The sequence below is a fragment of the Oncorhynchus gorbuscha genome, linkage group LG12 (genome assembly GCF_021184085.1).
Source record: "Oncorhynchus gorbuscha isolate QuinsamMale2020 ecotype Even-year linkage group LG12, OgorEven_v1.0, whole genome shotgun sequence".
Lineage (NCBI taxonomy): Eukaryota > Metazoa > Chordata > Actinopteri > Salmoniformes > Salmonidae > Oncorhynchus > Oncorhynchus gorbuscha.
Window position 1 is genome coordinate 23814813 of NC_060184.1, and position 121896 is coordinate 23936708.

General features: G+C 42.6%; 5 protein-coding genes across 6 annotated transcripts in view; 1 reads left to right on the forward strand and 4 right to left on the reverse strand.

Annotated features, from left to right (window-relative positions):
* The window catches only part of LOC123990734 (solute carrier family 35 member F1-like), a 151248-nt gene extending 116771 nt beyond the window's left edge, over positions 1-34477 (reverse strand). Inside the window, exons 1-2 of the mRNA XM_046291553.1 lie at positions 34405-34477; positions 32755-33272 (exon numbers count right to left, since the gene is read on the reverse strand). Coding sequence (XP_046147509.1) covers positions 32755-32879 — 125 coding nt within the window. The 5' untranslated portion in view covers positions 32880-33272; positions 34405-34477. The remainder of the gene's footprint in view (positions 1-32754; positions 33273-34404) is intronic.
* A 5273-nt stretch (positions 34478-39750) lies between these two features.
* LOC123990735 (dehydrodolichyl diphosphate synthase complex subunit nus1-like) lies at positions 39751-51000 on the reverse strand. The gene is made up of 5 exons (XM_046291555.1): positions 50421-51000; positions 48846-48980; positions 43731-43883; positions 42702-42801; positions 39751-40901 (listed from the first exon to the last, which is right to left on the reverse strand). Exons 1-5 carry the CDS (start codon positions 50785-50787, stop codon positions 40811-40813), a joined length of 846 nt encoding a protein of 281 aa, XP_046147511.1. The 5' UTR covers positions 50788-51000; the 3' UTR covers positions 39751-40810.
* A 2070-nt stretch (positions 51001-53070) lies between these two features.
* On the reverse strand, positions 53071-55437 carry LOC123991610 (nephrocan-like). Its single transcript, XM_046293236.1, has 3 exons — positions 55193-55437; positions 54054-54955; positions 53071-53729 (listed from the first exon to the last, which is right to left on the reverse strand). Exons 1-3 carry the CDS (start codon positions 55391-55393, stop codon positions 53321-53323), a joined length of 1512 nt encoding a protein of 503 aa, XP_046149192.1. The 5' UTR covers positions 55394-55437; the 3' UTR covers positions 53071-53320.
* An 868-nt stretch (positions 55438-56305) lies between these two features.
* On the forward strand, positions 56306-76282 carry LOC123990736 (Golgi-associated PDZ and coiled-coil motif-containing protein-like). 2 transcript variants are annotated; one of them, XM_046291556.1, is made up of 9 exons: positions 56308-56860; positions 67764-67928; positions 68255-68278; positions 69625-69800; positions 69883-70048; positions 70153-70248; positions 70383-70547; positions 71248-71422; positions 73565-76282. In XM_046291556.1, exons 1-9 carry the CDS (start codon positions 56591-56593, stop codon positions 73681-73683), a joined length of 1356 nt encoding a protein of 451 aa, XP_046147512.1. In that variant the 5' UTR covers positions 56308-56590; the 3' UTR covers positions 73684-76282. The 2 variants fall into 2 exon arrangements, with proteins under 2 accessions (XP_046147513.1, XP_046147512.1); XM_046291557.1 differs by lacking the exon at positions 68255-68278 and having other exon boundaries at positions 56306-56860.
* Positions 76283-77356: 1074 nt separating this feature from the next.
* Positions 77357-121644, reverse strand: LOC123990737 (discoidin, CUB and LCCL domain-containing protein 1-like). The gene is made up of 15 exons (XM_046291558.1): positions 121237-121644; positions 117686-117904; positions 111861-112004; positions 109286-109337; positions 107219-107291; positions 103536-103669; positions 101374-101414; positions 99349-99546; positions 91419-91540; positions 91055-91202; positions 89240-89335; positions 89051-89135; positions 84230-84279; positions 83403-83522; positions 77357-79200 (listed from the first exon to the last, which is right to left on the reverse strand). Exons 1-15 carry the CDS (start codon positions 121307-121309, stop codon positions 78632-78634), a joined length of 2124 nt encoding a protein of 707 aa, XP_046147514.1. The 5' UTR covers positions 121310-121644; the 3' UTR covers positions 77357-78631.
* Between the last annotated feature and the right edge of the window lie 252 nt (positions 121645-121896).

Here is a 121896-nt window from a genome sequence, read left to right on the forward strand (position 1 = left end):
CTGCTCTGGCCCCCCAATGGTGGAACAAACTCCCTCACGACGCCAGGACAGCGGAGTCAATCACCACCTTCCAGAGACACCTGAAACCCCGCCTCTTTAAGGAATACCTAGGATAGGATAAGTAATCCTTCTCACCCCCCCCCCTTTAAGATTTAAATGCACTATTGTAAAGTGACTGTTCCACTGGATGTCATAAGGTGAATGCACCAATTTGTAATTCGCTCTGGATAAGAGCGTCTGCTAAATGACTTAAATGTAAATGTAATGTTAAATGTGACAGTAAAAGGCACCATCAAACCAAATTAATGGGCGTCAAAAAAGACATGGTTGTCATTAAAATACACTGAGCATATCTAAAAACATAATGAAGACAAAGAGAAAGAGAGAGAGAGGGGAAGGTGATCTCTAAGGTATCACAAGCATGGTCAGTTATTCCCCTAAAATGAACATGTACCCTTTAAAGTGGGAATCGGCAGTTGAAACAATAGCAAAACCTCTCCCTGACGAATAGTGTATAAAGCTAAGGGATGGGGATAGAGAAATTTAACCACTCCCAAATTCATAGACAGAGCTATGGATGCAAGGACTGACCATCCATAATATCACAATTATAGTTTTAACCATGTTTTCAGGCTATATAGTGTTTATTTACATTTACTTTGCTTACAAACATTGAAGTAAACCATGCTTATATTTTGGGTTCTGATGGGGTACGACAGTTGAACTAAGCTCATAAGGCATTTATACGTTTTATTATTGAAGAATCAATGAGTACATCTCATATATATATAAAGTTGAAGTCGGAAGTTTACATACACCTTAGCCAAATACAATTAAACTCAGTTTTCACAATTCCTGACATTTAATCCTAGTAAAAATTCCCTGTCTTAGGTCAGTTAGGATCACCACTTTATTTTAAGAATGTGAAATGTCAGAATAATAGTAGAGAGTGATTTATTTCAGCTTTTATTTCTTTCATCAAATTCCCAGTGAGTCAGAAGTTTACATACTCAATTAATATTTGGTAGCATTGTCTTTAAACAATTTAAACTTGGGTCAAATGTTTCGGGTAGCCTTCCACAAGCTTCCCACAAAGAGTTGGGTGAATTTTGGCCCATTCCGCCTGACAGAGCTGGTGTAACTGAGTCAGGTGTGTAGGCCTCCTTGCTCGCACAATGCCTTGACTTTATTGTCTTTAAGCCGTTTTGCCACAACTTTGGAAGTATGCTTGGGGTCATTGTCCATTTGGAAGACCCATTTGCAACCAAGCTTTAACTTCCTGACTGATGTCTTGAGATGTTGCTTCAATATATCCACATCATTTCCAACCTCATGGTGCCATCTATTTTGTGAAGTGCACCAGTCCCTCCTGCAGCAAAGCACCCCCACAACATGATGCTGCCACCACCGTGCTTCACGGTTGGGATGGTGTTCTTCAGCTTGCAAGCCTCCCCATTTTTCCTCCAAACATAACGATGGTCATTATGGCCAAACAGTTATATTTTTGTTTCATCAGACCAGAGGACATTTATCCAAGAAGTACAATCTTTGTCCCCATGTGCAGTTGCAAACCACAGTCTGGCTTTTTTACGGTGGTTTTGGAGCAGTGGCTTCTTCCTTGCTGAGCGGCCCTTCCGGGTATGTCGATATAGGGCTCATTTTACTGTGGATATAGATACTTTTGTACCTGTTTCCTCCAGCATCTTCACAAGGTCTTTGCTGTTGTTCTGGGATAGATTTGCACTTTTCACACCAATGTATGTTCATCTCTAGGAGACAGAATGTGTCTCCTTCCTGAGCGTTATGACGGCTGCGGGGTTTGGAAATTGCTCCCAAGGATGAACCAGACATGTGGAGGTCAACAATATTGTTTCCTGAGGGCTTGGCTGACATCTTTTGATTTTCCCATGATGTCAAGCAAAGAGGTACTGAGTTTGAAGGTAAACCTTGAAATACATCACAGGTTCACCTCCAATTGACTCAAATTATGTCAATGAGCCTATCAGAAGTGTCTAAAGCCATGACATAATTTTCTGGAATTTTCCAAGCTGTTTAAAGGCACAGTCAACTTAGTGTATGTGAACTTCTGACCCACTGGAATTATGAAACAGTGAATTATAAGTGAAATAAAATGTCTGTCAACAATTGTTGGGGAAATTACTTGTGTCATGCACAAAGTAGATATCCTAACCGACTTGCCAAAACTATAGTTTGTTAACAAGAAATTAGTGGAATGGTTGAAAAACGAGTTTTAATGACTGCAACCTAAGTGTATATAAACTTCCGACTTCAACTGTATATATTTTTGAATGGATGTAGCATCTGCTGATTGCCCCGATGAACTGACACCACTCCCTGAGTAGGATGCCACACAGTGCATAACACTGGACCAGAAAATCCCCATTGTTCTGTTTCAGTGTCAATGTCTGGCAATTGGGGGACTGTGACTATTACACATGTAGAATTTCACTGGGCACTATAGTAATAATTAGGTCAATCACATTCAGCAATCATGACACACAAGACATTTCCCCTGGAGGCATAATAGAGATCTGATAAACACAGTACCTCGTGTTGACATAATCACACTGTCTCTATAGAAAATTAAAGTGTAAAAGCTGAGAAGAGTGGTGCCACATAACAATGACTGAAGTAAACGAGGCAGTTATTATGAAGTAGCTGCAGTATGAACAGAACAGCAGGACAACAGGGTGAGAAGGGGTCGGGACATGTCATTTCTTCAGATAAATGAACATCTCTGAGCAACAGTATGGTATTCAGCCTCGAGCTAAAAGCAGTTTGATTAAAGCTTATGGTGTTAATGACTGTGAAAAGTGTGCCACTAGAAGCCCCCATCAGATCAATAGCTGTCAATGCAATCAAAAGGGCTACTGCCTGTGGAGTTTTCTCAAACATGTCTCTTCTCTCAAACACAGGTAACTACCACATAACCGCAAACCCCCAGGACCAGACCAGAGCCATATTTCATTGAATTGATTGCCCAGACAGGGAATGAGAACATAGCCTCAGATGGAACTCTGAGAGGAGAGGGTCTGGCTGTCAGGGGAGGATCAAGTGTCTCTGGCCTAAGGTGACCTCATACTATCCTGATCTTTGTCCAGGTCCGGAGCACCAAGGACAGAGGAGACAGGAAGCCTGTTTCAGTCTTCTCCAGGAATCTGTGTTTCTCATAATTGCCCTGTGGTTCAATTTTCAGAGGTTTTCTTCCAGACACGATATATCAGAAACTTCACTCCATCGGTTGGTGGATACAATCTGAAACTCTCAATGAATAATTAATGTACTCCCACAGTGTAATCAAAGGGTACTCAGGTGAACTACTGTCATGAATATTTGAACCCGATAATAGCGTACCAATCTGAATACCCTACCTATCTGGATAGCGTACCTAAATTCTGAAGTCTGGCAATTACTCTCGTTTTGAGTAATCTGGTATGAGAGTAGAGCATGACAAGAACATCTGGGGTTTGATGTGAGAATGTAAACTTGAACAAGGAAAGTTAAGTGTCATATATTTTTATCAGGGAGAAGTTAGGCCTGAATCATGAATGGACTACTGGTCGTGGGATGTCAAGAGCCAGGTCCATTTCAATAACTCAGTCTCTGCCTCTCTCCCTCGCATTACATGTTTTTCTCCATTGCCTCTGTTTTTCTCAGAAGAACACACTCTTTCCCTGTGAGGGCAGAGGGAGAGGGCTGGAGTGTCTCTCACACTCTCAAACCAGCTCCCCTCGGCTGCGGCTGACTGCTTGTCTCACTTCCACTTCTCTTACACCCCACACACATACACTGACACACTCCCTCCTGACTGGTCTGGGAAGTGGCAGCAACTAAGCTAGTTTAATTTCTGTGTACCTGTAGGGAATCAACAAAATTGTAATACTGTGTTGAAGGTATTTGCAACTGCAGTATTGTCCCTTTATTGAATCAGATGCACTGGTCAGTGAGTCTGAGCTTCACAAGTGGCGTCCACTGATGGGATGTCCTTGTAAGGATAGGGTAGTATTGGGGTGTCTGTCTCCGTGATCATGCCACCTAATTTGCACGGGTTCCATAGTGATGAAGGACTTCCTTAAGGTTAAGGAAGCTAGATAGCTAGCTGTTATACAACATTTTTGTATGCAAGTGGACTTGCTACTTCCGGGGTGGGGGCGAAGAACACTGTGTACCAGTGTCCTAGCAAGCTAGCTACTTCCCTTGTCGTAACATTAACAGAAGTTCAAATTCGTGTGGTAGCTACCCATAGTTGATGCTAATGTAGCCACATAGCTACATTGCTCTATCAAAACAACCCCATTCGTCACTATGGGTCCAACGGAACCTTGCAACAACAGACCCTGTGCATGTAGCCCAGGCTCATTGGGAAGCCACACTGCCAAAATACCCTGGCAAATATTATTGTACTTTCCGGTGTAACCTCAAACATTGTCCCAGTTCTTTTTTTTGTGATCAATATTTTATTTGGATTTCACATTATACAATACACATAACGCAGGACCTTGTTACACATATTAACTGACATGACAACACTAACAATCTTTTGTACAAACAAACTATTTACATACTGTCAGGAGTCAATTAATTGAGAACATAAAATTTACAGGACGAAAGTAGAGTTTACAATATTCAATATGTTTTTCAGAAAATAAAATGCCGTCCTCCCTCTCCTTTACCATGTAGGTCCATTGCTTGGTCAAGAGTTGTTGATATTTGATAGAGTTTTGCATTATTCAGTTGAAGTCGGAGGTTTACATACACCTTAGCCAAGTACATTTAAACTCCATTTTCACAATTCCTGACATTTAATCCTAGTAACCATTCCCTGTTTTAGGTCAGTTAGGATTACCAATTCATTTTAAGAATGTGAAATGTCAGAATAATAGTAGATATAATTATTTATTTCAGCTTTGATTTCTTTCATCACATTCCCAGTGGGTCAGAAGTTTACATACACTCAATTAGTATTTGGTAGCATTGCCTTTAAATTGTTTAACTTGGGTTAAACGTTTTGTGTAGCCTTCCACAAGCTTCCCACAATAAGTTGGGTGAATTTTGGCCCATTCCTCCTGACAGAGCTGGTGTAACTGAGTCAGGTTTGTAGGCTTCCTTACTCGCACATGCCATTTCAGTTCTGCCCACAAAATGTTCTATAGGATTGAGGTCAGGGCTTTGTGATGGCCACTTCAATACCTTGACTTTGTTGTCCTTAAGCCATTTTGCCACAACTTTGGATGTATGCTTGGGGTCATTGTCCATTTGGAAGACCCATTTGTGACCAAGCTTTAACTTCCTGATTGATGTCCTGAGACATTGCTTCAATATATCCACATAATTTTCCTACCTCATGATGCCATCTATTTTGTGAAGTGCACCAGTCCCTCCTGCAACAAAGCACCCCCACAACATGATGCTGCCACCACCGTGCTTCATGGTTGGGATGGTGTTCTTCGGCTTACAAGCTTCCCCATTTTTCCTCCAAACATAACGATGGTCATTATGGCCAAAACGTTCTATTTTTGTATCATCAGACCAGAAGACATTTCTCCAAAAAGTACGATCTTTGTCCCCATGTGCAGTTGCAAACCGTAGTCTGTCTTTTTTATGGTGGTTTTGGAGCAGTGGCTTCTTCCTTGCTGAGCGGCCTTTCAGGTTATGTCGATATAGGACTTGTTTTACTGTGGATAGAGATACTTTTGTACCTGTTTCCTCCAGCATCTTCAGAAGGTCCTTTGCTGTTGTTCTGGGATTGATTTGCACTTTTCACACCAAAGTACCTTCATCTCTAGGAGACAGAATGCGTCTCCTTCCTGAGCAGTATGATGGCTGCATGGTCCTATGGTGTTTATACTCGCGTACTATTGTTTGTACAGATGAACGTGGTACCTTCAGGCATTTGGAAATTGCTCCCAAGCATGAACCAGACTTGTGGAGGTCTACAATATTTGTTCTGAGGTCGTGGCTGATTTCTTTTGATTTTCCCATGATTTCAAGCAAAGAGGCACTGAGTTTGAAGTTAGGCCTCAAAATACATACACAGGTACACCTCCAATTGACACAAATTATGTCAATTAACCTATCAGAAGCTTCTAAAACCATGACATCATTTTCTGAAATTTTGGTTAATGTTTAAAGGCAGTCAATTTAGTGTATGTCAACTTCTGACCCACTGGAATTGTGATACAGTGCATTATAAGTGAAATAATCTGGCTCCAAACAATTATTGGAAAAATTACTTGTGTCATACACAAAGTAGATGTTCTAGCTGACTTGCCAAAACTATAGTTTGTTAAAGAGAAATTTGTGGAGTGGTCTAAGTGTATGTAAACTTCCGACTTCGACTGTATATTTCATGCCTCAACTGGATTTGCCCGAGCTTTGTCTATCACGGCCACTGATCGCTCTATACAAACAATATCTCTCCTACAATCTGAGAGGATTGTAGGAGTATTCCAAGCTGCTGTTAACCCCGCATAAATTATTATTTTCTGAACCAGTTGCAGTACAAACAAAGTCATCATTCAATAAAAATACAGGTGTATCTTAATTCACAGGGAAACCCATCATGTTTTGTGAGGAAATCTGAAACATGTGACCAGAACTGGACATTCATTATCACAGTTTGATATGCTGCTTGTGTGTTCATTCCCATATCAGCCAAAAATAGAACATCATCATGTTTTGGTCAGGCAGAAAAAAACACTTGGCTGGCTAGTTGGCTACAGCAGGTTCTACCATGCTGGTGTTTTGACCCTTCTGCTGCTAGTGCCCCCCACTAAAGCTTACCCTATTACAAGCTCTACACAGACGCAAGATTCGGAGAGAGTTGCAATGTCATTTTTCACCACAAAAGGGGTGGCTCCTTGTAATACGCTCCGGCATTCTACATATTTGTTTCTACCTGAAAATGTAGACACGCTGTGTCATTCCTTCCACAGCCGTGTTGCTTATTTCCTTCAAATCAAACCATATTTTATTTGTCACATGCTTCGTAGACAACAGATTTAGATTAACAGTGAAATTGCTTACCTACGGGTCCTTTTAAAGACATTTTTTTTAAATCCACTTCAAATCAGTGTAGAAGCCTCAAGACAAGTGAGACATGGATTGTGTATGTGTACCATTCAGAGGGTGACTGGGAAAGTCAAAATATGGAAGTGCCTTTGAACAGTGTATGGTAATTACATTTTTTTATTTAACCTTTATTTGAACAGGCTATGGTAGTAGGTTACAGGCACACCGGTTTGTGTCAAGAACTGCAACAGTGCATCCCCTGACACCAGCAGGCAGAAAGGGATGAATCTCAGAGAGCTCAGTCTCCCCCATTGCTTCTGCTCTAGTATGCAACTATCAATTCAGAGCAGAAGGTAGTGTAAGATTTTTAAAAAACAGTTAACATGCAGAGTTCCCCGGTGCTCTCCGAGCCCCATCCAGATGAACCTGAACTGTTCTGCTAAGGCCCGGAAGGCAAGAACACCAGTTTCCATTTCAATTGACTCCCTTTCTCTTTCTCTCCCATTCCCCTTTTGACTGTTCACCCAACTGTCTGCGGACATAAAACGAACGATGACTGCCGAACCTGAAATATTTATCCCAAAAATACATAAAACTACAAACAAAAACCCATAGCCTTGGCGTCAGAGGTGTAGCCAAGATAGTTCAAATGGAAATTATTTTGGCTCCAAGACACTTTCGCTGAGAAGAGCAAACACTGAAAGGCATTGGAGAGCTATGCTTAGACAGGAGACGTGTGCAGTTTGCTAGTTTGACAGCCATCTTTTTCTTTCAAAGATGAACTGTGTCTTGCGCTGACAAATGTATAGACACCTGAAGCAATGAATGTTCTGATTTAAATATGTCAAAAGGAGTAACACATGCACTTGGGATAAGACTGACAAAAGCACCAGAGACTGTTGTACACATCAGCAGAATGAAACCATGCATTTTTTTCTTGTCATGAAAGAAGCTACCAAAAAGCCATTTTTTTTCTCTTCCTTCAAACATCTCTACTCATAGTGATATAGGCACCATCAAGCAGGACTGTCTAGATAAAAAAGCAGATAGCCATTCTAAAAAAAGAACACACACGAGTGTTTCATCAGTCTGCAAGCAGAGGAATCAGTCATTAGTTCAAACAAGCTACTGCCGAGACAAGCTGTTTTTAAAAGCACAAAGCCATATGCGGAGGAGAAAACATGACTAGAACAAAGGAATAAAAAAAATGGTCCGTGCACAATGTCTATGTATGCAGTCTCTCCCCTCAGAGGGTTTTACAGACAACGCCACTAGGCCTTTGGACCTCTGACTATTAGGACCATGGCAGCTTCTCAAATAGAAAGTTTGCAGCCCTCAGCACTTCTCCACTGTCCCATCAGTCTGGCCTCCTGTCTAACATGGGCAGGCGAGTGAAGCCAGTGTTGAGCAGAGCCCTTCATCTTTCTACCTGCTATAAGAGATGCATATTTAATCCATGCACTGGCAGCTCCATGAGTTCTGAACAGAACAGTTTATCACTGTTCCAACAGCAGACACAGCAGCCAGACACAGCAGGTGGACAGGCCTATGAGGGTGCATATTTCTAGCATGTTCAACTGCCAGGCATGCTTCCATCGCTTGTTCTTTTCCATCCATCACCTATTGTAGGTTAGTAGGCTACTTTGAGTAAATGGTAGTTACGATACATGGTTCAGTATGTGGTATAGGTCATGTAAACGTAACATGCAACTATACTGAACAATAACATGCAACAATCTCAAAGATTTTATTGAGTTACAGTTCATAAGGAAATCAGTCAATTGAAATCAATGAATAAGGCCCTAATCTATGGACTTCACATGACTGGGCAGTGGTGCAGCCAAGGGTGTGCCTGGGAGGGCATAGGCCCACCCACTTGGGAGCCAGGCCCACACACTGAGGAGCCAGGCCCAGACAATCAGTTTTTCTTCACAAAATAGCTTTATTACAGACAGAAACACTCAGTTTCATCAGCTGTCGGGGTGGCTGGTCTCAGAACATGCGCCCAGCACTGGGTGCACCTGTGTAATGATCATGCTGTGTAATTAGCTTCTTGATATGCCACACTTACACAGGTGGTTTGATTATCTGGGCAAAGGAGAAATGCTCACAAGCAGGGATGAAACAAATTTGTGCACAAAATTGGAGAGATCAAAGCTTTTTGTGAGCATTGAACATTTCTGGGATCTTTTATTTAAGCTCATGAAACATGGGACCGACACTTTACATGTTGCATTCCTATTTTTGTATAGTATGGATTACATTTTTGAAAATAAATTCTTAGTCTACAAATTCTGTGCAACGCACGTACACACAGTACTTCAACCGGCTCAATGTGATGGGATAAAAATGAAAAGTACAAAAAAATACAAGCAAATAGACAGAATGGATCAATAATCTATGTCTTGTAGCTCTTTCCAGAACAAGACACTAGGCTCTGTTTTAGCTAACAGCTGCTTACAGTGACAACACAAGCAGCTTTGTTGGGAGAAAAGCACCTTCCATGTTCCCCCCTCACATCTCTAGACCCATCTGGTGATCAAAATGCATCTCCCGCATGTTGATTTCCAAAAGCGACACACCAACAGTAACACCCCCGGCTGCAGAGTAAGTGAAAACCCTTTGATGTCAACCTTTGACAATCTACACTGAATAAAAAAATTAATGCAACATGCAACAATTTCAAAGATTTTACTGAGTTACAGTTCATATAAGGAGGCCCTAATCTATGACTGGGAATACAGAAATGCATTTGTTGGTAAAATATACATTAAAAAAGATCGGGGAATAGTTCAGAAAACCAGTCAGTATCTGGTGTGACCACCATTAGCCTCATGCAGCGCAACATCTCTTTCGCATTAAGTTGATCAGGATATCTTTTTATTTTTTTATTTCACCTTTATTTATCCAGGTCGGCCAGTTGAGAACAAGTTCTCATTTACAACTGCGACCTGGCCAAGATAAAGCAAAGCAGTGTGACAAAAACAACACAGAGTTACACATAAACAAACGTACAGTCAATAACACAAAAGAAAAATAGATTTTACGATGTACAGTGTGTGCAAATGTAGAAGAGTAGGGATGTAAGCAATAAATGGGCCATAGAGGCAAAAATAATTACAGTTTAGCATTAATACTGGAGTGATACATGTGCAGATGATGATGTGCAAGTAGAGTTACTGGGATGCAAAATAGCAAGAGGGTAAGTAATATTATGGGGATGAGGTAGTCAGGTGTGCTATTTACAGATTGGCTGTGTACAGGTACAGTGATCGGTAAGCTGCTCTGACAGCTGACGCTTTAAGTTAGAGAGGGAGATATAAGACTCCTGCTTCAGAGATTTTTGCAAATCGTTCAATGTTATTGGCAGCAGAGAACTGGAAGGAAAGGCAGCCAAAGGAAGTGTTGGCTTTGGGGATGACCAATGCAATATACCTGCTGGAGCGAGTGCTACGGGTGGGTGTTGTTATGGTGACCAGTGAGCCGAGGTAAGGTGGGGCTTTATCTAGCAAAGACTTATAGATGACCTGGAGCCAGTGGGTTTGGCGACAGATATGTAGTGAGGGCCAGCCAACGAGAGCATACAGGTCGCAGTTGTGGGTAGTATATGGGGCTTTGGTGATAAAACGGATGGCACTGTGATAGACTACATCCAGTTTGCTGAGTAGAGTGTTGGGGGCTATTTTGTAAATGACATCGCCGAAGTCAAGGATCGGTAAGATGGTCAGTTTTACGAGGGTACGTTTGGTGGCATGAGTGAAAGAGGCTTTGTTGCGAAATAGGATGCCAATTCTAGATTTAATTTTGGATTGGAGATGCTTAATGTGAGTGTGGAAGGAGAGTTTACGGTCTAACCTTAAACACCTAGGTACAGTTGAAGTCGGAAGTATACATACATTTAGGTTGGAGTCATTATAACTTGTTTTTCAACCACTCCACAAATTTCTTGTTTACAAACTATAGTTTTGACAAGTCGGTTAGGACATCTACTTTGTGCATGATGCAAGTAATTTTACCAAAAATGGTTTAAAGACAGATTATTTCACTTATAATTCACTGTATCACAATTCCAGTGGGTCAGGAGTTTACATACACTAACTTGACTGTGCCTTTAAACAGCTTGGAAAATTCCAGAAAATTATGTCATGGCTTTAGACACTTCTGATAGGCTCATTGACATAATTTGGAAAAAATGGGGAGGCTTGCAAGCCGAAGAACACCATCCCAACCGTGAAGCACGGGGGTGGCAGCATCATGTTGTGGGGGTGCTTTGCTGCAGGGGAGACTGGTGCACTTCACAAAATAGATGGCATCATGAGGGAGGAATATTATGTGGATATATTGAAGCAACGTCTCAAGACATCAGTCAGGAAGTTAAAGCTTGGTCGCAAATGCGTCTTTCAAATTAAAAATGACCCCAAGCATACTTCCAAAGTTGTGGCAAAATGGCTTAAGGACAACAAAGTCAAGGTATTAGAGTGGCCATCATCACAAAGCCCTGACCTCAATCCTATAGACAATTTGTGGGCAGAACTGAAAAAGCGTGTGCGAGCAAAGAGGCCTACAAACCTGACTCTGTTACATCAACTCTGTCAGGAGGAATGGAACGTGTGACCCAAGTTAAACCATTTAAAAGGGAATGCTACCAAATACTAATAAAGTGTAGGTAAACGTCTGACCCACTGGGAATGTGATGGAAAAAATGCGGAAATAAATCATTCTCTCAACTATTATTCTGACATTTCACATTCTTAAAATATAGTGGTGATCCTAACTGACCTAAGACAGGCAATTTTTACTAGGATTAAATGTCAGGAATTGTGAAAATTGAGTTTACATGTATTTGGCTAAGGTGTATGTAAACTTCCGACTTCAAATGTTTTTGTAGTTGTCCACATATTCCAGGTCATAACCGGCCAGAGTGATAATAGTCAGGCGGGTGGGTGCGGACAGCCATCGGTTGAAGAGCATGCACTTAGTTTTATAGCATTTAAAAGCAGTTGGAGGCCACGGAAGGAGTGTTGTATGGCGTTGAAGCTCGTTTGGAGGTTTGTTAGCACAGTGTCCAAAGGGCCAGATGTATACAGAATGGTGTTGTCTGCGTAGAGGTGGATAACAGAATCACCAGCAGCAAGAGTGATATCATTGAGTCGTCCCGAGAATTGAACCCTGTGGCACCGCCATAGACTGCCAGAGGTCCAGACAACAGGCCCTCCGATTTGACACACTGAACTCAATCAGAGAAGTAGTTGGTGAACCATTCGAGGCAGTCATTTGACAAACTAAGGCTATCGAGTCTGCCGATACGAACGTGGTGATTGACAGAGTCGAATGCCTTGGCCAGGATGATGAAGACGGTATTGTCTTTTATCGATGGCGGTTATGATATCATTTAGGAAATTGAGCGAGGCTTAGGTGCACCCATGATCAGCTCAGAAACCAGATTGCATAGTGGAGAATGTACGGTGAGATTTGAAATGGTCGGTAATCTGTTTCTTAACTTGGCTTCTGAAGATTTTAGAAAAGCAGGGCAGGATAGATTTAGGTCTATAACAGTTTGGGCTAGAGTGTCTCCCGCTTTGAAGAGGGGGATGACTGCGGCAGCTTTCCAATCTTTCGGGATCTCAGATGATACGAAAGAGAGGTTGAATAGGCTAGTCATAGGAGTTAGCAACAATTTCGGCGGATCATTCTAGATAGAGAGGGTCCAGATTGTCTAGCCCAGCTGATTTGTAGGGATCCAGATTTTGCAGTTCTTTCAGAATATTGGCTGTCTGGATTTGGGTGAAGGAGAAGCAGGTGGGGGTTGTGTAAATTGCTGCATGGTGGGTGCTAATATGTTGGCCGGGGTAGGGGTAGCCAGGTGGAAAGCATGGCCAGCCATGGCCAGCCGTGGAAAAATGCTTATTGAAATGATAAATTATCATAGATTTATCAGTGGTGAGTGTTTCCTATCCTCTGTTCAGTGGGCAGCTGGGAGGAGGTGCTCTTATTCTCCATGGACCTTAGTGTCCCAAACTTTTTGGAATTAGTGCTACAGGAAGAACATTTCTGTTTGAAAAAGCTAGCCTCAGCTTTCCTAACTGACTGAGTTTATTGGTTCCTGACTTCCCTGAAAAGTTGCATATATCGCAAGGGATATTTGATGCTAATGCAGAACACCACAGGATGTTTTTGTGCTGGTCAAGGGCAGTCAGGTCTGGGGTTCTACATTTTTTGAATAGGGCTTGCTTATTTAAGATGGAGAGGAAAGCACTTTTGAAGAGCAACCAGGCATCCTCTACTGTCGGGATGAGGTCAATATCCTTTCAGGATACCCGGGCCAGGTCGATTAGAAAGGCCTGCTCGCTGAAGTGTTTTAGGGAGCGTTTGACAGTGATGAGGGGTGGTCGTTTGACCGCGGACCCATTACACACGCAGGCAATGAAGCAGTGATCGCTGAGATCCTAAGACAGCAGAGGTATATTTAGAGGGCAAGTTGGTCAGGATGATATCTAAGAGGGGGCCCATGGTTACGGATTTGGGTTTGTACCTGGTAGGTTCATTGATAATTTGTGTGACATTGAGGGCATCAAGCTTAGATTGTAGGACGGGTGGGGTGTTAAGCAATGTCCCAGTTTAGGTAACTTAACAGTACAAACTCCCAAGATAGATGGGGGCAATCAATTCACATATGGTGTCCAGGGCACAGCTGGGGGCTGAAGGGGGTCTATAACAAGCGGCAATGGTGAGATATTTGTTTCTGAAAAGGTGGATTTTTAAAAGTAGAAGCTCAAATTTTTTGGGCACAGACCTGGATAGTATGACAGAACTCTGCAGGCTATCTCTGCAGTAGATTGCAACTCCACCCTCTTTGGCAGTTCTATCTTGTCGGAAAATGTTAAAGTTAGGGATGGAAATGTTATGGTTTTTGGTGGCCTTCATTAGCCACGATTCAGACACGGCTAGGCATCCGAGTATGCTAAAGCAGTGAAAAAAAACACTTAGGGAGGAGGCTTCTAATGTTAACATGCATGAAACCAATGCTTTTATGGTTACAAGTCAACAAATGATAGCGCCTGGGGAATAGCAGTGTAACTGGGGGCTACAGGGCCTGGTTTAACCTCTGAACAAAGGAGGAGTAGGATAAGAGTACGGCTAAAGGCTAAAAGAACTGGTCATCTAGTGAGTTCGGAAACAGAGAGTCAAAGGAGCAGGTTTCTGGGCGCGGAAGAATAGATTCAAGGCATAATGTTCAAACAAGGGTATGGCAGGATGTCAGTACAGTGGAGGTAAGCATAGGCATTGAGTGACGATGAGAGAGGTTTTGTCTTTTGGCACCAGCCAGGTGCGGTCACCGCATGTGTGAGGGGTGGAACATAAGGGCTAACTAAGGCATATTGAGCAGGGCTGGAGGCTCTACAGTGAAATAAGACTAAAAAAATATGAACTAAAACAGCAATAGACAAGGCATATTGGCATGTGTAGCCGAGTGATCATAGGGTCCAGTGAGTAGCTAGGCGAGCTGGAGGCAAGGCGATCAGACAGCTGGCAGGCCAGGCCTATCAGCAGGCTAGCAGATGGGCCTCAGGGGGACGTCGCAACAGGAGAGCCCGTTGAAACTCCCTCGGACGGTTACGTGATGGATCGGCGGGGCTCTGTGTCGGCAGCAAAGGGTCTAGGCCAATTAGCAAAAGAGGTATTGAAACCCAGGAATTATCTGATGGATTTGGCGGGAACTGGAACACGCTTTCATACAAGTTGATCCAGAGCATGACAAACACGCTCAATGGGTGACATGTCTGGTGAGTATTCAGGCGATGGAAGAACTGGGACAATTTCAGCTTCCAAGATTTGTCTACAGATCCTTGCGACATGGGGCTGTGCATCATCATGCTGCAGTCAGGTCAAGACCCTGGTGAGGACGACAAGCATTCAGATGAGCTTCCCTAAGACGCTTCTGACAGTTTGTGCAAAAATTATTTGGTTGTGCAATCCCACAGTTTCATCAGCTGTCCGCGTGGCTGGTCTCAGACGATCCCGCAGGGGAAGAGGCCGGATGTGGAGGTCCTGGGCTGGCGTGGTTACACATGGTCTGTGGTTGTGTGGCAGGTTGGGTAAAAAAATACGTAGGAGGCGGCTTGAGTAGAGAAATGAACATTCAATTATCTGGCAACAACTCTGGTGGACATTCCTGCAGTCAGCATGCCAATTGCACGCTCCCTCAAATCTTGAGACATCTGTGGCATTGTGTTATGTGACAAAACTTCCCATTTTACAGTGGCCTTTTATTGTCCCCAGCACAAGGTACACCTGTATAATAATCATGCTGTTTAATCAGCTTCTTGATATACCGAATGAGAAATGCTCAATAACAGGGATGTAAACAAATTTGTGCACCAAATAATCTCTTTGTGCATATGGAACATTTCTGGGACTAGTTATTTCAGCTCATGAAACCAACACTTTACATGATGCGTTTATATTTTTGTTCAGTGTAATATGGTAATGAATTGGGTATTGACTAGACACCCTTCGATAACTTCAAGTCCCCTCAGAAACCTTCACACTCAAAAGGGAATGAATAAAGAGCCCAAGGCAGTAATCAATAGACTCTGCCACACAAACAGCACTCCCAGTTCCAGGAAAGAATGCATGCCACAAACATACTGTGAGTCCTTCCTAATGCATTGCATTGTCATCAACTGAGCAGTGAATTTGTGAGATACTAGCAGAAATAAATAAGTAATTAGGATGTCCCTCCTAATGCAATGCATTGTCATCAACCGGGCTGTAACTGCAATCAAGTTTTGTGTTGATGTGTATAAGCATGCAAACATCCGAAATAATCAAGGCAATGTTCCCTTCCAAAAATGTGTTACCCTAAAATAGCCAGAATAATGGCTCCCATAGGATGACATTATAGGAAGACATTCACATAACACAGCAGGGCTTTCCACATCTCAGTGGTATGTGAGAGAGGGTCTGATAATTGTGATAATGGTAAAAATAACCCACAGTTATGATTTAGTCTTTAACACAATGATGTGTCGAATTTTGAAGCTATGCACAGTATGATAAATTACCTCAGTTAATAGCTTTGAATCCACCTATATTTCAAACATAAAACATATAAATTCTTACTGGAAGAGATATCTTTCTTTTTTATCACACTGAACATAAGGTAAAACACTAGTGGCCTGCAGTATTCAAGCACAGAGCGATCACTGCTCAGTGATTTACTTGAAGACAGAGGTTTCTTATCAGTGTAGAGAATCCTTTCATTTGTAGTCTCTCCTCATTGCGCTTTTGTCAATGCTATCTCAATCAGCTATCAGCCAGGGGAAGGATAGCTACCTTCTCTCCCACCTGACTGACAGACGGATACCGTGACAGAAAAACACAGAGTGATGGCTTAATAGACCAACCGACAGACGGACAGAATCAGGCTACACTGCCCCCTGTATTGCTGTAGGTTATACTCTAATCCTGAGGCCCAGTGACTCAGTCGCCTCACTGCTCGGTGCCTTAAGAATAACAGTGAGGGACAGAGCTGGTGTGTCCTGTGTGTGATCTCATCATTGCGGTCCACAGAATCCCTCTTTGTTCCCCCTTATCCCGAATTCATGACCCCTGGAGGAGTAAACCAGTATTTTTGTGGGTGGGGGGGGTCACTTCTTCACACACATGGCCATTCATCGCCTCTGTGTGAGGAAGCATGCATGGAAAAAGTCCTCATTGAAACATGGAAGAAAGATAATGTCGTGTCCTCTCTGTTTCTTCTCAAAATTCCAAGTATTTTTTCTCTCTCTTCGTCTCTCTCTCTCCCTCTCGCTCTCTCATCATCCTTCCCTTGTCTCACCCTGTCTGGTCAAATGAAGGCTGTTCCACCAGTGTCACAAGGGATGGACTTGCTGGGTCCATGGTGGTTGACGGCTTGTTTCACGGCGCTGACCTACTTCACCAAGCATGGCATCAATAGTTGGGGAGCACTGTGGTGTGCCGGGATACACCTGGCTAGCACCACTAGCTAATTAGTTACATCCAGACAGTCACATTCAGGGATTATACCCAGCACACTCAGCTCTCTCGCCCACAGATCCCTATTCATTCGTGGGGCTGTGTTTTCGGAGCCTGCTAAACTCCCTGGGTCCTGGGGGAATGTCAGTTGCCTGGTGTGGTTGTCTGAGTGAGTGGTCACTCTGCATGTAAAAAAAACTGTCAGGCAGGATGGGAATATCAAGCATGGAGGTGATGTAATGAATAAACTTAAGGGCGGCAGGTAGCCTAGCGGTTAAGAGCGATGGGCCAGTAACCGAAAGGAAGCTGGTTTGAGTCACAGAGACGACTCAGAGAAAAATATGCCCATGTGCCCTTGAGCAAGGCACTTAACCCTAATTGTTGCTCTGTCTGCTAATACATTTTTTTAGTAATGTTTTAATGTAAACTTCCTCAGCAGTTAATCGACAGTTGTTCTCCACCATTAGATAACAGTGTGTTATGTGACGCCAGGCACCTGGGGAACTTAAGGTTTAATAGTGCATATGCCATGATGAATCTGTGCAGTGTTAGGTTTCACTCTGACAAATGTCTCTCCATATGCCATCTGGTATGTTTTCAATGTGCTGTGGCACATTGTATGTTGTTGCCAATTTCATATGGCACCTGCTCAATCAAAGTGAGATCAATAGAAACCTATCATCAATTAAATGACAGTCAACATTAAATCATTGCATTAAATAGATGTCTCCAAGCATATAATTTTGTTTACACAACTCGGTCAATGAGGTTTGATAGTGTATCTACCATCTTCTAGAAATGAATGTCTGATCTCTGTTGTTAGTGCCACTGATTGTAAAGATGGAGAGGTCCTAGTTATTGTCCCTCAACACTTTCCCCACTATTCCTCAGGAGTCACTGTGACACTGCTGAGAGAATGGTCCTACTCAATCCTCCGGCAGCAGCACTTCCTAAAGCATCTTCCTCAAAGTTCAGAATGTTCCTGATCCGAGATGGAATTTGCTGCATAATGCTACAAGCTGAAGCACTCACACAGTGGTGCCCTCATATTTCCTTCACTGGAAACAGTGTTCTCTAGCAACATCCTGTACTGTACCAACACACGTTAGTACAACACAGGAACTGACAGAAGACCTCCATGAAGGTAAGATAATGCCTTTACCACCACCTCATCATACTCACACTGTGTTGATTTCCATGTCCAGCCTGAGAATATATGTAGCACGTGTCTTTTGGAATGACTCATGGCCCTGAAATGTCCCTGCCATCTAAGCTACGCCACATTATCACAGGCTGGTGTGGAAGCAGGAAATGGAAAATCACTGCCATGCCGATCGTGCGCTACAGTATTAAGGTCCTGAAAGTCAAACCCCAGCAAGACAGGCACAGTGATCCTGCCATTTTAATTAACCCCAGAGCTGTGATAAGTTGTTGTCGCCCCCCCCCATCTTTCTAATCTTCCCTTGTTGCAGTTTGAGAGTGGCTGAATACACCAGGGAGGACTGTATCTCTCAAATTCAGGTGACAGCAGCCAACAAAAAAAGCCCATTTAATTTCTCTTAGTCTTGCTGATCTCCCTCACGTCCAAACATGATGAGAAAACGCGGTGTTTTGGTAAGATCCTCTAGAACCCTCAAACTAAGAATGTAATATGTTTCTAAACACTTCTACATCGATGTGGATGCTACCATGATTACGGATAATACTGAATGAATCATGAATAATGATGAGTGAGAAAGTTAGACGCACAAATATCATACCCCAAAGACATGCTAACCCCTCACCATTACAATAACAGGGGATGTTAGCATTTTTTTGGGGGGGGGGGGCTTTGATATTTATGAGTCTAACTTTCTCAATACTTTTGTAATGCACTGCTTCTGTAAGGTCCCTCAGTCGAGCAGCGAATTTTAAACACAGATTCAACCACAAAGACCAGGGAGGTTTTCCAATGCCTTGCAAAGAAGGGCACCTATTGGTAGATGGGTCAAAATAAAATAAAAAGCAGACACTGAATATCCCTTTGAGCATGGGGAAGTTATTACACTTCGGATGGTGTATCAATACACCCAGTCACTACAAAGTTACAGGCGTCCTTCCTAACTCAGTTTCCGGAGAAGAATTAAACCGCTTAGGGATTTGACTATGAGGCCAATGGTGATTTTAAAACTGTTACAGTTAATGGATATGATTAGAGAAAACTGAGGATGGATCAACACCATTGTAGTTACTGGACCATACGAACCTACACTGAACAAAAATATAAAACGCTGCGTGTAAAGTTTGGTCCCATGTTTCATGAGCTAAAATAAAAGATCCCAGAAATGTTCCATTTCCACAAAAAGCTTATTTCTCTCAAATCTTGTGAACAAATTTGTGTACATCCCTGCTGGTGAGCATTTCTCCTGTGCCAAAGTAGATCATCCATCCACCTGACAGGTGTGGCATAAAAAGAAGCTGATTAAACAGCATTATCATTACACTGGTGCACCTTGTGCGGAGGACAGTAAAAGGCCAATTTAAAATGTGCAGTTTTGTCACACAACACAATGCTACAGATGTCTCAAGTTTTGAGGGATCGTGCAATTGGCATGCTGACTGCAGGTACATCCACCAGAGCTGTTGCCAGAGAATTTAATGTTAATTTCTCTACCACAAATCTCCAACGTCATTTTTGAGAATTTGGCAGTACGTTCAACTGGCCTCACAACCGCAGACCCCGTGTAACCATGCCAGCCCAGGACCTCCACATACGGCTTCTTCACCTGTGGGATTGTCTGAGACCAGCCACACAGATGGGTCACACCCGATACTGCCTAGTTTTCTGATCCACTTTTGTTAAGGTACCTATGACCAACATATCTGTATTCCCAGTCATGTGAAATCCATATATTAGGGCCTAATGAATTTATTTCAATTGACTGATTTCCTTATATGAACTGTAACTTATTAAAATCTTTTAAATGGTTGCATGTTGCATTTATATTTTTGTTCACTGTAAATGACAGAGTGAAAAGAAGCCGGTACAGAATACAAATATTCACAAAACATGCATCCTGTTTGCAATAAGTCACAAAAGTAAAACTGCAAAAATGTTATGTCCTGAATACAAAGTGTTATATTTAGGGCAAATCCAACACAATACATCACGGACTATCACTCTTCATATTTCCAAGCATGGTGGTGGATGCATCATGTTATGGGTATGCTTGTCATCGGCAAGAACTAGGGAGTTTTTTTAGGATAAAATTAAACGGAATAGAGCTAAGCAAAGGAACAAATCCTGCAGGAAAACCTGGGTCAGTCTGCTTTCCAACAGACATTTGGAGACAAATTCACCTATCAGCATGACAATAACCTAAAACACAAGGCCAAATATACACTGGAGTTGCTTACCAAGACGTGGCCAAGTTACAGTTTTGATTTAAATCTGCCTGGAAACTAGACTTGAATGGCTGTCAACAACCAACTTGACAGAGATTAAAATAAAATATTGTACAATCCAGGTGTGCAAAGCTCTTAGAGACTTACCGTGAAAGACTCATAACTGTAATCGCTGCTAAAGGTGATTCTAACATGTATTGAAAACGTATGCAAATTAGATATTCGTTTTTCATTTTCAATAAATTTGCAACAATTTCTAAAAACATGTTTCCCCTTTGTCATTATGGGTTATTGTGTGTAGATCAATTTAATTTATTTTGAATTCAGGCTGTAACAACAAAATGTGGAATAAGTCAAGGGGTATGAGTACTTTCTGAAGGAACCTTAGGTCCCTCTCCTCACAAGGAAAACCTTTTCCTCAGGGACCCATAAAGTCCGTCATGATGGATTTTCCCACCATCTTTAATTTTGCGAAAAACACTTAAATCGCTAGTTCTCTGCAACCAAATGACCAAAACTTGATATGTCACATCTATGGACAAAGGTCTCAACGCAATATTTTCCAGACTAGTACCCAAAACAACATGGCCTCCATGATCAATAAACATTCACGTGGTCTGGCATATACATGCATATAAGTCAGTTACAGATTGTAACTTATATTGTAACAACATTTGGTATACATGTTGCAAACACTGTAAAAACTCAACATGCAAGAACATTCATATCGGGGGTGCTGCAACGGGCACGTTTTGTTACTGTCAGTACAGTCGAGTTTGAATTGTTGTCACTAATTGGCCCATGGGGAGGGGGCGGGGTACTGCATCATTCATGGGGACTAAATGTTTACTGTTGCCTTGTTTAAGGGTAGTTTTAAAAGAGTTTCCTGCAGGAATGCTTTTTAAATGTGCAGGGGCTGAAATTCCAAAACAGAAAATATGTCATGATTCCATTGGTGCGAAACAGAACAAAAGCAGAATTACCCCACTGGGGAAAAAAGCACCAGTTCACTGAGCCAAAGACCCAAATTATTTGCAAAGCATCCATTACAGCAGTGTTGAAATGCACTGCAATGTCTGATTATCAGAATATTACCACATCAAAACAATCTTGGATTCATTTTTTACTTGTTTTGTTAAATAACTGCCGTAGCTTCCTACCATCAAGTTTCTCAGGGGGTCACTTAGAAGCTTCTTAAGTGAACAGTGAAGAGGCAACACTCTTCACATTAGGCTCTGAATGCTGGCATTCTAGGCAGAGTTGCAAAGAAAAACCCATATCTCAGACTGGCCAATAAAAAGAAAAGATTAAGATGGGCAAAAGAACACAGACACTCGAGAGACGAACTCTGCCTAGAAGGCCAGCACCCCGGAGTCACCTCTTCACTATTGACGTTGAGACTGGTATTTTGCGGCTACTATTTAATGAAGCTGTCAGTTGAGGACTTGTGAGGCTTCCGTTTTTCAAACTAGACACTAATGTACTCATCCTCTTGCTCCGTTGTGTCCCAGGGCCTCCCACTCTTTCTATTCTGCTTAGAGCCAGTTTGCGCTGTTTTGAGAAGGGAGACGTACACAGCGCTGTATGGGATCTTCAGTTTATTGGTAATTTCTTGCATGGGATAGCCTTCATTTCTCAGAACAAGAATAGAGAGACGAGATTCAGAAGAAAGTTATTTGCTTCTGGCCATTTTTAACCTGTAATCGAACCCACAAATGCTGATGCTCCAGATACTCAACTAGTCAAAAGAAGGCCAGTTTTATTGCTTCTTTGATTGCTAACATAATGGCAAAAGGGTTTTCTAATGATCAATTAGCCTTTTAAAATGACGAACTTGGATTAGCTAACACAACGTGCCATTGGAACACAGGAGTGATGGTTGCTGATAATGGGCCTCTTTATGCCTATGTAGTTATTCCATTAAAAAAATCTGCCATTTCTAGCTACAATAGTCATTTACAACATTAACAATGTCTACACTGTATTTCTGATCAATTTGATGTACATTTTAATGGACAAAAAAATGTGCTTTTCTTTCAAAAACAAGGACATCTCTAAGTGACCCCAAACTTTTGAACGGTAGTATATTTAAATGTAATATTTTGGTTTTTCATTTTTAATACATTTGCAAAACTTTCTAAAAATCTGTTTTTGCTTTGTCATTATGGGGTATAGTGTGTGGATTGATGATGGGGGGGAAAAAAAACTATTTAATCCATTTTAGCAAAAGGCTGTAATGTAACAACATTTTTTTTAAGTCAAGGGGTCTGAATACTTTACGAATGCACTGCACAGTCAATTAACTCTTGTAAAGGGGCATGGCTGACAAGGTTATATTCAGAGACAAATGCAGATGTAAATGTCAGACATCATCCTTCATTTAACAAACTGACAATGGCATGACCATTGTTACATCGGTGAATGCTACAAAGAAAACTGAATTTTAATTTCAATATCCATTTTCTTACATTCATTTATGAATATTGAAAAATATTAACATTAATATTGTAAATATGTAAAAACATATTTGGCTTTCATATATTGTTGAACATAATCTACTCTACGGGCATATATTAAAGTCCCAGAGTGGCCCATTTTATACATAGACATTGGTTACATTGTCTACTATGACAATCACAGCCCTCCTTTCACTTACTGCATATCATTGCAAATCCAGCAAATCACCAGTAGAGGGCAACCATTTTGAATCCATTTCACCGTCACTCTGTTGGTAATGTTTTATTATTGGATCTTAACGCTAAAAAGTAGCAGCGATCCCACTCTGGAACTTTGATATGCCCGTAGAGTATATTATGTTCAACTGAAATATTAGCCAAATCAAGATGTTTATATTTTCAATATTCAGGTTTATATTTTCAATATTAGTCAATTAATGTCCGAAAATGATTATTGACATTAAAATACTATTCATAGGCCTACAGAGCAAGCGGTATGTCTTCATATGACACCAAGTTTTGCTTTGTAGCACCTACAGATAAAACATGGAGTCTTAAAGAAATGCTTCCGATCTTTGGTGACTAGCAAGTCTATTTTAAACCTCTGGCTTTGGCCTGGATGTGTCAATATCCACATTTCCATCCACAGTTTTCATGTGAGTAAAGTCATACAGTAAAAATAAATCACAACAGCTGTGATAGAAACAGGAAGACAGATCATTTGTTCGTTCAACATGGTGAGATCTTTTTGTGTCTGTAAAATGAATTATGCGAGAACTGGCAGTGGAAATATTGATATAATATCCATCATATCAAAGTAAACTTGGAGTCACACAATGATATGGTGTGGTCCTCCCACTATGATGAATTATGATGAACTTCACAGGGAAGTAAACGTGCACGGTAATGAGCTTGATGCTCCTTTCCAATAGAGGGTCTTATCCTGTTGACATGATGATCAATGCTTGACTGACATTTGACAAATAAAAATATTATCCATAATGATCTCATCATGTAGACTAGCCTACCTAGCCTAGAGTGGAAAATGTGTCATCACGCACCGATTTTTAACAGCAACAAGTCAGTTTGGTGGAAACGGCGCATTTCAGTTCTTTATGCATATTTGCATTGAAAATCTGTCGCCAATTGGATGGATACCTAGATAAAGTGTAGTTCATACATGCATAATCTACGGTCTTACCTCAATTAACCATGAAATCCCTAGTTTGAAAGCAGCTTTTTACTGCAAGCTGTGCTGCGCCATTTTCCCTCATGTGGGCCAGCCCCCTAGCAATTCAAGTTCTAGCTTCAGCCCCTTGCCATTTGAGTGACAGCTAGCAAGACACCCAAAGAGCAGAGCGAGAGAGAGAGCAATGACGTGGTGCACATATTGGCACATGTGACTTAATAAACAATTTTCTGGGACTACTTTTGGCTTGTGAGCGCTACTTTCAGAATTACTGGCTAAAAAGTATACGAAAGTACCACAGAATCTCTTTAAAGGGGGCCTGGGTAAGGCAAAAATATCACGAATATTCAAATTTACAAAGAATTATTTCTAAATCATGGTTTAAGATTAACATTTTAAAAATATGTTAAAGCACCCATGCACTTTTTAAATCACTGTATGTCTAATACATCACTGTTTGTTTATTTCTCTGAGCCTCCTTTTGCCATTGAAATGCTCATTCTGATAGTGTAGACTTGTTGATACAAATGTAAATATATTTACATACTTAGCCCTGCTTGGCGGAGAGGATCGTCTAGAGCCCTTAAACTCAACTCTGGACCTCGAAGCCAGTTCCACTGTGGTTTTTCATTGTTCCCCTCTAATCAGGGACTGATTTAGACCTCGGACACCAGGTGGATAATATTAATTATCAGGTAGAACCAAAAAAAAAAAGCTTGTAGGGTAAGAGTTGAATATGCCTCCTTTAGAGCCTACCCCTCTTACCCCTTCAAAGAAGGAGGATACATATGCAAATAAAAGATGACTGGTCATTGGTCAGGATAATCACATCAGATTGTGCCATGATCTGGGCCAAAAACACCATCCCACCTGAACAGGCTGAAATGACACAAAAATAGCATTATTATAATTTTTACAATTTCAGTGTTATTGGAAATATCATTAAAAAAACAGGAAGTCACATTTTGAAACTGCACTGCCCCTTTAACAATGACCCTTTAATTACATTTTGTGAAAATCTCCAAAATCACCCTAATGCAGCATTTGCCAGTATTAAACTAAACAAACAGGACATTGTCCATCTGAGAATTGCCAAAGGTTAACCCTGCTTGGACTGGATACCCCATTTTCAGTTTCAACTTTTGCTCAGAGTGAACTTTTTGTCTGACTCTATATGGTTCCATTTGACGTCAGAGTGACTCTCATGAGCCATGTAAGGCTCTTTGACCTCACTCAGATTGAAATTACACTCCGAAATTAAACTCCCAAACTGCAAGTGACATTCAACCATGGCTCAGCAAAGAGCTTTAGTATTGATGATCTGCAGTGACTAGGATTGCTTGTTAGACCAAGCTCTGTATGACTATGTATATAATGCTGAGTTAAGTATTTCAAATATTTCACAAAATGTTATCAATTTATATTTGAAAGTATTTGATTCAAACAAGCACCAGTCTTCACATTCCATCTTAAAGGGCCAGATAGATTCTGGGGTTCCCTTTAATAGTTCCAGACATTCTAACCATTTTATCTTCAGCTGTTCAGTGCCTAGTCATGCTGCCATAGGAAAGAGGAACAAAGTTGCGCTGTAAGACCCAGGAAGTGTTGCCTAGCCATGTGAATGGCTTGGATGCACCAGAACAATGCTCGCCGCCTGCAGTTTCCTCAGACAGCCACCCAAATTCCATGTATTATACCCCAGGTTGCCTAGCAGTGGAACCCTCCTATTGAAACCTCAATCACACATTACAACCTGCCAAAAAAACATTGGTTTAAAAGCCATGAAAATAACCACTACATTTTAAAAGTTTCTATCAAACAGCCTTTTCTTTTGCAATACAGAAACCGGGGGAAAAAAATGTTTTGCTTCAGCAAACACATTTCTTGATCCATGTTTAATTATTGTTGTGTGAAGAGGTGGAGCAAGTTTGTATTTCCAGCTGCAGAATTTTAGCCATTGCCTAAAATTTGCTCAGGAGCTCTTTTCAGGAGTTGAAACGATGAACTTCCTATTCAAGTGCTCCATCTGCTTGACTTTCACTAGGTTGAATGACAACAACTAATGAGTAAAAGAGATCCTATGCCTGGCAGAATCTGTCCTTACTACTATATTATAACTGATTAGATCACTCTCAATCCTGTGTGTTATCGATCTCAGCCTAAAGTACTGTCATTACAGATATACACTGAGTATACAAAACATGAAGGACACCTGCTCTTTCCATGACAGACTGACTAGGTGAATCAAGGTGAAAGCTATGATCCCTTATTGATGTCACTTGTTAAATCCACTTCAGTGTAGATAAAGGAGAGGAGACTGGTTAAAGGATTTTTAAGCCTTGGATTTTGTATGTATGTCTTTCAGAAGTTGATTGGGCAAGACTAAAGATTTAAGTGCCTTTGAACGGGGTATGGTAGTAGGTGCCAGTTGCACCGGTTTGTGTCAAGAACTGCAACACTGCTGGGTTTTTGACTCATAACAGTTTCCTGTGTGTATCAAGAATGGTCCACGACCCTAAGGATATCCAGACAACTTGGCACAACTGTGGGAAGCATTTGACTCAACATGGGATTTCGACACCTTGTAGAGTCCATGCCCTGATGAACTGAGGCTGTTCTGAGGGCAAAAGGGGGCTTGCAACTCAATATTAGGGAGGTGGCCCTAATGCTTGGTATACTCAGTGTACATTTCCCAGTTGCACCATTGCAAAATAGTCAAAGAAATACATCTTATGAGGTGAGAGAACGTAACAAGGTTGGTAATTGAAATAAAAGAGCTCCATTGAAGGAGACGGAGCCTCCATTTTCTACAGTGAAGCATAAGATGTGTCTTGTTTATGCCCTGAGGCCAGGCGGGACAAAAATGACCCATAAGATAATGGATTCAGAGGACATGTCTCTTTTCATTCATCTTACAACCCACCATGCAAGCAATGAATGTTATTACAGTTCTTGTAATATTTAATAAAAAATAGAAAGTGTGTCAGGCAGCCAAGAAAAGCTCAAAAGCTGCAAAAAAAGATGGATCATTGCAGTAAACTCATTGTTGTGGGAAATTACCACAGAGCCAAAGAGCCAAAGATCTGCTTCCACTGAATAAAGTGGAGGGACAGAAATCAAGTTTGGTGCAATGATGCTACTCTGTTGTTCTCTGTTGTTGTGTTGATGAATTCCCTCAAGTTAGTCTGTGACAGGCTGCAAAACAATAAAGCTACACAGTCCCTAAAGGGAAAAGCAGTTCCGAAACCTGTATTGCTTGTAATTGTCCACTATTCCTCTTTAGGATAGAGTACATCTTTACATAATTTATATAATGCAGTTTACAAAGCTATTGTCTACCTGCTCACTACATTACACTACCCAATGAATGTTTTTGTTTCAAATATGGATTTGCATGTAAACATTTAGCCTTATCAAAAACAATTATCCTGAAGCTGCCATTAGCCTATAGCTAAAAGGTTAGAGAGATGATGGGGAAACCAGGAGTAGTTGATAGACTCACGGGTGAGTCTATCTAGTGGTGTAGCAGACTCCCTTTTCTGATATTCCGTCATGGCATCAGCTAATCCAAGCTTCCGCAAACACAACACGTGACAACCATGATACAAGGATGCTCCATTCCATCAGAAGCACATTCATCTGCATCCATCCAGCCATTTCAGATATGGCCTTTTTCATAACTCTTGGCATAGAAAGAGTATTATTGTATTCTTGGACAATTCAGTACAGTAACTTCCAGCTGGTCACAGAAACCTTGAAGCCTGATTCTTTGAGGCAGCCCAACATCCTGATAACAAAAACAACAGCGAGTCACTTTCACAGTGAGAGTGGAATTTTCTCCCTCCAGGACAACAACAGCCCCAAAGCAGCCGAGTGGGCAGCCCGATCTGGGCCTGCACAGACTACACCTCGCGGGACATTGTACTCTGGCTATATGGGAGTTCTCGGGATGAAGAGGAGCAGCATATGGCAAGGAGAAAGTAGAGAGTAGGCAGACCAAGGCAAGACCACCAGCTGTCATCCTCCACTGTGCCCTCTCACTGTCGCAGCTGGACCTCCATTACCCCTGTCTGAGGCTCAGAGGCACACACAGTAAGCAGATACACAAGCACATGCCACAAGAGAGGAACCAACACAAAGCACCACTTGCTTGAGTATAGATTGTACACACAAACACACTTCTTAAGGTGATATGGCACTGGCAAACACACACTGTTGATCCAAAATAAATCTTAGCAGAGAGAGGAATAAAAAAAAAAGTAACAGAGTATTAATTTAACAACTCTGATCCTGGGGTTTGGATGACTCAAGTAAACCCTTGTTTTCAATTAATGAGTCTCCAACTGGTTTGGATAGGCTTTGCTGTAAGACCCATATAGGTGCTCCTAAGTGGCGCAGCGGTCTAAGGTACTGCATCTCAGTGCTAGAGGCATCACTACAGAAACCCTGGTTTGAATCCAGGCTGTATTACAAACGGCCGTGATTGGGAGTACAATAGGGCGGCGCACAAATGGCCCAGCATGGTCCGGGTTTGGCCGGTCTAGGCCGTCATTGTAAATGCTGGCCTTCTAGGCAGAGTTCCAGTGTCTGTGTTCTTTTTACCATCTTTTATTTTTATTTTTTCCCGCTCAGCCCAGTCAAAACTGTTCGCTGCTCTGGCCCCCCAATGGTGGAACAAACTCCCTCACGACGCCAGGACAGCGGAGTCAATCACCACCTTCCGGAGACACCTAAAACCCCACCTCTTTAAGGAATACCTAGGATAGGATAAGTAATCCTTCTCACCCCCCCCCTTTAAGATTTAGATGCACTATTGTAAAGTGACTGTTCCACTGGATGTCATAAGGTGAATGCACCAATTTGTAAGTCGCTCTGGATAAGAGCGTCTGCTAAATGACTTAAATGTAAATGTAAATGTTATTAGCCAGTCTGAGATATGGCTTTTTCTTTGCAACTCTGCCTAGAAGGCCAGCATCCCGGAGTCACGTCTTCACTGTTGATGTTGAGAGTGGTGTTTTGCGGCAACTATTTAATGACGCTGCCAGTTGAGGACTTGTGAGAGGTATGTTTCTCAAACTAGACACTCTAATGTTCTTGTCCTCTTGATCAGTTGTGCACCGGGGTCTCCCACTCTTTCTATTCTGGTTAGAGCCAGTTTGCGCTGTTCTGTGAAGGGAGAAGTACACCGCGTTGTACGAGGTCTTCAGTTTCTTGGCAATTTCTCACCTTCATTTCTCAGAACAAGAATTAGACTGACAAGTTTCAGAAGAAAATTCTTTATTTCTAGCCTTTTGAGCCTGTAATCGAACCCACAAATGCTGATTCTCCCAAATACTCAACTAGTCTAAAGGCCAGTTTTATTGCGTCTTTACTCAGCACAACCGTTTTCAGCTGTGCTAACATAATTGCAAAAGGGTTTTCTAATGATCAATTAGCCTTTTAAAATGATAAACCTGGATTAGCTAAAACAATGTGCCATTGGAAGACAGAAGTGATGATTGCTGATAAATGAAACTCTGTATGCCTCTGTATGTAGGTATTCCATTAAAAAAAAATCTGCATTTCCAGGTACAATAGTCATTTACAACATTAACAATGTCTACACTGTATTTCTGAACAATTTGATGTTATTTTAATGGACCAAAAGAAGTGTAATTTCTTTTAAAAACAAGGAAATTTGTGACCCGAAAAAAAAAAAAGGAAAGTGACCCGAAAACTATTCAACTAGAGGTCGACGGATTAATCGGAATGGCCGATAAATTAGGGCCGATTTCAAGTTTTCATAACAATCGGAAATTGGTATTTTTAGACACCGATCTTGCCAATTATTATTTTATTTTTTTACACACCTTTATTTAACTAGGCACGTCAGTTAAGAACACATTCTTATTTTCAATGACGGCCTAGGAACGGTGGGTTAACTGCCTTGTTCAGGGGCAGAACGACAGATTTTCACCTTGTCAGCTCGGGTGATCCAATCTTGCAACCTTACAGTTAACTAGTCCAACGCAATAACGACCATGCACTCCATAAGGAGACTGCCTGTTATGCAAATGCAGTAAGGTAATTTGCTAGCTAGCATGAAACTTCACTTATAAAAAAACAAATCAATCATAATCACTAGTTAACTACACATGGTTGATCATATTACTAGATATTATCTAGAGTGTCCTGCGTTGCGTATAATCTGACTGAGCATACAAGTATCTAATTATCTGACTGAGCGGTGGTAGGCAGAAGCAGGTGCGTAAACATTAATTCAAACAGCACTTTTGTGCATTTTGCCAGCAGTTCTTCATTGTGCTCAAGCATTGCGCTGTTTATGACTTCAAGCCTATCAACTCCCAAGATGAGGCTGGTGTAACCGAAGTGAAATGGCTGGCTAGTTAGCGCGCGTTAATAGCGTTTCAAACGTCACTCGCTCTGAGCCTTGGGGTGGTTGTTTCCCTTGCTCTGTATGGGTAACACTGCTTCGAGGGTGGCTTTTGTCGTTGTGTTCCTGGTTCGAGCCCAGGGAGGAGCGAGGAGAGGGACTGAAAGCTAAACTGTTACACAGGCAATACTAAAGTGCCTATAAGAACATCCAATATTCAAAGGTTAATGAAATACAAATGGTATAGAGGGGAATAGTCCTATAACTACAACCTAAAAACTCATTACCTGGGAATATTGAAGACCACCAGCTTTCATATGTTCTCATGTTCTGAGCAAGGAACTTAAATGTTAGCTTTCTTACATTGCACATATTGCACTTTTATTTTCTTCTCCAACACTTTGTTTTTGCATTATTTAAACCAAATTGAACATGTTTCATTATTCATTTGAGGCTAAATTGATTGTATTGATGTATTATATTAAGTTAAAATAAGTGTTCATTCAGTATTGTTGTAATTGTCATTATTACAAATACCAATTAAATCGGCCATTTAAAAAAAATAATGTATCAGCTTTTTTGGTCCTCCAATAATCGGTATCAGCGTTGAAAAATCATAATCGGTCAACCTCTATTTTCAACTGTAGTGTATATATAAATAAATATAATTCAAATAATAAAAAAAGAGAAAAAAAGGCAAACTTACTGAACAAAGGGGCTTGACAGGTATTTTTCACCCAGACTCTCCACTTGACATTATGCTGATGACCACTGTCACAGAATTTGCAGAGACCAGTAATTACTTATTTTCTGACCAGTGAATAGCATACACTACAATTGCTCATTTGAACCCTTAAGAGAGTCTGGAATGCTTGTTTTGGGCTTTGGAAAAAAAGTAACACCTTTTAAAAGCAGAACACAAGCAAGATGAAAATCAAAACATTACTCTTGTTACGTCCGTCGTCGAAATGAGACCAAAGTGCAGCGTGGAAAGTGTACATCTTTATTTTAGATGAACACCAAAAAAAATATATATATATAAACGAACGTAACGTTCTGCAGGCTACCCAGTAACAAGATCCCACAAACTCAGGTGGAAAACAGGCTGCCTAAGTATGATTCCCAATCAGAGAAAACAACAGACAGCTGCCTCTGATTGGGAACCATACCCGACCAACAAAGAAATAGAAAAGTAAAATTCCCACCCAAATCACACCCTGACCTAACCCCCCCCCCCCAAAGGTGCGGACTCCGGCCGCAAAACCTGACTAAGAGGGAGGGTCCGGGTGGGCATCTAGCCTCGGTGTGGCGCCGGTTCGGGGCGTAGACCCCGCTCCGCTTGCTGATCCCTCCGCTTCCGTGAAACCGGACCGTGGATCGTCGCAGGAGACTCCGGACCGTGGCTCGTCGCCGGAGGAACCGGACCGTAGATCGTCACCGGAGGAACCGGAGCGTGGATTGTCGCTGGAGGCTCCGGGCCACGGTCTCAGGAGGTTACATTTACACTGAAAGTGTTGTTTTTTTCATCTCGAAAATGTATACAAATGATTATTTTTTTAGTTTTAGTTGCAATGCAAAGAAAATACAACGGACCAAGGCATTAACAAGGCATTCTGCATTATAAGATTATCAGCTATACAGGTGGGACCATGTGAACGACAATCCCAATGCTCCGTTTTAACGGTGTGCAGTAATTTAACCTTTAGATTTTTGAAAATTAATTATTGCTGATGTGAAATATAGGTATGTTTCCAAAACCGTACCCCCAAGTAATGCTTAAAGTTCAGTCCAACGTCCCCTGGCCAAAAGATAACAGTACACCCAAGGGCAGAAGACAGCGCCTATGAATGGACTACCCGCGCGACCCAACTGGAAATCACAATTTGGGAACCACTAGGCTACTACTTTAGGTAATTGTGATTTATGCAGGTGGTTGATGATTGCTGAATCTTCATGCTACAACACTATTGTTTCCATACAAGTATCAAAAACACATAACCAAAAACAACATTTCAATATTTATTGAAATACGACAATGTAGGCTAATGTAAAATTGCATTCACATACTGCTGAAATATGTTTTTCTTGCTCTGACCAATTTCTCCGCTGTTTCAGAAAATGACGTTTTGATAAACGTGCACTGAATTTAAACTTGGCAAGTGGTGCTTTACAAAAGAAACGAATGAAGCAACAATAATACGCTATGTCAAGTGTTTGATGTAAAATTCAAAACGAATAATTATACATAGCCTATGCTCGAATTGTATGCATTTTATCACATTTGGTCAAGTTGGGAGTAGCCTAATATTTCCCATTCTTACCTGCTAAACACTTTTCTTATCCTTTGAACCAGGGTCGGCGATGCCGTGATGGTTTCAGGAGGCATGGTCTCGATGGTGTTGACAACATGATTCTGCTGCGAGGATATCATCTCTGAACTAAACATTTAACGACCAGAAACCAGGTTGCATTCTGCTCCGTGCAAGGAGAGGACGTAGGTCTCGGATACTCCACGAGGGACTAGATCCGATTATCGGTGCGCGCAGATGGACAACCTCAGCATTCATTCCATGGTTCACACAGGTGAAGATGATGACGCTGCTATATTTACAAAAAGTGAAGAATGTGTGTTGGCCACACACGCGGGGAGTTCATGAAAGATGCACCTGTACCTTAATGAAATGTTTGCAGAGGTACCCCGGTTCGTCAGTGTGCATTTTCTGAATGCCTACTTCAGACTGTGCGGTGATTATGAGAGGCGACTGGTTTTGGAAGGGACGTGAACTACCTTTATGAGCCAGCAGGGAGAGTGCATTCACCACAGTTCGTGCTGTTGAACCTGAGGGGAAAAAACACTGATTTCGGTCTACTGTTGGAATACAGCAATGTAAATAGCCTGCAGATAAAGCGGATAGTTGTGCTCTATATACATAGTCCCTACAAATAGTCTGGTGTGGGGTTATAACAGATAAGCAATGCAGGTGTTCATTGGCGAAAATAAGCATTATGGAAATGTAAACCTATTTTTACTTTTTCAGTTTCAAAACTGACTGAATATTCCATTTGGATATAACCAAATGATTCTATTTGAATGGATAAAATAAAGGAAATATTTGTATATTCATTCAAATAAATGTCATGTCATCCATATCAGTTGAATCACAGCAATGTTTCCAATGCCTTTGAATATGTCTACTTTATTCACCAAACCTTAAAATCTATCTAAATTGAAGTCAAGTTAGCTGTTGCATAGTCTCGTGTTGCCACCCTCCCTAACTCTGTACCGAAGCTGGCTGTCACAAGATCAGATGTTAAGGAAAGCCGTCACAAACAAAAGATGGGTTAGTGGTGATGAGACTTAAGCACAACTAAAAACAGTGAGCTGAGCTTTGCTTCCTCTTGTCAGAAAGACACCTCAACATAACCTAGTATTTTTTTTTATCTCTCTGCTTCTCTGCCCACACAGGGACATTTTCACAGACAGTCAAGACGGGCTTGTTTTGGAGCTGTCAATCTTCCGGTGGAAACCACATGAGTCACTCAGAGCGACAATCACAATGTTTACAGGGAGAAAACCATGTCCCATGAATAATGAAATTATGAATGATGAAATGTAATCTGAGCAGCAATGGGAGGAAAGGGCCTCTTCTCTCTGATGTAATTCTACAGCAGCACAGTGTATGAGAATCTAGATACTGTTGAATCATCGGGGGTCATTATTGTCATTCAAATGGACATGTTACACCGTGTCAGAGGGCTTACTACAGCCTCTATTTAAGCCTTTTTAATGGCTCAGTACAGCAGTCCCTATGTTCTGGAGAACTGTGGGGGGGTTTCTAGCCTGGAACACCGTGTGGATCCGTCAGCCTGTCACACACACATCATTATGAGGCCATGAACGATGACAGGTGAACAACACATTATGTTAATATAAAGGCTTTGGTTTGGGGTACGTTGGTGGTGGAGTTTACCTTGTGATCTTCTGTGGTCAGCACTACTTTACGAATAGGACCGTCTCCTTCATTCAGTACATGTGTTTCCTGAGGGAGAGATCAAACAGGCAAATAAATAATCAGTGATAATCAAACAGTGAAAAAAATACTTGAACTACAATGAACATCAATGAATATATTATCCCTAGTGTTGGCTCCAACAGCCCACTCACATGCCCACTGGAGATGGGCATGTGGTCGTCGTGGCCCACATCAAGTGCCTCCACAGCCTTTAACAGTTTGAGGAAGTCTCTCTACTACCTGTGCATCTGGAAAGCAACTGCACTTTCCTGTCAACCTGCTGGCTGCTGCACAAATCACGATGACTCATTCTCACCCCTCTTGTTAATTAGGTAGAATGAAACACATAATTAAAGGGTAATTGACAAGGAAATTGATGAAGTAAATTGTTTCACCCAGGCAGAGTTTTAAGCAGGTTTGGGGTAAATTCCATTTCAATTCCAGTCTATTCAGAAAGTGAACCAAATTCAAATTTCAAATGTCCCTCATTGAAAAGCATTGAAGAGAATTGAAATTGGAATGTCAGATTACTTCCTGAATTGACTGAAATTCAACTTGACCTCAACCCAGGATTTAAGTGGAAAGTATTCTGCCAAATTCACCTGGAATTACAAATGTTAGAGGATTGCCATGGAGGATAGAGCCATGATAGGAGAGTATTGCATGTATGTATAAATATTTCTGCGTAACAATACGGACATTCTTCTGTGGAAGTTGTGAATGGCCATTGAATCTCTGTCGCAATAGCATTTTGCAGTAGCCTATTTTTTGTGTGCTGGAGTCACAGAATTATCTGAGGACAGATCTCTTTTCACTGGAACAAAGGAAAACACTCAGGGTAGCTGATAGCAGCTATGGATTTAGTCCATCCTAGACCTCTAATACTTGTGAGAGGCTGGTTTTAGTCCGTCTGTAAGATGTAGTCTGTCCTAGACCACTGATTCTCATCCTATTCGGACTTAGAGACAATGGAACAGCTTTGGCCTTGTATTCCTGATATGGGGGGTACTCCCGGGGCCATATGTGTACAAATGGACTTACTTTACTTTATAAATATCTGACTATATTTAACTATGCTGGATGTTTTCTTCCTCTATTTTGGTCGCAGCATGAAATGCAGAAGAAAACAGTAATTACTCAGAATGTAAGCAATTTATGTCTATTTCTGTTTCATGATGTGATTTGTGAAATTAATGCAGTCATTTTATTGGGATGGGTCCTACACAGGCAGGCCAATTCTGATATTTTTCCCAATTATTGGCAAAAGAGCTGACCTAATTGGTCAAAATACCAATTAGTGGAAAATATCAGAATTAGGCTGCATGTGTAAACATAGCCATAGTCTTTTTCACGGGCTGAACTGATGATACACACTTCCACTGTCCGTCTCAGCCCCTCAGAACCTTAGCAGGTTGTTAGTACACCGAGAGACGGGTGCGGTCAAGGATGTACCTCAATGTATTGACCTGTGTTGCTCCGAATAATATACCTGTGGAGCTAATAAATCCATACAACTGTTTGTTAAACGGACCGATGCCAGTTAGAACGCTCTAGATATTATCTGCTAACATACACTTTAATTAGGCTACATATTACATTATTAAGTAGTCATTCAGATGTGGTTTATTTACATTTTGTTGGTACATGTTGGAATGGCTGCTTCCTACAATTACATGTTCCCAGACAGCACAAATCACCCATCCGCTGGAGGTTGAAAAGGCGCTGCGAAACATTGTCATGCACCAATACTCCAGCTATCACCTATCAGAGTTGTCATGGAAACATACAACGATCTGGGGGAGTTGTAGTATTTCTGCCACACACACACACACAACACCTCCAGACGCACAGGCACACACTCTCTCTCTGATCTCTGTGTGTCTACTCCACTCAAGGACCACTTTCAATACAGGAAGGAATCCTCAGAGATACAGTTGCTGGTCCCTTACCAGTCCACGTCTGTGGTTATTTTATGGCACGTACTCTACACACGTGCAGCATTGTGCATGTTCAAGGACTGATCATTTCTTTCAACGTGTTGTTGTGGTACTATGCTGTTTGTCTGTTCATATTCAGTACAATCCTTTCAAGCAGCAGTCTTTCTTTCGCATTCCTCGAGGCAGCCCTCAAGGTACTCATAGATTATTCATGATAACTAGGCATTAATAAAACAGCAACAAATCAGCCAGTGTGGCAGTTCGCAGGATCTGTTTTTGTTGTCTTTGTCGATTTCGTAAGCTGAGATGCATTATTAGAGGAATAAGCACACAGAGGAATCAGGCACTGCAAGATAATTGTGGTGCTGTCTGAAAGGCTATCAGTAGCCAAACCCTATTTCCATTCTCAAACCATGTGTAGTGATCCATCAGGGGCTATTCATCTTATCTGGTGTGTTAGTGGAGCATGACAGACGTCCTGTGAAGGCATAGAAATAACGACCCAACTGTGTAGGCACTAAATATAGTAGGCTAAATCATTCAAATGAATAAAACAGATGCCACTAGCAGGTCTTAATAAAACCTAATAGTCCTTGGATGTATTTATGTCTTCCCTAATGTGTCCTGACTGGGCTTGTGTGTATATAAAGGGACCTGAAATTATGATTTAGCCTTGGACTAATCCACTAAGATATTATTCTGAATCAATGTGCTGTGAATAATTCATGTAGATTTACCAACACTGGGGTTGAGCTTTGCTCTTTCCATAGATTGATCTGATACTATTCATAGTACCAACATACTGTGATACCTCTCAACCTAAACCCAATGGATATTCACTGCAGTTTTACTGTTAATACTGAATCAAGTCAAAATGGGGGACTGCCACAAGTTATGACTGATAAAGACAAGGAGTGCTGTTTATTGTAGTAGTAGACCAATGTCTATTAATGTTGCCTTTAAGTATTGAGTCATTTATCTTAAAAGGATGAAACTACAGAGATGAACAAGAAATACAGCAGGATCCCACCTCATAAATTAGTAGTTTATAACCAGTTTTCCATTTCAATTCATTTAAAATGTGTACACGTGTAATTGGTTTCTATATCGTTTTTCTAAATCAATAAGAAATGTTTGACATATGATTTACAATCATACACAGATGAACAACATGGTTGCCATGGTTACTTCAGCGCTACACAGGAAACATTATTCACAATGCGAAAAGCCCTACCAGGCCCTACCCCAGTTCACAGTGGCGTTGGCACTGTTTACAACTAGAAGCCCATGTCTGTGAATGTGTTTGTTTCCCCACCAGACTGAACATGAAGATTAAAATAAACGTTCACAAATGAAGTACAAGCCTCCTACAAGGTCACATGTTCATAATTGTTCATTAACGCACTCACAGCCCTATTTATAATTAGCTGCTTATAGCCAGCATACTGGAAACTGGCGGTGCTTTCTGCCATCCCCTTGTTGATCAATCAGCAGGGAGAACAGTCAACTGAAAGGAAGGAGTAATTAAAATAGGCTTTAGTCGTTCTACATCAGCTGTAAAAACTATGTTAATATCTCATATAAGACTTTTGGCTCATGAGCACCACTGAAATTATAGAAATGTTCGGAGCATCACTTTAAGACAATTTTTTACAGCTAAATTCTCATGGATAGGAAGGAATCTTTTAAGACAATAAACCTCCACAAAATAACACATTTATTGTATAGAGAAAGAGAGAGAGAAGCTCAGTCTGTCACCTTTTCTCATGTTACACTGGATCAAATCTAATCTCCTAAAGGCATCGCTAGGGTTGTTAGAGAAGTAAATACGGCATTTTGGATAAATGAGACGCCAAAATTTCAGTGCTAAAAAATTCCTAAGCTTACTAGAAGAAAATCCTCTCCCTTGCGAGGATGCGTTATGAACATAACGCAATTTCACTTCGTTCTCAATGACTGCCGTTTTCAACATTTATTTAAATGTTTTGCGTTGGCCAATAGGGGGACGATAGCATCGTATATCAATGTTGTATGGGTACATAATTGCGCAAGAACAAAGGTTAAACATCGCCCAACGTAATTTCATGTAGTTCTCCATTTCTGCAGCCCATATGCCTTCACTTGGTCTAAAAGACTGACACGAAGAATGGATTTAAAGCAAATCTGCCTCAATGTTTACACGCAGCTGCCACATCACAAAACACTACACTCAACCATCTTACATTTGAGGGGGATGTTAAGACTTATGTAAAGTGCTGCATCAGAGAGTAGCAATAGTGGATTGAGCTGCTCTCAGCTGCAGGTGTGTAAGCCTGCCTTGTATCGAGAACACAACACACATTAGTATTTAAAACGAAGCGTTTAAAAAGAAGTGTTTGAAGATGCTTTCCCTTTGAATGATGGTGCAGTCCATGCATTTGAATGACTGCTGCATATCAATTCAGAAGGATGCAAGATGCTAGTCAGAGTGCCACTCCCTAGGCACACAGCTTTCAGATGGTGAAACACATCCTTGGTTATATGGGTTGGGACGCAATGATCAGAGAACGGCAAACCACCGGGGTCAGTGCAAATAAAACATTCAACTAATATCCAACACATCCAAGGTTACTACAGCTTCACACTCAGTCCATTGTTCAATAGTTGATCTGTTGAGGTTAAATCCAGCAGGCCTTTCGGTGCGTACATTACAGGGAGTAAAACACCTGTTCACCTTACCATAGACCACATTACATGTGAGGGGACATGCAGAGAACAAGATCAGATAACACAGCTCCAGAAATCAACCTTTTACATCGGTTCAATTTAGCTCGCAGGAAGATATTATCAGCTGTTCAGTCTACCTTTAGAAGACGCTGAGGGAATCAACCCAAAGCATATAGGTGTACTGCATATATGGGGTTTTCAGTAACATTTATTGATGAACCTTCCTATGACAACCCAACCATTGGCTAGTGAGGAATTGGGAGTTTCAGTCCCATGGGTAATTAGTTAGCATTATGGTGTAAATGCATACGGCCACCTGGAGTGTTGTTTGAACAGGTAAAAAAACCCAGGTTGGTGATTTACTGCCACCTGCAGTTATGGAATGTTTGCGTACAAGTATAATTCATTGGCAGATCCCTCCTGAAGTCCAAAATGGTATCATGTGGTCCTTCCTTAACCAATAGGAAGTCCCACCCAGTTGACTACTTCAAAAATGATTGAAGTCCTCAATGGCACTGCCCATGCTAAAATAGGCATTTGGGCACTAGAATCCTCTATCTAGGATATCCCTACAGTGTAAATACTCCTGTATGCCATCTAACCGGAGAGAAAGGAAAATAAAATACTGAATCTGGGTTTTAAACAAGTTCATGAGATGAAAGAAATAGCAAAACACTTTAATACAAGAGTTAGTCAATCTTCACATGGATTAACAACAACAGACAGCAGCATTGAGGATTAAGGGGCTCAACATGCAGAAATCTTAATATTATGGAGAACGGGCTGAGAACCTAGTAATTCAACACCAAATAAAATAGTGTTGGTCATGGGGGAAATTGTATACAGTCAACTGATTTATTTTTCATCCTGATTGATTGCAAAGATTGTATTTTGTGTAACTTGCTGGCTGAGTTTCACACATGTACAAAAGCAGACACACACAGTCCACCAATAGTAACTCTGAATGAAGACACAGCACAACCATGTAGTCAGACGTCCTTAACATGCAGAGTATAGTCACGTATCACAGAGCTCTCGTTCCACATCCTCCCATACCATATTGATTAAGCGCTACATTTGAAGCACACTTATATGAAGTATAATTTCCAGAAAAGCTCCAAGGTCCTCCATGCAGTCCTTTACAGAGATGGAGAGACCTGAAGAGCAATGTTGTTGTTTAGCATTAAACTTTCTGCCTGGCACATTCCTCACAACACACCGCTCCCTTCCAAAGCAGCAGAGAGCTTGATCCATTATCCTCATTCATACCTCAGGGGCACAACAGGTTCTACAGCAAACAGAGAGAGAGCGAGAGAGAAGCAAAGCAACACTAGATTTACACCATACGGCTAACAATGTCCTTCAGGTAATGTTGGTTCCTCGTTAATACAGCTGATGCGGGGGCATTGGCCGATCTCTTCCAAGCCCGCTGATGTTCAGTGCGTGCCTTTACCTTGTCAGGGTCCGTACTACCCAGCATGCCTCACGGAGGCAGCCTGGTGACACTTTCACGTTGCGGAGGAGCAGTGAGTCTGAGTAGTGAGTCCAAGTAGTGAGTGGGGGTGGAGGTGAGATGTGATGTGGCAGTACGCTCTCTGGCTGGCTGCTTGTTCTCTAGTGCCTGTACTGCAAACAGAAACCCAGGAGGAAGAGGGGCTAGGGCGGACCCCTACCCCACACCCTTGTCTTTCCCCTTCCTCTGGAGGGGCGGGGCCAATCACTCACTTTCCCAGCCGCTGCTCACAGGAGGCGTAGCGCTGCAAGGCGCTGAATAAGTCCTCATAGGAGACGCCAACATGGGAGGGTAAGGAGCTGCAGGAGAGAGGGAGGATGTTAGAGAGATGCACTTCTAGCCTACCTCAGATGGCAGTAGCTATGGGCAGTAGAGTAAAACCAATGAATATAAAATAATGTTGGTAAAATAGATACCAAGCAATAAGTGATTAACAGAAATGTCACCATGTTGCATTAGTTAAAAGGCGTACTCCAAATACAATTATGTACTTTATTGCTGCTTAGAAAAAAAATCTCCTGTGATTCCCAAAAGCTGCTGCTTGAGTTAATGTCTAAAGCAGTTACAGCACTATATGGCCATCTAGTGTTTAATGGCGGTCAAGGCCCAAAATGTCCTTGCAAATCATTGACAATGATTAGGACTCTAGTGCCCAAAAGCCTGTTTAAGCATGGGTAGGGCCGTTGACTACTTCAAAATAGCGAATGTCCTCAACTGGGTGGGACTTCCTACAGGTTAAGGAAGGTTCACATAATTCCATCCAGGTCATCAGAAGGGCTCAGCCAATGATTTAAACTTGTGCGCAAACATTCCATAACTGTAGGTGGCAGTACGCACCCTTTCAGTTTGTTAACTGACTTTTTGGGCGGCAGGTAGTCTAGTTGTTAGAGCGTTGGGCCAGTATGCGAAAGGTTGCTAGATCGAATCCCTGAGCTGACAAGGTAAGAAAAATCGATCGTTCCCCCCCTGAACAAGGCCGTTAACTCACTGTTCCTAGGCGGTCATTGTAGATAAGAATGCTCTTAACTGATTTGCCTAGTTAAATAAAAGGGTTTTAAAAATGTACATTTAGAAAATGGAAAGTGGAAATAGTAGAAGAAAATTGACAACTTCAAAATGGAGCCTGTGTGCTGTGTGACAGATACAAAGAAGAGTCCTCTCTCACGTTGCAAATAAAGTCTTAGTGAAAAATAAATGTTGCTTTGTAAAGACCCACATTCAATAATGTGGGCCAGTCTGACTGAACTTCACGACCGCCAAATAACGATACATTTATAGTCAGGTTTCCATTGATCCAGGTTTACTCGACAAAAGCAATGCCCAGTAAATATTAGTCAATTATTACATTCTATCGTCTACATGCTGGCTTTCGTGGGCTATATGCCTACCTGAGACATCAAACAGATAGGTGGGAGAGCATACAGAAGGTCACCAACTTATTAATACACAATTTGCCTACATGGGTTAAGGAAACACTTCAACCACTACATTTTTATTCACTCGGTTTTTTCCCCCGGAATGATGCCTTCACATCCAGCCATCTTTATCAACACAAAATAGTGAAATGGAAACGTAGCCTAGCAAGCAATTGTCGATTTTCTATTTTTATTGTTGTTATTTTAAATCACTGGAACAGTTAATGGAAACATAGCTAATGTCCAGAAATAGGATTTCTGCAATTGTTAGTGATGCATCATCTGTCAACGTCGCATCTTATGAAGGCTGAACTGCATAATTTCCTCTCCGTTTCCATTAAAACAGCACTGCGATTTATACTGGATTCACAGCAGCGTTTTAAAAAGCCTTGTCAATCTGTCAAGACAGGAGACAAATTAGGCAGCAGGCAGGTTTACCAGTTAATCTGCACAGATAAGCACAAAAGGCCGATATCAATTCTACCCAGGAGGCAAAGCAAAGGCACGCACACACAAACTCTCCCTCTCTGTCACACACACAGAGTGGTTATGAGGAATAAGAAAGGAACCTCATTGTCATTCGTGTCCAGCTCTTCAGAGCAGCGGCTATCCCAGCAGTCTTCCACACGAGTGAGGCAGCCTTATCGAACGTGTGCACACAGACAGACACTGTACAATACTCACATGAACTCTGTCAGTCTGATGTGCCAGGGCAGGAATCCCAGGGTGCTTTCTACTGGGCCGAACTTCAGAACCAGGTCTGGATCTGGTGTACTCTTCGTCTCTGCACATACAGACAGAGCAATGGAACAACCAATCACTGGAAATTTCAGAGTGCATCGTTTAGAGCATTTCAGAGGCTAGTTTGCATAAGGACTGTGGAAAAGATTAAGAGAACCATCTGAAATGCCTCTTTTTTTTTTTTAAGGGGGGTTAGAGTGCTGCAGCAGCAGCTTGCCAAGCCCCATAGACACTGACTGTGCTGATGAACAGCTGCTCTCACTGGCCCAGAGAAGTAAACACACAATAACTTCACTGTACACTACACTGGATTTGATTGGATTCAACTCAACTGCACTGAAGTGAACTCTGCTATCCTCTGTAGTTTATATTCTGTCTGGAGACCATCTTTCTCATCAGTTTGTTCACATTTCTGCCTTTGGTCTCATCCATCACCTTCTACAAGAGCTTTGATTTGTGAGTGTTCCACTAAAGTAATGGTGATGTGATTTACAGCTAGTGAGGGTGATCAGTCTTAGCCAGGGGCTAACGATGGGCAGAGCCTGGGCGGGCAGAGGGCTCAGGTCAAAAAACCCACATTGAGAGAGGAGCTCTGGCTCAGAGTGCTTCATCTTTTGATCAAACACTGTTGGAGCTGCTCTAACACGGGGCTCCTTAACCTTCACCCAATTTCTGTCCTCCATCATTCCTGAGCTTCAAATCGAGTGAAATTGCTACTCTGAACATCATGCCAAAGGAGAGCTGGTGAGCTAAGCTTCACTTACTGTACTCCAGCTTGTAATAGTGCAGCACAGATTAATATCAGATGATTTACAGTCTATGATAACTACTGTTATGATCAAGAGAATGTCTATGGGTGTTATCCTGACGATTAAGCAATTAAATAAAAGGTCCCAGTCAACGAATAACAATACACTAAAGACCAGTAAGAACCAACGGCATGTCCTCCTGCTGATCTTGGGGCCTCCTCACCTCTGAGTAGGGAGTCCAACACAGTGACATTGATGTCTTTGGATGTGTTTTCCCTCTGCTCCACAGCTCGACACAGCTGCTGTGCTGCCTGCACGATCCTCAGCTTCCCGTCGTCTGGAGACAGCACCTTCAATACAGACTGGCACGACAGCACTGTGGAAACAGAGGAATACAGTCATAATGCGCCCCACAAACACACATACCGGTACTCAGGCACGCACACACACACTAATCATAACAATCAATGGTAAACGTGTCAGGTGGCAGTTTGACTGAAGGTTAGTGGGTGGGAATGCCTGCTGTTATAATATATGGAACGCCGCTTGGGTCTTTGGGTGTCAAACTATGCACGTCAAATAACACTATTTGACATGTCAAATAAAACAATTCTATTATAGAAAGTTGTGTGTGCTGAATTTGCATGAGCAAGCCAAGCTCCACCACTACGATCAGTAGCAGTGTCAAAGCTGTACAAAAAATAAAGTCTGCAAGCAAGCACACACCGGCCACGAACGATGTGTTTACAATACCGCGTGGGTAATAAGGCATTATGGTAATAAGGCATTATGTGTTCAACCAAATAGGAAAACGTTTGTGTGAGCATTTGAAATAAAGATCAGGATCAAAAATGCTTGCGAATATCTTTGATACAGATTCTATTAGCAACTTCGGCGGTAGCTAGCTAGCTTTAGCAGTCTACTCAGTAGACTGCTAAAGCGGTTCCCTCACAATGTCCTCCTCTGAGTTATCAGACTCCAAAACAACCATGTTGTATTGTTTTTCCTCTGGAAGCGTGTTCAATACACATAGTAGGATGACTGATACAATAAATGTAGCTCAATTCAGATTCCCACAATAAGAGCTACAACGCAAATGTTCTCTGGGTGTCACTGAGTAGACTGATACCCAATGTCATTGATCCACAATCCATAGGTAAGGCCAGAACAGGTGCATCAAAGCTGGGACCGAGAGAGTGAAAAACAGCTTCTACCTCACCTTTATTTAACCAGGTAGGCAAGTTGAGAACAAGTTCTCATTTACAATTGCGACCTGGCAAAAAGAGGCCATGGTGGAGAAGTAAATACAATATAGCAAGTAAAACACTGGAATGGTTGATTTACAGTGGAAGAATGTGCAAAGTAGAGATAGAAATAATGGGGTGCAAAGGAGCAAAATAAATAAATACAGTAGGGAAAGGGGTAGTTGTTTGGGTTAAATTATAGATGGGCAATGTACAGGTGCAGTATCTGTGAGCTGCTCTGAAAGTTGGTGCTTAAAGCTAGTGAGGGAGATAAGTGTTTCCAGTTTCAGAGATGTTTGTAGTTCGTTCCAGTCATTGGCAGCAGAGAACTGGAAGGAGAGGCGGCCAAAGAAAGAATTGGTTTTGGGGGTGACCAGAGAGATATACCTGCTGGAGCTCGTGCTACAGGTGGGTGCTGCTATGGTGACCAGTGAGCTGAGATAAGGCGGAGACTTTATCTAGCAGGGTCTTGTAGATGACCTAATGCCAGTGGGTTTGGCGACGAGTATGAAGTGAGGGCCAGCCAAAGAGAGCGTACAGGTCGCAGTGTTGGGTAGTTCATGGGGCTTTGGTGACAAAACAGATGGCACTGTGATAGACTGCATCCAATTTATTGAGTAGGGTATTGGAGGCTATTTTGTAAATGACATCGCCGAAGTCGAGGATTGGTAGGATGGTCAGTTTTAAAAGGGTATGTTTGGCAGCATGAGTGAAGGATGCTTTGTTGCGAAATAGGAAGCCAGTTCTAGATTTAACTTTGGATTGGAGATGTTTGATGTGGGTCTGGAAGGAGAGTTTACAGTCTAACCAGACACCTAGGTATTTGTAGTTGTCCATAGTCTAAAACAGAGCCGTCCAGAGTAGTGATGTTGGACAGGCCGGCAGGTGCAGGCAACGATCGGTTGAAGATCATGCATTTAGTTTTACTTGTATTTAAGAGCAATTGGAGGCCACGGAAGGAGAGTTGTATGGCATTGAAACTCGCCTGGAGGGTTGTAACAGTGTCCAAGGAGGGGCCAGAAGTATACAGAATGGTGTCGTCTGCGTAGAGGTGGATCAGAGAATCACCAGCAGCAAGAGCGACATGTATACAGAGAAGAGAGTTGGTCCAAGAATTGAACCCTGTGGCACCCCAATAGAGACTGCCAGAGGCCCGGACAACAGACCCTCCGATTTGACACACTGAACTCTATCAGAGAAGTAGTTGGTGAACCAGGCGAGGCAATCATTTGAGAAACCAAGGCTGTCGATTCTGCCGATGAGGATGTGGTGATTGACAGAGTCGAAAGCCTTGGCCAGGTCAATGAATACGGCTGCACAGTATTGTTTTTTATCGATGGCGGTTAAGATATCGTTTAGGACCTTCACCGTGGCTGAGGTGCACCCATGACCAGCTCTGAAACCTGATTTCATAGCGGAGAAGGTATGGTGGGATTCGAAATGGTCGGTAATCTGTTTGTTGACTTGGCATTCAAAGACCTTAGAAAGACAGTGTAATATAAACATGGGTCTGTAGCAGTTTGGGTCAAGAGTGCCCCCCCCCTTTGAAGAAGGGGATGAGCGCAGCTGCTTTCCAATCTTTGGGAATCTCAGACGACACGAAAGAGAGGTTGAACAGGCTAGTAATAGGGGTGGCAACAATTTCGGCCCGGCTGATTTGTAGGGGTCCAGATTTTGCAGCTTTATCAGAACATCAGCTGACTGGATTTGGGAGAAGGAGAAATGGGGAAGGCTTGGGCGAGTTGCTGTGGGGGGGTGCAGTGCTGTTGATCGGGGTAGGGGTAGCCAGGTGGAAAGCATGGCCAGCCGTAGAAAAATGCTTATTGAAATTCTCAATTATAGTGGATTGTTGAACAATCGTCACTAGCACAGAGAGACTTGAAATCATTGCCCACTTTAATAAATGTAACACTAGTCACTTTAATAAATGTTTACATAGATTGCATTACTCATCTCATATGTAAATACTGTATTCTATACTATCTATTGCATCTTAGCCTATGCTCACTGACATTGCTCATCCATATATTTATATATTCTTATTTCATCACTTTACTTAGATGTGTGTATTAGGTATTTGTTGTGGAATTGTTAGATATGGCTGCACGGTTGGAACTAGAAGCACAAGCCCTCGCAATAACATCTAACTGGTTTTCAGGAGCATATACCCACGTGCCATCTTCTCATTGGTTTTAAGGAGCATATACCCATGTGGGTGATTGAATTATGAACTGTGGTAATGCACCTTAAAGTTGGTTAGCAATCGACGTATAAAGTCCAAAGAAGAAGAAGCCTGGAGGAGAGATTACTAGAAACTAACTCCGTTTACCCTTTGGTCTGTGGATTAATTGTTGGAGTAGAGGACCTTGTGCATTTCAGGTAAAATAACAACTCAATGTTTATAACCCAGGACAAATGAGCTAGATAGCTAAATTGCCATAAATGTTTAATGCTTTTCGACCTGTCATTTCACAGTTCATTTTGATATTTCAACCTGCGTGTCTTGAGCGCATCTGGAGTGGACGGACAAAAATCAACATGCGTGAGCGGTCTGGTCAGCATATAAGAACTGTCTTATTTATTATGGGTATTTTAGATGACAACTAGCCTAGATAGTAGCTATTGTGAGCTAGCTAACTGAAACAGATTGTCATTTTGTTATGTTTTTGGAAAAGACCATTGTTTGCATCCATCAGCTAGCTAGCTTTTTTTATGACCAGCAGTGTCCAGCGCTTGGGGAAGTGTGTCTGCGCACGTGTGGCAGCAGAAGGTGCACGAGACAACTATACCAGCGTCATACGATACGAAACAGGTGAATCGTTGTGACGTATGAAATACGAGTGATAGTGTAATCAATGTGTCATAACTATGTAAAAAAAATATGCATGAATGTTCTAAATTATTACGTGACGTGCAGTCATATTCAGATCTTGATTGGTCAACAAGCTTATTTGACACGATAAAGTGTTATATGACGTGTATCTTTGACATTCAAAGACTGTATCTTTGACATGCAAAGACCCAAACGGCGTTGCATAGTAATATGACATTTATGGGTTACAAAACAATTGAATAACAAGAGAACATAGAGATCCTATAATTTGTAAGTTATACCAGTGAATTATAGTTTCTATGAACAGGAAAAACAAGAATTCCTTGGAGAATTATTCTTGGTTATGTTCCTTTACTACTCTATACGGTCTGTGTGTGTGTGAGACCGTGTGTAATAACAGATTGACTTGCTCAAGAGATAATGTAGTTGCCAACAGCAGACGGCCAGTAAGACTACACAATAGAATAGATCTTAATCAGTCAATACAGGCTGGCTGCAGTCCTCATGCTCTTCAATAAACAAATGCCACAGATGATGCAATCATGCTTTCAAGCCGGTGTAATTGGAATCCATCTAAAAATACAGTTAACTATAATTTTCGTAATCCGTTTCAAAATTCATTCAATAAGTGATGAATTGTGAATATTACTCCAATTAAGCCTTGCAATCTAAATTGCCCTAAAGGGTTTCATATATTATTTAGTATCCAATAGAATTGAATTGATTATTCATACTACATGTGGCAGAATTCTGAATGCCTTTTCTCTTCTTGGTTGTAGCCCATCTAGTTCTTCTGGTTTAACCCGATTATGGCATATTACAGGAGTAAGGACGAGAAATAGCAGAGAAACCACAGGGCATGTCCCATTGTTGCAGATGTCTGTTGAGGGGCCGTATGTATCAAGCTTTGAGTAGGTGTAGGAGTGCTGATTTAAGGTCCCGGGGACCGAAAGGGGTGGACATTTTAGTTTTTGCTCTGGCACTCGGGGCTCTAAATGAATATGTTTTATTGGTAGCACTGGTGCTCCTAATTTCAGCGCACCAGAAAAATAGATCATTAAATTGATGGATGTAGCTTATATTAGGCCTATATGAATCCTACTGCTCAGTTGATTCAGAATATTCCCTTGAACAAACATTCTGATCTACACCACCACTGGTAGCAACCTTTTTATTGTTTTTGTGGAGTGCCGCTTTAGACCAGCACTCCTAATCTGAGATGCATATACAGCCCCTGCTGTTCAGTGTTCAAGTGTCTCACCTTGTTGGTCCTGTTTGTCAGTACCATTGTTAAGGAACTCCACACAGAGCTGCTTGGAGCCTTCTAGATCTAGGAGCTCCTGCTGCTGCTTCAGGATCTCATCGATCAGCCTTGAGTTGTTCCTCCTAAAGACACCTGGGAACCAAAAGGGTCATGGCTAGAAGGGGTCCATCTTTAGTCAAATTAATGTCAGATTTTACTTTTTGTAGCAGGTTAGGAGAACTTATGCAGCAGTTTAGGAGAATTAACATAACAGGTTAGGATAATTAGGTAAAGGTTTGCTAAAATAAATAAAAGAAAATCTACTTTTGACATTAATTTCACAAAGGCTGGATCCCTTCTAGCCATGACCAACGAAAATGGAAATGTTATCTGTTGGGAGGAGGGGGGAGTTTCAACCTCTCACTGGGGGTTAGGAACATTGGGCACATCCAAACTTAACTGAAAGACAAAAAACAAGGAGATTTGCAACCTTACTAACATAATATTATAATAAGTATAGTAATTAGAGGGGAATAATGAATCATGTGCCAGATTTGGCTGTGAGAGACTGATGACACAAGTCAGCAGACATTGAGGAACCACACCACTGAGAAAGCACTCAAGGTGTAAACAATATGTTCAAACTAGCATGACCCAGTAAGAGTTGCTGTGGTGAATTTTATTTCACTAGTTAAGAACAAATTCTTATTTACCATGATGACCTACACCGGTCAAACCCGGACGACGCTGGGCCAATTGAGCGCTGCCCTATGGGACTCCCAATTACAGCCGGATGTGATCCAGCCTGGATTCGAACCAGGGACTGTAGTGACACCTCTTGCACTGAGATGCAGTGCCTTAGACCGCTGCACCACTCGGGAAGCAAGAACAGAAATACTGTGTGTGTGTGTAACCTTCAGTTAAGCCAATTCCCTCTAGGCTCAGAGAATAGGTGAAAATGCCACAGGTCAAATCTTGAAAGCCTATTGAGAGCAGAAACTCCACTAGTTGAAATCATATTCTCTTATCTAGCTATACAACATTGTTACAGTTGATAGTGTGCTAGAAAATAAACTCCAGGGCTTTCTTTAACGACAAGACATGCCATTTGGGAATGAGGGCAGGGCCCAAAGAATTTATAAACTTGGTGGTTGGAACCCTGAATGCTGATTGGCCGACAACCGTTGTAGATCAGACCATATACAACAGTATGACAAAACATTATTTTATTTACTGGTAATAACAAAACATTAAATTGTACTGCTGTAATTATATGGGTAACCTGTTTATAATAGCAACAAGGTACTTGAGGCCTAAGCAGATATGGCACAAATTATGGAAGGCTAGGTAAAGCTATTTGACTATCAGAATTGATAATAGATAGCTAGGTAACAGTTATCCAAGGCAACTAACAAAGTACCATGAATAGGAAACAACAATTCAACAATCGCTGATTACAAGCCAATCTAAATATGGCTGGCTGGCAAGGGTCTGCACTGCAGCGCACGTGACTGTCTGGTGGTGCTGTATTTAGCAACACTTCCTGGTGTCATTTAATATAAATAAAATAACGAAGAATTTAAATTATCTTACCGTAATTATCGTACACACTGACATAAGATATGCCGACTGCCATGCACCACACCACAAGGTTGGCTATATCTGTGTACCGTGGATCCTCTTCCGCTATCAATAAACCGATATGGTCAGGCAGCTTCTCCAGAGATTTCCCATCCGCCCCCCAGCGATACCGACGACCAACGCGTTTACCGGGTGCTGGGACAATATTTTTTTGGTTAGGAAACGAGAGAGCCATCGGCACAATAAGCGCTGTTAAGGCTCGTGACCACAGTCGCCCATTCCAATTCCGAAGTCGGATTCGGAACCAAGTGATAAGCGTTCTATGAATGTGGAGAAGGACATGCAGAACCTGCCACACGAACTCGTACACTATTGCCATTATGCCGCCCTCCTCGACAAAATCTCGAAATTGAATAATTACCAGGTATCTATCGAGCTCTGCATTTCAAGTCTAAATATGGATGCACACTAATCTACTCCTGTGAGCCATTTAGTTGACTGCCAACGCCACAGTTTACACGGCTGCCATCTTCATACAACCTTTACCCTCTGAACCCGAAGGATACACGTAGCTCACTGATTGGACGATTCAGCAAATATGAAATCACGCGAGATCTACGTAGGTTGTTTTTTTCTTCTATGTAAATGAGACAGGCAGAGAGCAGGTCTCGATCCCTCGACCTTCTAGCCCGAAGTCCAGTGCGCTATCGACTGTGCCGCAAAACATGCTCAAGCGGCAGAGTCGATATCCGCGCTTATAAACCCAGGGTCGATCACACAATTTAATGTGCATCCCGCCACCTATTATGCGGGATGGAAACAGGATCCCCCCAAACTGACCAAATTACCAACAAAAATACAATAAATCAAACAACCTTTTTGTTAAAAAATAAAGCAGATCGGATCCCTGTGTAACCGGTGTGAAATGGCTAGCTAGTTAGCCGGGTGCGCGCTTATAGAGTTACAATCAATCACGTCACTTGCTCTGAGACTTTGAAGTAGTTGTATCTTTTATGGAACGATAGGTAATGATGTTTCGTGGGGGGCCGGTGTTGTGTGCAGAAGGTCCCTGTTTCGGGGCGAGGAGAGGGACGGAAGCTAAATCTGTTACACCTACACAGGCTCAAGGCGAATCTGGTAGGGCGGGTCTTCTGGCGCCAGTAGCCCTTGCAAGTCTTCAGATGTAAAATCCTTAAATCCCCCAAACTTTTCTGCCGCATCCACAATAATGTCCAGTTTCATAGACTTCTTTGAGACTTGTGCTGTACAGTTTCTAAATGTGTTAATGAACGCAACAAAATCCACATTTTTAACACACAGTAATCTTTTGTCTGGCAGCAAACATTTACTACAGGCTGTGGTGTATCCACTACCATATATTTGCTAGCATCACTAGTCACTCAATTATTTTAATCGCCTCCGCATAGGAGATTTGATTGACCGCTCTAGCTTTTGCCACCTCATTCTCCTTCGCCCTTAAAGGGCACTCCAGTAACTCAGGATCATGATCCCCACCACAATTGCAACACTGCCGTACTTCTACACACATTTTCTTCAGTATACTGTTTTGTCTGCATACACTTGAAACATGGCCAAATCCTTTACAATTCTTACACTGCAGTGGTTTGGAGACGAAAGCTCTTACAGCCTATCTTACATAACCAAGCTTCACATGCGTAGGTATTTGCTCTTTATCAAAAAACAACAGGACCGACGGACTTTCTTCACTTTCTTCCAGTGGGTCAGACGCAGGGCACCAACCACACCAGGAATGATCTTCATCGCCCCCGAGATGACTCCTTTGACAGGTGCTCTACTCAAATTCAAAACACAACACTCCTGTTGTCTGGATTCTCTTGAGGCCCACTGCAATCGTCCCCTGTTCTTCAGAAATACAATTAATAAGACCACTCCTGGTCACTGACAGACTCCACTTTTCCAAGCCCTTGCTTCACAATCTTCAACCCCTCAAATGGGTTTCCCACATATGCATCCTTACTCAACAAACTTATCCCAATAAGAAGAGATTCATTATCATTCACACGCATTATCCACTGCCATTTTTGAAAATGTCATTTTTTGTTCTAGTTGTTGATACTACTGTTGTCCATGCAGAACATTCGTCTTCACCAAATTTGCTCGAAGCGCTACTGGATTCAAACTCAGCATCCACTTCCGCCACCACCCCACTTCCCGTCCGCCCGTCCCCTCAAACGCATGCCGAGATACTCTGGTTGTTCTTTTTGTCAGAACCTAGAGGTGTCCACTAGTTACCACGTCTACAATGTCACAATTGGCTATATTGTAAACATTCATTAACAAACATGAAAACAAAACATTTGCTGTTTGTGCTTAATTTAAGGTTAGAGTTAGGAATAAGGCTAGCAGTGTGGTTAAAGTTAGGCTTAAGGTTAGGGTTAGGTTTAAACCGGTTGGAAACCGTGCAGGTCAAGCACCCTAGAAGTGCAAGTCGTTAATTATCTGTAGCTAGTATTTATTTGTCTATTGTTTTTGCAAAGTGTGCATAACACTTTTTTATAGTATCAACTAAGATGCCAATTAAATTCAGAACAAACCAAACACACACAAAAGTAATTACATGGCTTATCCTATAGCAGATTATTTGCAACTGTTTGTGCCAAGTAAATGAAAACTGTAATGAAACTTGTTTATTTATTATTATGTTATTATACATTAGGTATTTAAGGTATATTCTACATATACCTATTTACCAATGTATATTGCAATAGCTGTTTGTTAATACAGTAGTTTAATGTTTTTCTATTGACTACACAGCTAAAGGTAACTTCCTTAGTATTAATTGGCAAACTACAGTAAAATGTTAAAACATTCAAAATACCCAGTATGTTCAGCTAAACATGAAATTCCCCTGCTACATTTATTTTCTCCATCTACGAATCATAGTCATAATACTCCTCAGTGTCTGTCTGCTCCACTTGGTCCTCAGGGGCGGTTTCCATGAAGTACTCCTCACATCTGTCCTGGGCCATCAGGTACGCTCTCCAGCTGTCCCCCGGCGCACTCACATGCTCGTTACACAGCTCTTTAGGGATCTCCACCCTCCTGGCCAGCAGGGTCCTCTTGACCCCCAGGAGCTCACAGCTGCAGTTCCAGGGGTTCCCATCTAGGTAGACGGTCCTCAGCCGTGGAAGCAGATCCAGGGTGATCTGGGGGAGGGAGGTCAGCTTGTTTCTCCTCAAGTTCAACACCTGCAGGCGCTTCAGGGATCTCAGCTCATGCCCCTGGACGGCCTCAATGCGGTTCCCTTTCAAGTCCAGGCGGATCAGACTCTCTGGAAGCCTGCCAGAGAGACATGTTAACAGAACAGTGGACAGTGGTGTCTGCTCTTACCAAAAGGCCAAAGGAGTCACATGGATCTACAATTAAGATGTGTTTATCTATCATCTTGTGGTTTTATACTCAAATATGATTAACCAAAGATCTACAATGTGGTTAGGCCGCTATTCTACCGATGTATTGTACAAAGATTATTGTACAAATGAGTAATACTCAATTGAATGTACAACACATCTATAATGCATGTCATGAATTCATCAATATGATCCCAAATGTTAGTCTAAAACATGCTAATAAAGCACCATATCAAAGGGATGAAATACATACCCGTCTGGAATAGAGGAGAGGAGATTCTGTTCCAGAGCCAGGTTGGTTATGTGAACGCTGTTCCTCAGAGCATTAGCTTCAAAGTTCCAGATGGTGTTATTCTCTAGGAAGAGATGCTTCAGCTGTTTCATTCCAGACAGGTGCTGGAAGGTGACTTCCTGAATGGAGTTCTGTCTGCAGTCCAGTTTTTCCAGTTTGGGGCTCAGTCTACTGGGCAGCACCCTCAGCTGGTTTCCTGGCAGTTCCAGCACTGTGAGGTTGGGCAAGCGAAGGCCACCATCCACAGAAACCAACCTATTGTAGGACGCAGACAGAGACGTGAGGTTGCGGAGTTGGCCCATCTCGCGGTTTCTCAGTGCTCGTATTTGGTTCCTGTCCAAGTTCAGGTAGGACAGGGCGTGAGGGAGATCGAGTGGGACTCTTGATAGGAGGTTCCCTGGTAAACGCAGTGTCGTCAAGGACTGTAGTGGTGTGAAAAAGGATGAGGGAAAACAGGGGATCTTGTTGTTCCCCAAGCTCAACAGATTCAGTTGGGGGAGTCTCAGAGCACCTTGAACAGTCTCAATTTGATTTCCATCCAGGTAAAGGCACTCCAACTTCTTCAGGGTGGAGAGGGTGTTGGAACGCAGGTTGGTGATCTGGTTGTTCTGAAGATCAAGCAGGCGTAGTTTCTTCAGCCCCTCAAAGACAGACTCCTGGAGGCCTGTGATCCTGTTGTGGCCCACGTTGAGGGTCTCCAGGCTGGGTGGGAGACCACGGGGGATCTGATGCAGTTTATTCTTCTGTAGATCCAGGCTTCTTAGTAGCCCCTGAGCCCTGAGAGCATTGGCCTCCACCACCTCCACTCCACAGGATGAAATTATCACTTCCTCCAGCTCTGTCAGGCCAGATATGTCTCTACCCTGGAAAAGACAAACATATCAGGAGAAGATATTAACTAATGTGTACCATTATACAAACAATATGCTATTAATCAGAAGTAAATCATCACTCAGTAGTGCTTAAATCAAACTGATTTCTAAGGATTAATTGCAAGATTGCTAAGATGAAAGGTCTGAAAATGGTTTGATCGTGAATCTATTGTTACCAATGTCACTGATTATCAATGGTTATTATCAAATAAGCAATTCCACTCTTACCTTTAGTTGCTTGATGTGGTTGTATCCCAGGTTTAGTTTCCTCACATCTTTAGTGATTCCAGTGGGAAAAGACTGCAACCTGAAACACTGCACTGACTTTGCACTATCACACACACACTTCTTTGGACAGACATTGCTACAGATGCACACGAGAGTATGCAATGTAATACTTGCCAGCAAGATCATGAGAATCCACATCATGAACACCCAGCCTAGTTGGGCATCTCAGTAAAAAAGAACAGCACTCCCTCTTGCTCTGGGGTTTAAATACCTCAGCAAGGATTATGTGGGAGAGAGTAGGTGCTCTGTTTCATTTGGAACAATGGCAGAGATGTTTATCTTGGTTAAAAAACAACATTTGACACCGACAAGGAACTGACACAAACAGTAATAGATAGCCCTTCTGTTTGCGGACGTGAGAAACTTGCTGATAAACCATTTACAACCCATTCAGTTAAACAAATACAATTTCCTCCTCTGTCTATTTGAATACTCTGTCTGCTACTGTCTTGAAGGAGTTGCCATATATTTGCATGTTATGTTTTAAGATATGTTAGATGAACTACCTTAACCCTGATTACTGCATGCACTTGTGACTAAGTCACTTTGGATAAAAGTGAAGGCTAAATGGCATATATTATTAGTAAAATTTAATACAGATTAATGAACAACGACCACTTGTCTTTTAACTGAAGGATTGCCTTCTGTAGTGCTACACAGGAAATGTATATTTATCTCTCATGAACGTTAAATAAATAAAATATTTGTCTGATTATCCCAACCACAATGGTGTGAGATAAGAGGTTAGCAAATACAATTAAAAATAATTTATTTAATGCAAAAAGTAGCTATGTAAAATATGTAATACTGTCTGCAGAGCCACTCACACCATGTCTACAATGACATAATAAATGTTTACACTCTCCAACAAGATATGTTAGACATAGGGAGTGGCCACCAAAAACAAGAGTGAAAAGCAAAGCATTCAACTGCAATTGTCAACGACAAAGGTGCAATAATATATGCTACTGTCTGCCAGTATAAGGAGTGGCAGGAAACTGCCCCCAAGAACTCGACACAGATTGACTAGATATGCTATCGATTGCTTTTTTTCTGTTGTGTGGCAGACTGTTATAGTCGATTCATAGCTATGATCCGTATCCGATTTCGGATTTCCTGGTAGGATTAGGGTTTTGGGAAAGAACCAAATACATTTATTTTAGCTAGTCTTTTCTGAAAATAAACATTTTCGTATGATTAGGGCATTTAGAGTACAGTGCGACTCTGGTATTACGACTCAGTTAACTTATACAGGGTGGCGGAAACAAAGCGCTGATTTTATTTGTGAAGGGAATCGGTTAGTCGGCTAGCTTTAGCTTTTAGCCTGTACTGTTGGACATGTCTGCCTCGGACGGTGCCTCTCCGTCAGCCCAGGGCACGGCCCTGGTCAGTCCAGGCACGGGGATGTCCATGTTTCGGTGGCTTGAGGTTCTGGAGAAGGAGTTTGACAAGGCGTTTGTTGACGTCGATTTACTACTTGGAGAAATCGACCCAGATCAAGCTGACATCACATACGAGGGTCGTCAAAAGATGACAAGTCTCAGCTCTTGTTTTGCTCAGCTTTGCCACAAAGCCCAGACGATTTTTCAACTTAATCACAAAGTAGAGGTGAGCGCAAACTTGTCTTGTATAAATGCTAAAAAGGATGCGCATGATCATTTGATAGTGGGTTCGATCCCCGGGACCACCCATACGTAGAATGTATGCACACATGACTGTAAGTCGCTTTGGATAAAAGCGTCTGCTAAATGGCATATATTATTATATTATTATATGTTAATGGCATACTTATGCTGTGTAGGCCAACAAGCTAAGCTCCTAGTTAGCTGTCAGAATTCGAATGTCTTTCATAGCTCTTTCCATGCATGACCGTGCGTCTCTGGACATCCAGTTGAGTGACAGGTCGAGGATAGATGGCTCGACATGATCCCAAACAACAACTTCCGTACATTGTCCCTTCCTAAAAGTTTGAAATTGACCACCCAGTATCAATATCTGTTGTGTAACTTGTTGACAATCTGCATTTCTGCTCTGGCAATTGACAGAATCAAATCAAATAATTATTAGGTGAGTACACACACTATTTGACAGCCACTTTACGTTGTAAAATCTATTGATGAGAAACAGAAACAAGGATCATCCTGACCCTTACTCCACCATGTATGACCTCACCATGCTCAATAGCCATTGTTTGGTCAGTGGTGTAGTTGACTCTGTCAACACCTTCCCAGCAATTCTTATGACTACCGTAGAGTTCCTATTACTGCCTGTATGTAAATTGATACTGCATTTCAGCCTCTACCTTCAGCGCAGTATAGTGCTGAGATCAGGAATTCTGGCTTTACACAACCAGTTGGCACCCAACAACACCTACTACAAAGTCATGGCCTAAGGGTATATGACATGGCTAAAGTAAACCAAATCTGTGGAAAATCAGCTATGATTGGATTTGTGAAATGCCTGTTCTGTCCACTGGTTACAGCCATTGGTGTGTGACCAATTAGGTGTATGTTAAGATCTATTTAGAGAAAGTAGGTTAACTCTGTATTGTTACATTTTTAACTAGGCCTACATGTTTTCGACCTACCTAAGGTAGCTTTGAGCTAATGACAGGTTGACACAATGGTCACATTACAGCAGGAAGGGCAGGTCAGAAGCACATGATAAAACACAAAGGCACCAAGGTAAGGGCATAGAAATGTCAAATACTGAAGGATGGGAAGTTCACTAATAATTGTCAGATTCCACATCAGCAGAAGCAGAAAATATTTTTAGTATTTCAGATTGTTCTGGAAATTCTCAAAATTCAATGGGAGGAAGGATGTTTGAAATGCTTTTTTCACAAACCATTGAGAATATCATGAAAGTACGTGCCCATTTTAGGCCTATACATGCCTCCTGTGAGACCCTTTGACCGGGGAACAGTAGGCCTACATGGTAGACATCTTGGTATTATTCTCTAAATACAAAGTTTCTTGATTCTTTAATACAATTTCAATTTATTCAATATCAAAAATATGAATCAACTACTGCAGCAGAGCCTTAGGAGGGGCCACAGACCAGAACTAGAAGGGGTCTCAGGGTAGAGGAAAAGTAAACTGTTAACATTTCAGATGTATTACATTTTATAAACATATAGGCTCAAGATTAAGTTACTTAACATATAACTTCAGTCACTAAGGTCTCTCAAAGTATTTTAGCTCCCAACCTGTCTGATATTGTCTCCAGTCCTTTCTCCCCCTGAATGTGAGCAGCAGCAGCCTACTCAACTGTTTGGTCTGATTGGCTGAACAATCACACACATGATTGACTAATGAACCTCAGCTGGGCTCTATTAGCCTCCTAACTGGGAAGGTGCTGGAAGGGCATGGTAAGAGGGTTTGCTGTTTACAGCACCACAACTACCCTTGTTGATTTTAAGACATTTTATTTGGAACAATATACTCTACAAGTACATCACATTTCCAGAATGGGCTCTCTGCTAATTCTGAAGGTGTGATCAATTTTATGAGCACCACCAACACTGTGAATGGGAAAGTGAATTCAAAGGGTTCTCCCACTGCTGGGGACTTTCTGAATGTGCAAGCCTAAAGGAGAACTGTGATTGGTTAATTACCCGTGATGTCTATTTCTATGAAGAAGAACAAAAAATGGGTCATCTCTTTAAAAGTAGCAGAGAGCCCACTCTGGAAATGTGATGTGTTTGAAGAGTATATTGTTGCAAACACAGGGCTCTATGCTGACCTTAGTTGACAAGGAGCATGTGTGTGCCTCATTGAAAAATTTAGGTGCACACAAAGACATTTGGGAGCGCAATGAAAACTGAGGTATTAAAGCTAGAATCCTTCATTCTTCTAGGCGCCCCGGTGCTCCTAAATAAAAAATCCAGGTCGCACAGCAAAATATTTAGGCGCATATGCAAGTCAAATGGTCACACTGTAGAGCCTTCAAACAATATGTCTAAAAAAAGGCTAAATCAAAAAGGGTCGTTTTGAGATTTTTTAAATGTTGAATAAATGAATGTGAAAATGTCTTTCATGAACTGGACATAGGCTACTCCATATTTGAGGGAGCACTATAAAGAATATAATGACACCAATATGTCGTCTGTATCATGTACGGTTCACAGTTCATAGGGTTTTACAGGAGGCCTGTATAAGTCTAAAAAGGGCCTAAAATCAACAATTTCATCATGATGATAAAAAAAGAAATGTAAAAAGCATGTTAAACATCCTTCCTCCGAATGAAATTCCTATGTGAGAATTTCCAGAACATATCTGAGATGCCCAAAATATTTTCAGCTGTCGTGGAATCGCCCAATATTAATCTAGGTTCTCACACAGAAGACCATACATAACCAATGTTCTAGTCCCGTGTGAATATGGCTCAAGAACAGTTTTAGGTTGCCTACAACCTTATTCGGACTGGATTAGTTTTACTGGGGAGGTTGGGTAGTGTAAATATGTGCATTAGCACAAAACACCACGTCTTTGTAATTTTAGTCCTGTCCGAATCTGCCATGTCGGTAATTTCTACATGGCAGGAGAGTAACAATTCCAGCCAGAATAACCTACTGTTTTTTTGGCAAACTCCAAAATCATCTGATAATACATGTCCCGTGTGAATCGACATTCCTGTGTTTTGAGAGAAATGTCTGAGTTTGACAGGTGTTGCTCGCACTTTGAGCAAAGAAACAAACTGACTCGATAAATTGAACAGTGCTGTGCATAGCCTATATATGAAGGGCCTAGATGTATCAACTTTCACAGTGAATGCTTTTGTTTATACGTTATGTGCGAATGAGTTGAACATTGCCAAATGCATCAATAAAAAATATTGCGCCTATTTAATGCAACCCTTGGTTTTAATAGATCGCAAAGCAGCATACAACAGAGCTAAATGTTTGGAAATGACAAGTTCACTTCCTCATTCATAGCCTAAAAACACAAATCAAGTGCAAATGCATTGTTTAGCTCACATCTGAAGGCTAGGGGGTATTTAGGACATCTTATATTGCGGATTGCTAAAATATCCTAATGATTATGAACACATTTTCTAAATTCAAATATTATGGTGACGCTATACCAAAGGTGGTTTGGTATGGTTTAGAAATTTGGGAACCAAGATCCTAACTGTTATAGGCCTATTTCTATTTTACCATGTTTATGAAAAGTGTTGCAAAAACTTGTCAATAATCAACTGACTGGTTTCTTGATGTCTGTGGTATTCTCTCGGGTATGCAATCTGGTTTCCTCTCAGGTCATGGATGTGTCACTCCAACCTTAAAGGTCCTTAATGATGTCACCGTTGCCGTTGATTCTAAGCAATATTGTGCTGCTATTTTTATTGACTTGGCCAAAGCTTTTGATACGGTAGACCATTACATTTTTGTGGGCCGGCACACTGGATTGGTGTCTCTGAGGGGTATTTGGGCTGGTTTGCTAACTACCTCTCTCAAAGAGTCCAGTGTATATACTCAGAAAATCTACTGTCTCAGCCACTGTCTGTCACTAAGGGAGTACCCCAAGGCTCGATCCTAAGCCCCACGCTCTTCTCAATTTACATCAACAACATAGTTCAGGGAGTAGGAAGCTCTCTCATCCATTTATTTGCTGATGATACAGTCTTATACTCAGCTGGCCCCTCCCTGGATTTTGTGTTAAGTGCTCTACAACCAATGTGGTTTGGTAAGAATAATGCCCCTCCTCCCACAGGTGTTATTACTACCTCTGAGGGGTTAGAGCTAGTCACGTCATACAAGTACTTGGGAGTATGGCTAGACAGTGCACTGTCCTTCTCTCAGCACATATCAAAGCTTCAGGCTAAAGTTAAATCTTGACTTGGTTTCCTCTATCGTAATCGCTCCTCTTTCACCCCAGCTGCTTAACTAACCCTGATTCAGATGACCATCCTACCCATGCTAGATTAAGGAGACCTCATTTATAGATCGGCAGTTAAGGGTGCTCTCGAGCGGCTAGATGTTCTTTACCATTCGGCCACCAATGTTCCTTATAGAACACATCACTGCACTCCTCTGTTAACATTTTATTTAACTAGTCAAGTCCATTAAGAACAAATTCTCATTTGTTATACTGTTATGTGAACAGTGGGTTAACTGCCTTGTTCAGGGTTAGAACGACAGATGTTTTCATCTTGTCAGCTCGGGGATTCGATCCAGCATCCTTTCAGTTTCTGGACCAATGCTCTAACCACAAGGCTACCTGCCGCCCCTAGTCTGTAAACTGGTCATCTCTGTATACCCGTCGCAAGACCCACTGGTTGATGCTTATTTATAAAAACCCTTTTAGGCCTCACTCCCCCCTGTCTGAGATATCTACTGCAGCCCTCATCCTCCACATACAACACCCATTCTGCCAGTCACATTCTGTTAAAGGTCCCCAAAGCACAGACATCCCTGGGCCGCTCCTCTTTCAGTTCGCTGCAGCTAGCGACCGGAACGAGCTGCAACAAACACTCAAACTGGACAGTTTTATCTCAATCTCTTCATTCAAAGACTAAATCAGAGAAACTCTTACTGACAGTTGTGGCTGCTTTGTGTGATGTATTGTTGTCTCTACCTTCTTGCCCTTGTGCTGTTGTCTGAGCCCAATAATGTTTGTAACATGTTTTGTGCTGCTACCATGTTGTGTTGCTACCATGTTGTTACAGTTGAAGTCGGAAGTTTACATACACCTTAGCCAAATACATTTAAACTCAGTTTTCACAATTCCTGACATTTAATCCTAGTAAAAATTCCCTGTTTTAGGTCAATTAGGATCACCACTTTATTTTAAGAATGTGAAATGTAAGAATAATAGTAGAGAGAGTGATATATTTCAGCTATTATTTCTTTCATCACATTCCCAGTGGGTCAGAAGTTTACATACACTCAATTAATATTTGTTAACATTTAAACTATTTAACCTTGGTCAAACGTTTTGGGTAGCCTTCCATAAGCTTCCCACAATAAATTGGGTGAATTTTGGCCCATTCTTCCTGATAGAGCTGGTGCAACTGAGTCAGGTTTGACGGCCTCCTTACTCACACACACTTATTCAGTTCTGCCCACAAACTTTCTATAGGATTGAGGTCAAGGCTTTGTGATGGGCACTTTGTTGTCCTTAAGCCATTTTGCCACAACTTTGGAAGTATGCTTGGGGTCATTGTCCATTTGGAAGACCCATTTGCGACCAAGCTTTAACTTCCTGACAGATGTCTTGAGATGTTGCTTCAATATATCCACGTAATTTACCTACCCCATGATGTCATCTATTTTGTGAAGTGCGCCAGTCCCTCCTGCAGCAAAGCACCCCCACAACATGATACTGCCACCCCATGTGCTTCCCAGTTGGGATGGTGTTCTTCGGCTTGCAAGCTTCCCCCTTTTCCTCCAAACATAACGATGGTCATTATGACCAAAATGTTATCTTTTTGTTTCATCAGACCAGAGGATATTTCTCCAAAAAGCACTCTTTGTCCCCATGTGCAGTTGCAAACCGTAGTCTGGCTTTTTTATGGTGGTGGTTTTGGAGCAGTGGCTTCTTCCTTGCTGAGTGGCCTTTCAGGTTATGTCGATATAGGACTTGTTTTACTGTGGATATAGATACTTTTGTACCTGTTTCCTCCAGCATCTTCACAGGGTCCTTTGTTGTTGTTCTGGGATTGATTTGCACTTTTTGCACAAAGTACGTTCATCTCTAGGAGACGCATCTCCTTCCTGAGCGGTATGACGGGTGCGTGGTCCCATGGTGTTTATACTTGCGTGCTATTGCTTGTACAGATGAGTGTGGTACCTTCAAGCGTTTGGAAATTGCTCATAAGGATGAACTAGACTTGTGGAGGTTTACAATTTCTTTCTGAGGTCTTGGCTGATTTCTTTTGATTTTCCAATGATGTCAAGCAAAGAGGCACTGAGTTTGAACTACATCCACAGGTATACCTCCAATTGACTCAAATGATGTCAGTTAGCCTATCAGAAGCTTCTAAAGACATGACATAATTTTCTGGAATTTTCCAAGCTGTCAACTTAGTGTTTGTAACCTTCTGACCCACTGGAGTTGTGAAACAATTGTTGTAAAAATGACTTGTGTCATGCACAAAGTAGATGACCTCACCGACTTGCCAAAACTATAGTTTGTTAACAAGAAACTTGTGGAGTAGTTGAAAAACGAGTTTTAATGACTCCAACCTAAGTGCATGTAAACTTCAGACTTCAACTGTATGTTGTGTTGCTACCATACTGTGTTGTCGTGTGTTGCTGCCTTGCTATGTTGTCGTCTTAGGTCTCTCTTTATCTAGTGTTGTGTTGTTCTCTTGTTGTGATGTGTATTTTGTCCTATATTTATATAGTATTCTTTTTTTTTAAATGATCCCAGGCCCCCGTCCCCGCAGGAGGCCTTTTGGTAGGCTGTCATTGTAAATAAGAATTTGTTCTTAACTGACTTGCCTAGTTAAATAAAGGTCAAATAAAAAACCTCTAGGTTTCTGTTGTAACTGTCAATTTGTTGAATAAAAAAATATTAATCCTGTCTAAATACATAACCACGTTCTCTACTAATACTATTCCCATGCGAATAGGGTTTTATATCACGTGTCAAACTCATTCCACGGAGGGCTGTGTCACTGAGTTTTCTTGCCTCCCTTGTACTTGATTGATGAATTAAGGTCACCGGGGCTGCGGTTCAAACTCATAAAAGACACACCCTTGTCCACTTGGGAATCCCCGTCACCATCTTGGAGGGTGGTCCAAATGATTAGCCAAGCAAGGGAAGTTTACAACGTAAGCCCCTCAGCCCTCGTTTTTAGTCTAGTTGTACAATTATGTTCACTCCAGGGCCTAAAACACCCCATAATTCAATTCGTGATGATTGTACATCTGCTAGCAAAAGTCCGGCAAAACCTAAAATATCAATATGGAGTCAACATACAAGTGTAAGTAAAGAAAAAGTGAGAACAAATGTAAAGAAGTTAAAAATTGTACTCCTAATGCACAAACACGTCTCGTAAAAGTAAGATGTTTTTGTTTGATTAGCTTTTGGAAATTATATAGAAGTATAAATATTTTTTATCCTTCTTCAGAAGTAGCTAGGCAGGCTAACGTTAGTTAGCAAATTAATTTGCTAGCTATCGTACAGTAGGCATATTAATAATTATATAGTTCATATAAGTAGTCTTGCAATCATAATTGACTGTAGCGCAAATAAAGCACCTACAAGCTACCAGTGGCTGAATACATAATCATACGGGCAAGGGCAGTCCATTTTAAAAACCATTCCTTCGTCTCCCTCGCCCTGGAAGTGCATACTCGTTAGACGTCAAGATACGTCATCGGAAGTGTCCACTTAATTTGAGGGCTGAGGGGACAGGGTGCGTCTTTTACGTGTTTGGACCACAGCCTAAATAGTAAGGAACTCCCCTCACCTGGTTGTCTTGATCTTTAATTGAAAGGAAAAACCAAAGCCAGCAAGACCCTAGGCCCTCAAAGGCTTGGGTTTGACACCCCTGCTTTCTACTCATTGGGACCTTACTTAAGAAATAATGCCAGAGGGGGTGTGGTACATGGCCATTATACCACGGCTAAGGGCTGTTCTTAAGCACGGTGCAAAGTGGAGTGCCTGGACTCAGCCCTTAGCTGTGGTATATTGGCCATATATCACAAACCTTTCAGGTGCCTTATTGCTATTAAAAACTGGTTACCAACGTAATTAGAGCACTAAAAACAAAAGTTTTGTCATACCTGTGGTATACGGTCTGATATACCACAATTGTCAGCCAATCCGCATTCAGGGCTCGAACCACCCGGTTTATAACAGTATATAAACTAGTGTTGGCTAAAAAATGATCTAGTGTAGTTGCACCTTAACCCATTTTATGTGGTCTGTTGGTATTCTATTCTTAGCAATGCTGCTGTGTTGTCAGAATAAACACTCATGAATGTAGAGTAGAAGGTTTTCTAGACCTTGAAGGCTCAGATTGGTGAGTCAAGCCTGTTTTTCCTGCCCAGCCATTGGAACCCATTGCGGGCATCCATTTCTAGATTCTGAATTTTGGTTAACTCAAAATTCCAGATGAATACAAGCGTAAATCGGCTAGATTTATATTTGGATCTATATTTGCTGAAGACCGTAAGACTGAAGAGGAAGAATATCTTCAGGTCCAGGGCCTCTCTCTGGTACCCAGATGTTCAGTTCCTTAGTGTTTCTACAGGTAAGGACATTTGGTGCCTTGGCTGGTGCCTGTTTCAGAGCCCATGAGGATGGGGTCTGCTGGTGTGATCTACTTTACCTCCTCCGTTAAAAATCTATTAAAACTATTCTTTATTTCTACTGAGACTTCAATGGGGGCTTTATCCCCTTATGTGAGATTAATCAGTTTTGCATGTGTGTGAATGACTTCAAAAGCTTATCTGTGGAAGATGTCTGCCGGGGAAGCCAAGCTTCAGGGAATTGCTTTCTGTCATTATGTGGCCGACACTTGAGCAAAAAGCTACACTGTGTCTTGTCGAGGGAGCAAGGTTTTTTTATGCAAACAAAATCGATTGTAGAATAATAACCAAACATAAAGTGATCGCTCAGCTATTAAGAATTCCTCAGCCTTGGCTCCGGACTGTTACTCTGGCATAGTTTATCAGGAAAAGGACAGGTCCGCAGGACCCATGTCTTAGCCTTTCTGATTAGATTAGAGAGCACAGATGTAGACACAAGAAAACAGAGCAAACTGGAATGCTAATACCTGACCACTGTGACTGACCCAAAATGAAGGAAATCTTTGACTATGTACAGACTCGGTGAGCATAGCCTTGCTATTGATGAAGGCAGCCGTAGCAGACCTGGCTCTCAAGAGAAGACAGGCATATGTGCACACTGCCCACAAAATTAGGTTGAAACTGAGCTGCACTTCCTAACCTCCTGCCAAATTGATGACCACATTAAAGAGACATATTTCCCTCAGATTACACAGACCCACAAATAATTTGAAAACAAATCCAATTTTGATAAACTCCCATATCTATTAGGTGAAATACCACAGTGTGTCATCACAGCAGCACAATTTGTGATCTGTTGCCACAAGAAAAGGGCAACCAGTGAAGAACAAACACCATTGTAAATACTACCTATGTTTGTTTATTTATTTTCCCTTTTGTACTTTAAGTATTTGCACATCATTATGACACTGTATATAGACATAATATGACATTTGAAATGTCTTTATTCTTTTGGAACTTTTGTGAGTGTAATGTTTACTGTTGATTTTCTGTTTTGTTTATTTCACATGCTTTGGCATTGATTGGGGCTCCCAAGTGGTGCATCGGTCTAAGGCACTGCATCTCAGTGCTAGAGGCGTCATGACAAACACCCTGGTTCAAATAGACAGTATCACAACCTGCCGTGATTGGGAGTCCCATAGGGCGGCGCAGAATTAACCCAGCGTCGTCCGGGTTTGGCCGGTGTAGGCCTTCATTGTAAATAAGTAGTAGTTCTTAACTGGCTTGCCTAGTTAAATAAATAAAAATGTTTCCCATGCCAATAAAGCCCCTTAAATTTAATACAGAGATCACTCTCAGTGACTCAGCCTCCAGCCACGAGATGCCCATGTTCCACACCGCCCAACCCTCTGTGTCACAATCAGGATGTCCTGCCCTTTTTGGTGCGTGTGTGTGCGTGTGTGCGTGTGCGTGTGTGTGTGTGTGTGTGTGTGTGTGTGTGTGTGTGTGTGTGTGTGTGTGTGTGTGTGTGTGTGTGTGTGTGTGTGTGTGTGTGTGTGTGTGTGTGTGTGTGTGTGTGTGTGTGTGTGTGTGTGTCACTGTTTACCCTACCTATCTTACATTTGAAAAGCTATAGAATATTCGTACTATAGATTATTCTATTTGATTTAGACTTTATAATGTCTTTATAATGAAGGCCTGACTATAACTGATAGATGAGTCTGAGGATGATGATAAATCATTTAGGAGACAGAGGCTGTTTAGTATTCAGTCAGATTCACATGATAAGCACACTCCTCTTTCATCATCGTAGGTGGAGTGAATCCTAAAATATGAACCTCATTCATACCAAGATGAATTCATTCCCACAGCTGTGACAGGCAGGTGGCCCCAGTTCAATGGCATAAATAAATAAATGATTTGTCTCTGAACCTAAGTCTGCTTCCCATGTTGCCAAGCTCAATAGGCTCCAGAGACTAGCACAATTATTATTCTTTTTTTTTCAGGGTTTTGTTTGCATACAATAGACAACCTCGAGCGCAGGATTTGTAGGCCTATTCATTTTGGCAAAATTCATTCAGGCTTGAATAAAAAGAAGCCTGCTTTCTAAGAAAAAACTTGGTGAAAAATCTGAAAGAGAACAGAGAGAGAATGTAAAATAGACCAATCCAAAATCTAATTTGATCTGTGCTGGGATAATGGCATGGGGATGGCACACTGATTGCACTATATATAAATGATGAGGGTTCCTAAGAATCTTGGAAGTTAGAATAAGTGTACACTTATGTAACTCTCTCCCTCCTCCAGGCTCAGCTGGTGGACCTGCGTTCGGAGCTGACTGACGTGCAGGCGGAGAAGGTGGTGGTGGAGAGGGAGGTCCACGACCAGCTGCTCCACCTTCATGCCATGCAGCTGCAGCTTCATGCCAAGGCTGGACAGACTGTGGACTCTGACGCCATCAAAGACAGGATGGTAGGGCACCACGCACGCACACACACACACACACACACACACACACACACACACACACACACACACACACACACACACACACACACACACACACACACACACACACACACACACACACACACACACACACACACACACACACACACACACACACACACACACACACACACACACACGACTGCTAATATATTTTTGGGGGGTATACCTGCTGAGGTTCCAGTGGGTCTGTAAAGTGGTAAATGGTGGTATGCTTCCCAACTGCTTGGCTGTGATTTGAACTCTGCCTTTCTAACCTTTGACCCCTTCTCTGTTCTTCTCACCTTAAGCCTGTTCCCTCAGTGGAGGAGATGGTAAGTGTGTGCATGTCGTCTGTGTGTCTGGTTTTGTGGTTAGTGATAGCTGTGCGTCTGTGTCTTGCATGTGTCTGTGCCTTGGTCTGCGTACTCATCCTAACCTCAAGTTTGGTCTTTTCCTGCTCTTGCTGACAACAGTTGCTCATTAATAAGTCCAACAGGCCCTCTATGGGGCTTGTGCTAGCAATGACTGACAGTGATATCAGATATGGAATTACTGTAGCTTTGTTGTTTGTTATTGCCTATTCATGTATATTTGTGTTGCCCGATTTGATAGGAAAATGCATGTTTTGATACTTGGAAAGAGTTTTGTCTCAATAGTCAACAAAGCACAAAGGAAATAAATGACTGCAAGACAAAAAAGCTCATTCAATCAAGCCAGATGTTCTTATAAAAGCAAAGCTTACTTTCATATCATTTAAAAAGTTTGAAAAAGTAGTAGAATGGGATAATGTCTTGGTGTGTGGTGAAAAGCATTCAATAGTTTATTTTGTAAGTTTGCGGTACGAATCATATTATGGTGGGAGCACCTCCGCTAAGAGGCTGTTTGAGAAGTTTTGAATCCTAAGCAACCTGCCTACACATTGTTTGAATTACAATAGACCAACTTAGCTACTGTAGTAAGTCAAAGCTGTGTGCTCTAAAATCTTGGTAGAGCATGGATGGAGTAGGCATTGTGGTGCTCATGTGACATGAATTTCCTTTTTTGGCTTCAGACGAATGCCTTCTTCTCACTTAAAACTGTTTTTGTGCTTAATTGATATGTGATTGTGGTCATGTTTTCATCATAACAAATCAGAAAATGTAAGCACATTTTCTCCAAAAGGAAATGACCAATTGTTCTGGTTGTCAATTTGATGCCAATTTCTGGATGAACCAACTGGCTGTACCTGTGTTCTAAAGATTAAGTTAAAATCTTTGACCCTTTGTTCAATCTCTAACTTAACCACTATGGACAACTTGCTCATCATGGTCATCATAAGGGTTAGTGCATTGAACTTATAATAGCCAAATCCACAGTTACATATCTTGTGTGTCATGTGTGTGTCTTGTCCTCAAGTAGATATTTAATTTAACTTTCATCTATACTGTATACTGTATCCATGTTTGTCTTTGACATGGTATTTGTGGATGTAGCACAGCACTCACTCTCTCTGTAGAGTTTAACTCAACTATTTGTGTGTGTGTGTGTGTGTGTGTGTGTGTGTGTGTGTGTGTGTGTGTGTGTGTGTGTGTGTGTGTGTGTGTGTGTGTGTGTGTGTGTGTGTGTGTGTGTGTGTGTGTGTGTGTGTGTGTGTGTGTGTGTGTGTGTGTGTGCCCTCCCGCCTGCCTATGTGTGACAGGAGAGGGAGCTGCAGGCCAACAAGAAGGAGAAGGTGAAGGAGGTGAAGCTGGAGGCAGAGGTCAAGCTGCATAAGAAGGAGAATGAGGCCCTCCGTAGGCACGTCGCTGTACTGCAGGCTGAGGTCTATGGGGCAAGATTGGCAGCCAAGTACCTGGACAAGGAGCTGGCTGGAAGGTAACCCTAACTCTAGCTTAGACGGAAATAACCAATAATGCTGACTGTAGTAACTAGTTGTCTTTGGATCCATCATCTCCAGAGTACAGCAGATCCAGCTGCTGGGTCGGGACATGAAGGGGCCCGCTCACGACAAGCTGTGGAACCAACTGGAGGCTGAGATCCACCTCCACCGCCACAAAACAGTTATCCGGGCCTGCAGGGGGCGCAACGACCCCAAGAAACCCCTAGAGTCTCCAGTGGGGCATGTGAGTGGACATCAGAGTAGAGGGGTTTGATTCTCATTGTAGTGAAGATATTTGTTTCCTCTTTGTGTATCGCTTATTGTTTGCTTGTTTGATCTCTCTCTCAGGAAACAGATATACTGAAGAAGACTCAAGGAGTTGGTCCTATTCGTAAAGTAGTGCTGGCCAAAGAAGATCACGAGGGACTTGGAATTTCAATCACGGTAAACACCACCAATTTTTGCCCAAACCAGAAAGTGTTAAATACTATGTCTCAACCCATAGTGTGTTTCTCATCTGTAATGGTCCATGCCCTAATATTTATGTGTATGTCTGTGTGTTATTTCTGGATGGACAGGGTGGTAAGGAACACGGGGTGCCCATCCTGATCTCAGAAATCCATCCTACCCAGCCTGCGGAGCGCTGTGGCGGGCTCCATGTGGGCGATGCCATCCTGGCTGTCAACAGCATCAACCTGAGGGACGCCAAACACAAGGAGGCTGTCACCATCCTCTCACAACAGGTCAGACTCAGTCTCAGGAAGAGAGAAGTTATGACTGTATGTATTATGACGTGACTAGCTACAGTGGAAGAGTTGACTACAGCATATACAGCTTAGGACCAGGTTAAGTAAAACCATAGTAAAAAGCAAATGCGTTCCTTTTGTGATCCACATTTCAAAAGCCTTTTGTCACCCTCTCTGTGACACCCAGTTAGTGTTTAGCCTGGGGGTTTTACTGAGACAGTCATGTCTTTCCTTAACTTTAGTCAGCCCACACTCTGGAGTAATTGAATGGATGTTCATGCTAGGGGTTCGTTCATTTAGCCTGTGGGACTGCTTCTGTGGATTGGGGAAAAACAGTTAATCATGCCTCGGCAAACAAACAAACCAACTTAGCTTTTGGGTAACCTATTGTTAAGTTTTCTCTCACACTGCTCTGTGTGTGTCTGTGTGCGCGTGCCTGTGTGTGCGCGTGCCTGTGTGTGTGCGTGCCTGTGTGTGTGCGTGCCTGTGTGTGCGCGTGCCTGTGTGTGCGCGTGCCTGTGTGTGCGCGTGTCTGTGTGTGCACGTGTCTGTGTCTGCGCGTGTCTGTGTGTGTGTGTGTGTTTGTGTTTGTCCGTGTGCCTGCCAGTGTGTGTGTGCGTGTGTGCGTGCGTGTGTGCGTGTGTATGCGTGTGTGCGTGCGTGCGTGCGTGTGTCTGCCTGCCTCTGTGTCCCCCAGAGGGGAGAGATAGAGTTTGAGGTGGTGTACGTGGCCCCGGAGGTGGACTCTGACGATGAGAACGTGGAGTATGAGGATGACAGCGGCCATCGCTACCGCCTCTACCTGGATGAGCTGGAGGAGGGGTCAGCCGCCAGCAGGAACAACGGCACAGCAGACTCAGCATCACTGCAAGGAAAGTTATCTCTACTGTACCTCAGTCCTGGGATTTCATTGATCATAAAAAACGCACATGTAGTTTTCACAGTAGTAGGGCTTTATTTTCATGTACTTGCATTTTAAACAGTGCTTTTACTTCACATTCACTTGCATTATACAAATGGGGGTCTTTGTGTTAATGTGTAAATGGTAGGCTTGGGCTGTATCCAGATTGTCATACTCATACTGACCTTATGCCATACCCGGATATTCGGTAGTACCTGCACTGAGCACATGGGGTGCCATTTTGAAACCCCACTGAGCCTTTGAGTACGGAACAAAAATATAAATTCAACATGCAACAACTTCAATGATTTTTACTGTGTTACAGTTTATATAATAAAATCAGTCAATTTAAATAAATGAATTAGGGCCTAATCTATGGATTTCACATGACTGGGCAGCGGCTCAGTCCCAGCCAATCAGAATGAGTTTTTTCCCCATAAAAGGGTTTATTACAGACAGAAATACTCCTCAGTTTCATCAGCTGTCTGGGTGGCTGGTATCAGATGATCCCGCAGGTGAAGAAGCCAGATGTTGAGGTCCTGGGCTGGCATGGTTGCACGTGGTCTGCGGTTGTGAGGCCGGTTGGATGTACTGCCAAGTTCTCTAAAACAACGTTGTATGCGGCTTATGGTAGAGAAATGAACATTAAATTATCTGGCAACAACTCTGGTGGACATTCCTGCAGTCAGCATGCCCATTGCACGCTCCCTCAACTTGAGACACCTGTGTTGTATGACCAAACTGCACATTTTAGAGTGACCTTTTATTGTCCCCAGCACAAGTTGCACCTGTGTAATGATCATGCTGTTTAATCAGCTCCTTGATATGCCACACCTGTCATGTGGATGGATTATGTTGGCAAAGGAGAAATGCTTACTGACAGGGATGTAAACAAATGTGTGCACAACATTGGAGAGAAATACGCTTTTTGTGTGTGTATGAAAACATTTCAGGATTTTTTTTTATTTCAGCTCATGAAACATTTATATTTTTGTTCAATAGAGAATGCTAACAAGTGCATTGCAAACATTTTATACAGTCTCTGACCTAAAGTATTTGCAGGACAGACATCGCAGCTCATAAAGTTATACAGGTAACTCAAAAATGTTACTCACAGTTGGCTGCACGCGCAAAACAAATACTAGACATTAAGGCTCTTGATCCAGGAAGGGATTCTCTGCTGTTACCAAGCGATACTTAATTTTGGAAGACGCTAACCACTTAGCACAACTGAGTAGCATTTTAGACAGTTAACTTTATAGTTCTAAGATAACTAGCTGGCAAACATTTAGTTGTAACTAGATCAACTGGCGTATGCTGCACAACAGTGAGTGACTCTCAAGTCTCCAGATCCTCATCGTTGTGTGCTTGTAAACAAACACTGGTAAGCTTCCGAATGAAAAATAATGTGACAGGTGAAATGAACGCAACCTTTTTTATCACCGAACATATTGCACAAGTTGACTACTGGTGTTTACTTCAAAAGCAGGAAAAAAATATTCAGTGTATAAAACAAATTCAAAGAAATTTCAACGGTATTGACGGTGTTAATAAAAACATAAAATCAATTTTTATCTGTCACATAGGCCGAATGCAACAGAATATACCATGTAGTGAAATGTTTTACAAGCCCTTAACCAACAATGCAGTTAAGAAAAAAATTAAATAAACTGAAGTAAAAAAAAAAGAAAAAATACAAATATAGAAGGAAAAATAACAGTAGTGAGGCTATATACGGGGGTACAGGTACAGAGTCAATATGCGGGGGCACAGGTTAGTCGAGGTAATATGTACATTGACTATGCATGGATAATAAACGATGGTGGGGGGGAGACGATGCAAATAGCCCGGGTAGCCATTTGATTAACTGTTCAGGAGTCTTATGGCTTGGGAGTAGTAGAAGCTGTTAAGAAGCCTCCTGTGGCTATTTCCAAATACCCTGATATACGGTATACCGCCCAAGCCTAGCAAATGGACTTTAGACTGACACAATACCATATGAGCTTATGTGAATGAACAGAAAATATGGCCTATCAGTTGGTACAAGAGTGATAGATGCTACAGGAAGGAGAGAGAGCGTATTCATGTTTGTCTCTCTATGTGCTTGCTGCAGCCCTGGAAAAGATGTCCGTGGGTGACGGCCCAGAGAACGGAGACACAGGGATCTTCAGTGAGACGCCATCGGAGGAGACTCCGTCTAAGACTGCTGGGTCCGGAAAGAGCACCTCCTAGAGCGGTGGGGAGGATCTGGAGGAATGGGGAGGGGTGCAGAGGAGGATGGAGAAGAGCTGAAAGACTGGACTGCACATGTATTTTTGTACTATACTCTATGAGATTTGAGAGACTGGACTGCATCTGAGTCCACTGGAGGATGTATGAGGGGAGAAATGGGGATAAAGTCGACTCGTCATTAAGTCGTCATGGAAACGCACTCAAAGCTCTTTTGAATTCCTGTTACTATCATTCTGCAACGGTGAGGAGCCAATGAGAGAAGACTACAGATTGAGAAGATGTGGGTCTAGATGATTGAATGGATGGACTAAGTGGTATTTTTCTGTGTGTATAGTTACTGATCCTATTTGCCCCCGACATTAAGACGACACTTCCTTACTGTGAGACTGCCCTGCTGGTAATGAATACTGTTTTACTAGGCTGAGGAAATCTTCTCCCTTCATAAATGTTGGCTTTTTTATTTATCTCTTACACATGTAGCTTGTGTAGAGGGGTTTCCCTCAACTGTAATGTTCATCTTCTACCACTGATTATGATCTCATGTTTACTCCCATGTCAAACCTGCACCGCTCTAAGATCCACCTACAAGTAGGCTTAGCCCTCAAGTGTTCAGAATATAGAACAGCCACATTCACCTATTGGATGTCAAAACAGAATGTACAGAAAGACTTGTCAGAATTCAAAGGATTTCAACTATTAGGGTGTGCCCTCTGTGTTTGATCAATGGTATCACAGAATGTTACCATAGTCCTCATTACACAACATTTTCATTTAAAGATGGGGCCCTCTGAGCAATGCATCTTGTGTGCTACCTCGTTGTCTTCATACTGTTCAATGTCCTTGCCGTTTACTCTGAGGTGCACACACACTGGCTAATGTTCTCTGAAAACAAGTTGTGTATGACAAAGTTACTGATAACTCTGGAAGTATTTATTTCACAAATATATATATATAATTACCACAAGCTCCGTTGCCAGAAATTAGAAGTGCAATATCTTTAAACTAAACTAGGATTTCTCCTTTACCGCCTTTGTTCTTGTCCCTTTTCACGTAAAGTACATATCTTTCTTGTCCCTGAAGTTCCTTCTCTGTATTGTTTTCCCACCCTTCTCTGTTACTGGTGTGCTGTGATCTTGTATCAGTGGTTGTGTTTTCAGACTCGTTAGGACCCAAAAGATGACTGACGGCCGTGTCGGCTGCACCGTATGCAGATATTAAGAGTGGTTATCAACCTGTCTGAGGGATGGGAGTTTCCAGCTTTAATCTATGAATTTCACACAACCAAAAGGTCTGTGTGCATGCAAACAGGTTTTTATGCACTGAAGATCAATTTCAAAATAAAATCCACAAACTATCATCTTTGAGACTAGAAAGTTCTATGTATACTATATAAATGTATTAGCTGTTTTAAACTTGAAATCAGTGCATTTCTGTAGATCATATTGGAATTTAGCTACTGTAGTAGCTAGCATCTCTCTACTGTACTCATTACAAATGTACCCCCATACTGAGGGCTGAGGGGTTGAGGTGGTCATGATGACAACCTGCAGCCTTGTGTTCCAATCTTGACCTCATTCATAGCTAATCTGCAGTTACTGTTTATTTAATTTCGTATCTACACTAAACAAAAATTTAAATGCAATATTTAAAGTGTTGGTCTCATGTTTCATGAGCTGAAATAAAAGATCCTAGAATTTTTCCATATGCACAGAAAGCTTATTTCTCAAAAAATGGTTTATCCCTATTAGTGAACATTTTCTCCTTTGCCAAGATAATCCATCCACCTGACAGGTATGGCATATCAATAAGCGGCAGGAATGTCCACCAGAGCTGATGCCAGGGACTTGAATGTTAATTTCTCTACCATAAGCCGCCTTCAATGTCGTATTTGAGAATTTCACAGTACATTCAACCAGCCTCACAACCACAGACCACGTGTAACCACGCCAGCCTAGGGCCTCCACATCCGGTTTCTTCACCTGCGGGATCGTCTGAGACCAGCCACCTGGACAGCTGATGAAACTGAGTATTTATTTCTGCAATAGTCCTTTTGTGGGGAAAAACTAATTCTGATTGGTAGGGCGTGGTTCCCAAATGGGTGGACCTACCCCCTCCCAGGCCCACCCATGGCTGTGCCCCTGCCCAGTCATGTGAAATCCATAGATTAGGGCCTCATTTATTTATTTCAATTGACTGATTTCCTTATGAACTGCAACTCTGTAAAATCAGTTAAAATGATGCATTTATATTTTTGGTCAGTATAAGTTGCGCTTTGATCAAACTCAAATGCTCTTCATGAAGGACGTGTCCAAGCCAAGGACAGTTCCCTGCTTAACGTTAGTGAAATGACACACAGTGGCACTAGACAGCAGCATGTCATAGAGAATGTTGTTGCCAGTGCTTCTGACTGAAGAAACAAAGGCTCCCTTTTTGGACACAGGTTTTACCTGACCTTGTTTTCTTTGCTTTTGAGGAATACAATTATTTATTTTTGTCATAAAATGGGTTTCTGAAATGTTGGACGATTTGGTATAAATGTCTTATCTGTAGTTAATGTATAACATGAAACCTTTGAATAAACTTCAATGTATTTGCCCAATCTGGTCTGTACAGTGTATGTGTATAGCCTGCCTTCCTTCAATATATGAAAGAGAGATCTTCATCTTCACTAGGTTGAAATGTGAAGATCCGCATTTCTGACAATGAGAAGCAGACTGATTAAACTGGAAGTCATTTTTCTGATGTGTACTGTTACTAATACTATTGCTTTTTTCAGTGAACTACAATGAACACCAGGGGGAGATGTAAACGCTAGAACCACCGGTAGTGCATTCTGAGGTTTATCAATACAGCACATAGAAACAGCAGTCGTCAATTATTCACAGTGAATAGACACATACTGAACATTTAGCAAATGAAAAAACATACAGTTACGATTGATATCAAACTGCTAAGGACTTCATACAGACAATTATGGTAAGAAGAAGAATTATGTATCCAAATATTTGTAAACGCGCTCTAGTTTTAGGTTAACGTTTTTCCTGCCATTTGGAATTTACCAATGAGACACAGTACAAAACTGATACTCTTGAAACTCACGTGAACAAAGCTAAAATCAAAGTCGGCAGTCCGCAAGAAGCAGTGTAGTCACAGAAAGAGCTGCTCTGAATCTGAGCTTTCAGGTAGCTTTGGGTTGGAGGTGTAAACGGTGCTGCACACCCCTGTGTGAACTGCTGGACTAGGCCCAGCCCACTGGCAGACATGACCTCACACACACCCGCTCTCATCACACACTAAGGATCATAGCAACAAACAGTCTCTTCTCAGACTAGGGTTATCTCCACCAGACCACCACTCTAACCCCCGCTTATGGAGAGACCAGTAATGTGTTATCAGGACCCTCAGTGAGGCTGTCATACCCCCAAATCAGCCTTCTCCCCTCTTCTCTTCAGCTGGGCCCAGAGCTGAGAGGACTGGGCAGCAGCTGCTGCTCCCAGTCTGACACCAAACTACCACATTCCTTCACAGACAGAAACAGGCGGAGTGCTGGTGGAGGTGGGGTGTTCCTGTGACTTCCCGCTTCTCTGGGCGCTGGGACTGGAAAGCCGGTTGTCCCAGGGCCGAGGCTAGGCTGCTGAGACACATTTTCACATAGTAAAGAGACCTTGACATGTGGAGGTCAACTGCTGGTGTTTTTATTCAGGGCTCAGTTTACAGCCAACAGTCAGTAGACACACTTTGAATGAGAGTGCCAAACTTTTTGCAACGATCAGACGGAGTACTGCACTTACATACAACCCCACTCGAAAGATCTCCACAAAATATTTCACAGAAATGAAAGAGTTCTTAGTTACATCCTAAGGTCTTTCGCAGCAACACCACACTCACTGGTGCTTTTAATATAGTCCACAGCACAAGACAGCAATTCTAGTTTTTCTCTTGGCAATAAACATGTTCAAACTATGCACATGTATGTATACACTGTAGGAATGGTACAATTTAACATGGCATTGTGTTCAACATCCATTTAAAAAAAGAACAGGCCTTTACAGTAGTTCTTGATCTAGTTCAGTGTAACAGATCATATAAAAACAGCTCTGTGATGTGTTGTAGTCCAGTTGTACTTCCCTAAATCCCCAGTTAGGTATTTCTAAATATGCCAGACTAACTGTACACTCTCTCCCATTGCCTATTCATGGGCTCTCTGCCCACACTGGCCAGATCTGCCTCCAGACTTTGATACAGAGCAGCGATGCAGCCGCTCGGCTTTAGAGCATAGAGCCACCTGCAACATGGTAACAGAACCCCCATTGTGGGGGACCCCATGCGGTGACACCAGTCCTTTCAGTCACAGTGTGTCCTTACAGTTCTCTGTTAAGAGCCAACTCCACTGACTGCATAAATCGCCCTATAGTAGGACCCGCTGGGGACACACAAATCTGCCATGTTAAACTGGGTGCTGCTTTACTTAACAAGCACTCTGCTTCCTCTATGTCTTCCTGCTGAAAACAGCTTCACCATGATCTCATAATATACTGTACAGTCAAGGAACCGAGTCACATTGTAACATAAGATTGAGACAGTCACAAACATCAGTCACAGTTGAGAATGAGGGGAGGTATTTTCCCATTTTTAGGGACATGTCCTGTCTCATCACTATTTTATTTTTAATAAATCACCTCATAAAGAGGAAAATAAAAGTAACCATCTGTATTTTGATGTCTGCTTGCACAGCCTCAGAGATGCACCCAGTTCATCCTGTAGCTCCGTTTCACACAGCAAACACAAACACTGTCGTCTCCCGCATGCCGGAAGTCAGTTGAGAAATAATTTACCATTTAGATGAGATTGGTTGTGTTTACTACAGTGAGGTCCATCTAAAACGGCCGTGAACTGATAGAAATCACAGTTTGACAGTTTGTCCTGTAGTCCCATAGATGTTCCATCATCAGGTTCCTCCAGAGCTGCCCTCAGGGTCTGGTCGATGGTCCGGCCTGTGGCTAATGGCGGGGGCCACCCTCACACAGTCCCTGGGGGTGGAGTAACTCTCCAGCGCTGCTGGCTTGGCCTGGGGTCTCTGGTAGTCTGAGCAGCCACAGCTATTGCTCTGGGCCACAGGCTTGTTCACCTTGGGGCTGTCGTAGACCCCCTCAGAGTTACTGTGTCCCCGGTCTGTTTTGACCTGGGGGGTTTGGTAGCCCCCGGAGGAGCCCACCCCTGCTTTCCTGTCCATGGTTTTAAAGGAGGGGGTCTTGCTGAGGACAACACCTGGAACGCAGTAGTTGGCCGGGTCTGGCAGGAAGCCATCCTTGTGGAAGGTGTGGCGCTCGAAGATGGGTGTGGCGTACTCTGGCTCCTGGTTGGTGAGGGGCAGGGCGTACTGGTTGGCTGTGTGCAGGTAGTTGTAGTGGGTGGGCGGGTCGCTAGGGTCCTCCTTGGTCTCGGTGTCCATGGGCCTGAACGTAGAGCCCTTCCTGGTCACTGTGCCCGTCCCAATCATCAGAGGCTGCTGGTACTCTGGAGGACACAAGGACACGGGTCACTTAAGAGCAGAACTTTATTACCAGTGCCATGGTGTTCACACGTGACTGTTTTGGAATGAGCATATTCAAAATTCAAAAAGGCACTTGCACATCTGAGCTATCTTTTTTTGCAGGTGCATGGTAACAGCTGAACAAAATGAGAAAAAAGAAGAAACCCGCACACCGCTCTTGATAGTATCACTGCTCTTTATCAAGCCCTACGTACCGGCCTCACGGCCTTTGTCAGAGCTTTTAAAACACCAACCTCATTGTTTTCACTCAGTTATAATGGATAATATGACTCCTTTACATATCAAAAGGACACAATTTTCTCCTCTCTAGCTCACCCAGAATTACATTGAATTACTGATACGAGCCAGAGAAGAGAGGATTGTCACTTCGTTGTATGGTTCGTTCAGACACTGAAACAGGAGCTTACAATGAATTCTAGATTGCTTTGGCCATGGACTGTGCAGAGAACTGTAAACTAATCACCACAGAGTGTTTCACGGTTACTGTGAGTGGGGTTATGCCTGTAAAGAATGGAGAGCTTCACCACACACTGCCTGGTCTGTGGAGTTATTATGAATCAATACAAGTAACTCAGATACTCATGGAGGAAAATAGAAGTTCAATAGGTGGTGGTGCCTCCATAGGCTCTTGAGCTGTGATGACAGGAGGCGTGTGGGTGTATGGACATACACCTCTGTGTGTGCATCAAATCAAATCACATTTTATTTGTCACATACACATGGTCAGCAGATGTTAATGAGAGTGTAGCGAAATGCTTGTGCTTCTAGTTCCGACAATGCAGTAATAACCAACAAGTAATCTAACTAACAATTCCAAAACTACTGTCTTATACACAGTGTAAGGGGATAAAGAATATGTACATAAAGATATATGAATGAGTGATGGTACAGAGCAGCATAGGCAAGATACAGTAGATGGTATCGAGTACAGTATATACATATGATATGAGTATGTAAACAAAGTGGCATAGTTAAAGTGGCTAGTGATACATGTATTACGTAAGGATGCAGTAGATGATAGAGTACAGTATATACATATGCATATGAGATGAATAATATAGGTCTGTAGCTCAGTTGGTAGAGCATGGCGCTTGTAACGCCAGGGTAGTGGGTTCATTCCCCGGGACCACCCATACGTAGAATGTATGCACACATGACTGTAAGTCGCTTTGGATAAAAGCGTCTGCTAAATGGCATATATTATTATTATTATATTATGTATGTAACATTATATTAGGTAGCATTGTTTAAAGTGGCTAGTGATATATTTTACATCATTTCCCATCAATTCCCATTTTTAAAGTGGCTGGAGTTGAGTCAGTGTCAGTGTGTTGGCAGCAGCCACTCAGTGTTAGTGGTGGCTGTTTAACAGTCTGATGGCCTTGAGATAGAAGCTGTTTTTCAGTCTCTCGGTCCCAGCTTTGATGCACCTGTACTGACCTGGCCTTCTGGATGATAGCGGGGTGAACAGGCAGTGGCTCGGGTGGTTGATGTCCTTGATGATCTTTATGGTCTTCCTGTGACATCGGGTGGTGTAGGTGTCCTGGAGGGCAGGTAGTTTGCCCCCGGTGATGCGTTGTGCAGACCTCACTACCCTCTGGAGAGCCTTACGGTTGTGGGCGGAGCAGTTGCCGTACCAGGCGGTGATACAGCCCGCCAGGATGCTCTCGATTGTGCATCTGTAGAAGTTTGTGAATGCTTTTGGTGACAAGCCGAATTTCTTCAGCCTCCTGAGGTTGAAGAGGCGCTGCTGCGCCTTCTTCACGATGCTGTCTGTGTGGGTGGACCAATTCAGTTTGTCTGTGATGTGTACGCCGAGGAACTTAAAACTTACTACCCTCTCCACTACTGTTCCATCGATGTGGATAGGGGGGTGTTCCCTCTGCTGTTGTTTCCTGAAGTCCACAATCATCTCCTTAGTTTTGTTGACGTTGAGTGTGAGGTTATTTTCCTGACACCACACTCCGAGGGCCCTCACCTCCTCCCTGTAGGCCGTCTCGTCATTGTTGGTAATCAAGCCTACCACTGTTGTGTCGTCCGCAAACTTGATGATTGAGTTGGAGGCGTGCGTGGCCACGCAGTCGTAGGTGAACAGGGAGTACAGGAGAGGGCTCAGAACGCACCCTTGTGGGGCCCCAGTGTTGAGGATCAGCGGGGTGGAGATGTTGTTGCCTACCCTCACCACCTGGGGGCGGCCCGTCAGGAAGTCCAGTACCCAGTTGCACAGGGCGGGGTCGAGACCCAGGGTCTCGAGCTTGATGACGAGCTTGGAGGGTACTATGGTGTTGAATGCCGAGCTGTAGTTGATGAACAGCATTCTCACATAGGTATTCCTCTTGTCCAGATGGGTTAGGGCAGTGTGCAGTGTGGTTGAGATTGCATCGTCTGTGGACCTATTTGGGCGGTAAGCAAATTGGAGTGGGTCTAGGGTGTCAGGTAGGGTGGAGGTGATATGGTCATTGACTAGTCTCTCAAAGCACTTCATGATGACGGAAGTGAGTGCTACGGGGCGGTAGTCGTTTAGCTCAGTTACCTTAGCTTTCTTGGGAACAGGAACAATGGTGGCCCTCTTGAAGCATGTGGGGACAGCAGACTGGTATAGGGATTGATTGAATATGTCCGTAAACACACTGGCCAGCTGGTCTGCGCATGCTCTGAGGGCGCGGCTGGGGATGCCGCCTGGGCCTGCAGCCTTGTGAGGGTTAACACGTTTAAATCTCTTACTCACCTTGGCTGCAGTGAAGGAGAGTCCGCATGTTTTCGTTGCAGGCCGTGTCAGTGGCACTGTATTGTCCTCAAAGCGGGCAAAAACGTTATTTAGTCTGCCTGGGAGCAAGACATCCTAGTCCGTGACTGGGCTGGTTTTCTTCTTGTAGTCCGTGATTGACTGTAGACCCTGCCACATACCTCTTGTGTCGGAGCCGTTGAATTGAGATTCTACTTTGTATCTATACTGACGCTTAGCTTGTTTGATAGCCTTGCGGAGGGAATAGCTGCACTGTTTGTATTCGGTCATGTTACCAGTCACCTTGCCCTGATTAAAAGCAGTGGTTCGCGCTTTCAGTTTCACGCGAATGCTGCCATCAATCCACGGTTTCTGGTTAGGGAATGTTTTAATCGTTGCTATGGGAACGAAATCTTCAAAGCACGTTCTAATGAACTCGCACACCGAATCAGCGTATTCGTCAATGTTGTTATCTGACGCAATACGAAACATATCCCTGTCCACGTGATGGAAGCAGTCTTGGAGTGTGGAGTCAGCTTGGTCGGACCAGCGTTGGACAAACCTCAGCGTGGGAGCCTCTTGTTTTAGTTTCTGTCTGTAGGCAGGGATCAACAAAATGGAGTCGTGGTCAGCTTTTCCGAAAGGAGGGCGGGGCAGGGCCTTATATGTGTCGCGGAAGTTAGAGTAACAATGATCCAAGGTTTTTCCACCCCTGGTTGTGCAATCGATATGCTGATAAAATTTAGGGAGTCTTGTTTTCAGATTAGCCTTGTTCAAATCCCCAGCTACAATGGATGCAGCCTCCGGATAAATGGATTCCAGTTTGCAAAGAGTCAAATAAAGTTAGTTCAGAGCCATCGATGTGTCTGCTTGGGGGGTAATATATACGGCTGTGATTATAATCGAAGAGAATTCTCTTGGTAGATAATGCGGTCAACATTTGATTGTGAGGAATTCTAAATCAGGTGAACAGAAGGATTTGAGTTCCTGTATGTTTCTTTCATCACACCATGTCTCATTAGCCATAAGGCATACGCCCCCGCCCCTCTTCTTACCAGGAAGATGTTTGTTTCTGTCGGCGCGATGCGTGGAGAAACCCGCTGGCTGCACCGCCTCCGATAGCGTCTCTCCAGTGAGCCTTGTTTCCGTGAAGCAAAGAACATTACAGTCTCTGATGTCCCTCTGGAATGCTACCCTTGCTCGGATTTCATCAATCTTGTTGTCAAGACACTGGACATTGGCGAGAAGAATGCTAGGGAGTGGTCCACGATGTGCCCGTCTCCAGAGTCTGACCAGAAGACCGCCTCGTTTCCCTCTTTTACGGAGTCGGTTTTTTTGCGTCGCCGCATGGGATCAAATTAACAAACTGCATAGTTTCCTAGGAACGCGAAGCGAGGCGGCCATCTCTGTCGGGGCCGGAAGTAATGAATGTGTCCTCACCTGCCATGGTGCTGGTGACCAGGTCTAGTTTCTGTATGGGGTCCTTCTCTGAGCTGTAGCTGATGGTGAACTCTGTGGACTGGTGCCTGGCAAACGGCTGCTTGATCTGCTTCCAGCAACCTGAGCGCCGAGGGCAGGCAGGCAGAGACAGTAAAAAGACAATGGTTAACTCCACAGACAGACAGACAGACAGACATAATGACAGGAATATAGCAGGGACAGCACAGAGATAAGCACCAAATTACAGCTGACTGGCTGACACAAACTGCTGAGGCTTCCATATGTGAGCCCTTCTTTTAGAGACGCCAGGAACGAGAGTCATGCTCTACTATAGATATGGTTCTGTTTCAAATTCTCTGTCTGCTTTAGTCATGTGGAGGATAGAAGTGGATGAGGGTAGGGCAAGGGGGTGAGAAGCTGGCAGTTGGACCCATGCTTATGGATGTGGCCCGGTGTGCTTGCTGGAGCTCGTCTGTCTGCTCTCAGAGACAAGCCCTGACCGGCTTTTACTACCCACAACCCCCCACCACACAGACTGACAGACATGTTGTCACAGATCAATAAAGCTGGCATCTGTCGGTTTCATTAAAACAGTCATGATGAGAAGGAACAATACACAACCTGTTAGCTGACTGGGCATTAGCATAACAACATGGATTTTTCTATTACTTATAGTTTCCTGCCTATAGCTTATTTCTAAGGCTCATCTTCAACATACAAATGATTACATTTGATGTACAGTACGTATGACATCTTTGACAACGTAAAGACTAACATTAGGCTTCATTGCTATGACAAAGAGATGAGTTGAGAAATTGTTCGCTGACCTGTTTTCTGGGTATCAGAGGATCCATATGAGTTCTCCTTTGTCTTCTTCCTGTGACAGAAAGACAAATGCTGGGGTGAACTCCAGTGACAGGGAGGACAGGGATGCCCCCCGCCCTTTCCCATGATAACCTCCTGGGAGTGGAGGTGACGCTGAGACAGGGGGATGTAGGGTCGCCTTTATCCCCTATATACACACACGAGCACACAACTGCCTGGCTCTGCTGAGCACTCTTTTCTCGTTTATCTTCATTTCACCCTCTCGCTCTTTAGGGACTCATGCAATGGCCACTTGTTCTGACCCATGACCCCTTAAGCCCCTCTCCCTACCACCTCTAATAATGATGTGTCTCTGACTGGTTCTAATTTTTACAGATTGGACAGAATAGGCAGAGGTGGGGGTGTTGCCACATATATAGTACCAGTCAAAAGTTTGGACACACCTACTCATTCAAGGGTTTTTCTTTATTTTTACCATTTTCTACATTGTAGAATAATAGTGAAGACATCAAAACTATGAAATAACACATATGGAATCATGTAGAAACCAAAACAAAGTGCTAAACAAATCCAAAAATATGTTATATTTGAGATTCTCCAAAGTAGCGACCCTTTGCCTAGATGACAGCTTTGCACACTCTTGGCATTCTCTCAACCAGCTTCATGACGTAGTCACATGGAATACATTTCAATTAACAGGTGTGCCAAGAACTGCAGTCGCAAAAACAATCAAGCACTATGATGAAACTGGCTCTCATGAGGACCACCACAGTAAAGGAAGACCCAGAGTTACCTCTGCTGCAGAGGATACGTTCATTAGAGTTACCAGCCTCAGAAATTGCAGCTCAAATAAATGCTTCACTGAGTTCAAGTAACAGACACATCTCAACATCAACTGTTCAGAGGAGACTGCATGAATCAGGCCTTTGTGGTCAAATTGCTGCAAAGAAACCACTACTAAAGGACACCAATAAGACTTAATTGGGCCAAGAGACACGAGCAATGGACATTAGACCGGTGGAAATCTGTCCAAATTTGAACTTTTTGGTTGCAACAGCTGTGGCTTTGTGAGACATAGAGTAGGTGAACGGATGATCTCGGCATGTGTGGTTTCCACCATGAAGCATGGAGGAGGTGTGATGGTGTGGAGTAGGGTTTAATGATGAAACTGTCGGTGATTTATTTAGAATTCAAGGCACACTTAGCTAGCATAGCTACCACAGCATTCTGCAGCGATATACCATCCCATCTGGTTTGCTTAGTGGGGCTATTAGTGATGCACCGATATGACATTTTTGGTTGATACCGATATCTGATATTTTCCTTGCCAAAAAAACGATACCGATATGCACATTTTTTTGCGGCCTTTTAAGCATTCTAGTACAGTTAAATAGTTAACACACACACATGGACACAGCGGTCTAAGGCACTGCATCTCAGTGCAAGAGGCATGACTAGGGCAACATCTGAAAAATAGCGCACTTGGTAGTGTGTACAGGTGCTTGACCAGTCAGTGAAAGCCAACATCACCCATGACAGAGAACGGTTGATTGTCAAGGGCAATGAATTCTATTATCTTTGCATTAATGGATTTCTCCTTTGAGTTGTCTCGCTGAAATGTTCTTACTCTTTCAAATGACTGCTCGACTTGATGACTGCTCGATTCACACAGCAGACATTGTGGGCTAGGTTAGGAATGCTGTGTTGCACGTGTAGCGCTACATTTTATATGGCGTCATTATGTCATGTACCTACGTTATATAGGTATACACGTCAGTGTTAAACTAGACATCGGGCCAATATCGATGTTGGTATTTTTATGTTCACCGATATATTGTGCATCACTAGGGACTATCATTTGTTTTTCAACAAGACAATGACCCAAAACACTTCTCCTGGCTGTGTAAGGGCTATTTGACCATGAAGGAGAGTGATGGTGCTGCATCAGATTACCTGGCCTCAACAATCACCCAACCTCAACCCAATTGAGATGGTTTGGGATGATTTGGACCGCAGAGTGAAGGAAAAGCAGCCAACAAGTGCTCAGCATATGTGGGAACTCCTTCAATATTGTTTTGCACACTCCTTCAAGAGTCCTTCAAAAGCATTTTCCTTTTCTCCCCAATTTTGTGATTACGATCTTGTCTCATCGCTGCAACTCCTCAACGGGCTCGGCATTGGCGGAGGTGGAATCATGCCTCCTCCAAAACATGACCCGCCAAGCTGCGCTTCTTAATGCCCACTCTCTTAACATGGAAGCCAGCCACACCAATATTTCAGAGGAAACACAGTTCAACTGATGACCGAAGTCAGCCTGCAGACACAAGGAGTCATTAGATCACGATGAGCCAAGTAAAGCCCCCTTGGCCAAACCCTCTCCTAACCCAGATGACAATGGGCCAATTGTGCACCGCCATATGGGACTCCCGGTCACGGCCAGTTGTGACACAGCCTGGGATCGAACCCCAGGCTGTAGTGACACCACAACACTCAGTGCCTTAGATGCAGTGCCTTAGACTGCTGCACCACGATTATCTCGTTCTTAATGTGGGCCTCCCTCGGCTCCCTCATGTTCTATTATTTTACCTTTATTTAACCAGGTAGGCCTCCTGCAGGGGCGGGGACTAGGATTTTTATATACACACACACACACACACACACACACACACACACACACACACACACACACACACACACACACACACACACACACACACACACACACACACACACACACACACACACACACACACACACACACACACACACACACACACACACACACACACACACACACACCACTACATAAAGAAAGACCTAAGGACATCAACATAGCATGGCAGCAACACAACATGGTAGCAGCACAAAACATGGTACAAAATTTTTGGCACAGACAACAACAAAGGGCAAGAAGGTAGAGACAACAATACATCACGCAAAGCAGCCACAACTGTCAGTAAGAGTGTCTATGATTGAGTCTCTGAATGAAGAGATTGAGATTGAGATCAGCTGTGCCGGCCGCGACCGGGAGGTAAGTGGGGCGACGCACAATTGGCCCAGCGTCGCCCGGGTTAGGGAGGGGTTGGCCAGTAGGGATGTCCTTGTCTCAATGCGCACCAGCGACTCCTGTGGCGGGCCGGGCGCAGTGGGCGCTAACCAAGGTTGCCAGGTGCACGGTGTTTCCTCCGACACATTGGTGCGGCTGGCTTCCGGGTTGGATGCACGCTGTGTTAAGAAGCAGTGTGGCTTGGTTGGGTTGTGTATCGGAGGACGCATGACTTTCAACCTTCGTCTCTCCCGAGCCCGTACGGGAGTTGTAGCGATGAGACAAGATAGTAGCTACTAAAAACAATTGGATACCACGAAATTGGGGAGAAAACGGAGTAAAATAAATCAAATAATACAATTTAAAAAAGAATGTTTTTGTTTTAATTGACGTGTTCATTTTTGTATTGTGCAGGGCTCTATAGTCTCAATATGACTTCCCTGTTGAAATAAAGGTCAATAATAACCAAAGACAATGAAGGCTGATGGTATGTGTGGTGTATCATCCTCCTCCTTGGGCGGCAGGTAGCCTAGTGTTTAGAACGTTGGACTAGTAACCGAAAGGTTGCAAGATCAAATCCCCGAGCTGACAAGGTAAGAATCTGTCATTCTGTCCCTTAACCCACTGTTCCTATGCCGTCATTGAAAATAAGAATTTGTTCTTTAACTGACTTGCCTAGTTAAATAAAGGTAAAATAAAAATAACAGTGTTCTGACAGTGGTTGTGTTGGTAGTCAGGTCAGGCTCGACAGTGGTTGTGTTGGTAGTCAGGTCAGGCTCGACAGTGGTTGTGTTGGGAGTCAGGTCAGGCTCGACAGTGGTTGTGTTGGGAGTCAGGTCAGGCTCGACAGTGGTTGTGTTGGGAGTCAGGTCAGGCTCGACAGTGGTTGTGTTGGGAGTCAGGTCAGGCTCGACAGTGGTTGTGTTGGGAGTCAGGTCAGGCTCGACAGTGGTTGTGTTGGGAGTCAGGTCAGGCTCGACAGTGGTTGTGTTGGGAGTCAGGTCAGGCTCGACAGTGGTTGTGTTGGGAGTCAGGTCAGGCTCGACAGTGGTTGTGTTGGTAGTCAGGTCAGGCTCGACAGTGGTTGTGTTGGTAGTCAGGTCAGGCTCGACAGTGGTTGTGTTGGTAGTCAGGTCAGGCTCGACAGTGGTTGTGTTGGTAGTCAGGTCAGGCTCGACAGTGGTTGTGTTGGGAGTCAGGTCAGGCTCGACAGTGGTTGTGTTGGTAGTCAGGTCAGGCTCGACAGTGGTTGTGTTGGGAGTCAGGTCAGGCTCGACAGTGGTTGTGTTGGTAGTCAGGTCAGGCTCGACAGTGGTTGTGTTGGTAGTCAGGTCAGGCTCGACTGTGGTTGTTTTGGGAGTCAGGTCAGGCTCGTTATGCTATCTGAGCAACAGACAGGCAACCATTCCAAAGGACCGTTCTAGGAATCTCCCTGACCCTCATTGTCCTACGGTAAATAGTGTATCTTCCCTCACTCTAATCTATTTCTTCTCTTCCACTCTCCCTTTTCCTGAAAACATCTCCCTCTCATGCATACTGAGAGGCAGACAGACAACATCTACCACACACACGTAACAGACATACTTTAGGGAGTAGGCACACGGTAAAGATAACTCGCTGCTATGGGGACGTATAAGGTCAGGCTAATCTGTGTTTGTTGTCGTGGGGACAGGAAATGCACAAGTTATGAAGGTGCAAGCTCTCCTTACACAACCTTACATTACGGTCTCGAAAAACATTACATTATCTATTCAAATGACATGAACAAGTCGCTTACTTCTGCAGCATCTTGAATATACAAATCCCAACCAGCAGGAGCACCACAGATAAGACTATGGGTACGATGATGATGGCCAGCTTCCCTGAGAATAGAGATGAAAGGAGCGAGCATGTTAGCCAGCTAATACATAAACAAACAGAAGGCATCTGGTGGATGGTTAATGCAGTGTTTTAATGAGATGGGTACCGTGGTCTGCCTGGGAGGGCACTGGCTCAGTGATCTCTTCGTCCCCCACCGGAGGCTTGGGTTTGGTGGGTAATGTGACCTGGGACGACATGTTCACTAAGGAGCGAGAGGGAGCGAAGAGGAAGAGGGAGAGCGGGGGGGGGGGGGTTTAGTGGTGAGCAGGTTTGACAAAAACTTGATACAGTCCTAAACCAAAATAACAGAACTAACTTACTTCCCCACTTTATTGTAATGTAACTGTAAACCAACAGATCAGTAGTTATCTAATATGAAACTGTTTCATAATTGTCCTCTCAGAAGGATTATCTACAGTTGAAGTTGGAAGTTTACATACACCTTATCCAAATACATTTAAATCCAGTTTTTCACAACTCCTGACATATAATCATAGTACAAATTCCCTGTCTTAGGTCAGTTAGGATCACCACTTTATTTTAAGAATGTGAAATGTCAGAATAATAGTAGAAAGAATGATTAATTACAGCTTTTATTTCTTTCATCACACTCCTAGTGGGTCAGAAGTTTACATACACTCAACTAGTATTTGGTAGCATTGCCTTTAAATAGTTTAACTTGGGTCAAACGTTCCGGGTAGCCTTCCACAAGCTTCCCACAATAAGTTGGGTGAATTTTGGCCCATTCCTCCTGACAGAGCTGGTGTAACTGAGTCAGGTTTGTAGGCCTCCTTGCTCCTTGCTCAGTTCTGCCCACACATTTTCTATAGGACAGAGCTCAGGGCGTTGTGATGGCCACTCCAATACCTTGACTTTGTTGTCCTTAAGCAATTTTGCCACAACTTTGGAAGCCTCCACCTTTTCCCTCCAAACATAACAATGGTCATTATGGCCAAACAGTTCTATTTTTGTTTCATCAGACCAGAGGACATTTCTCCAAAAGGTACAATCTTTGTCCCCATGTGCAGTTGCAAACTGTAGTCTGGCTTTTTAATGGCGGTTTTGGAGAAGTGGCTTCTTCCTTGCTGAGAAGCCTTTCAGGTTATGTCGATATAGGACTTGTTTTACTGTGGATATAGATACTTTTGTACCTGTTTCCTCCAGCATCTTCACATGGTCCTTTGCTGTTGTTCTGGGATTGATTTGCACTTTTCACACCAAAGTACATTCATCTCTAGGAGACAGAACTTGTTTCCTTCCTGAGCGGTATGATGGCTGCGTGGTCCCATGGTGTTTATACTTGAACACTATTGTTTGTACAGATGAACGTGGTACCTTCAGGCATTTGAAAATTGCTCCCAAGGAACATCAGACTTGTGGAGGTCTACAATTTATTTCTGAGATCTTGGGTGATTTCTTTTGATTTTCCCATGATGTCAAGCAAAGAGGCACCGAGTTTGAAGGTAGGGCTTGAAATACATCCACATGTACAGTACACCTCCAATTGACTCAAATGGTGTGAATTATCAGAAGCTTCTAAAGCCATAACATAATTTTCTGGAATTTTCCAAGCTGTTTAAAGGCACAGTCAACTTAGTGTATGTAAAGTTCTGGAATTGTGATACAGTGAATTATAAGTGAAATAATATGTCTGTAAACAATTGTTGGAAAAATGACTTGTGTCATGCACATGTCAAAGTAGATGTCCTAACCGACTTGCCAAAACTATAGTTCGTTAATAAGAAATTTGTGGAGTGGTTGAAAAACAAGTTTTAATGACTCCAACCTAAGTGTTCGTAAACTTCCGACTTCAACTATATATGTAGTCATCAATCACTATCTACTAACTCACTGATAATACTATCTGGTATTGTAGCCAGACCCAAACACTCAGTACTGTGGTCTGGACATGGATGTGTACCTCTGAGATGGGTGCAGCCCAGCAGCTCTACCCTCATGACGATCCTCTGGTGCCAGGTTTGAGGGATGATCCGCAGGTAGCGGGCTATGATTGGATTGTGGAAGGTGTTCCTGGTCTGATGCAGACTGTCCTGGTTCCCCTCAAATATCTGACAGGGAGGAAGGGAGAGACGGAGAGAGCGAGGGGGAGGTGGTCGCAAGGTTTAATGGAAGGCATGCATTCTTGTGATTCATCGGCAACATAACACATTGATTACATATAAAGAAATTGTTGCCCAATAATCATACCGAAATGTATATTGTTCCATGATCAGGCATTTCGACATTGGAGTCAGATATTAGATCATTGAATGTGGATTACTCACCATGTATTGTGTGCTGTTGTTCTGTGTGTAAGTCCTCCACCGACTCCTCTCCTTGTGAACTATCTTGAAGCTCCTCACATAGTAGTGATAGTCCAACATATTAGAGCCAGTCGTGATAATCCCTGGAAAACAAAAAATAGAGGTAAAAACTCTAAATCTCACATATTGTTCAACATTTTTCATCCCCTTTTCTCTGTCTGTCTCCAGGGCAGTGATGTCACCCGTTGGTCAGCCCTGGAATGTGCTGGAACAGGGAAAGGAGACATCACCTCAGAGAGCAGAAGAGTCACTGCAACACCAAGGGGAAACCCTCCCAGACATTTGCAGCTCCCAGACAGCCATGATGAGCGTTTTTGTGGCAGATGAGCGCCTGACACAGGGCCAGAACAATATGGCGGCAGACGGGTGACCCACAACATGTCATTACACAGGGCATTGTGGTTCATATGGAGACGCAGTGCAACCTATCATTATAGGAAATTACTGTCATATTTCAAATACAGAATCGCAGACTCTGAAGGTATTTGTTGTTTTCCCAGCTAAAATGTACTTTTGTTGCATAAAAAGCAACAGGGGTTTCCAATGCACGACAACAACAGAAATCCAATCTGCCATAATATGAGTATCAGAAAGGCAGGAACCTTAAGGAAAGAAAGGGTTGTATTCTTCAGGCTATAGAGTCTTACAATGGTTGCACAACAACAATTCTACGACAACAGTGCTTCCATTTTCAAGGAACCGCATTCCAATCAAAACGACGTTCCCCTTAGCTCTGGATTTCTGAACCGTCAGACAAAGCTAGACATTCTTCATTGACTGGAACCCAATGTGTTGTAAAGTAGCATGAAATTAACTTGGGACTTGCTGACTACACACACCACACTCAAAATAAACTATTGCATTGTGCTACACTTAAACAGGCCTTTGAAAGTCACTTTCTTGTTTGTGGAGGAGCAGCAGCACAGAGGGGCATTCTCTCCCTTCATGCGTTACTGAGAACTGGTCTAATACATTAGATTACTGGTCTAATGCTGTGTGTGTTTGTGTCTGTGTGTGTGTGTGTGTCTGCGTGTGTGTGTGTGTCTGCGTGTGTGTGTGTCTGCGTGTGTGCGTGTGTACACATGTGCTACAGTTTTGCAGTGGTGAGCCATCCAGAGTTAAATCAAAAGAAAGGCCCATTTATAAGAGAAATTACCCCCTTTAAACAACCCCCTGGATCAGATCTCAATCTATTCCTTCTCAGCTTTTTCCGACAGATGTGTGTGTGTGTGTGTGTGTGTGTGTGTGTGTGTGTGTGTGTGTGTGTGTGTGTGTGTGTGTGTGTGTGTGTGTGTGTGTGTGTGTGTGTGTGTGTGTGTGTGTGTGTGTGTGTGTGTGTGTGTGTGTGTGTGTGTGTGTAGCCTTAATCCTATTACCATCCTCTAAAGACGGCTACTAATGGGGGGGGGGAAACAGCCAGGCAGGAGAGGGTTAAATCTAAACGCCTGTTTTTAATTGATGCCACGGGGGGAGGAAATTGCCATTGATCCTATAAGACTTGGCCAAGAACACCAAGGCTCCTATTTTATTACAGTTAACTGTAATGTTAACAGTATGCTGAGCATTGAGCAGGCCCAGTAACAAGGGATTGACATTCATCAGGAGAGAGAGATTGGCAACGGTGGAAATCTGTACCAGTAGGCTACAACCAAATCTCAAAATTCCAGATGTGAAAAACACCTTAAAATAAGCCTAGCCTGGTAAACTAAAAGGTACAGTGCCTTCAGAAACTATTAATTCACATACAAATTCTTCAAGCTCTGTCAAATTGCTTGTTGCTCACTGCTAGACAACCATTTGCAGGTCTTTCCATAGAATTTCAAGCAGATTTAAGTAAAAACTATAACTTGGCCACTCAGGAACATTCCCTGTCATCTTGGTAAGGAACTCCAGAGTAGAAAGAAAATAGTTTACACACTGCTAAGAATGGTTGGAACAAATGGACTTCTCCTCCTCTTTGTCCCTCCGTCCGCGGGGATAAAGAATAGACAGTGCCGGACTTCCCTTATGGCACCCTATTCCCTATTTAGTGCGCCATAGGGCTCTGGTCAAAAGTGAATGAGGAATAGGGTGCCATTTCAGACACAGACAGTATTTATCTGAGATGTCAGGACCTGGAGGGAAGGCACTAAGAGGTAAAGCCCCTCCCCCCTTTCAATTTCCAGATTTGTTGCCGTGCTGTTGTGCAGTATGTTGGTACTTGGCTATCTGCCAAACTCTTCGGTTTTTACTTTTAATATATTTATCAACGTCTTCGTTTTTTCCCCGCTCAACTAAGCCACGGTATGCTTTCGTCGTAAAGCCTTTTTGAAAATCGAACACTGGTGGGATTAACAACACGTTCATCTTTAAAATGGTGTATAATACTTGTATGTTTGAGGAATTTTAATTATGAGATTTCTGTTGTTTGAATTTGGCGCCCTGCACTTTCACTGGCTGTTGTCAAATTGATCCTGTTAACGGGATTTCATCCGTACGAAGTTAACCACCTAACCGAGGATCTTTATTTAACCTTGTGTAACACCTTAAAACAAAAAACATTTGTCACAAGAAATTTGCTCCCTGGTATACAGACAATACCCGAGCCCTGAAGGAAACTTCCAGAAAATTGGAACGGAAATGACGCTCCACCAAACTGGAAGTTTTCTGACTAGCTTGGAAAGACAGTACCGCGCAATATTAAAAAGCCATCACTTCTGCTCGATCATCCTATTTTTCCAACCTAATTGAAGAGAATAAGAACAATCCAAAAATGTATGTTTGATACTGTCACAAAGCTAACTAAAAAGCAGCATTCAACAAGAGAGGATTGCTTTCACTTCAGCAGTGATAAATTCATGAACTTCTTCGAAGAAAAGATCATGATCATTAGAAAGCAAACTACGGACCACTTTGAATTTGCGTATTTCTCCAAAGCTAAGTTGTTCTGAGTCTGCACAGAACTGTCAGGACCTAGGATCAATGGAGACACTCAAGTTTTTTAATCATGTATCTCTTGAGACATTCATGAAAATAGTCATGGCCTCTAAACCGTCAAGCTGCATTCTGGACCCTATTCCAATGAAACTACTGAAATAGCTGCTTCTTGTGCTTGGCCCTCCTATGTTGAACATAATAAATGGCTCCCTATCCACCGGATGTGTACCAAACTCACTAAAAGTGGAAGTAATAAAGTGTCATGACTCTCCTATGAGGATCCGAAGGATCAGGTTACAGTGGGTCAGCTCTACAGCGCCCTCTTCCGCAGGGTGGGAGAGGGATGAATTTAGCCTGGTTTTATGACTTAACAACTGGATCATGAATACCTTGCAGAAACTGTCTTTGGGCTCTGCAGTATTGAGAATGGAATGTCTGAGTGTTACAACAGATAGACATTTGTCCGAAGCTTTAACATCAAAAGGTTGGACATTGAAACAATATTTGTAACATAAATAATGTGGAAAATGGTTGGTGGGGCTCTAAACAATAATCATGTCAAATAAGTTGTTGTTTTGTGATATCATTAAGGGCAGTTGAACCAAATAACGGTAACTCTATAAATGTATACGTCCCAGTTATCAGATTTACAACTAAATGTTGTGCAACTTATATGATTAAATTTTAAACTATTTGTGAGAAGACTAAATGACTATATGTGAGACTAAATGTGAATTAGATAATTGTTTTTCCTGCAAAGTTTTACCCAGTCAGTAACCATGCTTACGTGAGCACAGACATTATGCCAAAATAGGGAACAACCCTTTTCCCCCAAAGTGTTTATACAAGGACTCCTAATGAAATTTACACTAGAATGTGAGGATCATCCACATGTTGAATTGGTTGGAATCTATAGAGACCAGACAGCGTTGAGCGGTGGCTACACTGCTGGGAAATGGTTTAAAACTAAAGACCAGTATATGTGCAGCGTGAGCTGAATATGTTACGAACTGGTTTATATCGTAATACCCTCTGAAACTCTCTATTGCAGAAGACTACACAGCAACATTCAGTCTGCAGCTGTTTATGCACTGATAGCCTCAGAAACTTTACCAAAGACAAGAGACAAAGAACAATTTCCTCTCACCAATATAGGTGGTGATACCACTACGGGTGGTATTTATTCTAAACAAACTGAGTGAAGGACAAGGCCCGCTGAACACCGCGTAGTACACCTAAGGAAGATCCGTTCTAACAGACACTCTTAGACCAAGAAGCTACAACTACAAAGGATATGGTTACCTCTGGTGGACAACCAGAGACTTACACAACCAGAGACTTTCTGTCGACTGACTCCGCAGAAAATGGACCCGGGCGGTTTTAAGAGAGAGAGACGACAAAGACATACAAGCATAAATATGTACATTGCTTTTCTAAATCTGAATGAGTGTTTGTTAGGGTGCTAAATATCCATATTTACAATGAGCGTATTATTCAACTGTATGTACAATAGTTGAATTCATTTGTCTCTCCTTCTACCGCTCTTTCGTTCCCCACCCCCTTTCATTGTGTAACCAGCCGTCATATTGAGTTAGTCCACTAGGGACTTTTCATTACATCATGTTAATAATCAGTGTATAATCTATCCTGTGTGTGTGTATTTATTTCTGTGGGATTATTTCATTAGTTAGTAAATAAATAATTTAAGCCAATTTGTGTAAACTGATTCATCATGGAGACTAGGGTTCGTGCAGGTTTTACAGGATATTACGACGTTCAGAATGAGACTGAAATAGGAGCAAATGATTGATGGATGACGGATAGTACTTCTCGTTTAGACTACTGCAATGCTCTACTCTCCGGCTATCCGGATAAAGCACTAACTAGAACCCCAAAATGTGATCATATTACTCCAGTACTAGCCTCTCTATATTGGCTTCCTGTTAAGGCTAGGGCTGATTTCAAGGTTTTACAGCTAACCTAAAAAGCATTACATGTTCTTGCTCCTACCTATCTCTCGGATTTAGTTCTGCCGTACATACCTACACGTATGATATGGTCACAAGATGCAAGCCTTATTATTGTCCCTAGAATTTCTAAGCAAACAGCTGGAGGCAGGGCTTTTTCCTATAGATTTACATTTTAATGGAATGATCTGCCTATCCATGTGAGAGATGCAGACTCGGTCTCAACCTTTAAATTTTAATTGAAGACTCATCTCTTCAGTAGGTCATATGATTGAGTGTAGTCTGGCCCAGAGGTGCGAAGGTGAGCGGCAAGGCACTGGAGCAAAGAGCTGCCCTAGCTGTCTCTGCCTGGCTGGCTCCCCTCTCTCTACTGGGATTCTCTGCCTCTGACCCTACTACGGGGGGCTGAGTCACTGGCTTACTAGTGCTCTTCCATGCCGTTCCTAAGAGAGGTGCGTCACTTGAGTGGGTTGAGTCACAGACGTGCTCTTCCTGTCTGGTTTTGCCCCCCCCCCCCCCGGTGCTGTGGAGGAGATCTTCGTGGGCTATACTCAGTCTTGTCTCAGGGTAGTAAGTTGGTGGTCTGTTGATATCCCTCTAGCGGTGTGGGGGCTGTGCTTTCGCAAAGTGGGTGGTGTTATATCCTGCTTGGTTGGCCCTGTCTAGGGGTATCGTCGGATGGGGCCAGTGTCCCCCGACCCACCCCTGTCTCAGTCTCCAGTGTCTATGTGTTAGAGGAAATTATGGTTGAAATGACTAATTATGTATACATTCCAATCAGAACTGATTAGTCCAAATGCTATAATGTACTGTACATGTGAATTTTCTCTCTTGCTCCCATTCCCAATTGTATATAATGTAGTCAGGAGTTTAGTAACAATGAAGGTCTGTTCCTTAGTTCATTCAGTTGTACAAATCTCCAGGTGGCGGGAACGGCCCATCTCCAGATTGTCTAGAATGTTGATTTATACTGACTGGCCTTGACTTCGTGCTGATAACGCGAAGGCTCGAGAGCTAGAGGGCCCCTCTACTTGTGAAATAGATAGAACGTTTAGAAAACGCTGACGTCATTTTCAGTTTATAACCTGTGGAAATATGTGTATGTGGCAGTACTCACTTGAAATAAACGCTGTTTACCTGGCTTTTAAGACTGGTCTCGATCTACTTCATGCATAATTAATGAACTTACACCTCATTAATGAACTAGAAACGAGTGCGAATTTGGTTTTGGCTACAAAATACATAGGAATTTAGAATTCCTCTATCACTATGCTGGAATAATCTATGTGCCGAGGGGCTAGGGTCAGTCTGTTATGTGGTGTAATTCTCCTGTCCTATCTGGTGTCTTGTGTGAATACGCTCCCTCTTATTCTCTCACTCTACATCCCCTTCCGGAGGCCTAAGGACTACCTGGCCTGAAGACTCCTGGTTGTCCCCAGTCCACCTGGTTGTGCTGCTGCTCCAGTTTCAACTGTTCTGCCTGCGGCTAGGAAACCCTGACCTGTTCACTGGATGTGCTACCATGTCCCGGACCTGCTGTTTTCGACTCTCTCTCTCTACCGCACCTGCTGTCTCGACCTCTGAATGCTTGGCTATGAAAAGCCAAATGACATTTACATTTACTGAGGTACTGACCTGTTGCACCCTCTACCACCACTGTGATTATTATTTGACCCTGTGGGTCATCTATGAACGTTTGAACCTCTTGAAGAACAATCTGGCCTTAAATGGCCATGTACCCTTATAATCGCTTGCTGTTTGAGGTTTTAGGCTGTATTTCTGTATAGCACTTTGTGACATCTGCTGATGTAAAAAGGACTTCATAAACACATTTGATTGAAAATTTGATAGATTTGGCCGTGTGTTTTAGGTTACTATCCTGCTGAAAGGTGAATTCATCTCCCAATGTCTGATGGAAAGCAGGCTGAGCCAGGTTTTCATATAGGATTTTTCCTGTGCTTAGCTCCATTCCATTTCTTTTAAATCCAGAAAAACTCCCCAGTCTTTAACGATTACATGCATACCTATAACATGATAAAGCCACCACTATGCTTGAAAATATAGAGAGAGGTACTCAGTAATGTGTTGTATTGGATTTGACCCTAACATGACACTTTGTATTCAGGACAAGTGAATTGCTTTGCCATATTTGATGCACTTTTACTTTAGTGCCGGGTTGCAAACAGGATTCATGTTTTGAAATATTTTTATTCTTTACAGGCTTCCGTCTTTTCACTCTGTCTATTAGGTTAGTATTGTGGAGTAACTACAATGTCGTTGATCCATCCTCACTTTTCTCCTATCACAACCTTTTAACTCCTCATGGTGAAATCCCTAAGCGGTTTCCTTCCTCTCTGGCAACTGACTAAGGAAGGATGCCCATATATTTGTAGTGACTGGATGTATTGATACACTATCCAAAGTGTAATTAATAACTTCATCATGATCAAAGGGATATTCAATGTCGGCTTTTTTATTTTTACTCATCTAACAATAGGTGCCGTTCTTTGCGAGGCATTGGAAAACCTCCCTGGTCTTTGTGGTTCAATCTATGTTTGGAATTCATTGTTCGACTGAGGGGACTTACAGATAATTGTATGTGGCACACAGAGTGAGTACATGTAACTTAATACGTGACTTGTTAAGCACATTTTTACTCTTGAACTTATTTAGGCTTGCCATTACAAAGGGGTTGAATACATTTCAGCTTTTAATTTGTAATTAATTTGTAAACATTTCAAAAAACATAATTCCACTTTGACATTACAGGGTTGTGTGTAGGCCAGTGGCCCAACAAATCTCAATTTAATCAATGTGGAAAATGTCAAGGGGTGTGAATACTTTCTGAAGGCACTGTAAGTACAGCAATATGGGGGATCCAAATAAATGAATAAGCCCTGAAGAAAAAGTCAGTGCTACTTAGCTTCTATTTGTAGAGTCAGGTAGAGAGGAGTTTTGGAAGCTTTATGTTTGAGAGCATGTTCCCCTAAGTAGGGCTCTTATCTCACCTGTGATCCTTTTCTTCTCCCCCAGGTCCAGCTGGAGCCACTGTAGGCTGTCGTTCTGATCTGCAGCCCAGGTGCAGCCCCTTGATCCTGGGTCAGCCTGGGAGCTGTTGGGCGCCCAATCAGACTGACAACCCATCGCTTCTCCCCACGAACTGGCACTAACAGACACATGCTGCAACACTGACTGGTTCTTACAGTCTAGAAAACAACAACAGAAGAAAAAGTAAATAACAACAATTCTGCTGCTCTAACTGAATAAGATTTTACCACTACTTCCTCTGCCCTCTGTTCTATTGGCAAATGTATAATCACTGGAGAACAAACGGGAAGAGCTCTGTTCGAGAGTCCTATCAAGGGGATCTGAAGAACTGTAATATACTATGTTTCTCGGAAACTTGGCGGAACAAGAACATGGATAATATTCTAGCTCTTTTTTTCTATGCACCAGCAGAACAGAACGGCAGCATTGGGTACGCTCAAGAGGGGTGGAGTGTGTCTCTTTGTCAACAACAGCTGGTGTTCAATCTCTAATATTAAGGAAGTCTCAATGTTCTGCTCACATGAGTTAGAATACCTCATGATAGGCTGTAAACCATACTATTCACCAAGAGAGTTTTCATCCAGATTTTTCATAGTTGTTTATTTACCACCACAAACCGTTGTTGGCACTAAGACCACACTCAACAAGCTGTATAGGACCATAGACAAACAAGAAAATCGCTCCTAGTGGCCAGTGATTTAATGCAGGAAAACTAAAATCCATTTACCCTCATTTCTGTCACCTGTGCAACTAGAGGCAAAAAAAACCTCTAGATCACCTTTACTCCACACAGAGATACAAACAAAGCTCTCGCTCACCCTCCATTTGGCAAATCTGACCATAACTTTATTCTCCCGATTCCTGCTTTCAAACAAAAACCCAAACAGGAAGTATCAGCGAATGCTATGCTGCAGGATTGATGTGCTAGCAAAGACTGGAATATGTTCCGGGACTCATCTGATGGCATTGAGGAGTTTACCACATCAGTCACCGGCTTCATTAATAAGTGCATCGACGACATCGTCCCCACAGGAGATATCCTGCCAGAACAGTCCCAGGAGCAACAAGTCTGACTAAACCTGTTAACTCTGCAACCAACTAAAACCCTATGTAAAGAGGATATGACTCTTGTCCTCCTCACCATTCCAACATAATGAGAGAGTGAAGCTTTGAGGAAAGTCAATAAGGAGCTAGTCTTAATTAAAGCGTGGGACATCGACAGTGTTGATGAGGTCCTGAAAAGTCCAGACTAGGGAACATACAGTACATGTCAGACATGTCATGGCATCATTTGTCAATTTGTCATGTGAGCATTAATGCTGTCTAAGTTGATCGGAGAGCAAAGAGAGTGAGAGTGTCTACAAGAAACATGACAACTATAAATTGGGAATGAGACACATTTTACATCACGACTTACAGTATTTGAAAATGTGTATTCTTGTCCAGAGTAACTGAGAGTAAATAAGCCTAATAAGTGCAGTCTGTCTTCTGACACAGCTGTTGTACCGTCAAGTGTCTGAACACATCTGTACTGTGACACCAACAGTAGATTTGTGAGCTTTCCCAGGCCTGCCTGCCTGTGATATAGATAGCCAGAACCTCCACAGTTATAGCCGACTGACTGGATGAAACTGTGCCAGAATGCAAACAGCTGTATGAAAATATCACACAGACAAGAGATACAGGGTTCCCACGCTTCACACCAAGATAAGGTGTGACGACACCAGCTATCATTTTCCAAACCAGATCTTTTACCCCGTTTGACTGTCAATTACTTCCTTTTTCAACAACTATCAGTAAGTCATCAGAAATCCTGGCATAAAATGTTTAATTTAGTAAGTGGTAGGCTTTGATACCTTCCTTCCTGGTGAAAATGCAGCACATTTTATTACGTGATAAAAACAATGGCCTAAGAAACTGTAGTTTGATAAACAACAATTTAAGAGCATAAAAACAGTAGAGAAAGAGAACAAAACAAATGTTACCATTAATGAGGAACGTGAAGAGCGCTTCGGACAAAGAGCCGCTGGAAGAAGAAAAATAATATCCATCAATGGCGGACCGTTAGCTTCAACGATTACAATTACAGTGATAGATTGAGGGCCTGCCATTGTGGAGGATCACCCATTGTGGCCACAAAGAAGCATCACCAGATTGTGCCTCCCCCTATTTCTCTTCACAAATCAGCCTTCACCAAGAACCCTGTGCTTTGTTTCCTATGGCCCTTCCCTGTGTAGTCTCTTCTCTCCTAGTGCCCTATAGCTGGGGGATAAACCTGAACACATTAAGACACCACGATTGGTGTTAATTACAGTGGCTAGTTAGGAGAATTTTATATTTCTCCACCATCACTCAACAATCTATCATTTTCACCAGCTTCCTGGATCAGATTTTTTTTTCTTTGAACAGTTCAGAAAAGCAGACGTGGTGGTTAAATGATATTTATGGGCGATAAGAGGTGTGTCAAAGTACAAATGATCAAACACTTTAACGTGGGTACTGACTTTCACCTGCACCTGGTAGTGTCGAAATAATCTATTATCTAACAGTCGAAAAGAAAGGGTTCCTACTACAACATGAATAAAAACATACACAGGTATCCATCTCGGTTTGAGCTGATCCATTTCCAATAACAGAGTCATTATCAAACCAGATATTGATCCTTTCTTCCAAATTGGACAGAGACTGGGTGAGGGGACTGTGACATCATCAAGGTCAGCCATCCTGGGTAGTGGGAAGCATGGTGCATTGTCAGTGTAAATATTGTTCATGTCTTAATCCAGCAGAATCCAATTAGGAAGTCAAGTTAAATCAAACTTGTATCATCACAACGGCTTAACAGCATCCAATCCTTGCTGCATTTTATACATACTGTTGGAGTGTTAGTTAACTTCATGTTCTAACACAACCCAAGTATTCATCCCCTTCAGCAAAGGCCAAGTCTTTGGAGAATTAGACTTGTATTAGGCTGGGGTTGTCCATTTATAACACAGCTCTTTTTCAGAAGAAAGTTCTTTCAGGAGCTGAACATATTCAATTCAGCAGTGCATTTTCAGCCAGTGAATGCAATGAAGAAAATGTGTAACGACCCCATGCATGTTTCCTTTGTATAGAATATGTTTGCAAAGCTCATGCAATGTTGTTACATGGCTATAAAGAAAATGTGAGTGTACAATATGTTAATACACAGGTTCAGTAGGACAAAATGTTTATGTACTGCTTACAATTAAAATGTATTTGCTACACATAATAAGAGTTCACATTTACACATTTAGAAAGTGATTGATTGATGTGCAGTGCTCGATATGTGTAGAGGGCAAATCAATACAGGGTAATATTTGAAAACCTAACCTATATATTTCAAAATGTCACAATTTGATTTGCCATCACTGCACCAATGCATTCACATAGCTAGGCTTAGGGGCTCTGAAGCCTATTTGATATGAACGACTTATCACGTTAGGTTTGCATGCATTACTTCAAATGACAAAATCCTCCTCCCCCACTGAACATTAAGGACAGCTTGAGTGATGGCCATTTCTTTAAGAATCAAATCAAATTATTTCAAGCCCCTTCGCCTTCACTCTGCTGTCATAATATTAGTGAGGCATCACTGTGTTACATGTATACAAACTGACTATACAACTACAAGCTGTAGTCAATTATGACTGATGGACACTAGTATTCTCTCTTCCCCCACCTCAGAACTCCATCGTAAATCTCCATGAATGCCATAGGCAAGACTGACTGTCTCTGACATTTGTGAGAAGCCAGCTAATCTATCATTGAAACAGTGCAGGAATGCTAGCAAGCTAGCCCTGCCTGATTACTCCGGTTTCTACCTGGGTAAACCTGGCCAAGGTCTGGGGCAGCAGACATTCATTTAGGACTCGAAGCAGAGATGACACTAATAATAAGAGTTGTCCCATCATGCAGGTTTATGCTCCTCTTATCAACAACTTCCATCAGACTGTTAAACAAGATCAATCCCAAACCGGTGGCTAATGTTTGTGGACACCAATTGGTACCTCTGCTTACAGAAACCTATAGTGCTGTGAAGGGCAACACGTGAGGCCTAACATTCAAGTCTACTGCGGTTGTACTGCCCATCCTCTGAATCATGGCCTGTAAATTCCCCAGTACTCACTCTTTGGATTGGATCCCATTGGCTCTGGTGGCGTGGTAGTGACTCAGGCCTTTGTGGGTCTCCACGGATACCCAGCCTCCTAACTCATCCAGGATAACCCCTGCATGGACAGCAGCCTTACACAGCACAGACGTCTGAAACAACAGAGAGATATAATATATTAGACATACAGAACTGAGGTCTGAAACCACAGAGACCACAGGTGTGATATAGAGACAGACAAACACATCATAGAGATCTGGAACAAGAGACAGATATGCTATAACAGCCAATCACAGCTCAGATAACAACCAGGGCTAAACACAGAGAAGGTGGGAGAAGTGTAAAACTCCAGACACCCTCGTAATGGAAGTCTGAGCTAGCCAAACTGTGTGTGGTGCTACCATTCAAAAAACATTTCACCATGAGAGTGTGGGCCACGGAAAACATACATAAAACTTGGACTTTCAACAAAAGTGAATGAGCTTGGACTACTGCTTCCATCAGTGCACCATTCCTCTCATGTCTGAGGTTCCCTTCAACATGGCACATAGGAGAGCAGTGCAGCTCCCAGTCATTCATCTGTGTCAGCAGTGGGAGCGCAGGCATCTCATCCCAAATTTTAAAAAGGCAATAATCTCATGACATGGAGCCACAGTAGACGCTAATCTAAAATAAGCCCCCATGCATTCTCAATCACTTCACACTTCATTTACACGTGGGAAAAAAAGGCACATTGTGATTGCATTCAGGGTCAATATTTACAGTAATTGCAGCTGTAGGAGGAATGTCAAACATACTTCTCTGTCGTGCGTTACTTAGGAAAGCAGTACTTTGTCACATAACATTCAGTACCTTTGGAATAGTTAGATGCCTACCTCTCAGAGATTGCCCCACCCTGCTGCTGAAATGAAGGTCTGGGACAGGTTAAAAGGAGCTCTTTGATGGATAAAAACAGGCATTTCCTCCACAAGACAACATGAAATGCCTTACAATTAACATGGCAATCACTGGAGTGCTGTAAAAATGAACCGTAGCTCTGCCGATAAAATTCTCCATAAAGTCCATCAAGGATCTATTGAAACAAGTACTCAAACACTAATATAGGTGAAAAATGAATTTCTGAAAAAAGTATTGTTGTTCAAACATGATGAAAAAGACTGAAATAAATATATAATCTAACTTCAACATGGAGACAAGGTGTTAAAAACAGTTACGGCTAATTTAAGCCTGCAGCTATTTCCTCCCTTTCCCAGTAAAAAGCCATTACAGACTGGCTGGTCTGGTGACTAGGTGTTATAGGTGAGCACTATTCTCCTCTGAGTGGGGGTGGGAGGGAGGGGGAGAGGCTGCTCGACAGCTCCATGGAACAGATCGGGGGCCAGTGGCTGGGGCCCTGAGGAGCTGCTTTACAGAGGCCTGGCTTCCGCTTATCTGGACTAATAGCTGCTCTTGGGTCAGATTTAACTGTCTCATTATTATTACTCTGATCATTTATACACTGCCGGGTGGGCCGACTACCACACCGTAAATACATTGAACTCTGCCCTGCCTGTCTGTCAGCCGGTGGAGCACATGGATAGGCTCTGGTAGTTTGTATATGATGGCCCCAGTCAGAGTTATGGCTAGAGACTAATCATGGACTGTTGCTGGAGCAGGGCTGGGTTCAAGGCTGGTGCTACTGCTACTAGTAGGAGCGTAATAGACTAGATAATGGCTTGACTACATCAGCCAAAGACCTTCTGGTTCTAACTGAGATTGTCCATGTGTCCTGCCTCTGTTAACCTCCTTGTCTAAACCTCTGCGGACTATTTCATCTTAGCAGCAGGGGGTGAAATACTACAGAGTAGGAGAGGAACGATCAAAATGTCACTTACTTCCCTGCTGTCACTTACTTCCCTGCTGTCACTTACTTCCCTGCTGTCACTTACTTCCCTGCTGTCACTTACTTCCCTGCTGTTATTTCCCACGGGTCAAAAGCACTAACTAAGTAGACATTTCAATCAACAAAATATGTTGCTAAATTATTAATTCACTTAGTGCTTATTAACACTGAATGATGACATATGGTATGATAACCACATTAATTACAGATACACAGTGTATCAAATACATAGCCACAATGTGTAGGTCTTGTATGGTTATAATAAATACACTCTGAGGAACCATTAATGCCAGACTACACACCGCCCAGAACTCATTCAGACTGTTGTGTTGGTCTAAATGCTAATGAGTGTGTCTATTGAATGAGTGCAGTGAACAGATAAACACCTTCTGTTCAACAGGCATCATCTCCTCATAATCTAGGCCCTCCACCAAACCCTCCCTATACAATAGCCTGCGCGGACTAATCAATCGCTCTGGCCAAGTCTCTCCCAAATGGCACCCTATTCCCTATATAGCGCACTACTTTTAACCAGATCCTGTTTAAAAGTAGTGCACTATAAAGGGAATAGGGTGCCATTTGGGATGCACCCCAAGCCCTCGGCACACGCCAAGCCCTCGATGCTCATCCTTCTTCCCAGCAGACGGTGGAGTGTTGAGAAGTTCTCTGTTGTTGTGCTCCTCCAGGCCTATTGTTGTGGGGCTGGGGCTCCCTGCTGTGCTTCCTAAGACTGGAGCTGTCTGTCACACTGACCGCCTGGCCGGTGGGCGGCCGCTCAATAGCCCTGATCGAACCCCAGAGAGAGCAAAACCTCAGGAGGCTTGGAAAGTCCCTGGTCTGGAAAGACTCTCTCTTTTTAGATACTGAACCCCATGCAGGGCTGGCCAGGGTAGCAGAGCCAGATGACCACTGGGATTGACCCATCCAGGTGACCCACATGAAATGCATCCTGAGCCCCATAGAGAGGAGGACTAGCATAACAACAGTTCTGGAGTATTTTGGTGAATACAGTGACCAGAATCTTCTCACAGAGCTTAGTCTATATGCGTGTTTGGCTGTTCACCTCAGTGTTAGACATCTTATGGTATTACACATTAGCTACTATTTCCAGGTATTACAATGAAACAGCCTTACAAAGAGAGGTAGACATCTCTAGCTCTAACTGTGTGTAATGAGCCCAAAGCATTCTACAGTACACAAGCCCTAAGACAAAGCAGACCGAGTTACACACAAACACTCACACAGCCCAACAGGACCAGGTTTTACAGTTGCCTTGCCCCTGTGCAACCTAACAGCAAAGCCCAGCTCTGCTGCTGAGTCAAAATGCACCACAGTTACATAAACAGATGACCCATCCAATATACCTCCACAACCACTTTATGTGTGTTCCACAACAGCAGCCAGACAAAAGCACCAGCAACGACTGGTTAGCCCGGGGATAACTTCTCACGTCCAGCTTCTGGTGTGTCTGTTTCTGTGCCTAACAAGGGCCCATTCAGACCTACTACTACTTGAAGCACCTATGGGCTGAGGTGCTCCAAGTGGTGCCTCAGAACAGTGGTGTTCCTCTGACAGAAGACAGGACAATGTAATCAAGGGTAAACAAACAAGTGCTTGGCTGGCTGCTTCAGGGGACTAGAACCTGTTAGGACAGAACTGCTGCCAAGGCTTCCAACAACACAACGATGCCTCGTAAATACCTACTTTGCAAAGCAACATCTGTGGTTAAAAACCGAGACCAAACAGCATCTGTCCTCTTTATAAACCTGGAAAAAAGACAGAATAGGCTACCTTTGAGAAGGACTAGACTTTTACTTACATGCCTGTAACCCTGGGAAATGTCCCCGGATATGTCACCTGCCACTGCTTTGCATCCTGCCGGACAGTACTTCCTGTGAGGACAGACAACAATAGAACACACTTGTTGACAACGCATTGGCCCCATCCTGTCAATTTCCCCAGATGGACACGGTTCAGTAGAGTGGTAAGTAATCACTTCACACCAGAAACGGTCTCTGCTTACACCATCAACATTACTACACTCTAATGGGACAAAATGGACTTAATGAAGACGTATAAGATACTTGAATCTAAATTGTATATATACACAGTTGAAGTCAGATGTTTACATACACCTTAGCCAAATACATTTTTTTCACAATTCCTGACATTTAATTTAAGTAAAATGCCCTGTCTTAGGTCAGTTAGGATCACTACTTTATTTAAGAATGTGAAATGTCAGAATAATAAGAGAATTATTTTGAGTAGTCTTCCACAAGCTTCCCACAATAATTTGGGGCGGCAGTGTAGCCTAGTGGTTAGAGCGATGGACTAGTAACTGGAAGGTTGCGAGTTCAAACCCCCGAGCTGACAAGGTACAAATCTGTCGTTCTGCCCCTGAACAGTCAGTTAACGCACTGTTCCCAGGCCGTCATTGAAAATTAGAATATGTTCTTAACTGACTTGCCTGGTTAAATAAAGGTAAAATAAGTTGGGTGAATTTTGGCCCATTCCTCCTGACAGAGCTGGTGGAACTGAGTCAGGTTTGTAGGCCTCCTCGCTCGCACACGCATTTTTAGTTCTGCCCACAAATTGTCTATAGGATTGGGGTCAGGGCTTTGTGATGACCACTTCAATACCAACTTTGGAAGTATGCTTGGGGTCGTTGTCCATTTGGAAGACCCATTTGCGACCAAGCTTTAACTTCCTGACTGATGTCTTGAGATGTTACTTCAATATATCCACATCATTTTCCTTCACATGATGCAATCTATTTTGTGAAGTCCACCAATCCCTCCTGCAGCAAAGCAACCCCACAACCTGATGCTGCCACCCCTGTGCTTCACAGATGGGATGGTGTTCTTCGGCTTGCAAGCCCCTTTTTCCCACAAACATAATGATGTTCATTATAGCCAAACAGTTATATTTTTGTTTCATCAGACCAGAGGACATTTCTCCAAAAAGTATGGTCTTGGAGCAGTGGCTTCTTCCTTGCTGAGCGGTGTTAAAGGCTACGTCGATATAGGACTCATTTTACTGTGGATATAGATACTTTTGTACCAATTTCCTCCAGCATCTTCACAAGGTCCTTCCTGTTGTTCTGGGATTGATTTGCACTTTTCGCACCAAAGTACGTTAATCTCTAGGAGACAGAACATGTCTTCTTCCTGAGCGGTATGACGGCTGTGTGGTCCCATGGTGTTTACACTTGCATACTACTGTTTGTACAGATGAACGTGTTACCTTCAGGCGTTTGAAAATTGCTCCCAAGGATGAACCAGAGTTGTGGAGGTCTACAAAAATAATATTCTGAGGTCTTGGCGGATTTCTATTGATTTTCCCATGATGTCAAGCAAAGAGGCACTGAGTTTGAAGGTAGGCCTTGAAATACATCCACAGGTCACCTCCAATTGACTCAAATTATGTCAATTAGCCTATCAGAAGCGTCTAAAGGCCTTACACCATTTTCTGGAATTTTACAAGCTGTTTAAAGGCACAGTCAACTTAGTGTATGTTAACTCACTATAAGTGAAATAAACTGTCTGAAAACAATGGAAAAATTGAAAAATTACTTGTGCCATGCACAAAGTAGATGTCCTAACAGACTTGCCAAAACTATAGTTTGTTAACTAGAAATGTGTGGAGGGGTTGAAAAACAAGTTTTAATAACTCCAACCTAAGTGTATGTAAACTTCCGACTTCAACTGTATATATCAGAATATTGAGGAAATTAGATAATTGACTAGCTGAGGGATAACAAGGGGTAATATTTTTCATTAAGGCCCATAATCAAGCTAAGAATCTATTGTCATTACAGTTAACCAAGGACTCAAAGCAAGACATTTGACTTGTCTCAGACACACAGCCACATATGAAACAACCTTACCTGTATTTTAAATCTGAGAAATGGCTGCCTTTATCCAAACATGTGAGCAGATCTGAGGGGAGAAAACAGGGGAGGAGCCGAGAGACAATGAGGGGAGAAAATACCATGTGATCAGTAGTAGAGCAGACAGAGGAAACCAGCCCTGTGGAGCAGAAAGGACCACAACAACAGGATGTAGACCCTGCTTCCTTCACTCCCTCTGGGATGAGCAATCATGTCACACTCGCACAGACACCCACACACACACACACCCGCACCGCACACAGTCATTGCTCTTAGTGATCAACTACATGATGTTTTGGTCAACAACATAATAATGGTGGAAACAGGCATAACCACCAAAACCAGTTTGTAAACTCCTGGAATCTCCTAGATCAACACATACACAGCGTGACTGTGTGTCATTCAATATGGTCTGACTTACGGCAGTCTATGCTGTGTCTGATAATGCTGCATGTAGAAACTAGAGGTCGACCAATTATGATTTTTTTCAACGCCGATACCAATTATTGGAGGAGCAAAAAATCCGATACCGATTAATCAGCCGATTTTTAAATGTATTTGTAATAATGACAATTACAACAATACTGAATGAACACTTATTTTAACCTAATACAATACATAAATAATAATAAATTTAGCCTCAAATAAATAATGAAACATGTTCAATTTGGTTTAAATAATGCAAAAACAAAGTGTTGGAGAAGTAAAAGTGCAATATGTGCCATATAAAAAAGCTAACGTTTAAGTTCCTTGCTCAGAACATATGAAAGTTGGTGGTTCTTTTTAACATGAGACAATATTCCAAGGTAAGAGGTTTTAGGTTGTAGTTAATATATTATTTATAGGACTATTTCTCTCTATACCATTTGTATTTCATATACCTTTGACTATTGGATGTTCTTATAGGCACTATAGTAGTGTCAGTGTAACAGTATAGCTTCCGTCCCTCTCCTCGCCCCCTACCTCACACGAGTGACGTTTGAAACGCTATTAGTGCACACCCAGCTAACTAGCTAGCCATTTCACATCGGTTACACCAGCCATTAGGCAGATAGGCTTGAAGTCATAAACAGCGTTGTGCCTGCGAAGAGCTGCTGGCAAAACGCTGTTTGAATGAATGCTTACGAGCCTGCTGCTGCCTACCATCGCTCAGTCAGACTGCTGTATCAAATCAGACTTAATTATAACATAATAACACACAGAAATATGAGCCTTTGGTCATTAATATGGTCGAATCCGGAAACTATCATTTCGAAAACAAAACATTTATTATTTTAGTGAAATACGGAACCGTTCGTTATTTTATCTAACGGGTGACATCCCTAAGTCTAAATATTATTGTTACATTGCACAACCTTCAATGTTATGTCATAATTATGTACATTCTGGCAAATTAGTTCGCAATGAGCCAGGTGGCCCAAACTGTTGCACATACCCTGACTCTGCGTGCAATAAAAAAAAACAAGAAAAATGACACAATTTTACCTAGTTAATATTGCCTGCTAACCTGGATTTCTTTTAGCTATATATGCAGGTTTAAAAATATACACTTCTGTGTATTGATTTTAAGAAAGGCATTGGTGTTTATGGTTAGGCACAGTCGTCCAACAATTGTGCTTTTTTCGCAAATGTGCTTTTGTTAAATCATCCCCCAGCGTTGCATCAATTATATGCAAAACAGGACACGCTAGATAAACGAGTAACATCAACCATGTGTAGTTATAACTAGTGATTATGATTGATTGATTGTTTTTTATAAGGGGTGTCAGGTTAGCCTAGTGGTTAGAGCGTTGGACTAGTAACAGACAGGTTGCAAGTTCGAATCCTCGAGCTGACAAGGTACAAATCTGTCGTTCCGCCCCTGAACAGGCAGTTAACCCACTGTTCCTAGGCCATCATTGAAAATAAGAATTTGTTCTTTAACTGACTTTCCAAGGTAAAAAATAAAAATAATAATAAGATAAGTTTAATGCTAGCTAGCTAGCAACTTACCCTGGCTTCTACTGCATTCGTGTAACAGGCCGTCTCCTCGTGGAGTGCAATGAGAGGCAGGTGGTTTGAGCGTTGGACTAGTTAACTGTAAGGTTTCAAGATTGGACCCCCGAGCTGACAAGGTTAACCCACCATTCCTCGGCTGTCATTGAAAATAAGAATGTGTTCTTAACGGACTTGACAAGTTAAATAAAGGTATAAAAAATCCACCACAAAAATGTAAATTGGCAAAATCGGCGCCCAAAAATACAGATTTCCAATTGTTATGAAAACTTGAAATCGGCCCTAATTAATCGGCCATTCCGATTAATCGGTCGACCTCTAGTAGAAACAGCCCCAACCCTTCTGGGTTCCCCCTAAGGAGAGGACAGGACACGCAAGTGGTAGCACGTGGCACAGCTGATTAACCAGTAGCACTGACTGTCCTTAGTGGAAAGAGAAGGCCAACCAAAGGACCGCACAGAAAAACACACATGTAGAATTCAGACAACGGTGTATTCTTATCAAGATCATTGTTTTGGCATGAAACAGCATTGAATCATTAGTTTAGGTGTAGATCGAGAGAGGGAGAGTCTCAAACCTCTGTGGTCCCCTGAGGAGTAGGAGAACAGGAACCCTCGGCCCGAGATGTGGTGCCCGCTGCGGAACTGGACGATGACCTCATTGGAGTCCGTGTGTACCTCTCTTGGGTAGGACTTCAGGCTGCCACAGAACGTCCCATACACTGCAACAGGAGAGATGGACATAGGTCTATCATAACCACCATTCATCTGCATTTGACAGCAATGTGACCTTATTTCATATTCCAAATGACCAACACAAGATGGTGCAACCATATCTGAGGTCAGAGAGGTGGGAGAGGGAGACAGGTTCTGACCTGCCATCTACACGGTCCCCCCTAACCACCACCCCACAGGGGCTGTTTGTCCCTCCAGGTCTCCCTGACAGGCTCTCTATTTTCAGCCCCAACAACCCAAATCACATGTCATCTGAACAGCTCTTCCTCTCTAATCGCACACAGGAGGAAAAAATGCTTCCCTTTTGTCAGCGACAGGAATCTCACTGTAAATAATTTGCAGTGCAGACAAAGGGAAGGGGAGAGAGAGAGACACCCAAACCCAGCACCGTGCCCAGGGCCCTTTCCAAAGACCGGGTCTCAGCCAGGCAGCCAGTGCTGGTTAGGTTTGGTCTCAATGGCCTGTGTGGCTTTGCTTCACCTGACGACCATGATGAAACATGAGGCCTCCACCAGTCAGCTCCATGGCAACCACATCCTCTGGGTGGAAATCACTATATCCACTCCCTCACTGAACTACACGTCAACAACCCTAAGGGATATCATGATGAAAATATTATTACATTCCCCAGTCCTATTGCCCTCTGGAACATTTGAAGGGTCATATAAGGAGTTTCAAAGAAGTGTGAAAATACAACTTGATGGTCATTCACCACAGCATGATGGATATAGCAGCTCAACACTACCCTCAGCCCATATCCTGCTCTTCACACCAGCCTCCCTCCAGCCCAGTAATTCTTACTCAGAGTAGTAGTGGCAGGCTGGAGGAGAGACATCCTGCTATAGTGCTGCATGACAAATGCTTTCTGTGTGGTGCTACGCGCTGCTAACATGGAGAAAACCCAAGACGTTTAATTACTTGTCAGAAATACTATGACTAAGGGGGGTCAGAACTAGAGGAACTAGGTATGATTTTTCCAACACCGATACCGATTAATAGGCCAATTTTTTATAATGTATTTATATGTAATAATGACAATTACAACAACACTGAATAAACACTTATTTTAACTTAATATAATACATCAATAAAATCAATTTAGCCTCAAATAAATAATGAAACATGTTCAATTTGGTTTAAATAATGAAAAATCAAAGTGCTGGAGAAGAAAGTAAAAGTGAAATATGTGCCATGTAAGAAAGCTAACGTTTAAGTTCCTTGCTCAGAACATGAGAACATATGAAAGCTGGTGGTTCCTTTTAACATGAGTCTTCAATATTCCAAGGTAAGAAGTTTTAGGTTATTATAGGAATTATAGGACTATTTCTCTCTATACCATTTGTATTGCATATACCTTTGACTATTGGATGTTCTTATAGGCACTTTAGTATTGCCAGTGTAACAGTATAGCTTCCGTCCCTCTCCTTGCCCCTACCTGGACTTGAACCAGGAACACATCGACAACAGCCACCCTCGAAGCATCGTTACCCATCGTCCCACAAAAGCCGCGGCCCTTGCAAATCAAGGGGAATAACTACTCCAAGTCTCAGAGCGAGTGACGTTTGAAACGCCATTAGCGCGCACCCCGCTAACTAGCTAGCCATTTCACATCGGTTACACCAGCCTAATCTCGGGAGTTGATAGGCTTGAAGTCATAAACAGAGAAATGCTTGAGGCACAGCGAAGAGCACGAAAGTGCTGTTTGAATGAATGCTTATGAGCCTGCTGCTGTCTACCACCGCTCAGTCAGACTGCTCTATCAAATATCAAATCATAGACTTAATTATAACATAATAACACGCAGAAATACGAGCCTTTAGGTCATTAATATGGTCAAATCCAGAAACTATCATTTAGAAAATAAAACGTTTATTCTGTCAGTGAAATACAGAACCGTTCCATATTTTATCTAATGGGTAGCATCCATCAGTCAAAATATTCCTGTTACATTGCACAACCTTCAATGTTATGTCATAATTACGTAAAATTCTGGCATAGAGCCAGGCGGCCCAAACTGCTGCATATACCCTGACTCTGAGTGCAATGAACACAAGAAAAGTAACAATTTCCCTAGCTTAATATTACCTACAAACATGAATTTCTTTTAACTAAATATGCAGGATTAAAAACATGTACTTCTGTGTATTGATTTTAAGAATGGCAATGATGTTTATGGTTAGGTACATTCGTGCAACGATTATTCTTTTTTCGCAAATGCGCTTTTGTTAAATCATCCCCCGTTTGGCGAAGTTGGCTGTCTTTGTTAGTTAGAAATAGTCTTTACAGTTCACAATGAGCCAGGCAGCCCAAACTGCTGCATATACCCAGACTCTGTTGCACAGAACGCAAGAGAAGTGACAGAATTTCCCTAGTTAAAAGAAATTCATGTTAGCAGGCAATATTAACTAAATATGCAGGATTGAAAATATATACTTGTGTATTGATTTTAAGAAAGGCGTTGATGTTTATGGTTAGGTACACATTGGTGCAACGACAGTGCTTTTTTGTGAATGGGCTTGTTAAATCACCCGTTTGGCGAAGTAGGCTATGATTTAATGATAAATTAACAGGCACCGCATCGACTATATGCAACGCAACGCAGGACAAGCTAGATAAACTAGTAATATCATCAACCATGTGTAGTTAACTAGTGATTATGTTAAGATTGATTGTTTTTTATAAGATACGTTTAATGCTAGCTAGCACCTTACCTTGGCTCCTTGCTGCACTCACATAAGATAACAGGTAGTCAGCCTGCCACGCAGTCTCCTCGTTGAGTGCAATGTAATCGGCCATGATCGGTGTCCAAAAATGCTGATTACCGATTGTTATGAAAACTTGAAATCGGCCCTAATTAAATCAGCCATTCCGATTAATCAGTCGACCTCTAGTCAGAACCTGGTAATATCAGGATGTAGGATGGGACATAAACCTAACACATTCAATGACTAATTTCTCTGAAAGGGGGAAAAATATCACCAAATTCACTGGGAATACATTTCATAGGATGAAGAAACAATACTCCAAGCCGCAGGTCCATACTACTCGTCAGACACAGAGAACTGATACTATATACTCGTTAGGTGGGATTGGCGTGCGGCGTCTGTAGGTGGCTTTTGACCATTCCTTTGGATTCCTCAGGTCGAACTCATTGTTAGAAAAAGGTTTGGTCCAAATCGAATGCTAGGTACTATACTTTTGTAACATTATATGAATCCTATACATTTAAACGGCCAATTTAGATGCAATCAATTAGTTTAATTTCTCAAAGATAAAATAATATTAGAAACAAAATAATGTTGCAGGAATGTTACCGGTAATCTTATCTGTTTCTAAGAACAGAAAAGATTTCAGAACAATCTGATATGGTTGGTGTCGAAACCTTTCTTGTGCTTTTTGGAGGTGGAACTACCCAACAGCACTTGTCAAACCCACCAACAAATATGGTCAAACCCCATCAAAGCCCATAGAGATCAAGGTAAAGGAGAGCCTATAATGAAATACAGTGAGCTCCAAAAGTATTGGGACAGTGACACATTTTTGATTGTTTTGACCCTGTACTCCAGCACTTTGGATTTGAAATGATACAATGGCGGAGGTTAAAGTGCACACTGGCAGCTTTAATTTGGGGAAATTTTCATCCATAGCAGGTGAACTGTTTACAAATTACAGCACTCTTTGTACATATTCCCCCCACTTTAGGTGAATAAAGGTATTGGGACAAATCCACATATATGTGTATCAAAGTAGCAAAACATTACATATTTGGTCCCATATTCATAGCACACAACACGTAAAGTGTTGGTCCCATGAGTAGAAATAAAAAATCCCAGAAATGTTCCAAAAAGCTAGTGAGCATTTCTCCTTTGCCAAGATAATCCTTTGCCAAGATAATCCATCCACCGGACACCTGGCAAATGCTCACCTTCGATGGCCACTTGCACGCTGGAGAAGTGTGCTCTTCACGGATGAATCCTGGTTTCAACTGTACCGGGCAGGTGGGCGAGCAGTTTGCTGATGTCAAAGTTGTGTAAAGAATGTCCCATGGTGTCGGTGGGGATTCGGATGACAAACCCAATAGCATTTTATTGATGGCAATTTTAATGCACAGAGACCCCATGACATCCTGAGGTCCATTGTCATGCCATTCATCCGCCGCCCGCACCTCATGTTTCAGCATGATAATGCACAAGGATCTGTACACAATTCCTGGAAGATGAAAATGTCCAAGTTCTTACATTGCCTGCATACTCACCAGACATGTCACCCATTGAGCATGTTTCAGATGCTCTGGATCGACGTGTACGAAAGCATGTTCCAGTTCCCGCCAATATTCAGCAACTACACACAGTCATTGAAGAGGAGTTGGACAACATTATACAGGCCGGGCATCCAGAGTTGCGTAGTGGTCTAAGGCACTGCATTGCAGTGCTAGCTGTGCCACTAGAGATTGTGTGTTCGAGTCCAGGCTCTGTTGCAGCCGGCCGCGACTGGGAGACCCATGGGGCGGTGCACAATTGTCCCAGTGTTGTGCAGTTTAGGGGAGGGTCTGGCGTCGAGCAACTCCTGTGGCGGGCCGGGCGCAGTGCACGCTGACACGGTCGCCAGGTGTACGGTGTTTCCACTGACACATTGGTGCGGATGGCCTCCGGGTTGAGTGGGCATTGTGTCAAGAAGCAGTACGGCTTGGTTGGGTTGTGTTTCAGAATACGCACGGCTCTCAACCTTCGTCTCATCCGAGTCTGTACGGGAGTTGCAGCGATGAGACAAGACTGTAACTACCAATTGGAAACCACGAATTTGGGGAGAGGGGGGGTAGCAAATAAATAAATTATGATTAAAAAAAAAATTGAAATACATTACACAGGTCACAATCAGCACCCTGATCAACTTTATGCAAAGGAGATGTGGGGGCATGAGGCATATGGTAGTCACACCAGATATGTGCTGGTTTTCTGATCCACGCCCATATTTTTTTTAAGGTATCTGTGACCAACATCTGTATTCCCAGTCATGCGAAATCCATAGATTAGGGCCTAATTAATGTATTACAATTGACTGGTTTCCTTATATAAACTGTAACTCAGTAAAATCTTTGACATTTTTAAGTTTATATTTTTGTTCAGTATACAACAAGCATACTTTGTTGTATGCTATGATTATGGGACCAAATACTAAGCTTTTTACAGCTAGTGAATCTGTCCCAATACTTTTGGTCCCCTAAAATACTATGTACAAAAACTTATGTAAACAGTTTACCCAATATGGATGAAAATACCAAAGTTCTGGAGTACAGAGACAAAACAACAATCAAAAAATGTCACTGTCCCAATACTTTTGGAGCTCAATGTCCTTCTGTTGGCTTGGATGTCCTCGGACCATCAGGATCACCCACAACTTCCTCCTTGTGTGAGGTTATTCTCAAGTACAACAAAGACATCCGCCTTCTCCTCCGGCTCTTTATATATAGAAAAATCCCCCAGAAGAAACTCTGTCCTTGACTCAGTGAATAGGGAAGCTCAGTCTGACATGTGCTTTTCATCTGTGGAGAAGGAATGTTATGAAGACTGTGGTCTGTGCAGCACCACCGCTAGCTAGGTCACACGTTCATCACCACATAGAACCAGAGAGACAATAGCCAAGGCCAAGATGGCTGACTCAGACTCACCATGCTCGCCTCCGTAGACACCCTTGAGGACCTTGACGTAGTCCGACTGGCAGTCCCGTGCCTCCACGTCCAGGTCTCCGAACCTGAGTACCAGACTGTTGCCCTCTGGCACGCGGATCTTCCATTCACACCAGGTGTTGTTGGGGTAGGTTCCCGGGTAGTTCTTAGAGGAGAGGACACCGCTCTCTGGGCCCAGCATGGAGTGGCCACAACCGTCGTCTGGACAAAACCATATGAGAGAAGTCAAGTTAGATCAGAAGAAGTTCCGTCTCCATTTTGGTGTTGTATTTCTGTTAAATTGTTTAAGACTAGTTAAACCATGATATGAGGAACACACGTGATGGTGGAGTTTGGTGGAGAAAAACAGTAACTCTCTCAAACTGGAAGGCAAATAAGAACATTCACCATTCAAGGCTCAACTTTCACTCCACAAACACGCCAAACAACCTCACCAGTAAATGAGAGATTTTGTTCAGTTTGCTAGCTAGCCAACATGACTAATTTTGCCAAGCTAACAGTTTGAAATGAATCAAGGAAAGCAGCAGGTCTAGATAGAGAATGTGCCAGTACATATGAAAGGAATAACTTATGTTAAGTAGACATTGAGGGAGGGAGACAAGTCAAGACAAGCAAAACAAAAGACACTGTACATATTGCATTGGGTCAGACAAATACAAGCTCTGATGACAGCTATTGGAAGGCAGTCTTAATTACATCAATCAAAGTGAGTAAAAATGTGCCAATGTCTCAATGAGCGAACGTCTTCTCAAACAGACAAGTCAAAACAAATAGGAGTTACTTCACAGAAATACCTGGCTGATGCACTTCTGCTTAAGAATGCAGACACAGCAAAGCAACAAAAAAAAACACAACCTCCAAGAAAGGCAATGCTCTCTCTTCTAGAGATTCCCTTTGGGTGGCACGAGAGGTGGGGTGTCTGTCTGATATGCTCAGCTGCTTGGGCTAGGCCAACTCCAGGCTCTTTCAGAAGGTGTGGGGCTTCCCTTTCGTGTGTGTGTGTGGTGTGTCAGTAGCTCCCACGCCCCGGGCCTAGCTCAGCACCCTGGTGGCACAGTGGACACTGTTTACAGATAGGTTAATCCACTGTTCCCCTGGGTGTGGCATTAACACTTGTGACAGCACTAACAGGCCTGCAAGGGCTTCATGGCAGCTGTGGCCCACAGAGACCAGCCACCGGACTGCTTCCCACAGACCTAGGCCCTGTCCCTCTAATCCCTAGAGACTTCATTTAGATGTGAAATTATTAGCAATATTTATTAACAATATGGTGAAAATTCTACCTAGCTTATCATAGGGAAAGGTTGCGCTACTATCACATGTCTTATGCTTACACCTATCCCCAATACATCATACCTATTCAATTTACTTCAGATCTAGCCTACATGAAGTGCCTATAAGTTTAGGGCTTGGGGGTAGGGGCTAGTGTTTGGACTGGGCCCTTGAATTTAGATGTATGTAGAACAGAAACACATAGTCCAGACATCAATGGCAGGATCTGTGCAGTGCTAGATCATTTCACATAGGCCTAAAATGAAATAACACTGGTTTCTGGATAAGGATCTCTAAAGGATCTCTCTTCTTTCCAAGGAAGGTAAACTCACATTTAATGGAAAAACATTTAAAGAAAATGAGTTGGCCTGTGGACAAATGAATGAGGCTATTAAAAAACACATGACGGCAGCTTTGACTGGCCAGTCCACAGCCATGCAGCGATGGTTACGTCAGCGTCACACACTGCGCAGGCACACACAGTGGCCTTTGTGGTCCAAGGCTGGACTCGGTCCAGATGTGAGGCTAGGCGGACACCACAGCGGGACGGAAAAATGTAAACAAGATGCAGCTACCCACCTGGGGGCAAGCGCAGGGGCGGTGGTATCGTCACACAACGGTAAAGGAGAGGAGAAGGTCAGAGTGGGCCCTTTAAGATCCCCTCAAGAGCCTTTTCGGGTAGTGGTTTGTTTGGAACAATAAAAATCAAGGTTCAGCCCACATGCACTTTAAATACCTCCTGTACAACAAAATGTTTACATGACAGCATCCCCAGCAGATAGACCTACTAAGACATTGTTTTGTTTATATAGATCTTCAATGACCTAGACATTTATCTGATCCTCTCAGATATGGGCTCATGTGTTGGAGGTTTCAGTCAGATTTCACTTATTGCGTTTTTTGTTCCTTGAGATTCCTCATTCATAGCACGGTTGCATTTATCCCTATGCAGTGCACATAGTTCACTAGAGTAAAACCTTTATGCATCTTTTTTCACTTCAGTCATACTGATATACACCAGCAAACTCGTGCATTTATTTTTACTAACAGAGAATATAATTATGCTATTTACATGTTAAATGCCAGTGCATCTCTCATCATCTCTCCTGAACACCTGGCTGACTCCTGCCCTCAGGACAAACATGAAATATTCACTTCACACACTCAGAGGGGGAGCTGTGGAAGCAGATGCAATGTGACAGGCAGGGAGGCTCAACATACAGTAATACCAGGTAGAGGGGGAAAACACCATCAAATAATGACAGGAATCAATTCTTCCCAGCTCTGTCAGACTACAATGTGCATCGGACTAAAACTGTTCACTGCATGGATCCACACAAGGATCCCAAAGGCAGCCAGTGGGAGAGCTTTGGCTGAGTCTCCTAAACTGAGTGCTAAGGCATGCGTGGCGCTGTAGGGCATTGCTCAGCAGCCAGTGGTGACTCCTTGGTACGGAGAGACAATACCACAGGAGCACAGACACAAAAGGATGTCTCTGCTCCATTGTCATTATAATGCGCGTAGGCTATCAGGCTAAATACTACAGAATCGAGAGCCATGCCGTCCATTAGTGTGGTGATACAGGAGGATGATCAAACACACAACTATTATGGTTTCAGCTCCAGTACCTCCTATCTGGCTGTTTTATCACCGGTGAAAGTCACCTATCTTCTTAGGGATTGTTAAATTACATTTGGTATGTAGCCTACAGGCTTAATGGTTAACCATTGAACTAAGTACTACTATACTTACTTTCAATGTTCCCCTTCTAAGATAAAACAGCTCAGAGAGTTAAGGAGTAATGTTTGGAAGACAACTGAAAAAAATGACTGGTTCTATTTTCTCACAACGTCCTGCATGTTTGATCTCAACTCAATGTAGCCTAACAGTGATTCAATGTAACAAATACATGATTCATTGTAATTACACGACACACACTATTGTTACATTTGATTATTGGCAAACCAGTTATGACAAGTACTTAACATTCGAGGCTTATTGAACAAGCCACACACAATGTGTTATTAACCCTTTATGTGCCATGTGTTTAAGGCACATAAAAACCGCCTGGTGTGCTTTCAACACATGGCACACCAAAGTCTAGTAAAATGCCAAATTATCGGTGCCATGCTGAATCAAAGAATATTTCCATTGAATATAAAGTAGCGAGACCTGTTACCAACAATCTGTTGTAGTCAACAAAAAGGGTCATGGGTAAACGTGTAAATCGCTGTTGCTTTAACGAGGGTTAGTTTACTTACCGAGTTTTTCGCCAAACGCGGAAAGTATAGTGCAAACGACAAAGAAGACATTAAGTTTCTCCTTTCCCAACATCTCAGATTTTATCCAAAGTAACGCAACGAAATCGTATATGGAGACACATTTGTCTCGTCTTCATGGGATAATTTTCTTCGGGAAGGTTTGCTCTAAATCAAAGGATCCCGATGCGCCCCGTGTGCTTCTATCCTGCCTGTATCTCCACAGTAGATTCCTTGAATGAACTCTTCCGTGTTTCATCCACAGGCGGCACCCAGTGCTCAGGTCGACCAACCAGTCTGACAGCCACGGTGTCGTTGGGAAGAGGAGTATATTTGTTGAGCAGCCAAGACAGGCAAGAGGCAACACTTGATCAAAATCATTGTTGTTGAGTTCAACTGCACACCCCTGCTTAAAGATAGGCCTATGACCTTTTATACTAACTCAAATCAGCCAAATAGGAGGTACTGAGAACTCAGACTAAAATAGAACCAGTTGTCTTTCAAACATTACTCCTCGAAACTCTGAGCTGTTTTATCTTAGAAGGGGAATATTGAAGGTACGTATAGTAGTACTTAGTTCAATGGTTAACCATTAAGCCTGAAGGCTTACATAGGCTACATGCCAAATGTAATTTAACAATCCCTAAAAAGATAGGTGACTTT

Excerpts from the sequence above, each read along its gene's own strand:
- LOC123990737 (XM_046291558.1), bottom strand. The coding sequence starts at position 121,309 with ATGTTGGGAAAGGAGAAACTTAATGTCTTCTTTGTCGTTTGCACTATA. Across the intron at positions 107,292-109,285 it reads TTCTCAGATTTAAAATACAG|GAAGTACTGTCCGGCAGGAT; the intron begins GTAAGGTTGTTT and ends CTGTCCTCACAG. Across the intron at positions 101,415-103,535 it reads AATGGGATCCAATCCAAAGA|CGGCTCTTTGTCCGAAGCGC; the intron begins GTGAGTACTGGG and ends TTCTTCTTCCAG.
- LOC123990736 (XM_046291556.1), top strand. The coding sequence starts at position 56,591 with ATGTCTGCCTCGGACGGTGCCTCTCCGTCAGCCCAGGGCACGGCCCTG. Across the intron at positions 67,929-68,254 it reads ACGCCATCAAAGACAGGATG|CCTGTTCCCTCAGTGGAGGA; the intron begins GTAGGGCACCAC and ends TCTCACCTTAAG. Across the intron at positions 70,548-71,247 it reads TCACCATCCTCTCACAACAG|AGGGGAGAGATAGAGTTTGA; the intron begins GTCAGACTCAGT and ends TGTGTCCCCCAG.
- LOC123990735 (XM_046291555.1), bottom strand. The coding sequence starts at position 50,787 with ATGGCAATAGTGTACGAGTTCGTGTGGCAGGTTCTGCATGTCCTTCTC. Across the intron at positions 48,981-50,420 it reads CAGTGTGTACGATAATTACG|GTGTCTTTAGGAGGAACAAC; the intron begins GTAAGATAATTT and ends TTTGGTTCCCAG. Across the intron at positions 43,884-48,845 it reads TGACAAACAGGACCAACAAG|TGCTGTCGTGCCAGTCTGTA; the intron begins GTGAGACACTTG and ends CTGTTTCCACAG.
- LOC123991610 (XM_046293236.1), bottom strand. The coding sequence starts at position 55,393 with ATGATGTGGATTCTCATGATCTTGCTGGCAAGTATTACATTGCATACT. Across the intron at positions 54,956-55,192 it reads ACCACATCAAGCAACTAAAG|GGTAGAGACATATCTGGCCT; the intron begins GTAAGAGTGGAA and ends TGTCTTTTCCAG. Across the intron at positions 53,730-54,053 it reads CTCTCCTCTATTCCAGACGG|GCTTCCAGAGAGTCTGATCC; the intron begins GTATGTATTTCA and ends TCTCTCTGGCAG.